The sequence below is a fragment of the Tinamus guttatus genome, unplaced genomic scaffold, assembly GCF_059628265.1.
Source record: "Tinamus guttatus ecotype Peru unplaced genomic scaffold, ASM5962826v1 Tinamus_guttatus_pri_ptg000308l, whole genome shotgun sequence".
Classification (NCBI taxonomy): domain Eukaryota; kingdom Metazoa; phylum Chordata; class Aves; order Tinamiformes; family Tinamidae; genus Tinamus; species Tinamus guttatus.
Window position 1 is genome coordinate 63,214 of NW_028288842.1, and position 142,718 is coordinate 205,931.

The window sequence follows — 142,718 nt, forward strand, 5'->3', positions numbered from 1 at the left end:
TTTTCATTATTAAAAATTTGGCACCACGTAGAGCGTCCAGGCTCGGAGGAAGGTGCTGCTGCATGAATCACAGCTCCCTTCAGCCAGACATTGCCGGAGCCTGACGCACCCTATTTCGGGCCGTTATAGAGCAGTTGGACTTTCTGGGAGCTAAATTCAGCTCTGCTCTCCCATCTGCTGCAACATATCTCTTTAAGGTAAATCTACACTTTTGACTTGAGGGACCTAAGCTTGGTGGCTGGCCAGAACGCTCCAACTCGGCTTGTAAAAGCAGGAATAGCTCCCTGAGTGCTGGCCTGGCCACCCGGTGGGAGGGTTTGCAGGCGTCCCCCTGTGCCGAGAGCGGCCCGAGGAGGATGGGTCGGCAGGTGGAACGGGTGCTGCAGGACCGAGCGCCATCACGTTGGAGCCCCTCGCAGTTTTAAGCAGGGAAGGAAGGAAAAACGGGCTTTCTCCGTGGAGGAAAGTGTTCCGCGTTTTAAGCCTAGAGGCCTAAATGAAAAATGAAGAGCCCTGGCAAGAACAGAGGTGGGGTGTGAAGCAGCATGGTGAGCAGGATCGTGTTGTTGTGGAGCTTTGTAGGAAAGCATGGGATGCAGGTTAGTTATCGCGGAGTAAGTGGAAGGCGAGTAAATACGGTTCTGTGATTCCAGGAGTTAAGGCCTCTCGACAGGACGAGGTGGCAGCCACCGGTGTTTTAGCTGAGTACTCACTTCTGGCGAGGGAGGTGGTTCTCCTCTTGGGGACACGAACCTCGTAGAAGCTGCTGCTCCAGGCCAGCTTGTGTGGCAGCAAGCTAGAGGACAAAGAAGCATCCAAATTTGTTGTCTCTGGGATTATTCTTGTACTTGCCTGATTTGAGAATACCAACCTGATGATGGTAAAATAGAACAAATTTGCTTCCATGTGGCACAGGCAGGTGCAGGCAGGGAATCGAGGGGGTCCCTCTTGTTTTGTGACAAGCAGGAGAGGTTATTTCTTGTGTTCAAAGAGAGCGCTCTGACCCTGGCTGAGGCCTCGTGACAAGACGGAGCAGCCAGGAGAAATGCCCCAAGGGGGTGATCGAAGCGTGCTGGGATGGGGGAAGTGAGGAGCATGCAGCGTGCGGCTCAGTGGTGTGTGGCCTTGCCTCTAAATGTCTCCTTCTTCTTTCCTCTCCTTCAGATCACAACGCTTGTCTTGGGAGAGCGAGGAGCGAGGATGCGCAGGATGCCCGGCTGTCTGCTAAAACTGACCCGGGTGATGCTGAACCACAGGCTGGGGGCCCTGTTCATCATCGTCTTCAAGTTCTTGTCCTTCGCCTCCATCCTGCTGTACTGGAGAGCCACGGAGGACCCGAAGGTCAGGGGCCAGGTCTATGTCTCACCTATTGAGATCCACTGTGCTCGCTCGGTGCCGTCTCCTCCCCGTGCCGCTGCTGAGGGGCCCCCTCCTCCGCCGGGGGACGTGTTTTTTGTGGAGACCTCAGAGCGCACCAACCCGAATTACCTCTTCCTGTGCTCCGTGGAGTCGGCGGCCCGGACCCACCCTGGCACGAGGGTTGTGGTGCTCATGAAAGGCTTGGCCAAGAGCAACGCCTCGCTGCCCAACCACTGGGGTTTCTCGTTACTCAGCTGCTTCCCCAACGTGGAAATTCGGCCCCTGGATTTGCAGGAGCTTTTCTCTGGGACGCCTCTGGCAGAGTGGTACCTGCAGGCTCAGCAGCGCTGGGAGCCTTATTTCTTGCCCATCTTGTCAGACGCCTGCAGAATTGCCATCATGTGGAAATTTGGTGGCATCTACCTGGACACGGACTTCATTGTGCTTAAGAACTTAAAGAACCTCACAAACGTGCTCGGTACCCAGTCCAAGTACGTGCTGAACGGGGCCTTCTTGTCCTTCAAGCCCAAGCACAAGTTCATGGAGCTCTGCATGCAGGACTTTGTGGAGAACTACAACAGCTGGATCTGGGGGCATCAGGGCCCCCAACTCCTAACACGTGTCTTCAAGAAGTGGTGCTCCATTAGGAGTCTTAGGAGCAGCAGGAGCTGCAAAGGGGTGAGTGCTCTTCCCCGGGAAGCTTTTTATCCCATCCGGTGGCAGGACTGGAAGAAGTACTTTGAAGTAGTCAGCTCTTCAGAGCTTCACCAGCTCTTCAAGAACACCTATGCAGTGCACGTGTGGAACAAGAAAAGCCAGGGGACAAGGCTAGAGATCACATCCAAGGCTTTGCTGGCTCAGCTGCATTCTCATTTCTGCCCTGCCACGTATGACATCATGAAGAAGGATGCTGGGCGGCAGTGACTCAAGGGACATCACCTGGGAGTCCCAACCCTCCAGCTGTTCCATTAAATGAACCTGGTGAAGAATGAGAGACATTTGCATGGGGCAGAGGTGGAGCCCACAGATTCGAGCAACATGTCTGCTACTCTTCGTCTTGACTTCAACTGCCTGGCAGCAACACTTTGTTTCTGGGCAGGATCTTCCTGCTGCTCTTCCTGGTCAGGTAGAGGTCTCGAGAGGGTAGTGAGGCCTGGCTCACTTGTCAGCCTCTGTCAGTCCCTTTCTGTGGCTGTAAACCTGGAAGGAGCCTTTCCAGAAATGCTCGTCTCAGCCTTTGTCACTCAGTCTCAGGACTTCTCAAGCGCAGTCCTCAAGGCAGTGAAAGGGTGGAAGAGAAGAGAACAGGAGCTAAAGATGGTGTTAAAAGTGTGCTAGAAAAGATGGCCTAAGAAAAGTGATGGGGAAGATTAAGAAAATGAGAGGGGAGTTGACTAAGACGACTCTTTATTGCCCTTCCCTTCTGAAAAGTGTTTTGCTTGTGCTGTTTCAACAGGATCCAGGATGACGGAGCCTCTGCTTAGTGCTGTAGATGCAAAGGCCTGCTTGGAAATTTGGAGTGTATGGGAACTTGAGGATTTGGCCTGCTCATCAATTTGCAGGAGCCAATGGGCAGCAGTGTTTTATTTTGTAGAGGTGGGCAATTGTCAGCGTGCAAGGAGCAGGAGCGCTCATCCAAGTCACACCTTAAATTGCACTCAACGTGGGAAGAGCTGAACTGTCATTTACACTGAGCTTTATTCTTTTTCCTCAACTGTATTCCTGAACTGTGATGGAGTAATTTAACTCATCTCTCTTACAGTCCTCTTGTGCCTTTGGGGGTTCTCACCACAGAGGCGAGTTCGCTGGACAAACCATGGGAGAAACTCTGTCCCTTCCCTTGGTGCCTGAAGGGACATATTGATGCTCTGCAAGTTTTTGTTTGAGATTGACAAAGAAAGAGCAGTGAGAAACTAGAGTAAGGCAGAGACCATCCGTGCTGGCACATCTGTACCCACCCCAATCTAAGGGGGATTGCTGATGCACATGAGCTTGGCACTTTAAAGGGGGTTGACACAGATGAGGGCATCAGCCATCCCCTCTCCAACACTACGCGGAGATGATAACCTCCCTGTAAATCCTTCTCTGCCTTCAGCATGTGAATCTTGGTACCCCTAGGAACAGCGGTGGAATGATCCGATGGCGACTTTGATGACCAGGCACTGGTCAGATCTCCAATGTCACCTGATCCTGAAACGGGAGCTTTTTCAATGGTGCTTCCTGCAAGTCCTCCAAGTGCTACTCAGATGATTTCCAGGACTGCAGTTTTCTCAGGCTTGTTTCCCTCTCTGTTCTGCTTCTCTCAAATATAGGCAGTGTGAACTTTGCTCAGCTTAGCCAAGAAAATGGACAAAAAAGTAACACCTGTGCATGCAAGGAAAGAATCACTCTGCATGTCTCAGGTTTATTTGCCTTTTAGATGGCAAAAATGAGAACGCTGGATTGCCTGTCCCTTTCAGAAAACAGCTTCCTGTTCCCTAGGGGACAGGGCTGTGGGTGCTTAGGAAGGATGGCACATTTTAGATTTTTGGGGGAATTGAGTTATCTGGTGTTGATCAAAGACTAATGCTGCTTTGATGGAAAGTTAGCCACCTGTAAGCTGTGTAGGGCATGCACGTGGTGCGCAAGCAGCTGCTTTGGGCTGGGGAAGGCTCCGGGAACCCCCCCAAAATGCTGCACCACATACGTGCACTGAAGTAGTGCCCCGTTTGTGCTGCATCCTGGAGATACTGAGGATCTTGAACATCTGCAGCTCTTACAACCCTGAGCGCCTTTAAGAACCAAGACTTTATGAGGAAGCAGCAAATCTCCTGATAATCTAAGTGTACTTCACCACACTGAGTGGTAAAAATAGAGATTGTGTTCACAGTCTCGTGTACTGCTGCTACGCTGTTTCTTTGACTGCTTTCTTTAGAAGCAACCTCAAAACAGTCAACCTGGACCTGTCGTGTAGTCAGCGGGCCATGCTGTGTCCTACTGACAATTCCTTCTGCTTTGCAACTCATGCTGGCTAAACAACAGAAATCCTGGCAAGCCAGGACCCCCTACCAGGGACGGGACAGTAACTGTCAGGGATCGTAACAGGAAACTTCACTGTGGCAATACCTTGACCTGATCACAGAAGTGTTTGGGACCCACTGCAATGAATATCTGGCTTGATTTACCACTGCTTATTCTAAAAAAGTGCCTTTTTGCATATGTGTAGTGGTTTCTTGTTGTTGTCGTTTCTTTTTTTTTTTTTTTTCCCCTGGAGAGTCAATGTTCAGAGATTTGATAAGGAAAAGATCGAACCAAAGCAGCCTGTGGCCTTTTTTCCTTTGTCTTGTGAGAGAAAAATAAAGGCTGTTTCTATGATTTCTGCTTTCTACCAAGATGTTCTGTTTTGTTTTGCAAAGTGTTGCTGGTGGCCCTGAACAATCTGCTAGGTATTATATGGGAAAATGCTGTGTCCCCAAGTGACTCAGTACAATTAGGCGTGCGGAAAGAACGGGGGTGGGAGTTGGACGGTTCAGGCTGAGAACTCAACCTTTAATTTTGTGTATAATGTTGGAGCCAAACAGCAGCTGCCATGGCTAAGTGGTCTGTTGGTAGGTGTACAAGCAATAAGAAAATAGGCAGGCTTGTAAAGTTCGGCAATTTTAGTGTAAAAGCTCTGTGAGGCTTTTAGAAAAAATAATTTGAAAAATGGTTTCCAAAATTTACTAACAACATTCCAAAAGGTATATTTTGGATATATATCATCTTTTTCCCAAACAGTGAAGAAATGGGAAGCCTGCCAGAGTGGCCGCAGTTCCACAGAAGATGATGGATTAAGACAGGATTGCATAGAGAAATCAGAAGCAGAACCAACATGAACTTCTGCACCTGGTTATAGATGGGAGGAATTTGGGCACGTTTCTCCACACTCTGATCCCTTTTTGTTGCAGATACAGATCCTGGTCACTTGCACATCACAGTGTTCGGGAACAGACATCAGGACTGAATGAACAGACAAATGAAGGCAATGTGTTTACTTTGTTTTGGGCCATAGGGTCAGACTAGGTGATTTGCAGAGAACCCTTCCAACCTCAGCTCATCCATGAGACTAGCTGGTACTTGTCTCAAGGTCTGGAGAGCTCCAGTGCTGAAACAGCTGGGAACAGCTGTAGGTGCTTATAGGAATTTGCCCATTTTTGGCATCTTATAGGCCAGTCTGTGGACTTTTAGAAGCATTTAGAAAGATTTCTTTAAGTAATCTATATGTATATTTTAATCTCTCTCTGCTCAGCTAAAATTTTCTTGCTTTCCAAAGAGTACTTTATTTCAGATAGTATTTTCTGCCATTCTGTATTTCATAGGAACAGCCTCAGATTTCTGGTCCTCTTTGAGAAAACAAATATCCAGAAGCTATTCTCTTAGCAGTATGGGGAGAGAAGAGCAACACTCTCCAGCTAGATCAGGGCTCGGAAGTAGATGTGTCGTTATCTAAATTGCACACCTGATAACACTAGAAGAATGAGTGTTGCTGTGACATCTGATAATGCTTTTTGGCTGCAGAATACCAGTTGTCCAGATTGCAGCTGATGTAAAACAGTTGGCAGACTGTCAGTGATTAGGAAGTATTTCCCTATGGTTTGTTTGCCTCTTATTAGTAGATAATAAAATAATCAAAGAACAGGCACCCAACAGTGACAGTGCTTCAATTTAATTTACATCAAGTCTCTTCCTCCCACCTAGAATTGTAAATTTTTATGACTAATTCATTTACTCTCGTAAGTTTTTCCATTTGAATTCTGAGACTTGTGTTGTCACTTCTGTCAAGAGAGTTGTGTGACACTAAACTTTTTCTTAGTTGTATGTATTTGCTGGATTTTAGAGGGGTTCTTCTGTAGAAGCATTTCCATCAAATGTTAGGATTAGGCTTTGAAAGGCTAAATGAAGATATGAAGTGCTCAAATGTACAGCTTTCCATGTGTTTCTTTAACTGTCATTTTAGCTGGGATTTCAGCTGCATACTAGAATACTGATGCCTCTATACAGTGAGTGACGTGCCAGTTGGGATACTGGAAAATGACTCGGTCAGCAACGGTACGATCTTCTGCCTTATGTCTGAATTACCTTTTCTCTGTCATTCCTTAGTACATGCTATTTCTCACTACATGGAAACTCCAGTGCATTTGCAGTACTGTACAGAGATGCCTTCAAGGCAAGCTTGGCTCGTGCTCATGCGTGCCCTCCAGCTTTGCCCCTGTTGATCTTCAGTCAGGAAGGATCTGATCTCCAGACCTCTGCTTTGTGTCCAAAAGGTCGTCATCGTTGGCAAGCTGGATGCAAGCTAAGCCCACACGACCTCCTTCTGCTGGGCAAGCGAGCAGCAGAGCTAACTGTGCACCAGGTTTGGCGAGCAGGAGGTCACCTGAGAGGCTAGCAGCTTGCTGGCTGCAGGGCACGAGCTCCTGTGTCCTTAAAAGGCTGGGGCTCCTATAGCCTCACATGGGGCTGGGAATGGCTCCAAAGCAATTCTTAAAGGCAGGTGAAAGCTAAGTGCAGCTAGAGATAAGAGCAGCACCGGGAGCGCGCTGTTCTCGTACCCTTCCAGTAGCCCCAACCAGTCCGGCAAGTCTGCAGCGGTACAAAAACAGCAGAAAGCTCCAGGGCGAAGCTGGACCAGAGCTCTGACTCGCTCCCTTTCCCGTTGCTTTGCGGGCGCTGCCCGGAGCGGGGCTGCCCGCTGGTGCCAGCCTGCTCCCTGTCCTGCTGCTGCGTGCGCAGGTGCCGCGGTTGGTCCGCGCTGCTGTGCCCAGCTCGCGCCCGCTCTGCCCGGCAGGGACGCGGGTGCTCCGTGTCACGCAGCGCTTGGTCCTGCCACACACTCGCTAAGGGAAGGTGCGTTAGCGCTTACAGCAGAAGGAGCCAGGTCTCCTCCCCTGGGTGCTTAGCCTCGTGACTACCACCGCCTTCGCCTTCCTAGAGCCCGTCGCGCTATATTACCTGCACCTCCTCAAAACAGACGTCTCTCTGGTGTTTTTTCAAGAACGATACCGTTTGCTAAGTTCTGATAATGTGTTTTCCAGGAACTGGCTCTGGCACATCTACAAGTGCTGAAGGAGAGAGACTTTTGAGTACAGGAACTGAGAAAGTTCTAGTTCTTCATAACTCCACATGAGGATGAACAAGTAATGGGCTGTTTCCATGTCCCACACTTGATATGATACATAGAGACTGTAAGTTTAATATTTGTTATTTGTCCTGGTAGGAGTCTAAATTTTTGGGTGGCAGAATAGGTATTCCGCTATGATGCTGTGTAATCTTTAAAACCCTAATAACAGAATATCAGGTTGGTGTTTGCTCTGTGACCATTTTTAGTGGGACTATCACTGTTTAGTTATCATATTTTCAATGGATTTTTCATATGCTAAAAAGATTGTATTTTAAAATTCAAGAAAGAGCAATGAAGTTGAGAGCAGCCCTAAGAAAGCAGCTTTATCACATTACTCACACTCATGTTTTACTGCAATATTTAAACATGGAAGACAGCAAAGATCAAATCGGGTTCCAACTAAGACTGCATAAACTGATTTGCTGTAATCTGTTCAGGCTCTTGTAGCCTTAAATGACATGGAGAGAGATGGACATAAATTCAGTTATGAATCTCTCCCTGGAGAATGACCTTTCATTGTTATACGTGGGCAGAATTACAGGGGCACTTTTTTTGTACCAGGCCTTTCACTGTCCTTTGCAGAGTGGGAAATCATCAGGCAAGGTTGTCCCCTCATTTGCTAACAACTTCAAGTGGTTTCTTTTTAGGAAACACCTAGAGGTCACACTCTCCCACGTTAGTTTCCTAACAGCATGCACCAATGAAATGAAAAGAGGTGCCTCTTTCTCAAAGCATAAGGAAATTGCCTGCGTTCTGCTTCATTTCTCCAGTTCTTTAACCTGCATTATTGCTGTTACACATTATCCGAAGTAAAGTGGCAGCACTGCAGCTCTAGCTCAAAATATATATGCAGACTCTTGCTGAGTTCACTGTCTGTAAGAGTTGAACTTCTTCCTCTGCAAGGCCCACCAGGAAGAAACATGAAGTGCATCACTGAGGCAAGAGTGAGAAAAAACACTTTTATTCAACAAGGGAGTTTTTCAACCAGTAGGTATATGTAAAAGTGATTCAAGCCCCACCTCAGTCTGGTCCTGTTTTCGTTGACTAGCTTGATTTTACCAGGCTGGTTTCAGAGTAGGTTGCCTTCCAGGGAAGAAAAAAAATATATGTCTCCATACATACATTCTGCTCGGGTCAATTCTTCCTGACAACAACATGCTCAGCATTTGTTTAAATATTTAGGAGGCTTAATTGGTGAAGACAAATGACACTGTAAGAACTCCTGAACAGTCTTGAACTAACAGCTCGCAGGCCTGAAAAACTGCAGCTGCTTCTAGAGTCTATCAAGGTGAAGGCTGGTCAAGAACAGTAAAAGCTCTTCTAGCCTTAATGTAGGTTTTGGGCATGGTTCCTCACATCCTGAAGCTATGTACTTTTCGTACAGAGGAATTCAAGGAATTGGGTGTTTGTTTGTTTTTTTTTTAAAGCAGGAGAGCTCATGTCCTTGTCCATGCCCTGAAGTGGCTGATAAAAGGCAGTTGGTTTGATGGCTTCTGCTGGAGCCCATTTACTTTGTGATCTACATCCTGAGTATTGAAATACACTCTTCTGTGTCTTGTCCTTTGGTTGGACAGGGTAGGGATAGCACAAGCTTATGGGAACTGTATGCGAAGTACATATTAATTCCTATGGAAATTATGTGACGATTGCCTTAATTCCCATGGGGATTACCTCTTACACTGTTGCCAACATATTATTCCTTGGATATTCTTCCCTTTCCGAGTCACTTTTCTAAAGGGAGGGAACACAAAGTGCAGTAGACTGAGGAATTTAACAGGTTTCAATGCTCTGCCTAGGGACTGCCTGAATGACCCCACCTAAAACTTCTTTGTCCAAGAGATATTTGGAAGCTAAGTTATATTGATTGTACTCTGTTTATGAGGAGAAAGCTAAGGAAATTAGGCTTGTTCAGCTTGGAGAAGGCTTTGGAGAGATATGAATCTACCAAGAAGACTTGGCTAACCTCCACTTCTTGAACTTCATCATTCCAACGTGTATGGTGGGAGGATGTGAGACAACAGACATAAGAGGCCAGACTGCATATAAAGAAAATCTTTTTCACCAAAACCTAAACAGCCTGGTCTGATTTTACAGCTGATCCTGCTGCGAGCGTGAGGTTGTATAAAGAGGTCCCTGAAATCCCTTCCATCCAGAATTACCCTATGATCCCATGTTATCTTATATTCAGGAGTCCAGACTGGAATTCGAGATGGGGGGAAGCACCTTCTGCCTTTGGAAGAGGAAGAGCCAACTCTGAGTTTGTTTCAGAGAAAGAGCAGGCTGAAGCCATTGAAGTGTGGAATGGGTCAAACACTCCGTCATTTAGCTGTTTCCAGGGCCTGCATGCGGTGTAGGATGATGCTGGTGGTGGGGCTGCAAGTCTAAGAGCCAACTAATCCATCTGCTTCTACACAGGACTTGTATTTTAGGACTCGTCACCCACATGTTGGCATCCTCTGCTTGTTATCTCTTCAGGTTTGTTGTAGATATTTTGCTCAGCCTCTCTTGGTTCTATCTCTCTGACTCTATGGCGTGAAAGGAGCGGTTTCTCAGTGAGGCCACGTTTTTGGGAGCAGCTTTTACTGTGCACCGAGGCTTGAAAGCAGAGCTGTACACAGCACACAGCTATTGGCTAATACCCGGAGTAAATATGCTACTAGGTGAAGCATTAATATGGTCACCACCCTGGGGCAGGCACCTGCTGAGTCTCTGCTGGCCACACACTTGCCAGGTTGCAGAGCGCTGGCTCCATTGCTCCTCGGAATGGGCCATTCCTCAGCCTTGCTTGGTTTCCATCTTCTGAGTCTGATATATATATATATATGTATTCATTTTTCTCTGCAAACTACTGATTCAGCAGTTTCACCTTTTTTTTTCCCCTGCTTACCTTATCCCAAAGGCTGTAGTTTATACATTCTCCGCCTTAAAGCTCTGCAATTTCTTGATTTTTCTCATTAAAGCTGAGACAAGGTCACACATCCATGCATCCCAAAGCTGGCCTTTGCTTCCCAGATAGCTGAACTGTACAACACGGGGCTCTGGTTTACAGGCTTCTCCTTGATGGCTGGATATCTTTTGCTATCAAGCCACTGTTCTATTCAATATTAGGTCCTAGCAGCCACCAGCAGGATTAGAAACAGACCGTCAAGTTTTCCACATCTGGAAATATCCTGCTCCTACTCAAGTCAGACTAATATAACCATTACCATACAAGTGCCATGTGACACTAATACAGATTTATTAACTGAAGTGCCGTGGGCCAACAACAGAATAAATTTGTGACTTGCACAGTTCTCCGTAAACAGTTGTCATTTTCATTTGGACTTGGTTTTCCGACACTGTAAAGCTGGTAACTCTGCAACTGTTTGTCAGCTTTTTCTCACTATCTTTAGCTAATTTTTCATTCTGCGGGTGAAATTCTGTCATAAATTCCTATACCACAGTTCTCAAATACCATTTTTGCTGGGTCCAAGTTAATACTATCAAAGTGGTACTGTATGAGAAAATAACAGCATCTCTCTTCTTGTATTCCACAAAGCTCTTAGGCAAGTGCCATAGTGCTTGACTGAAGCAAAGTTGTGAATTGAAGTTCTGCATTGAAGCCTGTTTTTTGTGAGATGTTATAGCTCTACCTCAATTCATTCAACAGATTCCCTACTCTAACTAAAATAGCATTACTGACTGTTTTCACTAACCTGAAACTATTGTTTATTTATTTAGGGGGACTGAATCTAAAGTGTTCTTTCCATAACTGGTTTTGTCTTTTTCTGCTTGTGGGCATTACTTGTGTGCCTTATCAATTCTCTCTTTTCCACATAGGAGGCATTTTAAACACTTTTTTTCCTATATAATTTATGTAAGAAATGATCAGATCTGTGATAACATTCCCTACAATGATTTGGGGATTAACGGCTATAAAAATGGTCATATAATTTCTCCCCCCAAATCTGTTTATGAGTTCCAGAGGCTTGTGAACATCAACCACAGAGCCACAGAGTAGCTGAGATGGGAAGACCGCTGGTGATCGTCGTGTCCAGCACCCCTGCTCATGCAGGATCATCTAAAGCAGGTTGCTCAGGCCTGTGTCCAGTCAGACTCTGAATATGTCAGAGGACAGAGACTCCACAACTTCACCCATCCCTCCCAAGCTTGCAGAGGATGCCCTCGGTCCCTTCATCCAGGTCATTAATGAAGATGTTAGACCATTTTGAATGCTGTGTTAATCCTTGGGGAACACCACTAGTGACTAGTCTCCAGCTGAGCTTCATGCTGTTAATCACAACCCTCTGAGCTGGACAGTTCAGCCCATTTTCAGTTCATCTCACTGACCATTTACCTGGCCCATACCGCACCAGCTTGTCTGTGAGGGTATTACGGGAGACTGTCAAAAGTCTTGCTAAAGTCGGGATAAATGGCATCCACTGCCCTCATCCACCAAGTCCGTAGTCCCACCATAGGCTACGAGGTCGGCTAAGCGTGATCCAAGCTGACTACTCCCGATCGTGACTGTCCTTCATATATCCAGAATGTTACCAGACTGACACAGAGAAAACACTCAGTACTTCTGTCTTTTCCATGGCCTTCGTCACCAGGTCCCTCATCTCATTCAGCAGCAGGGCCACGTCTTTCCTAGCTTTTCTTTTTCTGCTTAAGTGCTTGCAGAAGCCTTTCATTTTGGCCTTCACGTCGCTTGCCAGATTCAATTCCAGATGGATTCTATCTTTCACCACCAAACGCACCAAACCTGTGCGTTTGAATAGTGTCTCTATGTTCTTCCTGGCTCATCTGCCACTGCCTCTTGTGCACTTTCTTTTTATGTTTGAGTGTAGGCAGGGACACTGTTCTTCCAGACAAGTTTCCTGCTGCCTTTGCTCGATTTCCTGCCTTAACTATTTTTTACTGGGCCCTGAAAATGCTTCTCCCAGCACTGCTCTTGATCAGTGACATTGTTCAAGACTGTAGGCACTAGCACTTTGCTGGACTTTTTTACTTCAGTTTTTATTTCTGCACTTGTAGCAAATTTACACACATCCCATGGATCTTTTTCTATTTATATTCCCACATACTTACTTGACAGGACCACTAAGGCCAAAAGTACTTGATTTATTCTCCTAAAACTTTTACTGGTGAAATCACTTCTTCCAAGGCTGGTCCAACCCATGTTGATGTGCTTTAACTTGATCTACCACCACAAACTTTCCTTTCCAATAGTTTAATGGACTCAATTTAAGTGACTAAAATTAAAGAATCGCATTATATTTTCTCTTGGCCTGCACTGCTAGGTTTGGATGTTTGTGATGTGCTGATGTCACATCAGAAAGGCTAGCAACAACTTCAGCACTCGTCTCATTCCTGCCTTTGACTGAGTTAGTGCCAGCCAGGTGGGTTACAAACACCTTTTGTTCTTCTTTCAGCTACTTGTTACCTGCAAAAGCTCCTCATTTCTCCATACAAGGTCTTATCTGGACAATCCTTTCCTTCTAAACTATCCTCTGTATGAAACAAACAAACAAACAAACAAACAAAAAACAGTCATAATTTCTTTCTAGATGGCTAATAGTCTTTCCCATACCTAAGTCACAGACCTTAATACAGAAAGAGCTAAGGTGGTATCTCTCCAGCTTCCACTGCACAGACACATTTAGCTGCTAGTACTGCTTTAAATGTCTATCAAGCTGCTTTTTTATAGGATTTAATTCCAAAGATAGCAACATAAATGGCTCTGCACCTGGGACATGGACAGCTGGACCTCACAAAACTGTGTCCTGGATTACAGCATTGCTTTGTCTTTCAAGAATACTGTATAAAGTTGGTTTTTTTTTTTTTTTTTTTTTTTTTTTTTAATGCAGGGAGCTGGAGGGCTGATGCTCGAAATGGCCACAAGAGGGCATGGGTGTTGCTTGAAAATGTTGCCTATGAAAAGCATCTTCCAGAGCATCTTGTCCAGCTCAACAGCCTCAGCTTGGGCAGCTTGTAAGACGGGAGGGAGAATTTCCTTTCCCTACCTGGGATATGTTTCCTGCAATGCTGTTAGTGGCTGTAGTGCCTCTTCCTACCCTGTGGGAGCACATGATCCAATCTCCAGTTTTCCCAAGGATCCTCCTATTCATAATCGCTGTGAATTAATAAAATATTTAAATTCTAAAATGACTCTTATTTCTGTTTTCCATAGTCTTTGCAGCTTTCTGCTCAGCTTCTCCTCCCCATGGTCCAAGAGCTGGTTTGTTGCTTGCCCTCCTCCCTTCTCTCCCTTTTTGCTTAGTAGATGTCCTTGCTAGTGGCTGGATAATCTCCTTGCACCTTCTTCCCTGTAATTTTCTGCATATGTGCAGTTCTATCTAGCTTTATTTATTAAATGTGCTAATTGCCTGGGCATAAGCGGTAGCAATTAAACCACAGGAGAAAAAAACGAAGCTTCTTATTCACATCCTTCGATTATATTCTACTGTGCAAAGAATATTCGCACTTCTGCAGCCTACACAATTTCCCTGTAAACAGAAGCTGCCCGCTGGCTTAAAGTCACCTGCTTATACTGGTTATGTTAATGTTTAGGCCCTGAGGTTTAAGCCCTTCTGTAGAAGACATAATGGCAGAATTATACAGTTTTAATGTAGCTATGTAAAAACAACTCTGCTGTCAATATAAGCTGAAAATGAAACATTTTATTCTCCGCCACCACCAGCTGTGTGCCCTTGGAGAATTTGTATGCTTTATTTCTTATCATTTGTCCTTCCTACTTGACCTATCACTATGATCTGATAACGTCTCATAGCAGTAGCGTTCCGCAGTGCATGTTTTTGCTAGCAGAGGCTTCTTATGAGTATCTGCTGTTGCACTTTGAAAAACAGGAGTCTAGAAAGTGGTGATGCTGGTTTAGCTTCACGAAAGTCTGTTTTAACACGAGAGACTTGCTGCCATTTTTATGTGGGTCTTTACCTTATGTAATAATGTGTGTCTATAAGCTTTACTTATTTGTCTTTTTTTCCCTTTTTCCTTTGCGTATTACCATTAGTGATTATGTTAATAGAGCTCTTAACTTGATGTGCAAGTTGATGAAAATTATGTGCAGTACTTTGGAAATGATATCCTGTTAGCAAATCTTCATCTTTGATTTGTTGAAGAAACTGCTGTATCCTGTGAATCACTGGTCCTTGTCACAGTCTCAGGGAGTTGCAGCATTTGCCTGTTTCTGAGTGGGCATCAGAAGGAAAAAAATTAAGTTCCTTTTACTGGGTTATGGAATATGTTTTGGGAGAACAGGGGCAGGCGTGCTGCCATCAGAGGAAGGACACTGACTGTAATGCGCACATAGGTGTCTATACTACAGACTTGTAAAGATAGGTGAGAAAAAGCCACCCATGGCTTCCACAAATAGGCAAGACCTGCACAGAGCCCACACAGTGATAGACTTGTGGTTGATCTTAATAATCATCATCATATCTGAGTGTTTTTACTGCATGTCTAGGGCACTGCAGTTGTAAAAATGTTTGAAACTTATGAAATGAGGAGGGGAAAAAAAAAACCTCTCGTGCCAAATCAAATAAAAAAGAAGGTGTGTATATTCATTTTAGTAGGGCCTTTTAGAAAATCCATTATCTGCTGAAGAAGGATAGCATTATAATACATGAAGGAAAGCTGATGATACAAATTTAATCAAGCCTTAAATATGAGGAAAGCATATTTCAAGGTGGTCCCGCACAGACCCACGGCACACTCTTCATTGAACACTTTATTGCAGGAGAAAACCAAATGATTTTTAAAGTGTTACTACAAATAAATGGTTAGTACACTCCTCCTTCCTCCCCCGCCGGAGATGTTTCCCAATCACTGTCAGTGTGAGCCCTCACTGCTGGTGCCCAGCAGCACGGGATAGGCCGTTCCAATGTGCTGCCCGTGGCGGCAAACCACTATCTGTAGCTCATACTCCTCTATCTTCACTGTTTCATGTGTGACGCTTTTTTCAGACAGCAGAAAAACGATGGTGTAAAGGGCAAATTCGAACTCAGGGCTGACGCCAATGAAGATGCTTCCAATGGGCTTCACCAAGCCCTTCCAAGCGAACTGGAGGCTCAGAACTTGGTCGTCCTCGTCAGGCTGAAAGCAGAAACAAACACGGAGATAATCTCCAACAGGGTGGTGGCCAGACAGCTGCAATTTTAGTTTCTGGATTTTAGAAGAAATCACAGGATTCAGTCACTCTACCATCCAGGGGTTTGGGTCAGGAGTGAGCACTGAGAATGAGGGATGTAACAGAAAGGATATCTGTTCTAGATGTGAGCCCACAGTTCAGACTCCTTTTAAATTTTGCTGGATATGAGTGGTTCATGTTTACGTTCCAGGCCTTGAGAATTGTTTTATCTTTCCCACCTAAAGTAAAGGGAAGGAAATGACTTAGTCTCCCAGCTCATGGTGACACTCACTGGGAAGTAACTGTGACAGACAACCCACATAGCCCCTCTGCCCGCCCCAGTCTGGGTCTCTCTCTAGCCCATTGCCCCGTGAACCGGCCCCTGTTGCAGGTGATCTGTGACTACGAAGGCCAATACCTGTGCTCTGGAGAGAGATTCAAGGACACAAAACCTGGAGAGGCACATGTCACATCCTCACCCTGTCACATCCCTGCTATGCCAGGGTCCCATAGCTGGAGCAGAGCTCCTCCTTATCCTCTGGAGCATCCACCGTGTTCATTTGGATCCTTCAAGCTTCAGCAATGCTGCTATTCCCTAAGCACCAGCACTGCTGTTAGAAATACCTTCTGTGCAAAAGGAGCTGGGCTCAAGGGAGTGCTGCTATTTCCTATGCTTGTACACCCCTGGGGCCAACACCACCTGATCGTGCACAAAAGGATTTTCTAACTAGAAAAAAATACATCTGGAAAGCTCACCAGACATACTTTTATCATCGCATGCTCTCAATGGGTGCTGGAAAGATCCTTGAGACTCTGTGAAAGAGGACTGAAGCCTTCAAGATGCACCTGTGTTCTCCTCACTCACCTCGGAGCAAGCAGTAGATCTAGACAAAGCTTTCTACTTTACTTCATAAGCTTGAATGCAATATCCTAAAATAGCTTTTAAGCTTCACTTTGTGGCACTCTGACTCCAAGCTGTCAGTGCCTCTTAATTTTCAGAGCTGAGACTTACAGGCCTTGGGTTGGACGAAGGAAGCAGCGTCACAGAATAGGTCTAGTTCAAACATCACTGAAGCTGAAGAAGTCTTCTCAATAGCTTCAGCTTCCGCAGGGTGAGCTCCCAGCAATAAGAATCCGATGCTGCATGTTGTGTGAACCTCATAATAACTTGCCTCTCCAGCAGTGCACCTTTTCTAGCCTGGCCTTAGTAATTCCCAGCATGAGTCTTTCTGGAACTTACTGCAATGAGCCTTAGAAGGCATCTAGACTAGCAGATTTCTCCCCAGTTTCACTGAAGACAAGGGAACTGCAAAGGAACTATGTGTTTGAGGGGCTAGTTTTGCTACAAGCTTTTTAGCCTCTGGATGTCTTGAGGGAGTCCAGAACTCTAGACAGCTGCTGTATGTGCAGCAGCCACAAATGACAGTGGGCAGAGGATGAGTGGGAAGTCAGTGTCTGAGGACACTTAGGATTCCTACAGGGAGTTAAGAATGAGGAGAATAAGAGGGAAAAAACAACCCTGGCTCTACATCACGGTGTCTTGATTCATTACCACAGCCGTTCTCTGTGGATCTATTTATCTCACCTGTAAAGGCACCCAACTCATCCTTAACCCTGCTTTTATTCTTCCGGGCCACATATCCCTTGTAATCAATTTGGTTACGCTTTTCCTGAAGGTAAAACTGCACCCAGTTGTGCAAACCCAGGATCTGTTTATCACGCTTTGTTTCTCCAACAAAAACGTGTTCAAAACCACAGGAATCGAGTCTGCAATAAATCAAAAGATAATAATTAGTTTTTTTCTCTGTTTAAACAGTTCAGACTAGCTGAGGTAAAAGGCCAGAAGATGCACAAACTTATTTACTTATTTATATTTTTCCCTTTGTCAGGTTGGGTTTGGAGTTTGCTGGGTTTCTTCCCTATTTTGCACAAAATTTGCATGAAATCTACCCAAGAAGCCTTAATTTCTATTTAGTGATTAAGACTGATAGTTAAAGCCACTTGTGTATTGTTTTTTTCATCTTGATTTTAGCAAGGCTTTCAGCACTGTCTCCCATCACATCTTCACAGACAAGTCAATAAAATGTGGACTAGATAAATGCACAGTGACATGGACTGAAAACTAGTTCAACTATTGGGCTCAAAGGATGGGAGAAGTGATACAAAGCCGAGCTGGAGGCCAGTCGCTAGGGATGTATTTCCACAGGCCAGCACTGGGCCAATGTTGCCTTAATATCTTCGTTACTGCCCTGGATGAAGGGACAGAGTGCACGTGACACCAGCTGGCAGGAGGGGCTGGTAAACTTGAGAGTGTTTCCCTGCCATTCGGAGGCATCCAGATGGGCTGCAGAAATGGGCTGGCAGGAGTCTCAGGAGGTTCAGCAAGGGGAAGTGCAAAGTCCTGCTCTTAGGGAGGAATAACCCCAAGCCCCATTATGTCCTGGGGGGACGAGCAGCGCGAGAAGAGCTGTGCAGAGAAGGAGCTGGGTGTCCCAGTGGGCAACACACTGGACATGACCCAGCAGCATGGGATTAAGAAGCGCTCAGCTAGCGGGGGGACGGAGGCCATCCCTCCTCTGCTCAGGAGGCCACATCTGCAGCGCTGGGTCCATACCAAGGCTCCCCAGAACAGGACATGGAGCTACTGGAGCGAGTCCCACACAAGGGCACAAAGATGATTAAGGGATTGGAGCATCTGAAATACGAGGAGAGTGCTGGGAGTGTTTAGTCTGGAGAAGAGCAGGCTGGGGGAACGGCGGACGGATCTTATCAACCTGTACAAATATCTGATAGACACCAGTGAAGAAAGAAGACAAACCAGTCTCTTCACAGCTGTGCCCAGTGACAGGGCGAGTGGCAATGGGCATAAATTGAAACACAGGAAATCCCACTTAAATATAAGAAAAAAAAACCTCTTTTGCTGGAACAGGTTGCACAGAGAAGTTGTGGAGTCTCCTGCCTTGGACATACTCAAAATTCGACTGGCAAAGGCCATGGCTGGCTCTATCCAGTCCTGCTTTGAGTGGTGGTGGGGGGGGGGTTGGCCTAGAGGCACCCAGAGGTCCCTTCCAACTGTTCTCTGTGGCTGCTTACAAACAATTTCTAGAAACTCTTATTAATTCCTACTATTTGTTTGCACAGAAAGAACAATACATCTAATGGGCACCGAGCTATCAGGAAAGGACTTTAATACAAGATTACTGCATATCAGCTAGAGTCATCAATAAGTCTTTAAACATGGTCTGAGTGGGACCATTGAACACTTAATTTTGGCCATATTTTGAGACAGTCTTCCGTTTTTGTATCTAACAGGCAGAACTCAATCTTGTATTTACATAAATCAGAATAGTGTGACGATTACCAGGGGCCATATTAATCAAACGTACCTGCCGCCTTCTTTTCTGGCATAGAGCTGAAACCAGATGTCATAGAGCTGGGATTTGAAATCTGTAAGGTTTGCCTCTGCCACGTTTTTTTTAACCAGATACTGATGAGCTAGCTGGAGATTAGACAACAAAGACAAATACACAGTTTACTTGTCAATTCAGTATTTTCATCGACTAAAAATTAAGATCTGTGTTACTCACTTTCATGACTTCAGTTTCTAAGATAGCATCAAGAAAATGATTGTTTTCAGCTATTTCTTCTGGAGTCACTACTTCTGCTACACCAGTTGATGTCTCATAGTTGTCCAATAAGGAAATAAAGGCTATGGAAAAAGAGGAACTTTTTCAGCTTTCAGCATGTTCATCCTGATGAGCAGAACATATGTACCATGATACCTATTTGTGCAGACATTAGAGAGTACCATCATATATATATATGAATAAAAAGCCATGTAATATAGCAGTTCTCAACTACGCTGTTGGGTGAATGGTTGGATGTGACTCAAAACCAGATCACTGCTGCACTTTTTCTAAGATACTTAAAAGCAACTCCCAGTTGAGCTCTCCTATGGAACCAAGTGGCTGAGTAACATATGTAGCTCCAGCCTGGAAAAATAAAGGGAAGGAAACATATATTCATGGGCATGCTTCAAATATGGTGTTGTCAGAAATGCATGTGATAGCTGTAGACTGGGTGCCCTCTGAAAGGGGCTAGAAGCTGTGAGCAAACGAGGAAAGTGGAATTTGTCTCTTCTTTTTCAATACATAGAAGTACCTCAAAGCACTAACAGAATCTCTCATCCTTTCTACTTTGTAATGGAAGGAAGAACCTCAGAGGAATCCAGATTTTGGCTATGGCACAAACCTATGTTCTTCCTGAGGTCGAGACTACAGTAATCTCCATGGCCTCAACACAAATGTTGGAAAGATGAGCTTCAGATGACAGGTAGCCTGAAGATCCTCATCCCCTTCTCATCTCACCATCCAAAATTTACACAATGTTATTTTCTAAGGATTTGCATTAAAAAAAAAAAAAAAAGAGGACAGAGTCTCCATGTCATTTCCATGTCATTTCCTTAACAAAACAACAGATCTCACTCGCAAAAGTTTTTATGCTCTTCATGCGTTCCTCATTCACGTGGTGAAACAGATGTCTGGCTGCACCATCTTGGGTAGCACCGTCACCTGCTTTTCCCTAGGAGGAGCATCACAATAAAAAAAAGATGAAGCAAAACGTAGTTAGAGGATACAATGGCTGTCTTCAGAACCAAAACCAAGAAGCTACATAAGACTTTCAAAACTCTTTGCCAAGAATGATCATCTTGGGAACAGGAGAAGACATTGCAGAAGAACACCGAGGATCAACAGAAAAGACATTAATCTCCTCTCCTCCCTGCTATTGCTTAACCCATCTAACTCCTGAGCAGGATCCTGCAGGTTCTGCCCTGGTTTTCTTTTTGGCTTCACGAGCACAGCCCCAGCCATTGCACTGGTGCCCGGGGGAGCTGAGATAGCAGCAGATTTGGACAGGCAGACACTCAGTTGCCAGAGATTTTCACAGGCTTATAGTTCACTCATGTCTAAGGGCATTTTACTCAAGGTTAGAAACAAGCACATCCAAAACAGAAAGGAGATTTCTGATGTTTTTGAAGTTCTGATTCAAAAGAGGGCATTCTCAAAGAAAGAGGGGTTTGGGGGGGGCAAAAAAAAGGGTTTTCAGGAAAGGGAAAGTGGAGGTTTCACAGCTTCTCTGGGCAGCTGGTCCCATTTGCATTTGCCCTGTTGAACTTCATGGGATTCCTTCAGCCCATTCCTCCAGCCTGTTCAGGTCCATCTGAACAGCAGCCTTGCCTGTGAGCGTATTGACTCCTTCCCTCCAGTTTGCTGGTGGCTGCGAGCTTGAGCTTAGAAAGGCTGCAACCGATCTCCTCGAGCAGGTCTTGGATAAGGATATTTAGTACAGGATGAAAGACCGGCGCCTGAGGGACTCCACTTACAACCAACTTCCAGGTAGAGCACAAACCATTAACACTTTCAGCCTCCTGCCTTCTCCGTTCTGTTCCCTCCCCTGGGTGACTCTTCCTCATCAGGAAGTCCTGACTCTGCCATTAATGACAATTACGAAGCACAGGCAGCTCTTAACAAGGGGCAGTTTCACCTATGCCTTTTCCTACAACACCGCCCTGCCCTTAATCCCTATGTTACTTAATTCCTTAGCAATAAATTACCTGCAGCTCGATCGTGTAGTCTTTCCCAGGCGTGAAGCGGTTAACATCCATATCCCACAGCTCACTGAAAACTTCAGAAAGTTCATGGTTTAAGGACTTCCTGCCATGAAATACAGCAAAACACACATGTTGGAAAAGACATGCACTGTTAGGTTTTTACGAAAGTCACTTTTAAGAGTCTTTTTGCGTCACTATGTTCTGCATACTAATTTGTCATCAAGAGGGTTTTCTCTTCTCCAAACACCTTGCTGCCAGTGCAGCTGTGAAAACCATATAGCAGCAATCTTATACACTCTCTTTCTACCAAATTCCTGCCTCTCAGCACTGCAGGACCCCCCCAGCAGGGATGCTCTCCTTTGCACAGTTACACTAGCATAAGGCTGGAGTAACGAAGGGTCACTAAGACGCTGCACACTGAAAAGAGAGCCTTGGTCCAGCGGTGGCAGACTGCTCCACAAGCAGCACAGCAAGATTTTACATGCCTTGCTCTTTGTGGCTGGCTCACAGACTGCTGCTCTGCGTGCCACGCGGATGGAAAAAGGAGGTAGCAAACCGTGCCTAGAGAAGTGCAACTTTTTCTCCTCCATGTTGCGCAAGCCTTTTTCTCTAGGAGGTGGCCCCTACAACCTAAGATTAATGTCCCCGGAAAGTCCTTAAGGACTTTTGCCTAAAGAATCTCACACCCCAGAGTTAAGGAGCCAAAATGAGCTTCTTTACATTAATGCACAGAGGTGGCAGCTGAGGAACATGTGATATTAGGAGTGAGGAGAGCAACCTCCTGCAGAAGGGCAGGGCAAACAACTGTAGCTGCTTCGGCAGCTGCACCTCAGTCTCCTGCAACACAGGACCTGAGCCGTCACGTACCTCCATGATGCCGGAGGCATCCGTGATACTTTCAGATTACTGTTGGTTGGGAAATCCTACAAAGATCACTTGAATTTTGAACTGGGCTTGAACAGGTATGAAATAACTGAAAGGAGGAACAAGATAGAAAGTTCTAGTATATGGGAGCCAAAGGATATGTTTATTGCCCGTTTTAAACATGAAGGAAGGGGTTTGCATGGAACAAGCATCTGCATAGGTTTTAACACTGGAGCAGAGTGGGTGTGCCATAGAGCAGGTATATTGAGCCCTTGCCTAACCCTACGCTCTGTATATAAAGTAGCAGTGTGGCTTGTGGCATCTGCACAGCCCTTACAGGACATCTGCTCAACTTCAGGGGGAATTAGCTGCCCAACACACAGGGGCAAGCAAGAGGAGCAGAGCATTTATTTATTTTCAGCGCTACCTCCACAATCTTCCCTGAGTCTTGAGCACAGTAACTCCTCCTCTGAAGAGCTCACAGACCAGCACTAAACAGAAGAAATGCTCATCTCATGAGCTCAGCTCAAGCCCCAAGAACAGGATCTGCAAGTTCACACACGACTACCAGAGATGCTTTTCAAACTTCAAATGCTGTCTGCATACTTGCTGCCCAGGACTGACCTAATTTTGCTGGCTCTCTTTTCTCCTGCTTTCTAGACGTTCCCGCTGCCTCCTGCACTGCATCAACTGCTGCTACCTGTTTAAATATCTCCATGCAATGTTTAATAGAGCTTTTGCCTTGCTACCTTCACCTAAGTTACTACCCAGGGTGGAGAGGTGCCATCCGTTGAACATTCAAGGTACGTGAAATACTATTTTTTAAAACTTTATTTTTAGTGTTTTATACTATATATATAGTATTCTGTATACATATATTTTAGCAGATATGTATTTTGGTGGGAAAAAAGTATTTCCAGGTAGGAAATCTGCCATTCCCTGCAATACCTCCTGCTTGTTCTTGGTCCTGGTCTGCTCTTGGCAGATTTGTACTGCTTATGAAAGACAGTTGGGCTCTGTTTGGTCTTTTCTCCTCTAGAAATGTTATGAGATATTCTATATAGACTCATGGAGACAAGCTCAAAGTGTCACAGAAAGAGCATACCTACACATTTCACTCATTTATTTAGTAAACATACTCTTGCCAAACATATTTCTGCACTCAGAAAGCGATCCTCAAGACTTTAAAATCACTTAAATTTATGAAACAAATGCATTTTCTCTCCTTTTCCTTTGCTGGATTATGATCAGAGACTCTTTGAGTCCTTTTTGATGTCCCTTTCATCTCCAAAAAGAGAAGAGAACACGTGAATGTATTATACCTTGAAGGTCGGAATAGAGAGAAATATATCCCTGCCAAAGCAAAGAACTTGTTTAGCAACTCACATAGTCATCTTGTAAAAAACATTTCTTAAGCGTGTTTCTTTAAAAAAGACCTGTAATTTAACCTACACATATGAGGTAAGACACCTTCAAAGGGAAGAAGCCAAACATCTTCATGTAAAGCCATGACACATAGCATTTAGGTAAAGTCCGAGAAACAGTATTGCATATTTGCCTTCTGATTTTTTAATATCATTGCACGTCTGACTCAAATCAGAGATCTTTATCATTAGTTTTCAATCCCCTCCCTACAGCAATATTCCTCACCTGTTAGATTTGTGATTTGGAATAAATCATTTTTACACATGAAGTGTGGCCAACTGGATTTTGTCCAGTTGGAGTCTTGCTCAAATCTGCTTTTGGGCACAAAACACCAGTCCCAAAACACAAAACACTCACTCGGCACTAAGTAAAAGTGGAGAAGATTTTGGGGGAAGGTCTTTGCAGCAGTAATTCCAAGGTAACAGCAGGAGAACTGGAGCAAAAACATCTCAAATTGTTATTACTGCTTTCAAGTGAAACATTCACATGATGAGCCAGTTTTGCCAAGTGATTTTCTTGTATGAAACCTTCACTCTGAACAAAACAATTCCCCAGCATGAAAACTGTTATTGTGGTAAGCCAGAAATGACTCAAGAGATGAAGAGAATTAAAAGGTCAACAGGGAATCTGGTGAACAAGTCAAACCAATAAAAACATATATTGCCAATGGTCACACAGAGCCCTGCAAAGAAGGTTTGATTGAACGTCTGCTCTAAAGTAAATTTATTTTCACAGGTCCTTTGAAAAAGGTCCATTTTTAAAAAACTCCTTCAACCTTAGACTATGGGACAGACACATTTGCAAAGCTTGATGAGCAAACTTTTACAAGAAGTTAATTTTTTAAAGAAACTGGTTCTAATGTTGTGAAATACATTCACCATCTCATAGGGTTAATATAAGACATAGGCAATTAGGCAATTCTCTTGATTTTCCTCTTTTTTATATTAGTATGTATATATCTTATTGACTTCAATTTTTTTTTAAGTTTAAACTAGATTTTTGAAAGACAAAGAATTAAATAGGATTTAAAGGTGGAAATGAAAATTGATTGTCAAGTGATAAAAGTAGAAAGTTATTCAGTAACACTTTGACAAAGTCCTAGGCAGACGAATAATGACTAAAGAAACCATTCCACATTATCAGCGAGGTGCAAGCAAAATATAATCTTAGCATCATTCTGCTTTATCTAAAACAGTTTATGTTTCAGTTGTCTTTTTAGTCTCACCAACTTAGCAAAACCAAATAGAAACAATAAGCAGGATAACTGCAATGCTGCATTTCATGTAAGTCCCTCTTACACGTATTTACCAAACAAATACACCCCATTCTCACTGTCCTTGGTGTTAAAAAAGAATTAATATGAATTTCTCTTACCCATTAGCCATGTCAGGAAGACTTTTTTTTTCTCTTAGCAAATACACTAAGCAGAGAGAACACAACCTGAAGCTCAGATATCCTATGGTTGTCCAACAAATGGAGCTGTCTCTGTGTCACTTGCCTGCTTGCCTGACTTGCCTGTCACTCACTTGATAGGCAGGGCAAAAAGGCACTGAAGAAGCAGGAGGTGCTAAACCCCACGGCAAAACGTGGCAGGAACTACCTGGTCTCGCGTCCGTGCCAGCAGAGATGCCTATGAGCAGGAAGTCAGAGCCACCTCCACCACTTTTATTTGGCCTCTTATCATTGCAGGCAATCAGGACAGCTAATATTACAGGAGCTGGTTTCATTTCCCACCTAGGTTTTATAAGGGAATTTCAGATCCTTGTACAAACTTTAACCCTCGGTCGTGTTATCACTTCTGGATTTTTGTTGCATTATTTATTAACAGGGCTTAGACCCCCAACGTGAATTTTAGGCCTCCAAACGAAAGCACTTCAAGTCTGAAAGCCTTGCCTGAAATGGGGAGACTGTTCTAGTGTTGCCATTTTACCTACGGTTACAGGAAGGGAAACTGAGCATAGATCAGACATTTAGGAAATTATCCGTACAAAGTATATTAAGTAGAAAATCTTGTGCTTTATTTACTTGCAGCTGAAATTGCTAGTGGGGATCTGTTAAGTAATAGGAGGCATTACAAGCAGGAAATGTTTTACAAAGGCAGCACTTCATGCCTCATTGGGAGCGAGCTGCGCGGGTGCTTGTGCGTGCAAGTGCTCCCTCCAGTAGCTCTCCTGGGAAGCACACATTCGTTTTGTGGCTAAATTAAAGCTTCAGGTTTAAAAGCTTATTTTTATTTGGTCGATTTTTTTTTTTGTATTTCCATCCTCATAGTCATTAACTCCTGAAGACAAAGCTTTACGCTGTACATTCTGTATGTACAGAATGTCGCTAGCTCAATTAACACACTGAAAAATGAACCTTTATTTTAACCCTGGCAAGAGAAATTAATGCATCGCAAATATCAATATCCTTAATTTTAACAGATTTTTTTTTCTTCACAATATTTTATTGTCATTTACTACAGATGTGGGCAAGCAAGATAAACAAACAAAAAAATACAGTGCCTGCGTTTGTCATCTGTAGGATTTAATTTAAAATACACAAGCTAGTGGGCATACTCCTTCTATAAAGAAGTCCTAACTCCTGTAAGGACATTAGTGGAAAGAGAGTTTGGGAGCCTAAGGAATTTTCTTTTACAAGCAGTACCTCCACTGGAGTTAGCAGATTTAAATTATTCTTTCATTAAATGACACCCTGGCAAATCAAGTAATGCCAGGGATCAGTTTGACCCTATAGGTCAGATCAGAATCATCTCTAGCGATTTATAGCCAAACTTGCATTCAGACTGTCCTATGATTTACTGTTAAGAAAATCTTGAGGATCCCCAAACATACAAAAGGGTCCCTTTGCCAGCAGAAACTAGGAGCTGACCAAAGGCTCATGGAAATAATGCCAAATCCATTTGGGTCTTTTCCAGCTCTAACCCAAACAGGGCCACATTAAGAAAATCTGAATGGTCAGAGAATGATTTTGCCAACACTGTGATGACTTTCTCAGCTAAAGAGACCAGGCCATGTTTTCTTAAACTCCTTCCACGGGGCAGGCAAAGACATCAGCGGAGATCAAGAGACTTTTCGATTCCTTGCAGTAATGTGACCTGTTCAGCTTCCCTTTTGCTTGTCAACCCGCTTCCTCAGAGTGAGTGGGCAAGTCGTGGTCGATGACTGGTCTCTGACCGGATTAGTCACCTCAGCAGACAGCAACGTGGAGAGAAACCAGACTGTGGGAGACAGCAGGCGCTGCGGCAGGGAGGCGGTGCAGTCCCCCACTATGAGCCGAGCGGCTGGGGGAGGACAGAGGCACCTCTTCTTACTGTTTTTTAATCTAAATATTAGGACCATCAAGTATAGGCTTTTGGGCTGGGAGAAACTGTATCTAAGAATCATTGACTCCTCTTTATTTTAAGTTACAACATTAATTAAGGAGTTTGGGGTGTTTTACCTTCATCACAGATACAAATATGCATTTGTTTACGAGTCATTCATTTGTATGTGTCAACGTAAAACAAAATGTTCTTAAGGCCTGGTTGAAAACATCTCTTATTCCATATCCTGGAGGAGACTCAGGGAAGACCTTATTGCTCTCTACAGCTGCCTGAAAGGAGGCTATAGTGAGGTCTGGGTCCATCTCTTCTCCAGAATAACTAGCACTAGAACAAGAGGAAACGGCCTCAAGTTGCACCAGGGGAGGTTCAGGTCAGACATTAGGAAAAAATTCTACATGGAAAGAGTGTTGAAGCCTTGGAACAGGCTGCCCAGAGAAGTGGTGGAGTCACCGTCCCTGGCAGTGCTCAAGAAACGTGTAGATGAGGCACTTAGGGACATGGTTTAGCAGGCAGGGTGTTGAAGGGCTACAGTTGGACTCGATGATCCTGAAGGTTGTTTCCACCCAGAATAATTCCATGATTCTATTATCAGTGACTTATTCTGAATCACATCCTGGGGTTCATTTTGTAGGAGTGTAAGCTGGGCAAGTGGAGGCTTAAGAAGCTGGCAGTATACATCAATTCTTTATAAGGAAGCTCTCCTTTTCTTATCGTAACGGATATGGGGACTTAGATTTTTTGCTAATACAGCAGGCGAGCATGTCGAGCACCCGAAGCAGCCGTGCTTAGGGTGGTTGTGGCTATCCGCTGCTGTCTCCATACGGTACTTCCCGCCATCCCGCCGCATTCCTCCGGCGGCCGTTAGAGAGTTAAACCTCGGCTGCCCCCTGGCGGCACCGTCCGCTCCCCTGAGCTGCCGGGCGGGACAGGCGCCGACAGGGAAGGAGCCCTCGGGAGCAGCGGGGACGAGCGGCGGGAAGAAAGGCGGCCCCCGGACAGCCGGTAACGCCTCCAACGCCCGGGCCCCGCAAGGCAGCGCGGCCGCCTCTCCTCCTGCCAACGGCGGCGCCAACGGCCGCCAACGGCCGCTGCGAGGGGGCGAGCGGCGCGCGGCGCTGATTGGCCGCGCGGCGGGCACGCGGGCGGGGTGGGGCGCCGCCCTTCCGCATCTGGCAGGGGCCGACATGGGGGCGCAGCTCAGCGCGGTGAGCGAGGGGCGCGCGGGGAGCGAGGCGGGGAGCGGAGCGGGGCCGGGCGAGCCCGGCGCTCCTCGGCGCTGCCGTGCGCGGGCGGGGAAGGGCTGCGCGGGACGGGCGGCCCGAGCGACGCTCGGCCGCCGCCGCCGAACAGGCCGCGGTAACGGGCGGCGGGTAACGGTCAGCAGCGGCGGGTGGTGGTGATGCAGCCTTTGGACCGCCGGCGTTTAGGGTCCCTGCTGCCGTGAGCTTGTTTCCTCGCTGCTGACGGCACTGCCCCGCCTCCCTCCAGCTGGAAATCTGCCTTTCAAATCGCTTACTGCTAAAAATTGCCTTCCAGCTGCTTTTGAAGCTGACTTGAGCATGCCTAAGGGTATAAGTTTATTCACTGAGTGAAGTGAAAAGGGAACCGTGGCGTTTTGCTGCGGTTTGGGTGTGTATACATATGTAAATTCTGTCCATCTATTTATATATACAAAAATAAAACTGCACTGTGAATCTGCAGAGTTGGCAGTGCTCTTGCTGCTGTCAAGGTTTCTTTATTCTGTAAAATAAAGGCAATCCAAATGGGTTGCAGAGTTAATGAAGATTCCTGGTATGTCTGGTGCCTAGGTACTGATAATCTCGGGAGGACAAAGAAGGCAGCTGTTTTACTAGCTCCTTAAATGCCCTAACAGCAGGGTGGGTCTGTGACATTCTTCTCATTGTTGACTCCCATAGCCCTTGGTATTTGTGCTTCTGTGAACACTGAGCGTTCTGGTGTACAGAATAATGGTGGTTGTGTTGAGTGTTGTGCTGTGCATGTTTGGGGCGTTTCTCAATTTCCTGATTTTTTTTTCAGTTAACAGACTGAAGGCTTTAAAACCATTAGCCTTGCAGCTAATGCAGAGTTGTGCTTGCTAAAAGACATTGTGATTCTCCTATCTTTTGTGCACATCATCACTCTTTTTGAGCATCTTCCTGACTGTCATTTTGTTCCTCTGATGCACCTGCTTAAGCAAATCTGCCTGTAGGTTCATGAGAGGAATGGGATATGGCTGCTTATTGAATTACTTCTGTAGCTTTATCTACCCCATTTATTTCCTCAAGTGAAGAAATGCCCAGTGCCTAGTCCTTTTATCATCTTCAAAAACAAATGGGAAGAATATTTAGTCAAGGTTACTTAAAAATGGGATCTGAGTGAAGAAGTAGGATTGGGGATTTTGGAGCTGAGGGTACAAGATTATCTTTATTTTTGAAGCGTTTATTTTGTTTGTGTGCAGAAGAGTGGCAGGAAGCTGCCATAAGCTTACGCAGTTTACAATGGCTTGTGATTTAAATGTTGCCTCTTCAGATATCCTTGGATCTCAGTTAATTCTGTCTGTAAAATATGTTTCCCAAGAGATATAATTACAAACATTTAACTGTGTCCTACTTGCCACGCCTTAGTAGAAAAGGCTGGCAGTCTTGCCATGGTTTCTCGTCTTCCTGTGGCCGTTTTTTGTTTCCATTAGTAACAATTCCAGTTCTATTATTAATTTTCTATTTTTATTTTTTATAATCTTCGCTAGCAAAGCTTCGTGTTGTTGGAAACTATGAATCACTGTTGCTAGTCTTATCAGAAGCCAGTCACTCTGCTGCTGCAAGTTAATGCAACTTCCATAACTTCAGTGCCATTTTCATGGTATCTTGACAAACCCTGTGGTAAAAGAATACACTCTCGGGGTTAAGAACATGCTGTGTTCTCTTAGCAAGACCTTCTTCTTCTTTCTGTTTTTGAAGTCTTTTAACTTGTAATTCTTTTTCTGCCTACAAGAAGCAGAAACACAGCTCTTATAGTTCTTTATTCAGAATATATCTGTATTAATGGGTGTGTATTTCCTTTCCAGGCTAAATTCATGGGGCTCTTTCATTAGCTGGCGCTGAATAACAAATTGCCTTCCACTAGAGTAATGTTCTGTTAAAAGACTATACCAAAGTTAACCTTCATTGTATTGAAACAGATTTTATCTGGTGAGTTGCTTCAAAAAGTGATGGTTATGCACCTTTGAGGAAGAGAGAGAGAGAGGTGCTTACTGAAGGAGATGTAATAAGAGTAGTTTGTGCCTGACATGGGATGACCGGAAGGTTATTTGCAAGGGTAGGAGAAAAGATTTCTCTCTTTTACAGGTGGAGAAACTGATTTGCAGGAATGCCAGTTCCACTCTCCTGTCTTCCTTATCTTCTGTGTCAGCAAGCACATTTGTACTCGAGTTGGGACAGAGCCAAAGTTTCCTAATTCACAGTATCAGCTGCTAGATCACAGATGCTTTTTTGCTCGTGGAGGATGGCTCTCTCTTTAAATAAAACTGTTTTAATATCTTAATATCACGTTTGCGACTTCATCTGTTGCGGACTCGATTTATTGTCTCCACTAGGTCTTAATCACCTGTTGCAGTTCTCACTTTAATTTATTTGCTGCTCTGTCACTTCCTTTTACTCGCTTTTCTTACCGTACTGTTGAGATGCCTCTCACTTTGATTCTCTTTTCCTCCTTTTCTTGACAAAGTAATAAAAGTTCTTCCCACAGCTGCTATAATCTGATAGTTTTGCAGGAACTCCAGAATAACATTCTTTTTTTTTTTTCTGAAAAAGCTTACAAGTAGTGTTGACAGCATCTGCAAATAAAGGAGAAAAATGCAGTGTCTGTGTATGACATGGTGTGCTTTCAAACTACTGTTGATATCTTTCTAATCTGTATGACTGCATTTTGAGAAGAAAGAACCTACACTTTCTCATTTTTTTGAATTAAAAAAATACACTTTCTAGAATTTTAATAATAATGTAGGACATTTTTTCATGGCTTCCTGACAGGCCGGTAACAGCTGTGTCAACCTTAGACAAATATGGAAGTGAAAGCAGACCAGACATTGCTCTGAACTCTCCAAAAATCAGTAAATGATATAAGCCATTTAAGTAGTTTGAAATTTTGGATTTTTTTTCAAGAAGTGGTAGTTGGGTTTATTCTCCTGTCCTAAGTTAGGATCAAGTCTATCTAAACTATTTCTGCCAGTTATTCATCCACCTTGTTCTTCAGAATCACTAACCAAGGTGATTTCTTAGGCTCTTGTGGTGCTTAGCTGACTTTGCAGGAAAAGTATCCCTGGGAGCCGTCGCTGGAGGCCAAGGTGCTGACCTCTGCTTAGTGCCGGTGAGGCTGTATCTGCACTACTGGGTCCGTGCCTAGACTGCACAGCGCAAGACAGACGTGGGCTTACCAGTGCCACAAAAGGCCACCAAGACAGGAAGGAATTTGAGCCTCCGTCGCATGAGGAGAGGCTGGGAGTGTTTAGCCTGGAAGAAGAGCAGGCTCAGGAAGCTTCTGATTAATGCATATAAACATCTGAAGGGAGGGTATAAAGAGGATGGGGCCAGACTGTCTTCACTGATGCCTGGTGAGAGGATAAGAGGCAACAGCACAAACTGAAACACAGGAGATTCTGGCTGAATCTACAGAAAGAAAAACAAAATGCACACACTTTTTCTACTTTTTTGTTCAATGAGCAGATTGTCCAGAGAGGTCATGGAGACTCCATCTTTGGAGATGCTTGAAATCTGACTGGATATGCTGCTGGGCAACCTGCTGCAGTTGACTGCAGCAGTAAACGGGTTGAACTAGGGCATCTCCAGAGGCCGCTTCCAGCCACAGCTATTCTGTGATTCTGTCTCTTGTTTTCCATCTCTGCCCCCAGCTGCCATGCAGGTCTCTTTGTCCTGCGTGGATGACTCCCCCAGAACTACGTGGCCCACGCATTAGGCTTTGCCGCTGACCAGTAGTGTAGAGCTGGGGACACTTTCTTTGGGAAGAATGGTGCAGTGCATGGGCAGAGCCTGCTCCTGCAGCAGGACTTGGCTTGAACTGGGGCTCTCGAAACACAGGGACTGAAGTCTGCTCTCCACCACAATGGCTCCATCCAGCAAGTGTTGTGGTATGACAGGTCAAAAATGCTAGTAAAGCAAACTTAACATGTTACACTAGCTGGCATTTTTTTTAATACTTTTTTTTCTGCTCATATTGCTAGCACATAGAAACACAGTTCTCTTTTTGGGCTGTTGGAGTTGCTGTGTCATGCTAGTTTTTTTTCCTTCTCTCAAAAATAGCCTTTCCTTTTTTGTGCAAACAGTGCTGATAACACTCTTCTTGTATTGCTACAGTTGGGTCGGATCGTGACTTACCCACTATGGTTAATCTACTGGACCTTCACGAGGATTTTCAGGAATCCTCATCCGGCAATTACTCTGAAGGATCCTGAAGTGAAGTATGCATTGAGGCTCATTGATAAAGAGGTGGGTCCCTCTGCGGTGCTGAGTATGTAGACACCACTCCATGAATACTGCGAAACGCTTATAGCTTCCTAAATCTGGGGTAATGATGCAGCAGCTCTGTAATTTATTGGGAATTGTAGGTGTTTTGAAGGTTACTGAATTTTGTTTCTAATCATACAAATGTTTATATTTTAAGGGAGTTATTTATGAATGCCCCTTGCTTAATAGGTCTGAAAATTTTAGATTTCCTTTCAATAAATTGAACATCAAAAGTATGAGATAGGAATCTTGGCTTTTAGGTGTGGAGTTATACCTAAGGATACCTATAGTATTGACTTTTAACAGCATGGATTTAAAATATTTGCCACAGGTGGGGTTAGCTAAAAAAAAAATCAGAATCATTTTGATAAGGACTTCAGATTGGAAAAGTCCTTTCTTCAATGTATGCAGAAACCATTGAGAGTTTAGCCTTTTGTTCTGCCTGTAAAAGAAACAATTATCAAGACTGTGAACTCGGTTTCTTGGGAATGTAAAGTTTCCCTGCAGTTTGGGCTGGGCTCCCTTGCTGAATTTACTTCCCACACATATTGCAACAGTGCTGTTACTATGTACTCCCCATCTCCTCCACAAGCCTGTCACAACTGGTGGTGACAGATGCAGCCTGCAGAAGGGAATGAACCTTGAGGTACTTCATGTTGTGACACGAAGCTGCATTAAAGTTTTCTGCTCTTATCAGTTTATAACAGAAAACAAATCACTTTTTTTTTTTTGCTTGATACTGATTTTTCTGACTGTCCTCAGTTGTTATTTCATGAATACTTTTTATTTTTGGGTAGAGGAATAGCCCTTTTGTAACCAGCTGAAATGCTGCTGCATTTGATATCTTGATCAGCTGTGAGCATTGGAATGATGGGCGTATATATATATATTTTTTTGCATAAATGGGAAATATGCCCTGGAAACAGAAGTTGCTTTGAAAAAATAACTTGGTACAAGAATTCTTGTTTTATCTGATCCATAGTTCAGTGTTTTATGCTTTCTAATATTGTGTCAAAAATCTGTTGCAAACTCTGCAACTCTGGCCACTTTTAATATGCTTCTCAGCATTGCCATATCCACAGAGAAATGGAAGAGGAAATAAAGAGGAAAGAGGAAATAAAATAGAATTTGTGGAATACTACAGTTTGATTTACAATTGATTTAAAATCGACGAGAACTTTAACCTAAAAATACCTCCAATTTATATAAGGACATTTTAAAGTCATTTGAGAAAAGAATCATGGCTTTCAGCGCATAGGAGGAGCCTGCTCAAGCAATCAGTGCGTTTGACTAGAGTTTACCTTCCAGTGCAAGAGAACTTCTAGTAAGCTGGCTCCACCTTTTACCGTTGCTCTCAGTGTTTGCTCAGCCTGCCCGAAGATCCTGATGTTTGAAACGTTCTCAGAATTCCTCTTACCTTGCAGGTATTCATCACTCTGCTATTTGTAATGTCACAGAGTCAGATAAACCAAAATTAACTGTACTTGAAACAAAAAATGAAGTGATTTGGGGGAGTAACTGGACAGGGGCATTTTTGTCTTAAAGCATTCTGATGATATCCTAATCTTCTTGCGATCCACTAGTGCCATCTCAAGTCCTCTTCTGCGTTTAAATGATTGATTCATCTGATTGAGACATCACTGTCATAATATTTTTGATATTGAGTTCCCTCATATTTAAACTTTACATGAGAAATGAGCCGACTAGATTCTTGTCTTGTGGCAGCCTCACAGAAGGCAATGTAAATGTTGGCACCGTTTAGAAAGTTACTGTTTAGATTGGTCTGCAGGTATCTTACCAAGTTTTGCCCTTAACATTTAAATACATGTCAAGAAGTTCTTTCCATTTCTCTTGTACATATTTTTTTCCCTCTGTTACTTCTAAATATTTTGAGGAAAAGCCAAGTTTTCCATCAAATTCAATGAAAAGTTCACTCTTGATAAAGGTTGCAGCATCCTATGGAGTTCTTTAATTACCTACTTACATTACGCCAGAGTTTCAGTTAGCATCCTCCTGTTGCCCAATTATTTAACTATGCAACAAGTCTGACAAGCATATCAATTTTAAAAATGAAATCACAAACATCAAATGTTAACAACACAGCTATTTATTTTTTCTTTCAGGAAATTAGTCACGACACGAGAAGATTTCGATTCGCTCTTCCTTCGGCAGATCATGTTTTGGGCCTCCCTATAGGTATGTCCTGTTTTTCCCTGCCAAAAATCCCATCATTGTTTATTATACTTGTTGCAGAAATCAGAAACATGATTTGCAAGAGAGACTCAGATATTTTAAAAGTTATATTAGTTTGCATTGTGATGCCAAAGATCTTTTTTCTTCTAGTTTGTACTGTTGAATCTTAAATACTCTCTGTGTTGCTTGAGTCATCAGCTAGTATTTATGGCATTGCAAAACTGTCCTGTGAGTCATAGGCAGTGTCTGAAATCATGTACTTACAGAGAATGTGCATCCAGCTTGTTTCTTTGAATGCAGTAGAAACAAATGTTGATCTTTGGTGATATTTTCCAATCTTAACTTTCCACTGAGTATTATTCCCACAGTGCTTGGTTTTTGTGGTCTGTTTCCATCCCTGGAGACAATGCTCATAGCTGCTTCTCTCCTGTAATTTATGCCTTTTGCCAAGTGATCTGCTGACCACGGGATTTGCAGGCGGTCTCATGGAATTTTTTAATCACCATGCAGTAGATGTTTCCTTACTCCCTGCCATAAGCCTTGTTACCTTGTGTGGTAGCTTAGTGCAACTGTTTCTCACTGCATATGTAAAAAGCATATAATTGTAAATTGTGTTTGCTAAAGAGTTCTGCTTTAACTATCTCCCGTAATGCTCTGCGGATCAGAGTCACCTGGTGGTAGTCCTTAGTACCTCTGCAGCATTACCATGTATCGTGTTGAGGTTCACTTTTATTTTGGGCCTGCTATGTTACTCTTAAGTAATGGTGAAAGGCACAGATAGTTTCCCCTCACTGCAGAGGGGGGACTTTGGAAGGAAAGGAAGCTGGGGCCTGGGGAGGGTGGTCAGAGCAGCTGGGAATAAGACTTTGCAGTTTTAGGACAAATACTGGAGTGCATCTTCCTGTCTGGTCCAGCACTACCATTTCACTTGTAATAGCCAGCTAGAGTGACACAGAAATTCATTTAATTGTGAGTAGGATCCTTTAGAGTTTCATCCTTCCAGTTAATCTAGAGTAGAGTCCAGGAGATCCCTTGTGCTCCTCAACATTGCCTGTCCTGTTGGGGATGGGATAAAGCTCTGACAAGAAAGAGCATAAAGTAGTGGTTTTCCCTTTTGGAGGAGCATCTTTTCCTCTTTTTTTTTTTTTCTTTTCCTCATGCTGGTTTATGTCTAGCATAGGGGGGTCTAGCATAAGGGGGTCTTAGCAATGGCAACTAGAAGAGCTCTAGTTGTCCTGGTGGACTTGCGCCATCCCTTGTGGAAGGAAGAACAGTTTCTTGTAGCCAATGTGTTAATGCAATGTGAATCACACTTTCAAGTGGCAGTTGTCCTTGTCCTTCTTTTTTTTTTTTTTTTTTTTTGTCATGTCTATACCTGAGAGGGAAATGAGTGTCTGGAACATTTCACTTGTAGTTGGCTTCAGTAAATATAAATATCCCAAAATATCAAATCAGACATGACAGACATGTAAGGTAAATCGGCTTGAATCATTTATGCATCCAGGTAGAATCTGTACATAGCTAGCAACAACTCTGGCAAGGTGTTAAAATGTCAGGAATACAAGAGGGAAAAAAATGGTGCCCCAAACTGAGGTAGTTAAGCAACTTTGAGACATCATTTGTAGTGTATGCCAACTAGATATGTCCAGTGAAAGAAAAATCTCTTGAATGCAAGCTGTTTTTAATTTTCTCCCTTGCATGCAGGACAACATATCTACCTGTCTGCTCGGATTAATGGGACTCTGGTTGTTAGACCGTACACTCCTGTTTCTAGCGATGATGACAAGGGCTTTGTGGATCTTGTTGTCAAGGTGAGAATATCACTGTGTTTTACTAAGCTGGGCAACATCTGGGCCCAGTTTTACACTTGCAGTGCTATGTGAAGCCATGATGTGCCAAGCTCTGCTCAGTGATCTGCCGTTATGATGATCTCTAAAGGTCCCTTCCAGCCTTTATGATTCTGTGATTATGGGTTTTCATTATCGTAACAAGTAAAGTGCAGTTACCTTCTCCTTCAGTGCAGCCACTGATGCTGGTGGGCAAACACTTGAATGTTCAAGTAGATGGTGTCCATTCTTTGGTTACGCTAACATTGAGATAAACAAGTTTGAGGAATATTCATTTGCAACTGAGCTGTCAACAGATATTTTTTTTCTGTTTGGATTCATGGTGACTTTTTATTTGTCTTTTTTTTTTTTTGAACTTTGGTGTCAGTTGTGTTGCTTAGAGGGCTTTTCTATGTGACAGTAATACAAGAGATTGCCAGTCTGTGCCCAGATGACTGAACAAAATCAGACTAAGGTTGGCATTTTAATTTTTATCAGAAAACTCACCTAGGTTATTCTGATTCTCTTTTTTCTTTTTTTTTTGTTGCTCTTTTTTTTGGCTATTGAATTTGCTTTGGTAGTGTAACTTCTTGTAGAAATTTTCTGCTTTGAAAGAGCAATATGAATGCATAAATACTTGCATGCCAGACATGGAGGCAAATGCTCATGTTTAAGCTGTGAGATTGTTTCATTTGTATTTTACCAGATTTACTTCAAAGGCACCCACCCGAAGTTCCCTGAAGGAGGGAAGATGTCTCAGTACTTAGACAGCCTGAAAATAGGGGACTCTATTGACTTCAGAGGACCAAGCGGCCTGCTTGTCTACAAGGGAAAAGGCAAGGCAGACTTGGAAGATAACTGTTTATCCAAAGTAACCAACACAGGGAAGCAATATAAGGTTTCGATGGGTGAATAGAAGTACTCTTCATCTTTTTTTTTCACCAGGGTTTATGTCTTTCTCTGTGCAAAAGATATTGTGAATCTCTTAATTCGTCAACAGCCATCCTTGGTGGCGCAAGGGTTACGTGTAAAAGGACTTGTTTTTGATACAGTTCTCAGAGAAGGGAATTTGCTCCTTACTTATATGGACATAGTTTATATACTTGTAAAAATACTTGGCATTTGTGCAGTACAGTGCTGTTTTCCCAAATGAGATTTAACTTCAGCAGTAGAAAGTGCTTTTATGCCAATGGGAAGTGCCAGGTAGGTATAGTACTGCCACAGATGTGTCACAAACACCTTCTGGCAGTCCTGTGAGCAGCATTTTGTGTTCATGCTGCCCTGTGAGAATGGATGAGTAAACATGATGTTTCTAGGAGTTTCACACCCACTATCAAGTTTGGCTGAAACTGTTAAAATGGCCAAAAAAGAGGGAGTAAATAAAGAAACTAAGTAACTACTGACTCTTTTTTAATATGTGGAAAATTAGGCCAATAAAGTCAGTGCTATCCAAACAGTTCAATTTTGTATTGATTATCTGGCCTAAGATAGAGTGCTATGAAATATGCCCAGTGCTGGTTTAGAAGATTATGGGCTGAGCTGTTCTGGGGGAAGAGGCAGGGGGATTAGTCAATACTACTGGCAGAGCAGGTGCAAACTCAAAGTTGGTTTCTCTCAAGCTTGGCTCTGGCAGGGTGTAGTCTTCCCTGCCCCACAGTTCTGCGGAGCACACGCTATCCATGTCATGCTTCTACTAGATGCAGATTGGTTTGGTTCATAACTGTTTGGTCATTGCTTGTGCTGAATCCTGTTTCTTTGCAAATGGGGGTTTTCCGTTTAAATAACTTACATGAGGCAAACCAGCTCCCTGGGCAGGTTAGTTTTTGTGTGTGGAACTATTTCCAGAGATCTGGGCTTCTGAACGTGATTGAGGGAATGGGATTTGAGCAAACAGAAATGCAAGTAGTGACAACTCAATGCTGCAGTTCAGAGTAATAACTCCTGTCAGTGTTGGATATCATCATGTGCCCTAAAATCTCTAATAACCTTTCAGAATCTGTTTTTCTTCCCCTATTTTGCAAAGGGAAAGGGTGACAGGGTTGAAACCAAATCAGTGAATTGTACAGACTGGGAAGGTATCATGGGCCCAGTGTTTGCTGCCTTCTTCAGAATTTATGCCATCTCCCTCTGCTTTTTTCAGGACAATTTGCTATTCGGCCAGAAAAGAAAGCTGAACCAGTTTTAAGAAAAGTGAAATACGTGGGGATGATCGCAGGTGGGACTGGTACGTATGTATAAAGATTCCCACGTGGTTTCTGACATCTGATAGATGTGTTTGTTCATGTTTTCACGTGCTCCCACTTTCTTTGCCTTCTTGCACTTCTCTTTCAGGGATAACACCGATGCTGCAGATCATTCGCGCTATCATGAAAGACAAAGATGACCACACTGTTTGTCAGCTGCTGTTTGCTAATCAGGTAATGCTGTCCTTGTTATTGTATGTAACACTTTCTTTAACAAACAGAACTCCACTCAGCAAATGCAACTCTTGCTGAGAAAGTACTGTATGAAAATACAAACCCTGAGGGAAAAATGAATGGAAATGTTAAACCTTCCCATATGTAAAAACACCATAATGAATTCTCATGTTAGCCTTCCTGTCCAAGTGCTAATGTTCTTCTAGTTAATGCTTACTTTCTTTTGTGTCTCTGCTGTTTCTAATCCATTTATAAACACTTTAGTACTTGAGAGTTCCTTTGTGCAAGTTGCTAATGTCTTTTTACATGCAAGAAGTAGCCATCTGCTTCCTTCAGTAATTACAACTCCTTAACTACAGAACAGGGTTTAGAGTCTTTCTACTTGAGAATACATTGTGTGAGACAAAGATTTTAATTTCATGCAGTTTCCTTGAGCCAGAGCTGTGATTCTGCACAGCTACCTCCCTTCCTTCATTTCCATTCTCTCCTTCATGCATTTTTTATGCTCCCCAAGGCCACCATGCCAGAGTCGGGCAAAGGGAAAAGATCCTTTCAACCAAGAGTACTTGTGATGGGCCTTGTCAATGACTAGGCAACCCACCCAATGGTCTAGCTGTGCTAAAGTGCACAGCTCTTGTTTTTTTTTAACATTCCTCTAGTATTTACTTCTAAACTTCTCCCACCTGGTGCTTTTGTGTTTCTGGATTATGTGACAGTTATGCCTGTGTTTTTAGCTTCTTTGGGCTTCCTCTATCATTCCTCTACCCTCTGACTCTCAGTATATTTTCCCTTCCCTTGTACATTATCTGAATCTTACAGCTTTTCTCCGGGGAAGTTACAGTCTGACAGCGGGAGCGTCGCTTTAGCGCTTTGCTCCTGTAGACTCAGTGGAGAGCTCGCGGTGCCCTCTAGTGCTTGTCGTTGCAGGTGCAGCAGTTGATGTCTGCTGAGCAGTTGCAGGTACCAGGACAGGAAGATTTGCTGTGAGCAACTCAGCTAGAGCTGCTTTAATAACCCGGAGAACCTACTGCTTCTTGGGGAGAAACTCAGGGAACAGCTGCCTGTCTGTTAGCAAAGGAAGCATCAATCTTCAAAGAGTTGCCATACTTAGTAACTGCAGAAATATAAACAGCTTACTGACAAAGGGACAGTAAGCAAAGGTGGCAGAGTTGAGTTTAAGGGGCTTTTTTTTTGGTGTGTGGTCTGCTGATACTTTGTTTTAACCATCTTGAAAAGGCTGTGTTGATTACAGATGACCACGTGTGGGTCAGCATTGTGTTTCTAACTAACTTAAGGCTTGCCTAGATCATCTTACATGTTGTCTTTTGGGCTCCTGTTTGAGCTGGTCAGACTCAGGAGCAGCCTTTTTGGAACATGTGCATTTGCAAATCCAGAAATAGGCACATTCTTGGCAATAGTGGCTGGTGCAGTCCCCCTCACCCCTGCAGTTCCCCATGTGCTGGTGGCCACAGCACCAAATTAGAAAGGCTGCAGAGGAGGAGGCCACTTTTAGCCCTGATTCTGTCCCTACCCTCCTGAGCCTCAGCTGCTCTTACGGGAATAAGGCTTTATTTTGGTCTTCAATGATTTTGCATCGGGGAGGAGCAGAACCTGATACCCTGCAAAGCATTTGTTGTTCCAGTCAGAACTTGATACCCGTTGGGTGTTTGTTATTCCGCATCCTGTTTAAAAGCTAAGCAATCTCTGTATGGTGAGATTAGGTGAAATTTGACGTGGTGAAGGTGGGAAACTTGATATTATACTGGCCAAGTGGTACAGTATGGAGGAATAATGAGATACGTGTGATGATTAGTTTTTGATGAAAGTTGTTTTTGTAATGGGGATGCTTAAAGAGGGTGTCACTGTTACAATTAGCTACAGCTAATTCCTGTTAGGTGAGGGATGGTTCTGTGTTTTGATACAGGTTTTTCTTTGGTTTGCTCTATTCTTTCGGGGGAAGACATTGCATATTGATCAGGGTTTAGGGAAGTTTTGAGCCTGTTCATTGGTTCTGCCACTGGATAGTCTTGGGAATAACTTGCATTTGTTCTCTTTAGCTACAAAAACGGAGTGGAATAACCTGCTCAATCTCACAGGAGTAGCTAACGGTCACTGGTGACCTGAGGGCCTTGCTGAAATGCATAACGTAATCATTGGTTTTCCTTTTCCTGCAGACTGAGAGGGATATCCTGTTACGCAACGAACTGGAGGAGCTCCAGGTTCAGAATCCCACTCGCTTCAAGCTTTGGTACACGCTGGACAGAGCACCTGAAAGTAAGATACAACATGGTACCTCCACTGAAACCTTAAGTTATGAGCATTAATGCACGTGTGTGGCAGGACACATGTGTCTGCTGCGCCACGTACCTATTTCTGGGCCCCTTTCTGGCTTAACGAATTGTGTCTTCTTGCACTTAGGAGCATCATTCTTCATGTAATGCACAGAATCTCTAGATGTAATCAGGCAGTGTTTCCACAGCTATGAAACTCATGCCAGGTGAACAGAACAGTGATGTTCCTGTCATGACTACCCCCTGATAGTTACTATTATTTGCTCTGATCCAGGGGGATCTTCCCTTTCTTACGGAGGGAAATCTAAGAGGTTACTTTATTGTCTCATGTGCAGAGCACAGTTAAGGCAGCCGCTGTGGAGTGCCTGCAGAGAGAAGGAGCTGTGTGCAGGCCACCCTCAGCCGTGCAAGCCTGATAAAGGGGGTGCTAAAAGGGGCCTTCTCTCTTCCCTGATTCATTGCCATGTACACCCACGTCACTGCAGGCTGATAAACAGATTTGCAGTGGTATTTTGGGGCAGAGGGGCAAGAGCTGTATCCCTGCTCTTACCTCGTGGCCAAAGTACATACACACTACATATTCCATAGGCTGGTGGAGAGGGGCTGTAGATCCCAATCCGTTGCTATAAGGTCATCTTCTACAATTAGTTTTCTGGGCCAGCTTTGGGCCAGCATTTTTTTGCATCCAGGCCTGGGGATATGACAGGTAAACCTGCATTAACTGACTAGTTAACCTAGTGTTACTCTGTCTGAGATTTCCTTGGAACTTTTAGAAAGATTTTCTTTTTTTTAAAGTTAGCCCTTGCTTCTCCATACATCAGTTTTCCACCTTAAAAAACAGTATGGCAGTTCTTTCCTGTAGTGTAACTGTGATGAGGACACGAGTGGAGGGTGGAAATGCTACAGGCTAGAACGTTCCTTAAAAATCCACCCAAGCTTCATAGCAAAGTGACTTGCATGTTTCTTACCTTTGTTCTCTTTCCCTCCTTTCCTTTTTTTGAACAGATTGGGAATACAGCGAAGGGTACGTGAACCAAGAGATGATCAGGGATCACCTGCCGCCACCCCAGGATGATGTTCTGATTCTCATGTGTGGCCCTCCTCCAATGATCCAGTATGCTTGCCTCCCCAACCTGGACAAACTGGGCTACACCAAGGACATGCGGTTCTCCTTCTAGAGAAGGTTGAAATCTCGGTGATCTTGTGTGGAAGGGAAGAAAAAACATTTAATGGGAACAAGACAAAGTTACACAAGTGGCTGATGCACAGTGCTGAGAAGCTGCACTTAGGTTAAAGTTGCTTCAGTTCTGCTGAATTCTGGCGCACTTGAGCTTAACTGTACTCAGATTGTACTCTATTTTGCACAGAAACAACGGGGTTGCAGAGGGGCAGCGGTGCCGATTGCTCGGTTACGTTTTACTTGCTGTGGCTGTTCTCTAGAGATTGTAACCCACCCCAAGGAAGGGGATTGTGGCTTCTTCGAGTGCTTAAACAGGGGTTTATGCTTTACTAGCGCTGGAATCAATGGCAGCGATGTCCTGCTTCCCAACACTGTGCATACCTGGAATTTGACGTGAAGTATGAAAATACATGGAATGTGCTGGATTATTTACCTTGCTTATGCCAAACTTAATTCTTGCAGAGCTTTCACACAGCGAGGGCTGGGAGTGTTTGCCTCGTATGAGTAGCCTTTACGGCAGCAGACACTCCGAGGGGACTGTCCAGTTGAAGGATGGCCATTTGTGACCCAAGTCATGCAAGTTGCCATGTTCATCAGAATAGAGAGGCAGAGAGCAACGCATGGTTTGTTTCCTGGGTAGTTTGAAATGGTCTCTTTTAAATGCACACACTTTTTCCAGCTGTCCACTTTTGAGTAGCCCTTCCCATCCCTGGGCAATGAAGGGAACTGTGGCAAGCAGGAGGCTTTACTCACTCTTCCAAAACAGCCAGGAATCCCAGCTTGAATGTGTTTCAAATACTGAAAAAAAATCCTAACTTCTCGATTGACTTTTAAATAGCAGGAGGTGATGCAGGAGTACAAAAGCAGTTGTTCTGCATGCACCCTGCAGGAAAAATATCTGAGTGACGAAGGTGGCCTAGTTTGGGTTTCCTGTTATCCATGGGTTGGGCTGGAACGAGGGGAGCTGAGTGCTCACTGCAGGAGCCTCACCTGCTTCTGCCTAACTCAGGCAAAACTCCAGGTGATTTGCTTGGAAAGGATGCATGGGAAAAGCTTTTAAGTCACCTAACTGGCAACGAATGGCTCACTGAGTCTGGAGGTGTTTCTTAGACTGTTTATCATAGCTCTGATTTATTTTTTTTAATTTACTTCTTTTATACAGCAGCTTTTTACCTAACCTGCAGTAAACTTAAAGCATCTTAATTGCAGAATCTTCTACTTCCAAACAACAGAGATGCCGCTAAGACTAGAGCTGTTCGGCAAGGAGTGTATGAAACTAAAAATCTTGTCCTGGTGATGGAAAGCAGAGTGATTTGAAAGGGTGTTTAATGAACTGCCAAGTAGGGTGGATGCTAGATAGCTACATGTATCAGTGTGTAACGACACCTACCTTTGAGGATTGGGGTAGGTATTTTGAAGCTGTAACTTGCCATGTTTCCTTTTGTGCCTGTGCAACAGATGGGTGTTGTGGAATTAAAAGGTTAATTTTCAGTGTGAATTAAGTGGAGAAAAAGATACTGCAGTTTATTTAAGGAATCTGGAATGGATATTACTAAACTTACTTTTTTTTTTATTGATTGGACTCTTGCATCCGAGATCTTGGATTTTTGGTGTGTTCTTCTGAAGCTATTTTTAATACCATGCTCCAAAGTTGCAATAAGATTCAATTAACTTTCAGTCTGTCTTATTATAAGACAAAATGTGGAAATTTGAACGTAGTTATCTTGCTGCTGGTTTATATCAGTGTGGGATAAATATAGTTTTTTTTTTCATGACTGTATTTAATGAAGTTTTCTTGTCAAAAATAGCAAGCTGGTTAAGCATAAACTGTTTTTGTATTACTTACTCTGCATACTCAAGCATTACTGGCTTTTTCACATCTGTGTAAGAAATAAAATATCTTGCAGGTGAATCACCTGTGTGTTATTTAGTGCATCATCTTCCTAGAAGCTCGTCAGTCCCGTAGGAGACATGGATTTGTAAAACACTAGAAGCTGAAAGCACACAAAAGACAAGGTCTGTTTGCTTTGATTACCTAAGTGCTTCCTGTTCCTTGAGTTTGGTGAAGATGGTTTATTCAGATGCCAGCTCAGGGAGTTCATGCTGCTTCTCCTCCCCTCGACCACTCCAATCTATTCTTATTATCTCGATGTTTGTACATTTTCGTTATGAAAAAAAAAGATTTTTTTAATATAATTTACTGAAATAATACTGAGTCCTGGTCCCATTTATTTTGTGGTCCTGTACAGCAGCACTTAAATGGATAACTTATATACGTCATTACTGCAACTTCTCTGATTCTTTGAGCCAATTCATCTCCTACAGAACATGTGAGTGTTTCTTTAGTTTTCTGGCAAGACAGCCAAGTTCTGCCAGCCTCTTTTATGATACTGCACAGCAGCTGAAGAAACGTGACCTTCCTGCATGAAAGGCTTTTTTTGTGGAAAGTTGGCCAAGAGAAAGGGAGTCCAAAGGCTGCGGCCGCTGCTTCGCCTCCGTCAGAGGTGGGTCCCCCTCACTGCTCCGCGTGGGGAGGTGGGCACCGCTGCTGGTGAAGCCACACGCGGCAGGGCGTTTTCCCCGAGGTGTTGCTCACTATTTGCAGCAGAGGATCTGAGAGGAAGAGGGTAAGAAAAGTCCTTCATCTCTCCCCTTCAGCTCAGCCTTGTTCGTTGCACTGCAGGCCCGGCTGTTTCCGTCCTCCGGTACCAGCCCTGCTGCTGGTTTGGGGCCCGGCCTGGGCCCGCGCCACTGCTGCAACCAGCTCTCAGGTCTGGGGCCTGGTTGGATGTGGGGCAATAACCTGAGCAGTCGTCAGCTGTCCTGGATCCTCCTGTGCCCAGGAAACGACATCCAATGGAATTCTGTGCCCACAAAAACCATGTTGACATGGACTGAAGTTACTTCAGAGTAAGCAGCTACAGTGACACAGTGGCCCATAACAAAAGTCTGCAAACTTACCAGTTTGAAAATTTTAAAACTCTTGTCAAGTAAAATGAAAGGGAAAGGGAATAACTCACTACATAAATACAATTAGCTGCTCAAATTCAGAGTGAGGTAACTGTGCCTCCCACAGCTGTCTGATCAGCTACCGTGTCTGCCCAGGATCCTGCTTACATTGATATGAAAGGCAAATGTTCCGACTCCACGGGGAATCTCTCTTCTTTTTTTTTTTTCTGGTTCCAGTTTGTTGATTTTCTTTAAGTTTAGTTTAGCAACCGCCACAGCATTGGGCCACTGCTCGACCTATCACAGCTGCTTAGCAAGAACAAGCTTTGCAGTGGGGGCCAAGGCAGCCCTTGTGCTTCTTGAGCCGGTCGTGGTGCTGAGGTCCTTCGTCACGGACTCGGCAGTCTTTGTTTATAACTGACAGGAGGCAACAGTCTTTTATACAGCCTATTTCTAGCTCAGGGAAGGGCTTTTCCGCCTGGTTATGAATCAGCTCCACTCACTCCTGCAGTGTGGCCTGCACTCTCATTCCAAATCTTACAATTAGTAACACTGTATTTTTGTTATTAAAGGCTCAAACGTCTACCAATAAAAAAAGCTGCCTTTTCTGTGCACACAGTAACAAGGCTGTGAGTCAAGCAAGACTCCGAAGGCTGGGGTATGAGGCTTTCACCGGGTTCTGGCAAGGCTTGGTGTCTGCCAAACAAAATGTTCTGGAAAAAATCCGTGCCTTCTATAAACACATTTCCTGGCAGATAGGGCCTGTCCTTTCCAACCTGGAGCGACTGAATCATCTTGGCTGCTGCCCACCCCAGTCATGATCCAAGGGGATGTGATGGGCGGAGAGGGAAGATGGGGTGGAGAGGATGGTGTTGGAAAAGCAACAGGCACCAAAGAGATCAGTCCCAAGCATCTTGGTTAAGCCAATGCACAGAAGCGGGGCTGTCAACAAGAGGGTTACAGGATGTTTATGGACCCCCTGCCCACCTCCTTCAGTCTGTGTGTATATATATGTATTTTTGTGCAGACGCAGGTTTCCAGCATGTCGTTGGTGGGCAGGAAGCTGTCAGTGCTCGTGACAAATGGCCACGGAGCCTTCTTGGCGGCCAGGCGGCGCCTCTGCTTCCCCGTAGAGCGTGTCCAGCAGGGCTCCGCGCACGGCCCCGGCCTTCCCGGCACGCCAAGCTCGGACAAGCCCGGGGGTCCCGTCCCGCCAGGCGGCAGGACTCGGCCAGCTGCCCAAACCTGCTCGCGCTTCGGGAAAGCTGGCGCCGCTTCCCCGCAGCCCCCAGGAAGGGCGGCAGCCCGTCTGCTTCCAGTACGGAAAAATGTCACCTTCCGTAAAGCCTGCCCAGTGCAGTGCTGTTTGATTTGCTTTTCAGTTCCAGGAAGAGCCTGGATCTCCACCTCCAAACAGCCAGGATTGCTGCTTGGTCATTTTGTTAGCTGTGATACATTCGTCTGCTGCCTTTTCAACACCGGAGCTGCTGAAGTGGGTCAAAACCAGCTCTCTCCTGCGTTAGTGTTTGTGTTGAGTGTTTGCGGCAGGGTGGAATTTGCTGAGGGGAGCTGCAAAGGCAGGACGGTCCTCCAGCCTTTGAGACGCATGGACCACACCGTGGCTAAGCACTTCCCAGGTTACTGGACTCTCAGCCTTGTTCTCCTGTTTGGCTTCACATGACAGTCTGTCCCCTTTCCCGTGCAAATGAAGCTCCTTCCGCACTCCCAGTGCCTCAGGGACAAGCCTCCCTTTTCCAGGTCTCTGCGCTCCCTGGGCACAGTCGTATCTATTAACTAGGCACAGGGGTTATTTATTACCTGTCACCTTCCAGAGGGAAGTCCCACTGGGCAGAGCCCTTTTCCTCTGGGCCTGCTCCTTCCCTGCGGCTCTCTGCACAGAGACCAGTCGAGGAGCTGTAACACCTCAGGCGCTCGTCTCTCCTTTCCTTACTTAATTCCAGGACCATTTGTTTAATTGATCTGATCTCGTTCTACTTCTAGGACTATACTAAAGAAGTCATTTTATCGGCACTGTGTGGTTCCTACACATTAAATCTATTACTATTATTTTTGGTCACTGAGAAATCTGGTGAGCAGCCAGAGCTGAAGGTATCTACAGAGTGCCTGAAACGGTGGGACCCGTTTGTATCTATTAACTGCTCTTCATGTCAATGGACTCAGCTGGGCTTTGGGCTCCCTTAAGGAGCTTGTGTTATTGCTACATACAATTAAGATTTATCCCAGGGAGCAATGGCTAGTCAATGTATCACCACAAAGACTACCAAATATCTAGCAAAATCTAAAAATAAACAGGCTTCCTAGCCTTACAAAATGAAGTATTCCTAACTGCCAAAGCTGCAATGGGGGTTAGTTACTGCTGCAGCACCCTGCAGCCAGCAACTTTGGCGAGTTCTGGCTGCTGCTGGTGCCACATTCTCCATCACAGTCTCTTCATCTGCCCGGGACCTTGCGAGCAACCTCGAACAAACACGCTCTGTCCTGCTGCAGCGAAGCTCTGCCTCCTCCTCTTCATTGTGAATGAATGCATGAACAACAACAACACTGAGGATGTCCCTTTCTTCCACTGCGTTTCCCATAATTGCTCAAATGTGGCACAGGCTGCTCCAGAGCTCCTTGTGATGCCCTCAGACCTACAGTCAAAGATCTTAACTCCCATTTCTGTTTCTTTCTACTTACAGTTTCCCCAGCACTTGCTACTCTCTCCTTCCTGACCTGGGTGCTAAAGATGGACACTGGCAACTCCAGAGGTTTTGCTTCCACTTTCCCAGCTGCCTCCAGGAGTACTGTCTTCAGCTGGAAGGAGGAGGAGGAGGAGGAATAGACTGGGTAGGAGAAGCTCTCGCTGCAAATGCAAACGCTAACAACAAACTAAGGTGCAGCATGAAGCAAGCATTAAACATTCACAAGTGCAAGCTATTGAAAACAGGCAGCTAAAGTAAGAGCAACTTGCCTCCTAGAGGGAATGTAACAATTAAGAAGAAAAAAAAAAAAAAAGGATACGTTTCAAAAGCACTGGCTGCTGCAAATATTTGGCATTTTTCCAGAGATTTTATTGGCTTTTACATGGCGATACACAGTAGTTACGTTGCCCTCTTCAACAACACACAAATGAAAATACCGCAATGGTACCAACTGCGTGTGCACGTGCACGTTGACTTCTGGACTTTTAGCACTTGCTTTCACGTTACACCGCCCCATTAAAAAAAAAAAAATCAAATAAAGTTCAGAGATAGGTAGCTTCAAAGGGTCAAGCCGTTTTCCAACCAGCACATGCAGAAAAGGATTCTTCTGAATAGAATTTTATTTACACTGGTCTTAAAAACAAATATTCATACGCAACTCTTGATATGCTCATTAACAGCACTGGATTTAGATGAACTCTGTCTGCGAACAGTCGTTTCTGGCTATTTCGGTATGTAGTACTGTGTCACTAGCCCCTTCTTCGCTGGTTTTCCTGCGACCACCCAGTCTCGGCCTGCACAGGCCGGCGCGCCGGGGCAGGGAGCGCAGACGGGAGGGACCTGCCTGCACTAGCGCGAGCGCCCGCAAACCGCAGGGCACGACGCAGATGATCTGCAGCTACTGCGCAGTCACCAGTTGTGAATAATGTCAATGTAGCAGTCGCCACCTTTTTGTAGACACCTCCCAAGTGGCACAAATCTTTTCCTTTTTTTTTTTTTGAAGACATTATGGATTGTTTGGCTGGCTCCACTTACGAAAGAGAAAATGGCAGCACTGGGTGCTGTATGAAACACAACTGGTCCTCATCATCGTTTTCATCTCCGTATATAAATAACAGCCCACCCTGCGCACCCTTCAGAGAACAAGACTGGTAATAGTTTATAGGCTCCTAACAACATAATGGTAGAGCAGGTGTCCACACTGCCCCAGCATCCAGCAGGAACGGCTCCCAAATGCCTCCAAGAGCCCTTCTTCCTTTCCTAACTTTGGTGGCCTTTCAGGAACACCAGAGCAGCACTAACCTCACATCCTTTATCCCATACAAGCAATGTGTCAAAACCAGTCTCCCTTCCGACAGAAAAGAGCGATGAAACGAGGGGCAAATCCTTGCCAAAGCAGAACAACACTGCAAGGGAACAACACTGCAAGGAGCAATTCCAGCTGCGCTTTTTTTTTTTTTTTTTTTCCCTGTACAAAGCAAAGCAGCATCATGCCATAGTGCTAAGTTACATGCAACATTCAGCACCACACAAATGACCACTTCAACAGAGTTATTTTTTTGTTTGCTTTTGGCTAGGACACCTTGTAATACAGAAAGTCTGACAAAAAGATATCCACTGGCTAGCTAAGATTTTAAAAACCTGACCTGCAAAGTAGAACAGACTTGTGCTTTAATAAGGTAAAATGATGAGCAATGTTTGATATTTCTCATTTTTTCCTGGGAAAAGCCCCACCTCAGGGTTAATATTATGAAATAATACATTTCCTATACATTTCTCTCTATAACTTTTTTTTTTTTTCAACTACACCATCTTTACGTTAGTCACAGCACAGAAATATCCCTTCCACACGCAAGGAGGACTCTCAACCTCAAGAGGAAAATTCTCCTCAATACTTTTAGGCCAAAAAAAACGGTAATAGCCTTAGGTCTGAATGCTAGAACTGCTGCTGGAAGCAGGAAAGATGATGATTTTAAATCTGCAGCTACTGCAAGAGTCACTGCAAGAGGAAGTACGCCTGGAATTGCTTCACCCCCAAATGGAAGATCATTAAACTGTGCGTTTTGCAGAAAGGAAGGAAGGAAAGCAAAGAGTTTGTAAGGGCAGCCTGCCTTTGCCAGGAACCAGCTGGTGTGCAAGCTAGGATAATCTTTTTACACCGCTTTCCCCTTCCCACACCTCAAACTTCCCATCACTCTATGTCACAAAATTTAAACTTCTGCTTTTAAAGGTACTTTATATACTTCTTTTTCTTTTTTTTACAAAACAGTATAAAAATAAGAGGAAGAGCTAAGGGCTACCTGGGAGATGATGCAGAGCAAGAATAACTAAAATCCTATGATGTTGGATATTGTGAGAAAGGCAGAACTGGTATTTGTGCTGGACAGAGCCATTTGAGAAGGACAACAGTGACATCTTTTCTCAGCTGAGACCTTAGAGAAAGCTGCTGCATGACCTCTATGGATGCAGTATTATCTACCTAATATCTCGTGTTATCTTAGCCCAGTATAAAGGGATACCTCAGGAAATGAGTAAGCAAAAGGAGCACTATGATAACACGTAGATTTAAATGCAACACTCTGAAACATATAATCAGTTTGTACATTAAATATAGTAAAAACAGTTAGCATTCACCAGTGTCTGGGTGTTTCTTATGGCAACTTTAAAGTAGGCACCTTTTTATCTTTTTCATTTCAAATTCTCGACCCCCCAGGACCACTTCTCACAAACAGAAGCAGGAGCAATGATGTCGGGTACGTGATCTGCTGCCCATCGCGCGTGGCGACCGTGTTTCTCGCGCAGAGGAAAGTGAGACGTTCGCAGCGCCCGCTGGTTCCTGTCACACATTGGAGTCCTCGTCTGTTATACTGGTGCTTGGGGAGCGAGTGGCAAAGTCCTTGAACATTTCATCTTCTTTTAACATGTGCTAGAAAGGAAAGGAGGGAAGTGTCAAGGTTCAGGCCTTCATAACCAAGATCGACCCATCAGAACATGCCCGGGCAGCCCCACTGCGAGCGCTGCCGGGAATCCCGTCACGATGAGACTGCCAAGGGCCTCGGGCTCGTTCTAGAAAAATGGCCAGTGCTTACTGTCAAGTTGTTGATGCCTTCCGAAAACGCTCCTATCTGCCTCACTGTCCCTTCTGAATCTTCCATCTGCAAGAGGCAGATAATGGGAGACATGACTTTCGTGCTAATACACACTGTAGCAAAAAATACAACTGTTTGATTACACCACACAAGGTCAGAGCAGGGGAGGAAACGTGTCCAGACAGGAGAGAAAAGGGCTTTTTTACCAGACTAAAGATGTGGCAGTCACAGCTTGACCTTTCTTGTGTCAAGAGACACATGTTTGGTGCTGGGCAACCGTGAAAAGTCGCAGCTTTCAAGGGCCCAATCAAAGGGCACTGAAAAAGGGAGGGTTTTCCATCAAACTGGACAACACGCAGGGACTCCCAACTGCTACAGGGGGTTTACCTGTTCCAGCCTGTCCAAATCGTCATCGTCGTATACTCGGATATCCAGGCCTGGCTTAAAACCTTTCTTTGAGCCCCCTCCAGGCACCCGGCCCAGTTCCATAGGACACACATACTCTTCCACATCATCCTGCTTCTTCTTCCTCAAACTCCCAAAATTGCTGAAGGCAAGTTTCTTTGCCTTATGAACAAAGGGAAAATTGGTAGGAAAGAAGTTAGACAACTGGTAAAGAATTAACAGATCTCTTACTCTTGTATTTGGTGTTTTAATGAACAGGAAGAGGGATCAAAACCCCCCTGCTTTCTTAACAAAGAGCTTTTGCATAGTCATATTTCACCACAGTTATATTCGAAAGAACAAGATACATAACCTCATACTCCTGAGCTATACAAGGGCATTTATAGGATTCCAAAAGTGCTGAGAATCCTACTGCACCCTAAGCATGGGCAAAACGAGCCCTGGGGATCTTCACGTCTGCCTAGGAGCCCAAACCAAGCACCCTACCTTCACTTTGGCCGTTGCTGTTAGTAGGACGTAGTCGGGGGCCTCCATGGCCTCGCGCTTCTGCTGCTGAGCCTCCTGACCGATGAGGAGGTTGAAGTGAGTGGCCAGGTGCCGTCTCAGCAGCGTCTTGTTTGGTGGGATGTTCAGCAGCTGGGCCATGGTTTCGACGTTGAAACGAGGCTCTAACACCTGTTAACCAGACCACAGAGAGCCCACCTGAAATCTCTACTGTGTGATGAGGTCTCACAAAACACCCCGTAAAATATTTAACCACCAACCCCTTCTAATTCTGGAAGATGCAGCCAGAGGAATGATAACAATGAACAGTCCTAAAAATGTGGAGAAGGGATGTATTTCTCAAACACCACAAAAAGCTTCTGCAAATATGCATCTCTTGCCTGGAGCATCTGAGGATCAAGTGATTAAAAACAACGCTGGCCTGGCATTGAAATTACAAATTTTACAGAAGAATCAAGAGTTCCTCACACACGGGGAGCACATTCAGGTCTAGAAGGGAAGATAGCGGCTATCCAACAGCGTGATGGCAGCACCATAGGGCAGCAGGTGGAAAACACCACACTGAAATTAACCCCCTGAGGGGAGTCCAGATTATGAAACCCACTGCTGCCCAAACTCATTTTGGCCAAGACACGTCTTTTAAATAATAATTTTAAACAAATTTTGACCAAAAATGATGAGAAGATAAAATAAACAAACAAGTGTGCAGCCAAGATGTCAAAACCTGCCTGGCTGCCACCCTGTGCCACGTGCTCCAGGTGTCCCTGCTGGAGCAGGGGTCTGTCCTAGATGATCTCTAGAGGTCCCTTCCAACCTCAACCGCTCTGTGGTTCTGTCAGAACTTCGTTCTGGTGAGTCTCAGTCCGTCCTACCAGGCGGAGCAGCCTGTGTGAGAGCTTACCATGAGGCCGCCGTGCACGCCGCTGCCACGCAGGTTGGGCGCGTACTCGGCCAGGTCCACGGAGCGCAGCCACTCCATCACGCGGTGATTCGTCCACTGCGTCACCTCCGAGGGGCTGATGTTGTTCTGGGAACAGCAAGGCGCGGTCAAGGAGACCTCCTCATCCCGCTGCCTCAGCCCCAGTCTTTACAGAAACAATCCTTCCTGGCCTTAATGAACGCACGCCCACGCTGCTCGTGAGGGAAACTCCCACTTTTTGCATTGCAGATCCACCTCAGCACTCTAAATCCAAGGCCCTGGTTTGCCTCATCACCCACTCCTCATTGCTCTATCCAGTCTACGCCGCTTCCAAAACAAACTGATGGCGGGTTCCCAGCTGATAACTGGACAGGCTTTACGCAGAAAATTCAGGGACAGCCACAGATTTCACAGATTTACAAAAGGACTCATGGCAACTGTGCATCAAGTTGAAGGTGACAGACAGCACATCAGAGACTAGCCCTAAACAGCCAACTGTTAATTATAAAGCAGGGGCAACAGGACACAACTTGGGGTCACGGCTTGTGGAGGAGCAAAAGTGCCATTCCAGCTGAAGAAGGCAGGATAGGATAGTCGGAAAAAAAAGAATGAGATAAAGGAAAACAAAGATGAAATAAGAAAAAGTGATATAGGAGGAAAGGCCAAGGCAGCAAGAATCAGAGACACTATGAAAAAGAAACCCTAGAGCATTCCTCTTCACAATTTAGTCTTAAAGTAGTAGTACCTCATCAGATGGCCTCCGGCGCAGGCAGTTGGGTTCAAAGTTATTTATTCGCAGAACCTGAATGGCCCTTTTGATGCTAAGGTGGTGCAGGACACTGACAACTTTCAAGGACAGCAAGTCGTCCTGTGGAAGAGTGAGGGAGAACTAATAAACAAACACACTTATTCATGGAAGCAACACCTGCCTGGAGGAGAGAGCTTAGGCTTCTGGCTCAAAATGTCGCGTCTGACACATACTGGGTTAAGTTCACAATATTTTATAAATGCGGCTAATATCAAGCTATCCCCTCCCAAAATCAAAACTTGTTGTGCATTAGCAGCTGGGGAATGTTCTTCATGTTTGGTGCAGAACTTAGTGCAAGACACCCGGGGCAAAGATGAGGCAGGAGGGTGAGGATGCGTCCTCAGCAATGCAATGAGAGACTGAACGGCTTTCCAAACAGAGTGCATCCAACACATTTTCATGCACTGATTTAATCCAGTCAAAAGTCTCAATATCATAAACTAGTGCTTATCAGGAAAAATATCAGGAAAAATCTCGGGCATCTCATCGTCTTACAAAATGCAAAGAACCTGCCCATGCTCTTCCCTGCGAGGGAGCAGCAGTACTAATGAAAGCAGCTGGTTCTTTCACCCAACGTTTCATCCTCATAACGTTTTCACTCAAAGGTTAATCCCCCTGAGGGATCAGTTTACAGCTCACACAGACCAGCACCAGAGTCAATGGACAGAGATGGGCACCTCCTAAGGACAACTCTGTCCCACGGCAAGAAATGAGCTGCTGCCTCACAGTGCCCCTCTCTCTGCACTGACACCCGCCTCAGGCTGGAGAGTTTGACCCTGGGGTCGAGTGAGATGAAGTCACTCTTGGTTCTGCTCTGAAAACTCCCCGTTTCTCTTTTTGTCCTCAGGGTTCCCTCAAACCTATTTACCACCACAGAGGGAAAAGACAGAGCTTTCTGCTACCCTTGCAGGTTTACCACGCACGACACATCTATGCACAAAGGCAGAAGGAGACAAGGTTTAGATCAGGCTTAGAGGTTAAAAAAGAAAAAAAGGCCGTCAGTGCTATTCAACATCCTCATCTACCCTCAGCTTTGCAGCCTATGCAATGCAAACGATGATACATTTTGCCTTCATTTGGATTTATTCCAGCATCTAGCCCCAGAAATTCAGCATCGCCAAATCAAAGCGAGTAGATTCCCTCTCATTCATGTAGCCCAGACATGCAAAGCTGGTAAGGAGGCGTCCACGCTAGGCCTGGCCAGATGCTGCAGCTCCTGCACAGCTGCTGCATTTCCAAAGAGAACGAAACACCTTCCTGCACTGTAGGAGAGGCTACATATGGAGAGACTTGCGTTCTTGCCAAGTTGTGCTCTTAAACTGTGATTCCATCCTAGCTATGCCATTAAGTGTCTCAAAGTCCAGCTCTTTGCTGGACTCGGTTGGGTTTATGCACGATTATGTCGGTGCTAATCTGTCTTAGTATGTTCTAGTATTACTTAGGCCTTACAAATATTTGTGTTATATGTGTATTTCCTAGCAGGAGTGCCCACTCCAACTGCGTTCAAACTTCCCTTCTAGTCACTTGCATAAACAGAGGTTAAAATTAATGACTCCCCGGACAACTTAGCTGCTCACTACAGAGAGATCTGTTGATGTACCCCCTATTTCACCTGTAGGATTTCTACAAACTTCTGAGAGAAGTTATGTGAGAGTCAAAACAGACCCACCCTAGGCGTCCGTCCTCCTGGCGCTGAGGTAAAGACTACACAAAACGCATGCAAACCCCAAGTAAAGGGAAACCTGCACTCTGCCCACGGCACAGCTCATGAGGGAACAGCACTGTGAGTGATTTTTCCTGTGTTATACAGAAGGAAATAATATCAGCGACGCTCTGTTTGCATTTATGTCTCCAGAGAAGCACAAAGGTCTTATCTCATCTTACCTGAGATCTCAGTAGCCCTTAAACAACTGAAACCTGCAGGGTTGGTTTTGCCTGGTAGGCAGCAAATGGAGGACGGGTGGGGGGTTTGATGCTGGTGTTTTACATTTTGAAACGCACTATGCAAATGCTATCAAATGTAGCCTGTTTTCAAACCAGCTGCCACTTAAAACTGCACTTCCCTTCAAAGCAAATTGCCCGGGTTCTCTCACCTCAAGCAGCCACGCGAATAAAGCAGACTAAACATTTGCTCACCAAAGAGACGAAGAAATTCCCCTTCCTCCTGTTAGCGAAGAACAGCGCAAAGAGCAAAGGCCCGGCTCTTCACAAGAGGTGTGCCTAGACCAGGAGCCCAGAGCGGGCCCACGTCGGTGTTGGCATTTACTCACCACGCTCATGTAGTGGAGCATCCGGCCGTCCACCTTCCCCTCGTCAAACTGAGTCTTATACTGGGGGAGTCCAATGTCATCCAGCCACCCTGAGGGAGAGCAACCCGTGTGAGCGCGGCGCGTTGGGGCCCACCACGCGCTGCCCACCACTGGCTGATGCTTCCCTCGCCCTCTGAGCCCCAAGGCAGCCCCGAGTAGCCCTTATCCGAAGCTGCTGCTGCAGCACACAACGAAGCCTTACTGGTGACCCAGTGGTAATCCAGTTTTCCATGGTTGTTTTCCTCTTCAGAGCCCAGTGCCTGCAGAGCAAGCTGAAGCTTCTTCCGATGCAACGGGTGCTTTATCCCAAGCTCCTGTGGCAGGAAAGAAAGCAGAAAAGCTGGAGATGACGATGTATTTTATTTCTCCCTTTGTTATACATGAATTACTTAAGTGTTTCAGAGGGTCAAACAGTAAACTGCATTCATATAAGAAAAAACAAACATAGGAGTTTTCACAGTTTAGTTGGAAGTGCAGATCTCGCAGGCATTCTTCAATCATATATATATTTTTACCAGCCCTTGCTATTAACATTATCTCTGAATAATACAAGCCACTAATTCCATACCACGCTCCTCTTATTTGGGTTATAGTATAAATACAACTTTGAATTAGCTCACTACCTAGTACAGAAAACAGGATTACATTTTGGAGAGGACAGTATTTTCTTAAAAGCTAAACATTCAAACACTAACATTCAAAGCAAAGTGAAATCAACCTTTTCATTATTTTTATTTTAGAAAACAACACGTGACCAGTTCTCTAATGAAGTAAAAGACAGAGACTGGCTACCCTGTGTGTCACAACTCACATCCTCAGGCTTTTCTGTGTAAAATAGATGGGAAACATAACCAGGCCACAACAGCAACTTTTACACACGCCCTACATATATAATATATATTAATTAATATATAATTAACACTAATATAATATATAAATATATATATATATATTATAATAAGCATATAATATATATTAATATACAAAATAATGCTACAAAGCACAAGAACTAATGAATCAGGACTAAAAATGTGTATGGTAATGAGACATTTGCACGTTTTGAAAAAGTGGCAGGAATGATGGATGTGTCCATGCCTCATGAAGTTAAATTACATACTTGTGACTATTAGTTTCACTACAAAATATCACATTTCTGTAAAATTTCAGCTAATTAAGGAATCGATTTTGCATTACTGCAGATGATAATATTTTAAAGACTCACCTTCAGGTACTTTTTTAGATTCATTGACTGCACTTTACAGAAGTGATATTAACATGCACAGAAATACCAGTGTTTATACATTTAGAAAACAGAAACAGAAAAGAGCATTTCCAGCCTGTCTCACCTTTTCCAGATCCTGCTGAGAAGCCTGCAGAAGCGTTTGCCCAGACAGTATCCAGTGTTTGCCATTGCTCATGTAAGACCCTAATCCTTGGTCCTGGAGCCAGTTGCAAACCTGCTCCTTTGTCCACTTGGCAAATGGCATGTCCAGCTCACTAAAGGCGATTTATTTAAAAAGAAAGAAGACTAATAAACCCTGTGCCCCAAATCTTCTGAAATAGGACTCCAATATTTTTGTGGTGGTCTCTAAGTCACAGCTGGTTCTTCTGCCAGCCAACAGCTACATCTTGGGAAAGCCACGGGAAAGAACTGCTTCCCTTGGCAGTGGGATCCCACCACCCACGCCTCCCCGCTCCAGGGCCGCCTTCGCCCCGGGAAGACCACCCGTTTCCTTTGCCAAGAGAGCAGACATCTCACTCCGGGGAGGGCGAGCAGAAGCAGGGACTGCAGGGCACCTAGTGCTGCTCATCTTACTTGTGGGACTGCCCCAGGTCTCGCGACCAGCCCAGCCGGGGCCCCGCGGTTGCTCTTGTTCCTCCTCGTTTGAACTCTGTCTCGGACATGTCGTCCGGGTTGAAGGTGGTAGACTGGCTCCTTTTAAGCCTGAATCAAAGAAACAAGTTGTATTCACATTTGGCTAAGGAAGGGACACATTTTTATTACTGCAACCAATATGGGTAAGATTTCCAGGGGTGTTAATAGCCCCTCCTTCCTGCCCTCTGATGAGCTTCTTCCAACGCCGTAGAAGCTCTTGCAACAGGCACTCCAACCCCCAACTATGCCTGCAACCACCCTTGGAGAAGGCCATGGAGCCACAAAACTATTTGCACCCTTTCCCAGCCCAGGGGAATAGGATGTTCCTTGTCTCTTACTTACTTCCCAAATAACTTCTTGATCCCTCGGGCCTTTTTCTTGGAATCCGGGGAAGGTGGTGTCATCTGCAAGCTCTCCGTTTCCTTCGGTCGAGGGGGCAAACCAGCCAGATCCAAGTGATCTGCAGATCCCTTCTCTGTTTCAGCTATTGGAAAAGGAAGCCCAGTCAAGTCCGCCCTGCTGCAGGCCTTTATGGAGACACTCCTGAATTCTGGAATGACTCTGGCTAGGATCCTCGAGGAGCACCATGTTTCAGAAAATGGGGCAATGAGGATGGGACTATACAGGAGGTAGAAGATATGTTCCCCTCCAGGGATGGGCCTGACCGGCCACACTCTGCAGCAGGGATGCTCTACACTGATTCCGTGCCTTGCATCTAATGTAGGCAAACAAAAATCCAAACCCACTTAATGAATCAATTAATGAACGACATCCTTAGCTCACTTTCTCTTCCAGAAAGGCTCCCATGTCATTTCCCAAGTAGATCTGAGGCTCACAGAAGCCCAGGAAAAAATCAGGGGTGGGGCAGGGGACAGACCCCAAAAAACAAAAGTAGTTCCCCCGAGACATCTTTCCTTGTAACCTGCAATAACTTTTAAGAGCCCAAACACAGGAAATTCCAGCAACGAGCAATTCTTCTCACCCCAAAGACAAGGGCCTTTGGAAGTGAAAATATTATTTTTTGAAAATAGTGAAATATTTTGTTCCTGTGCAGAGAAATGCCATAAAGTTTAGGCTCTGTCTGAATTTTAGGCTGTCTGAAAATCAGCATATCACTGATTTTCTCTCTTTAAAGCAGAGGGGTCCACGGAGCCCCTCTGCTTAGTGATGCTGCACATTCCCATCTTGTTTCCTGCGACAGCAAACCTGAGGGCCCCGTCCTCAGGGCTGGAGCTGTCACAAGACCATGAGGTGAAAGCTAAGCTAAGAAAGAAGACAACTATTCAAAGACTATTTCAGAAGCGAGCGTTTGAAATGAAAACTAAACGAATGGCAACATCTACTAGTCTACATGAGCAGTGGTGAGCCAGCAAGTGCCAGAGCTGCGGAAAACCATCGCGGGGTGTTTCTGCCCCGCTCTTGCTAAGCAGCGGCGTCTCCTGGCTCCGACAGCAGCCTGGGCAGCGGAAGCAGCTGCGGCTGCAGGGCAGCCTATGGTGGGCAGACACTTTTCCCATCTTTTAACGCGGCTGTGCGATGGGAAGAACGTCGCCGTATGCCATTAACAGCAACAAACGGCGAGCTCTACCAGCCCATATTCCAGTGGGCACAACATCGATGCGCCAGCCGGAATACGTCTGAGCATGTCCTGTTTTCCTCCTGGATGGAAAACCTTGAGGCAGAGCAACAAGGCCTCATAACCAGGCCATTTCTGGACATGTGGCTTCGATGGCTGCCGAGTAAGGGCATCCTGCTGGCGAGCAGCAGCGCTACTGTTGAACCTGGCTTTTGCGTCCGTGGGCTTTGCTTTATCTATTTGAAGAAAAAAACGCTAGCTTAAAGTAAAATAAAACTGAAAAACAAACATAAAAAGCACATACAGTGTTCTAGCGAGAGAGTACCAAAACAAGGCTGGATGAATTAGTAGCAGAGATGTGCGGGTATTGCAACGCTTGCTGCCTCTCCCTGGCTCCCCTTTCTGCGCTGGGCAGAACCAGCCGAGGGGGATGACTTGGGAGCCCGAGAGCGCTCGTGTCTGCCGGCAGGCAGGACCCCAGCTCTCTGCCGGGCCTCGGAGCCGCCCGGGCTGCTCGCTTGCAAGCCGCAGTCGCTCGCATTAGTAGCGGTTGCGGAGGACGGGCGCAGCCCGCTGTGAGCGGAGGCGTTAGGCGGCCGGCGGAAGCGGCGGCGGGGCCGCACGGCGCGGCCGGCATGCAGGATTACCGTACCTAGGGCAGGCGCGCTCGCGCTCCGGCTGCGATCTTCCGCACACAACCACACGCAGCACAGCGGGAAGGACCACGCAGAGGGACGAGGCGAAACACAGGGCAAAACGGAGGTCAGCAAAACACAGGACAAAAGGAGGGAGGAACAAGAGGCGCGCGCGCCACACACAGTGCGGGGCCCGCGCGGGCATGGGGATCATCGCTCCGCTCTTCAACCCTCTCATGAAAGGAGAAATGGGGGAGAGGGTAAAACAGTAGCTCGGTCATGTCCATGCCAGGACCTGCACGGACTCGCATGAGGGACCACGGACATCCGGGTAACATAAATCACTTCCTCAGGTTCACAGGATCTAGGCTGCCCATCTCCCAATCCTCTGCAACAGCTACTACAGCTCCGCTTGTATTTTTCATCTGCGTTGGCCAAATGAACTCCAGGGAGAAAGAAGTGATTACATAAGGGCACATAGGAAATAACCCCACAAGTCTAGGCTATACATCTCTCCCAAGGAATTTTTTGTGTTATACATCCCAGGAAATACGGGCCCTGTATAATAACATATCTGTGGATATGCTATTTCATTTGAACCAAGACCTAGAACTATCTTTGGGTAAGTAAGAGCAGGTGACTCTTCTGCTCAGCAGAACAGACCTTTCTGAAAGACAGATCCAATTTCCTCTTTTTCTTTTTTTCAGTGAAAGCCAAAAACTTTAGATGATTGGCTGTCGATGTGATGCACAGACTCACTTGACCCTTGAACTGGAAGGGTGGGAAGACTACGAGAGGACAGCAGCTAATGCAGGCAGGTTTTCATTCTTTGGTAACAGTTAATTCTGTATTAAGCCAAACGTATTGTCTTTTTCTTGGTTATATGTAAATGTCATCAAAAACAAGACAAAAGGAAAACCCCTCCATCGTAAGTCCAGGAGTCAACTTGGGCTCGAAACCTTGTCTGCCCCATTCCTGCTGTCACATCTTTGCTGGGCTACTTAAAAACACAGAAATAAATCAAGAGGAGTACAGACTGCAGCTGCCTCATTTCTGTGCATCGGAAAATCTTGTGCAAGACAAACTGATGAAGAAGTCTGGAGGAAAAAAAAAGCCAAACAAACAGAAAATCCTGTCAGAGCTACTGCCAGAAAAGCAGCATTTCAAAATGGCAGCAATCCTGGGGAGAGGTCAGAGCAGAAGCTGAACCAGCTCTGATGAACAACTTCTTTAATACATTAGTGCATTTTACCCCCATTTCTTTGTTGGATTTTTTTCTCAAACATTTTAATGAAAAAAAAGAGCCATCCAAGTCACAGTGAGACCAAGCTGGCCTTCCTGCTCTTCAGGAACAACGTTCTACAACATTCAGAAAAATAAACCTACATTTCTTGGCTGCCAAGACTCTGGTTCAAGATGCATGGAAACTGCACTGAGGCATGCGATACCTACCCAGGTTGGGCGCGCTTGCTGTCCTCTTATTATTCTTTATCTTGAAAAAGCCTCTCCCAAAGGAAGACCTGGCCTTGCGGGTACCAAAACTGTCCTCATCTCCTGCGCCACCATGGGAAGGGGACTTTGGAGGCAGGGTCCCAAATTTGCTCCCTTCCACAGGAGGTTTGACCTGCTGAGTTTGGGAAACAAAGCAAGAATTTCCCGTGAGGGCACCACAAACGTCCTTCTGAGGGAGGCTGCACTCGTTGTGCTGCTGACACGCGACCTGGAGACTCGGCCCCGCTTGTCAGTGCATAGGGAGCAACTTCAGGATGAGCAGATTAGCTGCCTGTGTCCGCAGCCAAAGCTCAGAGGAATTCAAGTAGCAAGCAAGGGGCACACATGACAGGACAGGCATCAAAACCATCAGCTGGCCAATATAAACTAGCAGTTTTAACCTAGTAGTGACTACTACTAGTAGTAGTTTGTTTCACCGTCTCTTTAAAGGAAAGAGGACACACACCCATTCCCAGTCTGAACACCATGCTTGAGCTTTTGCTGGCCGGATGCAGCATTTACCATAAAAACGGTGTCTGATGTACGCGGTCTCTGCTAAGTAAGTTCTCCAAAGAGGCAGTAATTACTGCATGTGATCTGTGGGGATTTGTGTCCACCTACTGTGTAACAACAGTCCCTCAAAGAACACAGTAGTTAGTCACAGAAAACAATGTGAAACCCAAGGGTTTTACAAGATACTAATCATAGGCAATTACAGAGTGGATAAAACACTTAGGGGTTAGCACTGCTAATTACATAGTGGCAGCACACGCTGCGGAAACAGCAGCTCAGAGGGCAATTTTCTCCTGCACTAGGCTGCAAGATAAGCCCCGCACGGGAAGGCAAGAGCCTGTGAGACGCTGTAAACCTGACGCTGCAAAGGGTGGTGACAAGCTGAACACACTCCTCACTGCATGAACTGTGGGCCTGCCATTGCCCTTCACAATGGGGTGCCCGCCGGCACGCGTCCGCACACTCCTCACCTCCGCTGGCTTCTGCACTGGGTCCTTGTCCTGCTTGGGGGAGATTAAAGGAAGCAGTTTACAAGCTTGCAGTTTAACTTGTTGTAGAAATTAATTCAGTTCACTATGGCTGAATACCCAGAGTTGCATTCTGACCAAAACACTCTTCCCTGCCTCTTTTTCCTCCCCAAAGAAATCTCTTTGGGGCTGTATTTCACGCAGATTAATTCCTGCTTTCTTTGAGGCCAGTGAGCTGGCGTGGAAACAGGGTGGCTTTGGCTTACTTTGTAAAGGATTAGCTGTGTGCACAGCCAGCCACGTGCTGCTGGACAGAAAGGAAATAACGTGCATGGGGGCTGAGGGACGCACAGCAGGAATTAGGCAGGGCAGAAGCCCTATAGACAAAACACCCACAACCTGCACGCCACGGCTGTGCAAATAAGCACGTGAACAAAGCAAAGCAAAAACTCCTGATCCGTGAATTCTAGCTTTCATCACCCAGCTGTGGTTATGCTAGCACTCCTGCCCACATCCCTCCTGAGGGGTTAAGCGCAGCTCAGCAGCTCAGGTGTCAGGAGGAGGATTTAGGAGACTTCAGCGTTCAGCGTTTCAGTCTGGCAAAAGGGAGCACAGGGATGACCCTCCCTTGGTGACACTGTGATGGGCAAACTGCTTTTGGTCACTCCTAGAGGGATTTAAGCTGAAGCTTTCATCAGATCTCCTGCTGCAGGGAGATAGCCCTGGGCTGCCCTGTCAGGATCTCAAGGGTTCAGTGCCACAGCAGGGGAAGCATTTTTAAGGGAAAGGAAGGAAGGAATTGCCCAAACTAACCGCTTCCGATGCCTCCTTCTTCAGGCTGCTCAGGCTGCTGGACTTGTGCAGGGAGGAGCTCCTGGAATAAGGTGCAAAGAACAAACTGAGCAGCCAGGGCTGAGATTTGCTGAGATAAACAAGGTGCTGAGAGGCAGCTTTATGCAAAGCACTGCAGGGCACGGGGAGATGTGCCTACGTCTGTCTGAGAAGAGTGGCCATGACAGCCTTCCCCCCGACCCAGGTGTAAATGAAGAGAAACTCCACTGAATTTCATAACGTTACCTATCTTCATACCAGCGCAAGAGGGAGCAGCATTTGGCTTTTGGCATATTCTCATGGCACTAGATAAGCCGCTCAAAATAAAAGCAGCTGATGGGTCTTATGCGTGGCATGAGACAAGCCCTGTTGACTTAGTTCCCTTACGGACAAATAACTTTGATGAACTTGAAGTTCACAAGTAGCCCTCCTGAATTCCCTGGGCAATAAGGCTATGCGACGCAGGTTAAAATCGTTTTTTCACACTGTAGTCAGCTCATTATCCTTTTCCCAGTACAACTATATAACCGTCCTACAACTCAATTAGAGATGCTCCATAGTGCAAAAGGAATCAAGTGCACAGATGAAGCACTGGAAAATATCGGTCATGAAAATACAGATCATTAGCGCAAAACCACTACCACTAAGTACTGGTTTGACTGTAGTGCCTTGGCTAAAACTACTTCATGTGTTTCTACGTGTCTGTCGAAGAAGGGAGCGGGGTTTCCGCAGTCATGGAGGAACGCTTGAAAGTTGTTATTTGGCTGGGGTACTTACACTGGGCTGTCACTCAGGTGAGTTTCGGGGGAGGAACCGGTTGATCTCAGTTCACTGTGGAAACAAAGAAAGTGTCAACAGAATAAGGCACTTGTGGGTCTCTTCTTTAAATGCGGCTGACAGAGCAACCCTCTCATCTCGGCCTGCTCTACATCTCATTTTTGCTCCAGCTGCGACAGCCCTGAGGGTGCTGGGCAGGGCGAGGGAGACGACCTGCTCCCGCGCGGCGCCCGGCACTGCTCGCTGCGGCATCACCAAGCAAACGCCCGCGGGCTTCGCTGCGCCGAAGGCCAGCACCAAGGATATCGGCTTCTCCTGCTCTTCAAAACCTCTCGTCAGCCTCCTTTTCCTCCCCAACTTGGTGGTAGCTTACATTTCTAAACATCTTCAATAACTGTGGAAAATCTCTGACTGCAAAGCATCAGAAATGCACTGGCATGAGCACGGCCAGCACTGTCCCAGCCAGACTGAGGTAAAGCCTATTTAGTAAAAACAGTAGCTGTGCGTCAGTTACGTGGGCTCTGCTACACGCAATTACAACAAACCTAATGCTTGCCTAATGAAAAACACACATTTTTAATCAATACCTTTGATGAACATACCATTTAGTTCGATATGGCCACCCAAATGAATGCTAGTCTTCATTAACTCACTTAATGACTAGACAGTACGTTAATTAACAGATCACTGCTTTCATTAAACTTTGTAAATCTTTGTTTTTACGATTGAAATAGTCATGGAAACAATAATACCTCATTTCATTTGCAGCTTCTGGTCTAGGCTGTGCTTTTACTTTATCTGCAATGGTTTCAGGGCTCTTAGATGTTGGTGAAAAAGAAGGGATCGAAACCTGTAAAATACTGGTGTGGATCTGTAAGGAATTCTGGAAAAGAAAGACAAAATTTGTATTACATCAAAATGAGTCGAAATTAAGGAGTTGTGAATGGAAATAAGAATAGCAGATACTCTATGAAAAGAGTCTGAATTAAAAAAAGAGACTCTCTTTCTTTCTTTCTTTCTTTTATAATTTAAAGCTGGTTTACTACTTGAAAGACGACAGACAGGCCTGGAGATAAACCACGACTTTATACACATAAAATACACGAGTTTATACACATAAACTACAGCATAAACAAAAATTTTACAAACCTTCTGAGACTGCCTACAAAATCTGTTTGCTAAACACAGACTCCATGAACAGCAGTTAATTTTTCAGGTTTACTCCTGTTCTTGGCCACTCAAGGGAATTCCAAAAAAGTGGTTAACTGATTATTTAATGTAATTTGTTGTGTGTGCATGTTGTTTAGTTGTCAGCCAAGTCTCCACTTTGACTGAGAGCTCCAACAGAAGAGAACTGTAGTTCAATTACTGGAAAATGTTAATGTAAAAGTCAGCGATTGGACCATACTACACTTAATTCACTGAATGAATGTAATGAGAATTGTGTTCTTTTAAATATTTGACAGGAACCAGTCCCAAGATCTTTACTTCAAATTCCCAGGAAATTTGGGAAAATGTGCACACCCTACTACGATATCCCAATATCGAAAAGTCACATCCTACAGCAACTACGTTTGACATGAAATAAAGTTTAGATCCAGTCTCATGACAAATACTGCTATCTCTTCTCTTGATCCCATTTGATAATTAAGAAAATAAATTAGCCTGAATTCAAAGGAAACTCCTCGGCAGCTTTCACAAGAAACCTGCATTCCCCCAAAGGACAGGGAAGTTTACTAAAACTATGTAACCCAGAAGGCTCTTCTGAAGAACTTTCAGAAGCTGAGACCTGGCTTCCTGAGCAAGGATTAATGGTATTAAAAGAGGGGGAACAAAAAAACACGATACCTCTTCGTGAAGATTCATGTTAAACTCATCATGGCTTGGAGACACTGTTGCTGGGGTTGGGGATGGACTTTTCTCTGGATCAGTGAGACTTGGTGTGTCCAAAAAAACAGATCCTGAATTCAGGAACTCTTCGCCATCCCCTTCCTTGCCTGGAAGGAGAGAAAGACCAAAACGTGATGGATTTCTGCAAAGATCTGGGTTTCCACATGGGTTATCGATACCAGAGTACTGATACTACTAAGAAAATAATCAAAGCAATTGGTATTTTCTAGAAAAAAAAATGCAAAACTATCATTCATCCAAAGACAAAGATCTGATGCAAATGTAAGCCAAAGTCTGTTTATGCTGGAAACCTCCCTTGTCTGTTTTTCACTGCCTGAAATCTCTGTGCACACTCTATAAATCGAGCACCAGGAACAGCTCCTGGAGACCTGAGGTTGTCTCCCAACCCCTTTGCTACCTTGTCCCCTTGCAGCAGGACTGCAGAGGTCGAACATTTGATTCCTCCGCCACCAAAATAAATTAGATACCTTTGCTCCTTCAAGAGATCACTGGGGGCTCCCACACGACCCTCCTAAAGCTCTTGGGAATGTCGTCCACTCTAACATCTGCACCACTAACAAACCACTAGCCCTTGTTGCCTTGTCTAAAGAAGCTCATGCAAGAAACTTCAGTTAATTCACGACCTGTGGAAGGCTGCATTGGCCTTCTGTATTCTTCAGAGGACTCAGTGACAAAGGGGTTTCCAAAATAAGCTAATACCACACTGCTATGCACAGACATCCAAGCAAGTTGCACATGTTCTTCAGCCAGGAGAAGGCTGAGAGGGCACCTGATAAGTGTCCATAAATAACTTAAGGGAGGGAGTCTGGAGGATGGGACTGGCCTATTTTCAGGGATGGCCACTGATAGGACTGGAGGAAACGGCCAAAAACTGAAGCACCAAAAGTTCTGCAGGAATTTAAGGAAAAATTTCTTAACAGTGAGGGTGCCAGGGCCCTGGAACAGTCTGCCCAGAGAGGTTGTGGAGTCTCCTTCTCTGGAGATCTTCCAAACCCACCTGGATGCAGTCCTGTGCCACGTGCTCTAGGTATCCCTGCTGGAGCAGGGGAGTTGGACTAGATGATCTCTAGAGGGCCCTTCCAACCCTAATGATTCTATGATTCTGCATATTCTATGATTCTAATCATATTCTATGCATATTCTATGATTCTAATTCTGCATATTCTATGATTCTAATCATATTCTATGATTCTATGATTCAGTGCGAGGCAGACCATGCTAATGTCTGAAACATCTTGAACACGGGTCTGCCAGAGAACTGGGACTCTCAAAATGCAGCTTGAGCGCTGGAAGGGCAGGATGATGTCGGGGGGGAAAACAACATCCAACAGAGCTAAACCATAATAAATGCAGGTGCCCTGGCAATTTCAATTTACTAAGGAAAGGAAATGTGCCAGTACAAACCTGCTGAAGATCTGGCCTTAACTCTAGCCAAGAGATGCCTCCAAAGATTGGAACTCTGAGAGTCAACAAAACTCAAACTCCTATAGCAAGAGTTACATGCACCTACAGTTCAAATGGCAGTAGAGTTTAAAATCTTTAAAACAGCACAATACCTTTTTTACCTTGAGCCAGTATCACCATGTCTTGAACTTTTTTGTACCGATTCAGAGATTGCCGAAGCTCTTCTATCTTCCGATCCTGAAATAAAGGGAAACTGTGACTGTGCTTTTCCTATGGTAAACCCAATATAAGAAGTACAAACAGCAGACATGCTCCTGTTCAGCTGGCTATTGAACTAGAAATGGGAATGGCGATAGGGCAAGACCCAGAACTTCGAGAAGCTTTGAAATACCCAGGACTTACATTTAGCAAAAACTGTTTAATCACCAGAATCGTCCCAGACTTGAAAGTAGATTTCAACTGTTGAAATCAAAGCTGGAGCATAATGAATATTGCCACGTACAAAGAAAGAGGTAATCAAAGGACTAGGGACCTTGGTGATCAAAAGAAAAAACCCTGTAAAATGCACATGCATATGAATGCACAAAACCACATGTGGAAACAAGGCCTACTTTCCAGAAATCCCTGCTGGAAACGTGGTCTGTGGTATCTCACGGGACCTGTGTGGAGCTCTTCACATTTGCAGAGGATGCTGCAGTCCCACTGAATGACATTGTTGTGTAAGGACTCTGCGTACACAAGGCAGAGCTCACAAATATCCAATTTCACCCTTATAAAGGCATTGGCCGTGTTTGCAGCCATTCTAAGATATTAAACTCAATCTGAGGAATGAATACTGAAAAAAGAGAGATTTTGCTACCTTTTCTTCATTTGCTGCCATTAGAGATTCAACCGCCTTCTTCATTTTCTGTACCTCTATATCTAAAAACACACAATGCGGTCAATTTAAATGAGACCATATAGGGAAATAACAAAAAAAAACAAAAGAAAGCTGATAGCAAATTTACAAACTAAAGGACAAACCACAAGTCACTTAATTTCTATTTTAGACTGAAATTGAAAGAAGAAAATTCCTTTTTCTGCAAACCTTCTTTTCACTGATTTTTATCAAGGAAGGGACCACGCTAGGAAATAGCCCTCCCCAAACCATAGGAAAACTGAAAAGAGTAGAACTACTACTTGACCTGCATTATTGAACCAAATAGTTATAAAACCAGAGCTCCAAAACCCAAAATACTATAACTGGAGCGTGACAAAACATTTTTTCCAGTGCAGTGGCCACAGGCACCCCATAGAGCATCTCGAACACGCACCCTACAGATGGGTTGAGGGGATTAGTGGATGTGATGATGGAGGAGCGCGTGCGGTGGCGGTGCTTTAGTCGTAACTCGGAGCGGATGGAGGCATGAGGACAGCGTGGAATGGGACAGGCACTCGGCGGGATGAGCAGTCATGCCAGAATATATGCTGTAATTTGGGTTGGAAGAAGGTCCCTGATACAGAACTCTGTGCTTCACCTATAACCCTTCCTTACGTTCAGTAAAATCCTCGGGAGACTTATGGGCTCACTATCTAAGAGGCTTCAGTTGTGAAGGTGCTTTGGACTAAAGGGAAGGGAAATTACCTTCGTTTTTTTTTGCAATAAATGTACCTTGCATAAATTAAGCAAGCTTTAAATTCCATTACAAACACAGGGAGGTGGCCATACCCATAGGCAAGCAAGCCTTTTACTTTGTTTTAATCTCCTGAAATTCCTCCCCCGAAAAACCCACAGTGCAGAGAACATTTTCCTCCTTAATGAAATGCAGGAACAAAACAAGCTGCCTGGCTGACTTTCTAGATAAATCACATTTAGACACACTTGGCCCAAATCCCAACCGATAGAGCTCCAATGCCTTTGACTGAGTTATGCTAATGGAAAATCTGGCTTACTGGATTGTCACTGCATTTCACTGAAAGGCAACAGTTTTATTTGCATGTGCATCTTAAGGAGAAAAATCCATGTACTCGGCTTGAAAAGAATCTCTCTCATGAGATCAGCTCTATCTTTGCCTAGTAGCATTTTTTTTCCAGAAAACTTTGTATTATTTTGAGTCTGACATATTCACCCTTACTTCCAAATTTTACTGTGAGCGTAATTAAGGGTTATAGATGATGCAACCTAACAGGTGTTTGTTAAAGCAGTTTTACGAACACATGCAGAGAGCTATACTGAAATACAAATGCTTGTGGAAAGACACCAGAAACCTTACTTTTATCTTTGAGCTTCTTTTTACAATTTTCATCTGTGCAGGAAAACCCATTGGATTGGAAATTAGCACAAAGGTTATGGCATGAAATAACTTTTAACATAACACTGCTACTTCAGGAGCAAACGATTTCCCACGCATCACTGCAGAAGTTTTACCTCACGCTCTGCCTTTGCTCATGTTCCTAAGGAAACAAACAATCTCGCTGTTCTCCTACACAATTACGTGTTTCAAAGGTATTCTTTACCTATATGTTTTCACTCGTAAGACCTCAAAAATGCTTTCTGCCAATAAACTACTCCTAAGCCAATACTAAGCAAAAAAACAGCTAGTTTATAATGTATAAATATTTGTTCAGGAATCACAATTCATCTAATGGGGGAGAGAATCTGTTAATTAAGTAAGTAATGCAAATAGCATGACCTAGTATCACTCCAAAGCAGCAAAATCATGGCTCATCATGGTAGAAGATTCCCATCAACAAGGACAGGACCCTCTGGAGCTAAACGGAAAACTAAGCTAAAGCTGAGTACCAAAAGGCAGGAGGAGCTCAGCTTCCTCGGGAGCCCTCACGAAGGAAAGCCCAGCATAAGGAGCAAATCAGACCTTGCTCACATTTACACACTCTAAAAAATAATAAAAAAAGGAATCACAGTTCATTGCAGTCACTTCTAGAGGTCTTACACACCACTGTTTAAATAGGTATTTTTATTAAATAAAATCTGACAGGCTACATCCTGTGGTTTCTGCCCCTGGTCTGGCAAACAGACTAGTCAACCTCTTGGAGCATAACATTTCAAAAAAACAAACAACCTACAATCAGCGATAACTCCCAGGAGGCAGGTACAGAATGAATTTTCAGGTCAGAAAAAGTCTGAAAAATTCTGGGGCATCTTAAAACTTTTTTTCTTTTTTTTTTTTTAAAGCCAAATCTAAGTTTCCACTTTTGTTTCTTCTTTGAAAGCAAATTAAAAAAAAAAGGATCTGACATAATATTTCTGTGCTAATTAGGATTCAGACTCCTCTCATGCGCAAATGAGACCCAATCCTCAATTTCACACATTGTGCAGGCAACGCTGAAGACTTGCTAGTACCAATCACACTTTGGTATGCAATATGTTTTTTCCCCTTCCTTAGCAGGGAAGAGCGTAAAAGCAAAGCCCAGAACCGAGATCTACACAGGAAGTGCCTCTCTCAGTATAACCTTTTGGGAGGAACTGGTTTAAATCAGTATAAACTGCATCTTTTGAGGTGTGCAAAACATGTGAAGGGCTAACTAGGGATTACCAGCAAGCTTCAAGTTGAACTCTAAAGTTGAGTTCAGCAGTTGCATTCCGAATACTCCCAGAACATTTTAGTGGCTGACATGAAGACAGAAAGTATCTGGAAATCGAGGTTTTAAATTTCCTGTGTAACAATTCACAGAAACATCACAGAAACTACGTGATGCCCCTGCACAGAGCTAACAGAGAGCCTCCCTTCTCCTTACCTCTGTCCAGGATCTCAATCCCTTCTCCTTTCATTTTGCAAACCAACTTCTCTTGCAACCTTTTTACCTCGGCTTCCTTCTGCTCCAGTTTCTCTTTCAAAGCTGCCAGTTCATCCTGTAACAGACACAGAACAGATTACAGACAGTCCCCACATGCAGTGGAGAGGTGTCACAGTGGTGCCAGATTTTCACCTGAGCATCTTTATGGGCTTAATGGTCTTGGGTGACAATTGGGCTTGCTGCTCACGCACTGGGGAAGGAAACTCAGTGCTGAGATTTGTGGGAGGACCACAGAAGGCATACGGGGGAAATAGGGGGTATCAGATAAATGCTGTCAAAATTTGACTTAGCTCTAACCATCTGCACTAGCAAGATACTGGCATCAATTCATGAATTTAGCTTTTTTAGCAACTACAGCACTTCCTGAAATCAGTTCATCTTTGCACTAAGGCAACTGTAAATATATAAATAAATAAAGCTGCAATCCTGAAATTCTCAAGATATCAAAGCTTCTCTGGAACAGGCATTATAGCAGCACCCTCCAAACTGGTAATAGCTTTGCTGGGATTTCTGGCAGGGCATGACCTGGACCTTCCCACAATGAGACCCTCTCTCAGCCCCTTGAAAAGCTGCCAGTACAGTCAGGGACAACTGCAGTTGCACAAGGTTGTCAATGTGTATATTCTGAGTTAAAATCATATTATGTAAATTTATATTTGGGGGAGAGGAGTCTGTAAAGGAATCACTGTTTCCTAGTTAGCTTTCATGAAAAAAAAATCTCCAAGATGGTTAGAAAAATTTAGTTTTGAAAAAAATGGATGTAAGCTAGAGAAGAGGCAGTGGAAGGGGAAACATCTTTACCCTAAAGTCTAATTCAGTTATGAGTAACCAATGCGAAGTTCACAACATTAAAATGCTCTTCCATCCCATACTAAAGCTATTTAGGAGTAAGATGAAGAGTTTTCTATGTCTAGTGAGAGAGGGAGCACCACATACCACCACCGCACAGCACTTGATGCAGAGCACAGAATGGCAGCGAGATGCAAGACAGACCAGAAAACGAACATGAAGGATTCAAAACAGGCCAAATTAAACTACTACACCTTTAGCATCTGGCATTTTTGCTCCATCCGCTGCTTTTCATACTGCATCTGACCCACTTTGATTTTCATGCTAGAAAGTTTGGCCATTAAAGACTGGTAACAGAGACAGAGGAGTGAGAGGAAACTAAAGATAGAAAAGAGACAGGCTAAAAGGCAAAGAGAAGTTAAACACTTACAGAAACAGAACGCTACAATTTCTTAGGCGAATGCTATTTCTCCAGAATAGAGTGGCTGATTTTCAGCACATTTAGGAGAAAATAAATGCTCAGCTTTAGTCTCCCCTATGGCACACACCTACGCACTGCAACCGCCGTTCACTGAAACGTAGGTGAACCGGGGATCTAAACAGGTAATATATTTACTGTTAATGGCCACCACCTAGGATGTTGGTTCCTCATTAAAAAAACAGGGTCTAGATCTGAAAACCACAACATGAAATTTGGAAATACCCCCCTTTCTGGGTTTTGTTGTTGTGGTTAAGTGAGTGCCTGAGGTTGCTCAGGGCTTTGCAGGGACATGGGAAAGGAGAACCAAATTTGCAAACCCACAACTCGCGGCCAGCTCTGCTGCTTCCCCTTGGCCTCACTTACTTTGGTAGTTTTGAGTTTTTTCTCGTATTGGAGCCTTTCATTGTCCATTTCTCCCACCCTTAATCGCAGCTCATTTATTTCCTGGATCAAATCCTGGGCGAAGGGAAGAACAAGACCAGAAAGACAGAAATTCAATAAACAAGGTGGAATGAGGGCTGGCCAGGCAAGTCTCAGCAGGAGAGTAAAATCACAGTAGGAAGAGGGGCTCAGCACACACGAACACTGAAATTCAGCATGAAGTCAAGCATTGACAAGCACCAGCACACGCTCTCAAGCATCAAATGCCCCAGTGGCTGCTCCTGCAGCCAGGCTTTGGGAATTCCCTCTGCTTGGAAGCAACTCAAAGACTCTTAGAGCAGCCTGGAAAACAGTGGTACTTGTGGGTCCCTGGAAACACCTGCCTTCCTGTCCCATTCCATGTTTTCCCACACCTTGGCAAACTCTTGATTACTGCTGCATAAGATTGATAAATCTGAGCATTATTTGTATTTCTTTAGCAATAGATTGAAAATGCTCAGACACTGGGGGAAAAACAAGCTCCTTCATGCTCTTCATAGCATGATCTTTACAGTATAGAACAGTGCAACTCATATCAAGGAGAGAGATGTGAGCAAGAGCGTTGGGTGGACAAGGATGTACATGAAGGTTGCATCAACTACCTTTTGCCTGCTACCTTTTATTATTGCATAACAGAACTGGTTGTAATCTAAGGACAGATTATTGCTGATACCAGCAATTAAATGAGGTCCATGATTGGCTTTAGCCTCAGGAGATAGAGTCATCTTTGCCCTACTCCACCTGACCAAAGGCACCCTCCTGTTAGTAGGAACCAAGCCTCTGATACCCAGAAGTTTTGTGGCTTCACAACTACGTCGCTGCTAGAGGAGGGTCTCTATAGGGAAGGGCTGGACTGAGTCCCCCTAACTGGCGATGCAACAACAACAGGGACTTGGAAAATCAAGTTGCTTGCAGCCCCAGCGAGTCCCTGTCCTACTGTCCCTGTAACTTACTGCTTTGGAGCTGAGACGAGCAGCCTGCAAACCCTCACTTCTCTTCTGCAGGGCGACATATGAACATGTCTCTGCGATAGCACGCCCCTTCAGCACACCCACCACAAGCAAATAAAATAAGTATACTGTGGTTTCTGTGCATATAGAGATAATGCAGGCAGACCTAGGAATTTCTGTGATGGTAGTAACCAGGCATTTATGAAAGTTGCAGATCATTTTACAACGTGAATTTCCATACTGAGTCACAAACAGCTCTCCAAAGGTTGCAGTGTAGTATTCTGACCCAAATGAAAGAAGTAGGAAATTGCAGTTGTTGCTTTTAAATTGATTAAGGTAGTAAGTGTGCGTTGGAGTGGCTGAAAAAAGAAGTTACCCACATCTACTTCATCCAAGCTCAGTTACCAGAAAGATTTAATGAAAAGGTACATTTTAAGGCTATTAATAATTACTACTGCTAATGTGCAACTTTTTTGTTTTTGTTTTGGATATGCCTGTAATTCTTTACTGATTCTTCAATGTTTGATCTTGACAAAGCTCCTCACTCTAAACGTACAGATGACAGACTGCCTCATTCTAGTAATTGAGCTGTTCCTTTCCAGCAACAATTGTTCAAGATCTCTAACAAATCTGCGTTCCTCGGGCCAATGGTTAGTTTTGGCCTGAACATTTACCTGTTTGGTGCTCAACCTAAAAATATTTTCAATTACTCTTCTGCTAGTGCAACACTACCTGGTGTCTCCAGTCATGTATAATACAACTACTGTAAATGACATTCTCAGTTTTTCAAGGGAGGGGAATACATTCATCAGGTTTCATACAGAGATCCTCATTAGTAAAAAAGAGATGGCATAAATGAAGACTTTGGGAGACCAAGTCATGCTTGAGGCACTTATGTCCCTGTGGTACTCAGGACCCCAGGAGATTCATCAGGATTTCTGATCAGACCAAAAACCCACCGGCTGCACTAGCTGACTTGGTGAACCCCCATGGAGAGCCACTGCATGACATCTGCTCTGCCTGCATTTAATATTTCCTCTTCAGACATCCGCGAAAGGGTTAAAATACCTACCTTGGGCTTATGCCCTGTGCTAAAAACCTGCAAAACAAGAAAGGACCATTAAATTGAACTCTTCTGAGCCTGACTCAGGTCTCTCCTTAAAAGCACTCAACAGCTCCTCTTTCCACTGGCCCAAAGCCTTTTGCTGTTTACATATTTATACATTTATAACACTCATTATTGCAATGATAACTTTAGGCAGGGGAGGAGGGAATCCTTCCTGGCACTGGAAGCACAAATAACATTCATGGTTTAGCTCCGCTCAGAAATTCATCTGCGTAAAGGAGCCCGGTGGTGTTTAAATTACAAAGAATTCCCCCTGAGCAAGCCAGTTTAACCTCTGGCTGCTGTTTCAAAGACCACGTCTGGTTATGGACTCCTCCCTAAATAAACTCCCTAGTACAGTATTTTCTTACATAAACTCAGCCCGACTCAGACCACCCGCAGTCCTTAAGCGTTGTCTGCTGGGAAAGCAGCAAGACTGGAAGGATCTGAAGAACAGATCAGCTGGAAATCCCAATTAATTCTGCAATTAGCTCTGGAAAAGCTGCGTATTTGTGAACATCTAGACAGGAAAGTCCTGAAGCACAGAAGAAAAATTGCTTACCAAGCTTACCACTGAGGCCTCCATTCAGAGAAAGAGCGGGGAACAGGAGGAGCTTACCCAGCTGAACAAAACTGGGTGGTAGGAAGGACTAAACCTCAACCATAATTCTGTAGGTAGCCCCTGACCAAGTGCTACCTGCAGAGTGCTGCTCAGAGGTTTCATACGTAGTACTACATGGCTGAGAGTCTTGCAGCTGATTCGCCATGCATTTTCCACAGGACAAAATGGAAATGCAGACTTCTGCAACTCTAAAGCATTTAAACACAGAAGTAGCAACAAGCCACTTCTATGGCACTAAACTGCACCATTTTAGCTTTTAAAGAGAGGAAGGAACAATTTTAGTAATAGTTCATTAGTTCTAGCATATAACAACTATGTAATAGTTTAATTACTAAAAGCACCAGTTCACTGCAGTCATTTGGACCAAATCTTGCATCCCTCCAAAGTCATTTATTGCTGGCTTCAATTCATGTGTCTATCATTCAGAACACTTATGATGGGTGTCAGTATAGAGTTGCAGAGATTTATCTGCTCTACATTAGAACTTATGAAAAATTAAGTTTTATATGTGGGCAATTAGACCTCATGGGAGTTCAGACGACAGCCAATTTTTAACTGACTTCCTCAGAAACCAAAAAAAATTCAGGAATTCCCTCTATCTTTTCCTCTGCCAATTTCTTCAGCACTGCTATGCACAGCACTTGCCTAGAATGCAAAGAAGTCAGATACTTTTAGGGTAATTTTGTTATTTTTTTATATAAAAACTTGCAGAAACTAGAGGAAAAGATAAAGGAACTCAAAATAAATGCTACCTATGGTTTCATGGTAGCCAGATGTTTTCTAAAAGAGGCGCTGCCATCACTGTGTAAATGATCATCACCTTGCAAACAACATGATTCAAGTCACTAGTTTTCAACCAGTGGACCTCCTTGGGTCTGTGGATTACTTAAACAGTCCCCAGTAAGAAGCAAACCTAACTTTTTCCATTTACACTTGCAATACAAGTGCAGGAATGACACTTCACTGGAAATGAAATCTTTTTCTTTGTAAAACTAACATTTACCAAGGGAAAAGGGAGCTGTTTTTACTTTAAAATATAAATGTCTTAAAGATGAATTCCTCCCCTTGCCTGAAAAAAATAAATGCCAGGTAATTTTCAGATAACATGAAGCCCTGCCAAACTCTCACAACAGATTCAGCTGTTTTTCTTTTACTCACCTCTGTGTCCCTGAATCTATCCTCATAGTCCAATCTGTCCTTCTCTACAGATGTAAGCTTCAACTTCAGATTGGAAATCTCTGCCATAAGATCCAGTTTCTGAGTTTCAAGGGACGTTCTGCTCAAAAGCTCCTGATTTGAGATACAGAGGAAAAGAACAGAATTATTCATCCAAGGGAAAAAGAATTGTATGCTTTGCACTAGGATACATCCACAGAAATAGATAATACATTTCTACAGTGAGAGGCCTCTTCGATGGAGCAAACCATCTAATTCATCCTTCCATGATATAGAGCCTGGGGACACAGTACTTAGTCCATCTGACAGACTCAGGGCATCCAGGATGCATTTGAAATCATGGAGGCACTATTGTTGGTGCGCTGCCAAGACCAGAAGAAAACCTGTCTGTCACCACAGTTGCTCTGGGCAGGCAGGAGCTCTGAGGAGAATCCACCCATCCTGCCAGAGGCTTTAATCCAAACCTCTCTGAAGTTCAGTGGCGAAAGGCTCAAAGGGAGAGCAGGGCTGGATCCCTGTAGTGCAAAGCAACGCTGACACCTCTAAGTACAAAGACCTTAAAACAAATGTAGTAGCAACAGAGGCAAGAGAATTATCACTTATTTAAGTGACATCAAGGGATAAAACGTCTTGAACAGAAGCGAACTGCTCTCACTGAGACAAAATGCAATTCAGGAAGACAGACCAAAAGACAGAAATGCTTCTTGGCACTACCTGCTGCAGCATCTCCTCTGTGGCATTCAGCTTCTCCCTGTGCTCCTCTAGACAGAACTCCAAATCCCGAATCTTCTCTCCTTGGGCCTCTACCTGGTCTGTAAGCACACTCACCTGCAGAGTGGGAGACGAAGGGTTGCACGTTAAGCACCTTGAACCTATACAGACTGTGTCACCTTAATGACCATATTTATTAATAATACTGCTGGTTTGACCCCAGGCAAAATACAACGCCATAAGGATGGTGCACAGCAGACTGCTGTAGTGGACACAGTGCATGGCAAAGCCAATAGAAGAGGGAGAACTTTCCCCAAAAGCTTCCTGGCATTTCAGCTGAACTTCTGGCAGATGCATTGCATTTTTGCATCTCTCCTGACTTGTCCTGGGAGTTTCCACAAGGAAGCTGTTGTTGCATTTTACAGCCAACCTGTAAGCAGCAGAGCTTCTACTGCCTCCTCACCAGAACCACACTCTGCCAGTATTTTCTAACACATTAAAATTAAAGATGCCACTGGCTGTGACAGTACATTGACTAAAGACTACTAGTTTCTACCTTAAAACAGAATAGGGAAACCTCAGCAAGTGTCAGTTATTCTTTCTGAGTGATTACATACAGTGTATCGCTCTGTGCAGCTTCTCCTTTCCCAAAGCATAAAAGCAAAGGAAGTTAATGCACACCAGCCGAGGCCAGGCAAGAACGACCAGGACAACACCTCTGAGACTCCACACTGATTCCCATCAGCCCTTCCTGAATAAAATCTTGTTTGTTTTAAATAGGGAGGGAGCGAGCACCATGCTGGGAGCAAGGGTAAACGAGCTGGTCCCACAGCTTTCGTCGCCCTTGCCCCCCTCCAGAGCCTGGTGGCTGAGTGGCCGTGAGGAGACTCTGGTGGGCACAAGGACAAGACATCTGTCACCTCATGTGGACAGCACATGAACAGTCAAGGAAGAAAATGGTCTTAAGGATATATAGGAAAGCAAGACAATGACATTGCAGACCAGCTCAGTGACCAAGATGCAGAAAGACCAGACACACGCACGGAAGAGCTGGGACAACCCAACTCCTACTCCAACCTGAAATTCACACCCATCTGTAATCTGGGTTAACCCCCAGGTATCTGCAACACTTCCAATCACTTTGTGCGACAGCACAGCAAATAAATCCTCAGAGGTTTCATCATACAACACAGAAAGTCTTATTAATGAAAGAATAGAAGAAAATAATTTAGGTGAGGACTCACTTGCAGAACAAGAGATTCCTTATCATTTTCCAAACGTGCCAGCCTTTCTTGATACACATCTCCATTAGCAGATATGTGTCCATTAGTCTGAAAGAGATATTAAGCATTATGTTTGTCAGTTACCATATGATAAGCATCATCCTCCAGTCAAAAAGCTTTAGTCAAAAAAATAGTTACATGTGGTAACACAAATCATTACAATAATAATTTAACCATTGCAATAAGCATTGTAAATACAGCATTATGAGCCAGACATATCCCTATGGCAGGGTTGATGTAAATCAAAAGGGCTGTGCTGACTAACACAGCCCTAAGGATCTGAGACTCAAAACTTCCTGAGCTGTAAAGTTCACCCTCTTCAAGTAGCAGCTACAGGTAAACAGCTATGGCACAAATACTTGCCTTAACATGAACACAGATGAGAATAATAATATTACCATATTAATAATAACTCTATATTATTATTAAGTACTATGTAAGACATATAATAACACATATATTGCTTTTATAATTAATAACATTTTATTATTTCTTTATTGTGATTCATATACGCCTAACATTTTCAAGTGGAACATTACTGTATGTAGAATTAAAGCCTCCTGACAACAGGCTTGCTTTCCATAGTCTGGGGACTGTCAAAATCTGCAAAACCACAGGCGGAAAAGCACTGAGCAATATGAAAATGTCTTAGAAGTGCTGCTGCTAATCTTCCCAGTCTAACTTCTTATAATGACACTATCATGTATTTACTTAGAATGGCAGTCTGCTTCAGTAAACTAATAGACAGAAAGTAGCTAATTTTTTTAGACAGAACATAATTGGCAAAAACACTCTGAAAACCTATCACTACATGTAAAAAAAACCTAAGAGAACACAGATCTGATTTTCAACTTATAATGCTGCCATGAAGGAGAACTTTTACATGTCAGTCAATGTTATGAACACACTTATAGAGCAGCTTTATAACATTTTTTAGTCCCCCAAAGAGTTACAAACAAAACAAACCGTTGATGAAGGAGACAGGAGCACAGTTCAGGACAAGAATTGTTCAGGGGCTTAAAGATGAGAGTAACCTTCTGGTGACCCAATTCTGCAGATTCTCTTACTGCGCATTCAGCATTTTGTTAACAAAATTTGTGCTCCCTGCTAGCCTGCGCTGCTAAGACATGCTTGCAAAGAGACAAATATCCCGAGACACTCAGGAACTGGAACACAAAAACAATTTACAATCTATATAATGTGCATTATGCTTCTCGCAAGTAAAACGTATTTTTATAAGCACACAGCAGGAGACATCCTTTTGCACGAGGCACATTTCCTGCGTATGCATGCAGGTCTGCTCTCTGAACACATCTCTTTCTAAAGCCGCTTTAGGCTAAAGGGAAACAGAAATACATGTTAAAACTATCCCAGTGTCCAGAGGCATCAGCAACTTTTTGAGAAGCCGGACTAAAATCCAGTGCACTGAGCATGGAGTCTCCTCCTGGCCTCAGGAGGCCTTGATTTCCCCTCTGAATATTTAAGGGCAAGAAATTGGGCCACTGGTTTTCACGCCCGCATGCCTCAGCGGAGCCAGCTAGCCGTGAGAGGCCACCCTCACCCATGAGCTGGAAACCTCAGGGTTCTGCATTAAATCTCCTTTGCAAGCAGCTTGTCTCCCCTCATTACGGAGGCTGCTTCAGACGAGCCAGAACCCTCGTACCTTCCTTACTTGGGTGGTGTGAGAAACATCTTTGACCGGATTTCGGGGAGGGGATAACCACAAATCACCAAGTGTCGGTTAAAGATTATCTGCAAAGCAAAGAGGAGAGGGTACAAGGCGTCCGGCCTCACCTTAGTGCTCTCCTCGAGAATCTGCTCAAGAGCCAGGGCTGTATTCTGGTGCAGAAGCAGAAATATCTCCCGAGCATCTACACACATAACTTTTACATCATTCCTCCTCACCTCACCAGGAGCTACAGCAGGGCTAGGAAAGCAGGCACTCTAGTTGTTTGTATCATACTTATACCCTGAATTGTGAATTTTGACAGGTATCTTGTATTCAAACTAACTAGTAGCAAGAAACCAGGCCGCCTGACCACCTAGCATCTCAAGGCCAAAGCAGAAGTACTCTAACCTTCTGAGTTTCCACTGTTTTGCCCAGCCCCTTCCAGAATTTAGGCTTATGCTATAGGATTTCCATTCAAGGTCAATGAGATGTTCACTTTTGTAACAGGTGAAACAAGTCCTGGAGTTTCTGAGATAAGCTCACTAGCTGCTAACCTAACAGATCATCCTTTAAATTATGCCACTTGGCTTGCACGGAGAGTGCAAACAGCAGGTTTTTGCATACTCCTCGTCACTCTGCAGCTCCTTCCTCATTTACAATCCTATTTACCTTATGCACTTACTTGCTCCCCACTATTACAGCGTCTGCAGTTTGTAATTTATAGCACTCTTCTCCTGCGGGCGCTCACACGGAAGTCCTTACCAAAGCACCAGCTTTATTCCCAGCCTCCCAAACAGCACATCTATGTCCTGCCCACTGAACCTCTCCCTATCTCTAGTCAGTGTAGCCAGACACAAAGCCAAAGTCCGCATGAACGGAAAATCAAGGCTGTAAGTATTTTACACTACAATGCAAATGTCTTCCCAATGCTGTGAAAATTGATGAGGTGTTAAAGTGGCATGTTAGTCACTGGGCAAACATCGTTCTAAAACACCTTCGTTGTTAAACTCGGTTCACATTCCTCAAAAAAAGAAAAAAAAATCCTATTTTGCCCAGCAACTCATACTGTGTTTTAAAATAGAAGTGTTTAGGGAGCAAAGTGTTCCGCCTGTATCTTCATATTACCATGAGAAATAGAGAGGGGATGGTAAGAATCGTAAGCAGAACTGCAGTAAAGATTATTCTCCCACAAAACTAAATAATATCCGAATTTATTTAGCTTTACTACTAGCAGACAGGAACATTTTATAAAATCTGCATAAAAACAGACCTGTAATTTATCAAAATCGGCAAAATCTGGTGTACACCTCAACAGGAGTTTTGTTTTCTGACTGGAATATCCTATCTTTTGCACAGTAACTGGGATTGACTCTGCAGTGCCAGAGCACATTTTAGGTACAAAAAGGCAGAAAGTCATTGACTTTGATTACAGTGGCCACAGCATCTGTCTCAAAGAGCTGCAAGAAACAGGGCCGGGTGGGTAACAGCCAGGTAGCATCTTCCAGTAGGTCTCCTCTGCTCTGTCCTCTCCCCAGACAAAAAGAAGTTGATGCCAGGAACATTTTTCACATTTTTCCTCCCAAGAAGAAGGGAAAGGCATGTCTGCATTGGGCAATGGGGCGTTGGGAGCAAGACGCAGTGGAGGAAGGGGCTGCAGGGAGTCTTGAAAGACAGAGAAAGGCTGAGAGGGTTTCTCTTTTCTTGCAGGCGCATAGGCCTGAGCAATAGTTGCCAGGCTCTGTGCACACTAAAAGCCTCTTTAAAAAAAGAAAGTGAAAAATAAATATATGATTCATCAGCAACTGTAAGAGTATTTGGGGTGCTTGTTAGGTCTGGACTAAATTTGTATCATATAAGTTCATTACACAGGATTAACATAGTTTACTAGCTGCAAAACGGAAGCTTTGCCATCTTCCAAAGAAGGTTCTTTTTCATCAATAACTTAAAATTTATCTCGAATTAAGCTGTTAGACTTCACATGTGTTTGTAATTTAGAGATTAGCTGCCAAACACAGGATGAGGAGAGCTAAGGCAGAGTTACCAACACTGATCTTAATCCTCTAAACAAAAGAGCTGTTGTCACGATGCCACTGGAGCTTCACAGAAGTTTCGAGTCAAGCATTCACTTAAAAGACCTTATAAGATCACATCCAGCTCGCTTAAAACTCTGCAAGATCAATCCATTACTAATCTGTTAAATATGAGTGTAAACCATGCCTGCAGCCCTGTAAGTAAAAGTCCATGCTGCTCCAGGGGGAATTATTCCTGTTACAAGCAGATGCATCGCCAAACTTTTGCAGCTTGCTGGCCTTTTGCCTTTTAATCCCTTTCCTCTAGGACTCCCTTAGCTTTCTAAAGCACGGAGAAGTTTCTCAGAGCTGCTGTTTTTAACCGCCCCCCCAAAAAAAGTTTCTCCTCAAACACTGAAAAATAAAAACAAAATTAAAATAAATCTCCTATGGAGCCTACTGTGGCTGGTACCCTCAGCATCCTTCATCTTCCGTTCTGCTTGAACAGGGCGCTGGCTTCTCTAACAGGTACCACCGCTCCCTGAAATACAGGTGGACTCCCTGAAAGAGCCAGCTCAAAGCAGACCTTCGCCCCGAGGAATTTACCTGAAACATTTTCTACACATAAGCAATACGGCTGCCGAGCAGGGAGGGTGAAACCACCCCGAAACAGGCAGTTCCTTCCCGAGCAGCTCGGCCGGTATCCGCTACAAGGGAAAGGCGGAATGTTTTGTTCCCAGCTTGTCACCACGGAGAGCTGCGCGAGGCGGCAGGAGCGCGGATAACTCCTACCTTATTTAGCCAGACGCAGTGGCCGTGGATGTCCCAGCTGTACTCCATGTCGCTCACCAGCTCCTTGGCGCGCTGAGGGAGGCGAGCAGCGCCGCGCCGGCCTCAGCGCGGCGGCCCTGGTGCCGCCAGGGCTCCTCGGTGCGGAGGTTGCGCGGAGGCAGATCTCCTCGCCCAGCTGGAGCCGGAGGAGAGCGCGGCGCCGCGCCGGGAGACGTGGGAAGCGAAGCTGCGAAGAGGCGCTCCGCAAAGCGGCTCCTCCAGGGAATTAACACATCAAAGCCCGGGAGGAGCGACCTTCCCGCACGCGAGGCTGGGACCGTCCCTCTGCGCGGAACCTGGCACCTTCCCTCCGCGCTGAACCTGGAGAGCTCCACCACGAGGACTGCGACGCGCCCAGTGCTCAAGTCCCCTCACCACAAGGTCATTCCCACTCCGGGTACTCTGTCCACTGTGGCCAGTGGCTCATATATTCCCTGCATTAATTAATTTCCTCTCCGGGGCATCTCTGTCAGACAGGATAGATGGACCTGTGGACTTTGGATGGTTGCTGCTCGCCGTCCTCCACCTGAGGCACAACGGCCCGCAGCGTGGAGCGCTGGACAGGGGTCCCTGCCCCAGGGCACCCATCAGATGCACCCAAACACAGGCACCCAGGGACAACACACAGTCCTTCATCCAGTCTCCTGGGAACATTCAATAATTAATGGGACATAAACGGTCGGAAACACCGTTTTGGGCAAGGCGCGAAGCTAGGCTGGCTCAGGCAGAAGCATCCGTGCAAACCCAACTGGGGTGAGAGCAACTCCCCATGCACCCAAGCTGCCCATCTCATCCTGCTCCAAAGAGCTTTCCCAGTGAGAGCGCTTCCACTCCAACCATAGCCACTACCTTCTTTGCCCCACAGTTAAGTTGCAGTTTTTCCAGGAATAGCAGTATTGTTACTAATTACTAATATTTTTGATCTCAATGCCTCACTCCTGGATCCCGCTGCTAACCTGGAAAAGCGCAGCTTTTATTAATCAAACCAGGATGTTTATAACTCATTCAATGAGTAAAAATCTTGAAAATAAGAGCATTAAGCAACCCACAACAACAACAACGAGAAGATGTGAAAGAGGAACGGAAGCAGTGTTTTTCAAGCCAAATTCATGTATTTTGGACTGCAGAGCGTGATTTGGGAATGCTCTGCCACGCCGCTGATGGGGCTGCTCCATAACAAGAACAGATGCTGTGCGCTCTAGAACTGCAGTTCACAGATTTTTTCTTACTGCCAATGAACTCATCCAAGACACACGAAGATGCCAAGCCAAGAAGCATTATAAATGAATCCCAATTATCTTCCAATATTAAAAACATCCCAGCCTCGACAACCATCTTGAGCAAGAAACAGGATGTTTCAAGAACATTCAGGGTCAGATCTCTCATGAACACACAGGATAGGTAGGAGACAGCTGTTGATGACAGACTTAAACAGCATCGCAAGGGCTCCTTCCAAGTTATGACTGCAGGAGGGATATGGAACAGGTGTTCGGTGGTAAACACCTATGTTGCCACACATTTCCATAAAGACGTTTCACTAGCTAAGCTCAGCCCAAGCGCAAGCAGAGCCAAAGAGAAGAACTGTACACCCACGCCATGACAATCAAACAACAAGCGTTGGTCTGAAGACAAGATTTTTCCATGAATAAAAAATACGAAATGAGTTGTGGCTAACCAAACCACTTTCACCACATGGGAATTGCTCTGTCCTCAAAACAGGCTAATATATCTCTAAGATTACAAGTCGTGTTCACTCAGCCAGGAAAACTTCTCTCCAAAGTATCTCCTCTTATTAACCCTCGTTCATCTCAGACACTCTCTGGAAGAATTAACTCATGAAGAAATGTCAAAATCTGAAGCCCATCTGTGGGAGGACAGATCCACTATTCACCATAGCTATACTCTGGATTTGACCAGCTGTCGCAGGTGTCACAAATCAACTAGCAACTTTAAATGAGCTGAAAGCATACTCCAAGGAACCTCTGGACATGGTTAAAGCTTGTTGCATTCAAGAAATCATGCTAAGACAGTTGCTTCTTACGCAAAAACTGCCATTTCATTTCTTTTAAATGAAAAATATTATCTGGCTTTTCTCTCCAGGAAGCCATCACAATAAGTCAACAAGAACCCACATCTGAAACTTCATATCAGGAGTTTGGGGAGGCTGTCTGGGAAGGCTGGGAAGGGACTCACCGTCCCCTCCACCCTCCTCTTTAACACGACACAGTTGGCTTCATCCTTCTGGAAAGGCTCTTGCATAAGACATATTAAAAAATAGCACTACCAAGAAAAGTAATAACCAAAAAGAAATCTGTCTCTTGTATTTCTCAACTAGAGAAAAAAAATGAAGCAATATTCATGGCTAGCAGCAATTCTTTTACAAATTATCTTTGTGCTGATGAATCTATCAAATTGCAGCTGAAAACAAACAGGCCTGTACTGGTCTTGCAAAAGGCAGAAATTGTTTAAAATGGTCTTTTCAGTGGTGGTAACATTACAGGTTACTGGTACATCATCTACATTGAATCCAGAAGCAACATTTTTATAGTACAGCACATGAGAAGGCAGTAAACATTTCTGTTGATCAGAAGAAAACCTGAGAAATGCTAATTCCTCGGAATCCTTATAACCTGGCTATGGATTTCAGGACCAATCCACATTTCTGTTTCCCCAATGAAGCCAACAATCCCAACACTTTTCAACTTAGGAAAGGCCTGAGCCCTCTCCCAGACTTGGGAGACACAGCTTTGTTTCTAATTTTAATCACAGTGTTCATCTGCCATCAGCTTGCATATGGAGACACGTGCAGAGTTTCAGCTACACAGAGATAAAAATTAGGAAAAATAACAAAAAAACAGACAAAAACTGCATGTTTCAGTTAAATTGACTTATTTGTACAGCAGAAAGCTTCATTTACAGCTCCTCTGTGTGCCCCTGGGTGGTCCACCCGGTCGCTCTACTCAGAAGGGCTCTCCCAGCTCTTTGGGCACTGGTGTACGAGGCCACCTCGTACCCACCAACTGCAACACCAGCAGGAGACACTTTTAATTCTTCAGCCCCTTGCGAGTGCTTACATAGCCTGTTTGAACCACCTGCTGCATTAAGTGAGTAGAGGAGGAAGGAAGCCAACATGTGACACAAGACAGTCAATTCCAACACAGCAAATTGAATACTCTGCCCCGTTTTACAGAAGTAAGCAAGTCTAGGAGACAGCTGTCAAAAACCCTTCCCCAACTAAAGGCATCAGCAGTTTCCCTTCAGGATGGATTTTTTTGTGTGTGTGACGCATTATTTGGCAGCTGTGAACGCTATTTTTGTTGTCCTCTGAGATGTCAAGGGTCTTGGCTAGAGCTTCGGGCTGGGATGTCACGCACCCGTTCTAGTGGTTTTGAAGAGCCTGTTGGGATGTAACTTGTTCACAAGTGGGGGATTACCCTGATTTTAGGATAGGTAATATCACCAGAAAGCCTTTCTTGGAATCACCTGTGCACTTCACCAAATACCTTCTGTGCTCTGAGACCTGCAATATTGGTAATTCCTTTAAATCTCATGATCCTTGCCTGCAGCACACTATGAACTGTAGCAGTTAGTCTCTCTCACTAGGGGTTTTAAAAACACCACAGACATAATTAGGGGAATAATTTGAGGGATGAGAAGTATAGATGGAATAGATATGTAATCTTTTGTACTTAAAGCTCATGCATTCTTTCCAGTGATCACGACTCACCAAGATCAAAGACACAGAGAGCACATCTTCCAAATCCAGCCCCTAGCCGTAAAGAAAAACATTATAATCTCATTGTCATTTGGCCATCTATGTCAAACGACTCTGAAGGATTTTGCTCCGGTTCCTCACAGGCAGATATCCTCAAATCACACCGTCATCGCTACCAGGGGCAGTAACCGGTCAGACACCACAGCCACAGCAACCAAGCCACACTGCCGTGGCCCCATCGCTCCAGAACACGTGCCGAAGATCAGCCTCGTTATGTGAGCACGAGTGAGGTCTGTGCCACTCATGGGGATTATTTTATCTTCCCAAGCTCTCTGACATATGAACATATATTTATTTTTAAAGCCCGTATTTGCACAAAATCGGTTATGTCCCCTGACTTCCATTCCACGCAGCCCAGGGTCTACTTACAGCGATTTTCAGCGCTGTACGTTACAGAGCAAGGAAATGCTGATGGCAGCAGGAACTCGAGGTTTTAAAGACCTGACTGCGGCATCCTTCCTGCCACCTCCTCCTGATTCTAATGTTTCCTGCCACGCTTTGACCAAGCGGGCAAGCTCCAAATCCCACTGGAGTCGACGGAAAAGTGCCCATTAGTTTCATTAAATTAGGGGCATTTTCAGATGAGTGTAATAAAGGGACGTTCTCCCCTCAAAATCCTTCTGCAGGAGAGCACACCGCCCCTGAATTCAGGTCCCTGCCCCTTCTCAGGGAGGCTGCGCACAGCCCACGTGCCACTAGATGGCACGTCAGGTCAAAGAGAAGCTACTGCAGTTTGACACGAAGGGTGACATGACATGAAGGGCGACACTCTTAGGGTGCTGGTTTTCCAAATACTGCTTCTAACTCTGCTCCCATTGACACTATAAGGTGCCTGTGACCGAAGTGCGCTGTGCTGGGGTGTCACATGCTGCAAGTGAGGACGGCCAGCAGCAGCAGAGGACATGCTGCTCCCCGCCACCAGCCCTGCCTCTGCGCATGCCATCCCACTGGCGCTCTTGCCATGGGTCTGGTGGAGCGGGAGCCACCAAGCCAACCCAGGTCAACCTGCTGATGTGGTGCAGAATCAACCTATAAAACCAGAAATAAATATTGTTTTCTGACAGATCAGCTAGAGACACAGGATCGCTGAACGTCTCCTGAGGTTGGATGCAGCAGAAGACAATCAGGACCTCTCTTCCTGAGAGCAGCCTGCAGTGACAGCGCAGTTGGTATCACGCAGAGCAACCACAGCCGGCCTTTTCCTGGATCAGACCCACAGTTTGTTCTACCCAGTATTCCCACTTCAGCAGCACACAACATTACCTTGGCCAATGCCAAGTGTGTCAGGGGAGCCACGAGGACGCTGCTGTCAATAGCAAAATCTGAAGACCCGCACACCCACAGCTGTCACTCTGCTTCCACAGATTGACCTAAACCCTGAGGCATGATATCCCAAAACGAATCTCAATGTCCATTGCTAGAGCTTCCCTGAAATTCGGGCACACGCACAGGAATGCAAACTTGGCCACAAGCACAAGGGCTCCTCTCTGGACCTGCTGGGAAGTTGCCAGCCATAGGGCACCAGGAGGTAAAACCAGTGGGTCCTTCAAAATTGAAGCTATAACTCGCCTTCTACTAAGCACAGATTTTTCCTTCTCACTGTTCTCTCCAGAGACACTCCACCCTTGAATAATATTTAATTTGGAGGGAAAACCAAGGCTCAGGGAAAGAACAGCCTTTTCAGCCATATTTTGGTGCATTTTTAAAGTAAAGATGACGAAAACCTGAGAGGCTCATAAGCACTGAAATTTGACTTGGTTTCCAGGTTAAAGGAAGATCGAGTTTATACAACTCGCTTCTATTTTAAGTAAGGTAGGAAGGCCCATTACAATGCTAGTACTTGTGGAAAACACTCTGTCAAAACTCCTTTTCTAAGAAAAGTTCGATTAAAGCAATTTTTGCTATTCAAGAGTCTGATTCCTATAAAAATACCCTTCTCCCACCTCAGAGATGAAACTCCTGTTACCAAACATTTTTTTCCTCACCCAAATGAAGTACAGTGATACCTCAAAGCAAACAGAGGCCAATGTCTTGCATGAGGCATCTGAACTACGGCTTTCTTAGGGCTCCACAGCAGCATCTCCATATCAAAATCTCTTCCTGTTGGTTCTTGGACACGTACTCTAAAATTTCAAATTGCCTGCATAAAACAGCCTTCACCTTGCCTGAGCCAGCTGGGTTAAGAGGTGAATAAAGCCAGAGCCTGGGATTTTGAGGGTGAAACGAGGTTGCCACCATACCATTTGACACTGGAGCCACTCGACGAGAGCCTCTGCCGTGGAGTCCGGCACCTGGCATCGCAGCCCTTCTCTTTCATCCGCCTCCATCATCTCCAGCAGGCCCCGCAGGTCCTCGACCAGGTGCAGCGCTCGCAGGCCCCCCATGAAGGGCGACGTGGGGGACTGGCAGTCGAATATCCCGTTGGAGTACTCCAGCGCCTTGGATCCTGAGCCAAGCAAGGGCACACACAGAGCAAAGGGATAAATACCCGGGAAAATCTGCAACAAATCTTCCTATATCCAACCCATCTCTTCCGACAACTCAACTGGTCTTGGATGTTGCCCCTTCCCCGCACATTTTTTTTTTCCACAGAAATATGTGACACTGCTCTAAGGCCTTGGAAAATTTGTGCAAGAACAAAGAAGCATAAGAAGATAAATAGGCTGAATCACTTCTACAAGCACAAAATTAAAAAAGGAAAAAAAAAAAAAAAAGGTCAATATGGTTGATATGGAAGTGCTGACGTTTGTATGCTAATATGGAAAAATAAATCTTATTTGCATAAACTCCCAGTATGTATGTTTGACCTACATTAAAACTTGAGATATGTAAAGTAAGGAAGGAAACTGCAAATTCAGGATTAAGGTTGATTTAAAGTAACCTAGCTAATCCCAGCTAGAACTTCAGCATGTTGATTTATGGCCTTAATACTGTAATGCTTTGGCATTACAATGAGACATATTAATGACAGAACATTAGCTTTTGCACTGTCAACTTTTGGAAAGTATGGAGATATGCCAAAAATGCACTGCCATAAGCTTCCTTCATCTCCTCTGGCAAGACACAAAGCAAAAAAAAAAAGGAAAAAAGCAAGCTAGTTTCCTAGCAAAGGATTTCATATTCCTTCTTGTTATATTACTTTATAGGTCTGTAAAGACACATGGGTGACTTAAATATCCCAACATCACATTTTATTTTTATATTAAACCTCATATTGCCATAACCAGCTTGGACCCTTTAAAACACAGATACACGATCTGATCCAAACACTAATATCTACTTCTGGAAATTTCTAAAGTCTCAGCTTATATGTATTTTTAGAGATCACTGTGATCCAACTGAAGCCACTTTGCATCTGTGCCTGCAATGTGTCCTTCACATCTTTAGGAAAACTGCAGAGAAAAGTTGTTGTTCAAGCTAAGCACACTTTTTTTTTTCCCTGTTTTTCTCCTCTAAGGAAATTATTTTAAGTGGGCCCATTAAAGACTTATCATAACTATGTTGCTATCCTTGCATGATGTTCTTTTTTTTTCAGTTTGCATAGCTGTTAGCATAGCTCTGCTGGAATAAGATTAAATTACTAACTTTTTGCTGCTTTGCTTCTCTGTGTGGTGTATTTGGGTTATTTTCCAGCTCACCTGATCCAGCTCAGGAAGCAGAAGTTGCACACTTCACAATCCCTGTCCTTAGCCCACCTAAAATCTACAGGTTCTTATAAAAAAACACTTATAAAAATAATAAAAATACAAAAGGCAGGTTCAACCCAAATATTTGGACCCATAATATTCCAACTTTGAAAAAGAAAAAAAAAAAAAAAAGAAAGGAGAAAATTTAGTTCATGTTTTAACTCTTCTGATAGTGTGGATACACCACACACATCACAGGCACATTCCCTCCTCGGGCTGCCCTCCAGGCACGAGGAAGGAGGCTGGAAGCCCTGAGCATTTACCTGCTATAATGCCGTCCATCTGCTCCAGCGCGGCGGCCAACATGTCACTTGCATCACTCATCATCTTCTCTCTTCTCGAGGACGTCACCAGCTACACCATAAGGAGGAACAAGGGACCAGCAGGGCGAGGTGGATGCAGAGCCTCAGGTCTACGAGCCAGTCTGCAAGAGAAAAGTGCATTTCACTGTGTGGATGCTCAATGCAGACACCGCTGTCGCTGCGCGGAGAGCAGACGGGGCTGGTTGCTAGCACAAGCAAGACTTGGAGATGTTCTTCACCAGGCATGAACAGACATTTTAAAGTATTGCCTTAATAAGCTGGTTCCTAATTTTGGTGAGCCTCCAGCATGCTCTGTCCATGCGCTGGAGGAATCCCAGGGAACGCTTCAGAGGCCCCAAGCAGTGCTCCTGAGGAGCTCACCAAGAAGACACCAGCTCTCCTAACCCCTTAAGATCACTGCAACTCTGCAGTGTCTTTCCTGGGTGTCTTTCCTTCCTATCTGCCCTCCCCAGAAATCTCTTGGTAAAGAAGAGGAGCCAGAAAGTTTGTCCAAGTGTCCTGGAGCCTGATAATCCGAAATACGGGGTATATTGCCATTTTCCTACAGGCCATTTCCCTACATGGACACAGCATGCACTCACTGGAGCTACCCATGACAATGGAGCCATGTCTCACCCTGAGATTTTGAAAACCAGAACTGCTTCCCAGGGAATATTCCCAGTAGGGTCTGGAAAAGCTAACCTGCCTGACACACTGCCCGCGGGGGTGAATTAGCAGTTTTAAATCCCTGAGGGCTATACAAAGAAAGCCCTGGTGCAAGTCAAGCACATGCTCAAGCCCTGAGCTGAGCTGGGGCCGCCGAGGTAGGTCGGGGCGTTCCCTCTCCTTGCAGCCCAGCACAGGGGACGCACAGGCCATGGAAACAGTCCAGATGATTGTCACAGCTTTAACCTAGGTCACACGAGACTGCTACAAATATAGATAGGGAATGAAGCTAAACAAAAACCAGGAAGGAAAACTCCCTTTAGCCCTTTGCATGCCCTGCCGTTTGGGTGGGTATTAGCCTGCGCCACTGCTGACATCGCTGCTGCAGAAGCAATGAAGAAAGTTTTTCACATTAACTCTGGCGTAAACCCTGGCACAGGGTCTACTAAAACCAAGACAAAGCAACAACAACAAAAACCCTCGGATGTTATAAACTGAATTTTCCTTCCCACGGGCTGCCTGTCTGGCTTGACCCAGCCGATAGGTAGCTCTTACTGGAGGCTGCCAGCTCTGCTGAAATGCTATCCTTCAAAGGCCAGCGAGCATTTCATCCTCCAGAGCTAAATTTCCACTATGTGAGGAGGATTCAAACCCTAAGGCAACTTTCGAATAATGCCACGGAGACTCCTGAACTTAATGGCACAAGCTTTGTTTTACTATTTAGTTGCCAGACTGAGAAAAACAAAAGCAAAATAAAATAATGATGTCACAACTCTTTAAAAAGGAAGTAGCACCATAATTCAAGATTTCTAACCTTCAAGTAGGTATCTCCAGATTTTACAACACAATCCACACCATAAACTTTCAACAATATAATACCTGCCATAATATGCAGGGCCCACTAAAAGATCTTTGGTGTGGTACCTACATGTGTGACAAAAATAAGTAGAAAACTCAGGTTTTGCAAAAGCATCCGCCTGTGTAATACTGAAGACAGTCTTGTCCTTTCTCTTCCAGACTTCCTGGCTCTTACAACTAGGTCCTGCCGAAGTTTAGTAAATGTGGATGACTGTGGAGTGTAAATCATCTACATCAGATCTATCTCTGGAGGTGAAGAGCGCAAAGAGGAGCCCCAGGACTGTTGCTGTCCCAGACCAAAGGCTGATTCCCCACAGCCTGAAGGAGGAAAAGATTAAAAAAGCAAAGTAGCACCCGGATGTCCATCACCCAGTTAGCAAATGGGAACCATGCCCATGATCTTATCAATGTGAATAAACATCTGATCAGAGGGAGAAACGAAAATGTATTGGCCTCTAACGCCAACAGCTGGGGATGATGCAACGAGATCCTGTTTTCCCCAGGAATTTGCCCTGGAAAGCGGTCATTGAAAACAAGCCTGGAATGGCCCCTCCTTCCCTGGCCACCTTCCCAGCACAGTGCTTCACATGTGGCAGGCAGGAAGCAAAGCTGCTGCCACAGAAAAATAATCCTGGAGGCAATCTTGCCTGATGAAGGCACAGGATCGCTTTTACTCTTCACACACCATCATCGGTGTGTGCGGCACGGAGAGGCAGGGGGAAGAAAACTCCAAGCCCTCGTACCCCAATGCGCTAAGGCACGAATCTGTGTCCATCAAGACAACAGGAAGAGGGAGGCAGAGGCAGGGGAGGCGCAGGGGACATAGGGCTGTTGTTAGATACAAGTCACAAAACAGCAGCCTTCTGCGTATCAAATTGCTCATCTGAAGTTCAAGGTCCGCCTAAAATCCAATAGGAAAGGAGGCAGTACCGAAACGTCGGCAGGTTATTTGGTACCGTCTGCAAGGGCACTGGGGCCGCCTCGGACTTCCAAAGTTTGGGAGACTCTTGGGCTGAGCACTGACACAGAGGACCTTCCCGGTCCTTCCCTAGCTTTGCTCACCATGACTTTGTCCTAACGGGAATAAGCCCTAACAAAACCCTCGGGGCCAAGCGTGCAAGACCCACCTCGAAGAAGCTCGGGGGAGCTCCTTGCCAAAACGAGGCATGGCTAAGGCGGAAGATGACGTCACATGGAATAACCTCCTTCCTCTTGCAAAAGCAAAAGGAAAGGAAAAGGAAAACCATTGTGCAAGCACACACTGATCTGCGACGCAGCAGAAGAGCCAGAAACCAAGGTGCACGCAGGGACGAGCAGGTAGGCGCGTGACGGTCAGCCCTGCCTCACCACCACCACAGACACGGCTGGGAGAAAGCCAGAGCACCCGGGGCCGTGCTGAATGTGCTCTGCCCGGGGAGCCACTAAAAACAAGTTTTCCCTCGCTCTTCTAGAAAACCACTCACCTTCTCGACTCCCTCAGTGCACACACAAAAGGGCAGGATATTCTTCTGCTTTTTGTTCTGTTTTAAAAAAGAAGCAGATCCCTCTTCTGGTACTCGCAGCCCAACACCTTGCTCACGCTGACAAGCACAAGCATTACTTCATCGCGGCTGTATTTACAATGCCCAATTAAAAAAAAAAAATAGGCACATCTCCATTATCAGCCACAATTACTCTTATCACCAGCTGACATTTCTGCCCTAGCTCTCCCGTTACAAAGATGCCGTTATTTGGTCTTACTTGTTCAATGTCCTTTCCTCCGGCTCCGACACGCCAGTCTGGTTGCTAGGGCTATGCTGTTCACTTTTCAGTAGGTGGAGATTTTTTATTTTTATTTTTGAATGACATGCAAACCCTCTGGCTACGGCGCTAGGGAAGAGACACTCCAATCGACTCGCAGAGAAAAGCAAAACACTGCCCTGCAAATGAAACTAAGGAAGGCGAGGGACACAGCGGGGCTTTGGAGCTTGGTGAATGGGAACGGCAGGCTGAGGGATTCCAACGGCAAAGCTGCCTGAAACGGGATTTTAAAATTAGACATTGCATGAAGATGTCAGACTAAATAATAATAATAATAATAATATTAATAAAAGCACCTATGTTATGTATGTTGGAAATTATAGTTTTCCCCCTCCACGAGTTCTCTACATCAAATTACAAAAGCAGAGGCATCTAGAGGCAACGTTTTCAAGCCTATTTTTTGCTTTGGGAGGCTTTCATGCCGGATACCCACTTAGCAAACACATGGCTAGGCAAGAGGTCCCAGCATCTTCTGGCTTTGTCTCCTTCGCACCTCTGACCTGAATCATCCTCAGCACTTAGTTGTCACAAGGGCAAGCTTAGTCTGTTAAGATAAACGCCACTTCAGACACCTAATCACACCTATTTGTGCTCCAAGTGGTCAGCCAGAAGAGAAACTGCGCACAGAAAAACTTATCTATAAAATACATTTGAATTACAAACAAGAGCTGCTTCAAACAAAAGAATCTAAAGTACTAGAATAATTTCTCCCGTTTTGAAGACCCTGAACTATAGTGCTACCAGGCAGCGGCTTTTTAGCGCCCAATAACAAAAGTATTCAACAAATTTACACTAGGGGTCATTAGCATTTCTCTTAACAAAAAGAAAAAAAAAAGAACATTTCATGGATTTCAGGCCTAAGGGAAAAAATAAAAAAGGGTAAACAACGAAAATAGATCACTGCTGAATGCATTGCTTTGGTATTTTACAGGAGAACAAACAAAATTTAAAAATGAAAATAAAATAAACGCTGGGGGTATCTTAATGGGAATTGCTTAGACAAATATCTTATCATGAGACAGGAAGAATAAATGACTTAGCTCCCAAATTCACCCCACAACATGTTTTGAGCCGCGCTACACTCTATGCCTCAAGCAAGGAACTGAGCAGACAACAAAAATTTTGATGGGAAAAATTAATTTTCAACACATTTTAGAGCAAACTGCTGTTTCTCACACTCCCTCCCCTCAGCTTACAAAGAAAAAAAAATAAATCTATTTGCAAAACAACCAAATTCGGGCTACAGCACTGTAATCATCCCGCTCGCTCCGCTCCCTCTCCCCCCCAGCAGCCCTTTTTTGACCGCATTTGAAAGGAATTCCATAAATCCAGCACGTGACGGGCTATTTTGCTGCGTGACGGACACGGCTCTGTAAATATTTTCGGCCCCTCGTAGTACGGCGCCTGAGGAATCAGCGCGTTATTTGCCCACGTGCTCAGCTCGGGCCCACGGGTTAGGGACAAAAGCCACGATTGAGACATTGGCCGCTGGCGCCCAGCGGCTCCCGCCGGCGCGGAAATGCCTCGCATTCCCCACGGACACGTCAGGGACGCGCTGCGGCCAGCGCGACACCCAACAAAAGGGACATTGTTGCTGGCAGCCCAAAAGGTACCACAGCAAAACACCGTAGGAACCGCCAAATCCCGAGCAGAAACCCATGTTTAGATCACATTGCACAGCACGTGCCTCTTCCCTTTAGGTTTTTTGTTTTCTTTTTTTCCCCTCTTTTTGGCGTTCCAAATTTATGAACTCCCGTATCCAAAAGGGTTCAGCTTTGGATTTTGGACCTCCAAATTCAGGAGTACCTACGTCCATCCACAAGTTTCCCTGCTGGAACTAGGCAAAGCATTATTTGAGGGCACTGAGGACCAAAAGCCCAGAAACCAAGTAGCATATTTCTAGCTTGAACTGAATTTTTACATGTGTAACTACTCATTTTCTGTAAAAAAAAGTCAATGATAATAATAATAAAAATCCCTTGCAATTCCACAGCACTAACAGTTACACTGAGAAAGCCTTCCCATAAATCCTACCATCATATCCCCCTTCCTTGCATCTGCATCTGGTTTTGTTATCCAAAGATTTATTTTTCAGGAATAATATGCTGAAGAAATGTGGCTCATCTGAAACATGATGTTTTATACATGAAAATACTGCAATAACATCTTGAAAGCCTCCCAACTTCTGAGCACTGGAGATTGCCTCTGTACGACCATGGCACTACTGATAGGCGAACGTTCTCACTGTACAGTGTGATTTGCAACACGACCTAAAAATCAAGGAGGGTAAAAACCTCACATGCTGAGGATTTTTTTTCTTCACTTGCAATGGGGATGAGAGAGAAAAATAAGGGGAAAAAAAGAGATAAAAAAAAATACGCTGTGGACCAATGAATTTTCTGTCTGTTTTTGTCTTGCGCACCTCAAAAACACATGGATCCTTCTATTTTCATTTTTTCCTACCCTAAAGCCCCATGCCAATAGCTCATGATGGAACTATGCCAAGGGCTTATTTTTAGGCAGCGCATTTAGGAATCTGAGAGATTCTAAATCAAGACAATCTGCTTTAGATAGCATATGACCATAATTCCTATTTAAAAATGACATTTTGCTTTTGGGATTATTAAAATGCCAGGTGCAGGTACTGTGCATGGCAAAACACAGACTTCCATTTCTGAAAAACTGCACACTTCAGAGCCGGGAAGCAGCAAGCAGCTCTCTCGGGGTGGGCTCCTTCCCCACACAAGGCTGCGGATCGCTCCTTACGAGGGGGCCCCGTTCCCATCTCCTTCCCTCCTTCTCTTGGCAGACCAATGTCTCCTCTCCTCACACTTCCCTGCAAGGAGGTACTTTAATGCCCTTTTATGAGCTTTTCAGCCTCCTGCATCCCCAAGGCTAAAAGATTCCAGTGCAACAAGGGTTGAGATGTGCCTGAAGCTCAGAGAGACGCACAAGGGAAAAGCATCGGGAACCAGGGTGAAGTGGGATGCTGCCGGGGCTGGGTGGCATCTTCACGATGCCAGCCTTGCCCACAGCCTCGGCTGCCAAGCCGGTTTTACCAGAATCCTTGCGGCATCTAGGCTCTCCTCAAAACCAACACCTCGCACAGAAGCAATTCCATTCAGTTTCTGCTATGGAAAATACACATGTGATCTTGTTTTTTTGCTGAAGGATGTTTAATGTAATCTGAGCGCACCCTAAAATTTTCAACACAGGAAGCCCTCATTGGACATGTAAGGTTTTAATGTGCAGAAGGGACAGGAGAAAACAGAATTACCTAAGAAAAAGTCTTCAGTACTGAAAAAAGAAAGAAAAAGCACCAGGATGCAGAGATGTTTCCCTCCTTTCTCCCTCTTTTCAACCTCCAGATAAAATTTATATAAAGCTTCAAAGAAAATGCAAGAATGTTTAAATTATTTTAATTAAAATTTTTAATTAAAACCTGGAACAGGCTGCTCAGAGAGGTTGTGGAGTTTCCTTCTCTGGAGATCTTCAAAACCCGCTTGGATGCAGTCCTGTGCCACGTGCTGTAGGTGACCCTGCGTGTGCAGGGGGGTTGGACGAGATGACATCTAGAAGTCCCTGCCAACCTTAAGCATTCTATGATTCTATGAAATATTTGTTTTCATAATATATTAAAGGTTAAAACTGTCGCCTCCCTGCTATTTTCATGGTTGCATGGGGAAAAAAGCTGCTAGTGTGTAATGTCTCCCAGCATTCTGCACACACAGGTAAGCCATAGCACAACCCACACTGCAAGGATGGAACAATACATCCAGTATTTGAAGTCCTACCTAGCTCAACATTTATATACCTCTAATTAGCTCTTCAAATACACACACACACACCCTTGAGCTCTGGGAACTGCTAGAATAATCCAAGCAATTAAAAATTTTGATGCCAGAACCCCTGCGTGCCAAGAAGGGAAAAGAGCAACCCTGCACTTCGGCGCAGTTGGGCATGTTTTCACAAGCGTGAATGCCCAGCTGCAGAAAACTTACACCCAAGCTCTGAACTCTCTCAAAGTTCAAGGTATTTATTCACACTTTCTGCTCCACTAAGAGGAGAGCCACAGGCTCCACGCACAACCCCAAGGACGCATTTCCCAAAGACCGTGATGCCCATGCTCCAGAGGATTAACTACTGCAAACCACAGCTTCGAGAACTTGAGGCACTCCAGCTGAATTTGGAGGACCCCGTGCTCGCGGTTGGCCGTGGGACAACGCTATCGAACGGGCTTCACGCCGCAGCAACCCCATGCTTGGGCTTCCCTGTCAGACTCCACGTTAAGTTCTCAGCGCCACGGGCTCAGCCAGCACGGACAGGGGAGCAAGGACCATGCACCCACCACGGTGCAAAAGCAAATGTAGCACCGAGCAAGCCAGAGCTTCCTGACCGGCAGCCCTCATTATATTTTGGATGAATTAATCAGCCTTAGTATTTCCATGCAAATGTTCTTCCGAATGCACATTTTCAAGATAAAACTTCAAAAACCTTGAGGGATCAGATACACCTTTAATGCTATGTATTTCTTTGAAGTATTTTCCTTTTTTTTTTTCCGACAACATCTCAAAGTTTTCCCACTTGCATACACATCGAACTAGACATCTGATGTTGAAATAAGCAGATACTAAAGTATTTCACTTTCCCAACCTTTTCTTTGGGAATGGAAGGGGTACGGTGGAGGACTCAGTGTGTAGGAATATGCACAGTAACTATATGCAGGTTCCCACTATACCGGCTGGCCAGGATTTTCCTCCTGTTATCAAAGGTCAAGCGGAAACAGCCCCACGTGGGTCTGCAGATCCTGGTCCCGGCGAGCAGCAGAGATATCCTGCAGGATGCAGACGCTCTTGCTGACGTCAACCAGGAGCTTTTAATTGACGGGAAGTGCCGGGCCCACACGGGCCGCGGGACGGAGGAGGCCGTGCTAGGTGCAAAGGTCCACCCGTGCGCCCGAAGCCCTTCACGAAGCTTCACCCGGGTGCGCTGGCCATCTTCAAAGGGTTCTTTGGAGGCGAGAGGGACAATTTGGCAGCACTCTGCAAACACGGCCAAAACTGCTGGTGAAAAGGGATGGGGCAACACATACCAAAATAAAACCCGTATCTTCTGCCTTGGCCTAGGACCCCACTGGACCAGTTGAAAAAAAGGCTGTCCTATAAGTTGTCCTCACTATCAAATACTGTGTTAAAAAGCCCCCGAAGCAAACAACTCCTGAGTCCCTGAGTCTCCCATTATCACCATAAGCACTAGACCAGCAGCTTCTTCAGAAACCACGTGAACACCAGGGTTCAAACCCCTCTGTGATCTACACGGAGGGCTGGGAATTGCACAGAGCCAAGTCCTTCCTGTTCTGCAGCACTAAAGCAGTTCTAAAGGGCTGATTGTTTCTATAACAGATTCACAGAAACGCCCATTTTAGAACTTTTGCCCCCGTGTTTCCTTTCATTGGACCTGACTATTTTTCACGTCCCTACCAAGCCATCACTAGGAGGACTGTTTGCACGGGGGTTTCTATTTAGGTCTGAAATGCTGTGGATTCTGTTTGCACCACTAAAGTTAGGACAAGATCCTCCCTTAGAGGTCTTGCCCTGCTGAATGAAAAGGAAGCATTTATATGGTCTGCTTTCGGCTTCCAGGCGGAGTAAATCCAAAACAGGCCCAAAAAAGTGTTCATTACATGTCTGCAAGAGAACTACATTTTCAGCCTAGGTCAGAAAATTAAAAAAGAAATTTGCTTATTTCAGAATATAAATCATCATACATCTTGATAGGGTCTTCACAGTTCTTCTCAGAGACAGCTCATCATTTATTTGTTGCTACATGAGCTATAGCATAGGCTACAGCATAGCATATGAGCTATAGTACAGGCATTTAAACAGGTATGAGAAATTGCCTCTTCGATGTCTGGCTAGAAACAGGCAGCTACAATTCATAGGTGGGTTGAGTCACTCACAGGGCGGTCTGCCTCTTTACTCACCCTCCTCCAACACTATTGAAACCCTATGGCAAGTGCTCTCCTTACAGCACTAAAACCTGCTGCTTCAAGTACATAGATTCATCCAATCCACAGTTTTGCTAGTAAAACACAGCTATCATGATATTTTACTTGGTTCAGGTTTTGCTGATAACTGCCAACACTTTTGCAAGCAAATTATTATGCACCAGCACGAGCGTTACTTGCTGTTGCTATGCCTTCATCTGTTCCACAGTACTGACATACCCTGAAAATACTGTGCTGCTAAAATAATAACTAAAATAATAAAACAAATAAGAAAGGCATTTTCGACACCACAAGTCCTTTAGAATATTATGGCTTCCTCTTTTTTAAACAGTTCTCTATAAGCTTTTGGCAGAGAGTTCATTTGACTTTACATTTAGCAATGAATAAAAAAGGCAAATATCACTCCAGCTTACTAAATGTTGGCTCCACATCTAACATCGAGAGTTCATACGTACATTTTGAAAAACAAAACAAAACAAAAAAAGGGTCGGGAATAGGTATCTCAGCACGGTAACAACCAGAATTCTGAATTTGAAGGTCACTGATTCATGTTGTCGGCATTTTTATGCCGCAATTTTACATTTTTGACAATTTCAAATAGCAGCTTTTGTTGCCTGCAAAGGTCTCATGAATCAAATGCATTCAGTCCTCAAGCAGTATCTTAATGAAATATCAGTTATTGTTCCCTTTCTTGACTCGCAGGCAAATGGTGTCACTTTAAGGAGATAATCTTAAGCAACTCTCCAAGAACTGTCAAGAATACTAAATAGTCACTTCTGTGCTTTGATTTGCTGTTTTATTCCCTAGTATTCTATGTAAATGTCAACTAATTAAAAGCCTTACAAACAGGGTTTAAATTGCCTGCATTGAAATATTTTATTAAAAAAAAAAAGTTAGAAAAATAACATGAACAACATGAACAGGACAGCTACTTCAATGGCATTCCATTTTTCTAAACTAGGGACTGAGTTATACTTGTTTTATCAAGTTAACCAAATATGGAGACTTCACAACCTCTTTGGTCAATCTGCTTCAGTGTTTCACCAAACCCAGAGTAAGGAAATTTTTTCTTCCATTCAAGTGGAATTTCTCATTTCAGTTTGTGCCTGTTGCCTCTTGTGCTGTCACTGGGCACCAGGTAAAGACAGTCTGGTCCTGTGCTCCTGACACCTTCCCCTCATGTTTTTACACATGCTGATAAAATCAGGCCTGAGCCTGCTCTTCTCTAGGCTAAACAGCCCCAGGTCCCTCCACTTCTGCCCCTACAAGAGATGCTCCAATCCCTTTATCACCTTTTGGGGCCTTACTGGGCTTGTTCCAGTAGCTCCATATATCTCTTGCACTGGGAAGCCCAGAACTGGGCACAGTATTCTAGATGTGGCCTCACAAGGGCTGATCTGAGAGGAAAGATCTTGATCTCCCTCAGCCTGTTGGTAACTGCCTTCCCTGCCAGCCCAGGACACCACTGGCCTTCTTTGCCATGAAGACACATTTCTGGGTCATGGTCTATTTGTACACCAGGTCCTTCTCTGCAAAGCCTGTCTTCAGCTGTTCAGCCCTCAGCACGGGGTCATTCCTTCCTCACTTGCCTTTGCTGAACTTTGCAAGGTTCCTCTCTGCCCGTTTCTCCAGCCTGTCAAGATCCCTCTGAAAGGCAGTACAACAGCCTGGTGTTTCAGCCTCTCCTTCCAGTGCTGTATTGCCTTCAAACTTACTGGTGGTTCTCTCAGTACCATGATCCACATGGGATGTTAAACGATGTTACGATGGGATGTTATGGTGGGATGTTAAACAATACCAATCCCTGGGGAACACCACTAGCAACTGGCCTCCAGCTGGACTTTGTGCTACTGATCACAACCCTCTGCCCAGCAGTTCAGCCACTTTTCAAGCCCTCGGCAGTTATCTAGTCCATACTTCACCAGCTTGCCTAGGAGGCTGTGGTGGGAGACGGTGTCAAAAGCCTCAATGAAATCAAGCTAGACAACATCTGCTGCTCTCTCCTCATCAATGAAGTCAATCATCTCACCAAAGAAGGCTATCAAGTTGGTTAAGCAAGATCTCCCCTTCATAAATTTGTGCTGACTACTCCCAATCACTTTTGTGTCCTTCACATGCCTGCCAGTGGTATCCAGGATGAGTTGCTACATCATCTTCCTAGGAATGAAGGTGAAGCTGACTGGCCTAAAGTTCCCTGGATTTTCCTTCTTAAAGACAGGAGTGACATTCGCTCTCTTCCAACACCCAGAAACCTCTCCTGATCACCCTGACCTTTCCAAGATAATCAAGAGTGGCTTTGCAAGGACACGGGCCAGTTCCCTCAGCACTGGTAGGCACATCCATCAGGGCCTAAGGACTTGCAATGTTCACTCTGATCTGACAAAGTACAAGGCTGCTTGTAACAAGCAACTCCTTCATAATTAGGAGTGACGGTGCTTGCTCTTCTCCTACCTGAGGGGCCTGCAACCTTCCCAGTTCATGAGACTTGGGGGAGACTCTTAACCCTGACACTAGAGTGAGAGGTCAGAGAGAGGACCTGCACTCAGAGGGCAGCACTCCAGCTTCTGCCCTGGGGAAAAGAGTGGGAATGGCATATCCCCAAAGAGCAGACTACCTCCAGTTCATAACCAACACTGAGAAACTATGGCCAGACAGCGGTGGTACTCTTAGCTACAGGAAAAATTCTCACCCAGTTGCAAGCAAGTTCCCATGCCACAGATACTCCTGGGGCTGAATTTGGTGCTTGTGGAGCATGCTAGGAGCTGCTCAGGGCCCCGACCAGCCGCTCTGCACACACACGACACCCCACACAGAGGGAGTTGGGCCCCCGAGGCAGCAGTGGACCAAGGCAGGAGACTTCCAGTGTAGGTGAGAATAAGTAATTTTGAAAAAACTACACAGCAGCCCATCAACACAAAGACAGGTCAACACTGCAAAGAGTAGAATATTTTCCTAACTCCCACTGGCAAATTTAAGAGAGAGAACCTGATTGAAGTCAGGCATAAAGACGGAGTAAATTGGCTATTAAATCAAAAGAAATGACATACCTAAACCACAGTTGCCCCAAAGGGCTTAGATTAAAAGTTGCTAACCTTGAGATTCCAGTTACCTTGTCTTCACATTAATTTTAATGGGTTATCCTACATGAGTAAAGCACATGTTCTTCGACCTGTGTAAACAAACTTTCTTTTTTTTTTTTTTTGAGAATTGGCCCACAGGACGGAACATTTTTCAAAGAGACAGAGAGTTGGTGCCTCACATGGAAATAGCACCTGGGAATTTCAAGCACAGCTCTACACCAAACTGCTGGTTAAAATAATGGAGATTTGTGTGGAGGGTGCACGCGAGTGTGTGAGTTTGCTTAAGCAAAGATCACTGTTACTTAGCATGGGTGGATATTCAGCTTGTGCCTGGCAACTGTTATCTTGTAAATAATCGGCGCTACCCCTGTCTGCATCCCAAGCAATTCACCCTCAAATCATTCAGAGCTCAGCACAGCACTGGGGAGAGAAGCATCAGGTGGCATTTCCTACCAGCACTGCAAATTAATACAATGGGTTTCTGAAGCAGGAGAACGTAAATTAACACATTAAAAAAAGAGAGAGAGAGAAACACACCCAGCAGACATACATACCAAAGCACATTTGGCACCACAAAGCTATCTCTGGTCACTCTGCAGCAGCGGTCTGTACCTGCGAGATTTCTCATCCAAGAACTGCAATCCCAGCTTGATGCTACATTGTTTGCAAGATCTGCCAGGATCCCCAAAAGCTGGCGTGGCTCCAGGCCAGCAGCCCCATATAGGGCAGAGCTCCAAAGAGCCGCATGCAAACGTCTAATAGCAGTAACACGACAACACGTCTCCTCTCCCATTGTAATGCAAGCAAGGCTCCCAGCTTGCTCAGAATAATAAAGGAGATGATAAGGCAGCCATATCTCAGTCCTCCTTGGTGTGGATCACCCCATTCACTACCGCTGTCATAATACACTGCAAATTACACACACCTACTTTTAATAACGCAAGCCTCAGACCTGTCTACATATTTTGTGGTGGCAGGAATTAACAGCCGCTGACAACCAGTCAGATAGCAGGAGCGTTAAGAGGAACAGCTGACTCCATTGCTACTACTTGCTGTGTACGTACGTGCCTTCCTGCCGTTGTCATCACCTACGCTAATGGTTTCTTCTGCCGCTGGGGCAACGTCGGTGGGCTTCCCTTGCCCCTTCTCCCAGCGGGAGCTCGTCTAGCAAGAAGTTCAGCAGCGCAAATCTACTCCAAGTCTGCTTTCCCTCCTTTTTATTAAGAGAAGAAAATTGCTGTCTGAACACACAACCATAACCTTAATGCTAGCGCCAAGCAGCAAGGAGCGTCTTCGCATCAGACCTATGGATTTTGGAGTCCTGGTTGACAACAGGTTAACCATGAGGCAGCAATGTGCCCTCGTGGCCAAGGAGGCCAATGGGATCCTGGCCTGCATGAGTAGGAGCGTTGCCAGCAGGTTGAGGGAGGAGATCTTGCCCCTCTGCTCAGCTCTGGTGAGGCCGCACCTGGAGTATTGGGTGCAGTTCTGGGCTACCCAGTACAAGAAGGACGTGGAGCTTCTGGAGAGGGTCCAGTGTAGAAGATGATTAAGGGACTGGAGCATCTATTGTGTGAGGAAAGACTAAGCGAGCTGGGCCTGTTTAGCCTGGAGAAGACTGAGAGGAGATCTTATCAATATGTACAAATACCTGAGGGGAGAATGTAAAGAGGATGGGGCTAAACTCTTCTCGGTGGTGGCCAGTGACAGGACAAGGGGTAATGGGGACAAATTGAAACACAGGAAGTTTCATCTCCATGTGAGGAAGAACTTCTTTCCTGTGAGGGTGACGGAGCCCTGGAACAGGCTGCCCAGAGAGGTTGTGGAGTCTCCTTCTCTGGACATCTTCCAAACCCGCTTGGATGCCACCCTGTGCCACGTGCTCTAGGTGTCCCTGCTTGAGCAGGGGGGTTGGACTAGATGTTCTCTAGAGGGCCCTTCCAACCTCAGCCACTCTGTAACTCTGTGATTCTATCACCTAGACCAGGACAGAAGACTTGTGGGGACTCTTTGGAGCACGTGAGATCCATGCTAGTCTCTGCGCCCAAGCACATCGTACCTCCTACATCATTGCCCACGTTGGAGCCTGGCAGTGCTCTTGTGAGAGCTGTGTATGGAGTCCCTGAATAAAGACCCCTTTCTTGGCACAACAGGCACCAGACAGGCAACACATACTGTACAACTGAAGATACAACCCATGCAAGCGCGGGCGCAGCCAGCCATTCTAGATAACTCTAAGATGCAAAAGTGTGAACCTCTGCGCAGTGCCCAAATCTGCCAGGAGAGCAGCAAACAGTAGCAAACTGTGGTCCTAAGCATAAGAAGCAGAGAAAGGAAATCAAAGGCAGAGAATGTAAATGTGTGCCAAGCGCTTGGACAGAAAGGCACCTCACCCACAAAGAGGCTCTTTAAATCCCCTGGAAGTGGGCAATCCCAGGGAGGCTTTGCTGAGTTGCTAGATTATTTGGGAGCTAAAATGCTGACAGCTGACAAGGCTGCCCAGAGTGGCACCTCCTATTTGGGAGATTTTCATCCCATGCTGGGAGCAGGTAAGAGGGCCCCAGAGCAGCTCTGAGTTTGCTTTGGGTCTTCCCAGCAGCGCAGTGGCAGATGTGAGACGCGCAGCCCTTTTCGGTGCCCTCACAGCAGCAGGAGCGGGCACCTCATCCCACTGAGGCCTATGGCACCTGCTACATGATTAACATGAGGTGCCTGTTTGACTAACGGACCAAAGCAGGTCCCAAAAGACAGATCTTCCCAAACTTGCACAATCTGCGGGAATTTCAAGTAATATCGCAATTCCCTTCTAAGGACCCTAATAAAACCCTTGCTTATCTATCTCAGCTGAAGAGTCAAGTTTGCAGCAATGACATGTTGCATTTCACTACCGATCTTGCTCCCAACCACTCCAGCCAAGCCTGACACCACCGCTACACACAAAAGTAGTTGGGATTGGTTCATAGGCTTTATCACCTTTCAAGCAAAAAGTTTTGCTGTCCCTACTTTAATGCAGTATTTCTAGATAAAGTTTATTTAAGGTAATACAGGCTCATTGTGACCATCTGCTTTGACTCCATACAGAAAAAAAACCCACAAATTAACTAGCAAAGCAGGGCAGATTAGGGATGCTCTGTCCTATGAGACAGACTGCATGGTGGAAACGCAAGGAGTTTGCTGAGCAAACCAGCATGGAAAAGCCTCAGCAAGACAGTCTTGGAGGAAGCTCACCCCCTTCCTACCACAGAGACAGCAACTTAGCTAAAAATTAACAGCCTTTGCCACTGATGGGAAGGAGCAAAAAGCTGCCCCCTCAGCCATCAACCTGCAGAGATTGGTCAGAATACTGGTTTAGTAGCTATTGATTCTTATCACTATTGAGTCTCATACAGCTGTTAGTTTTCCTGGTGTGATTTCAAGCCATCTGCTGCAAAGGACATCAGAAAGGAAAAGATTTTGTGATAAAAATCCCAATGTTCTTGTACCTCCTCCAGGTGCTCAGGTTGCTGGTTTGGTTAAAGTGAAACAGACTGAAACCTTTGGCCTTACCCTTATATGAAACACGGTATGATTCAGTCGCTTTGGATTTCCTCTTGTGAAGCTGGGACATTTGGCTTTCCTACTTCCTACTGTAAGTAACTCCCATTTGTCCTATTTAGGGGATCTTAATTAACAGTATTGCTCATAACCAGATTATATGGCATTTATTCTGAAGAGTAAGGCATACTGATACAGCCAAATATTCAATATAAACAGCCCATGGTTATACATGATGACATTTATATACCGGATTAGAAAGTACTAAGAGGAATTGCGGATGTAGGGCACATGACCCTCCCTTCCATTCAAAGGCAATTATTTTAATACGAAAGTGTGATGCGTTCTCAAAAACGCTTGCAGTCAGGCAGCTTTATCCCCAAAGCCTGCACATCTTGGAAGAGCAATTTCGGGTGCATCTTCAGTTTTGAGATAAGAGAACATCTGGCAGGTTGTTTGTACCAAATCAGCACACGTGTATGTGCTTACTAGGATGTAAGGAGGATTGGGACAAATGTCAATTTTATGCAACACTAAAGCGATTCAAAAAAAAATGAGGTTGAAAAAAAACACAAATAAAACACAACATGAAGCTTCTGCTTAGGCCAATCTTTACTTTTAACCACCACGATTTTTGTAGCCATTGCTGGCGGCGAGATACGCGGTCAGAGGAGTGCAGTGCTGTTCCTTAGCAGATTCCTACTGTGAACTGCAAATTTTCTTTTGCCTGGTTGCTGGAACTGGTCCCGCTGCTGTTGTCCTTCACCCTTTTTCACTTGCACGGTGACATCCTCCAGCTACTCACACTGCAGGCTGCCACCTCATTAAATTCAAAGGGGTGGTGTACAGTTTTCCTCATGAAACCAAAAGTAGCCAGGCTCCCTCGACATCCCTTGTCAAACCTGCCCAGTGGAATCTCATCCTTTCCATGACCGGAGAAAGGGAAGGCGGAGAACCATCGAGCTGGCTGCAAGAGCAGCTTCGCACTTGACAACAGTTGCTTTTTGCATCGAGATCTTAAACTTCCCAGGGCCCTCTTGACAACACTTTGATGTCCCAGGTGGAATTAAACTTCTCAGACCCGCTCCTAGGGAAGAGCCACTTGTATGAACAGCCCAGGGATGCAGTGGCTGCTCCGCCGGGAAGGGGAGCGCGTGCCGGGCGCCAGTGATGCAACGGACCGGGCGGCTGAGGTGGTTTCTCATCGGGGTGGCTGCTGAATTTTGCAATCCAAACATCACAGCTGTCGGGGTAGCACCAGCTGTTTCCCAAACCCACCCCTAGTAGCACTGTAGAAGAAGAGTAGCAAGCAGCAAGGCTATGCAACAAGGCTTGCACATGAGGGCGTGCAGATAGGGGCAGATTTCACGTGGACGTTGCAAATTGAGGCTCCTCAAAGTTAGGCAGTGCTCCAAGTTCTCCTGCTTTATTTCAGAACGGAATTTTTTAAGTTATACAACTGAAACTGGGGAAGGGGCAGTAATTAAGCTCATCATATGGAGCTGTACTCAAGTACCCACTCCCAGCACCTACCTCCTCTCTCCCTCGGGCCTTGTTTTTCTCCCTCCTCCACCAAGCAGCCTTCTGGCTACCATCTCCCACTTCTTTCCTTCTGTTCACACTGGCGCCTCCTCTCCCATCCCCGGTTTCCCTCTCCGGATCCGTTTCTACTCCCTTGAGCGCCTGTGTTATTTCTGATCCGTGATCAGCCTGCGATACCTGGCAGCTTCTGCCTACCCTTGGCCACTTGGGAACAGCTTGGAGGGAGCAACGAAGCGTCCCCCTGCCCTGAGTTCTCGTGCCTGGCAAAACTGCGCACGGAAATGACGAGATGGCAGGAAAAGTCCCATTGAGCCCTACAGTTTCTGTAACAGGGACTGCCTGGTTGATCTTGGGGACGTGGGACCCTCAGGAGCTGACACTGCACAGCGGCAACACGGTCTCTTACTCCAGACTATCAAGGCTCCACATAAGAGAGGGAAAATCGATTCCTCTCAAAGTTGAGCTGTTATCCAAGTTTTGGTGAATCTGTCTCTGGGGGGAATAGAGGAGGAAGAACTGTCTGGATTGTAAAGTCGCTCTCTCTTTTAATGGCAAATGCCTAACTAATACACAGAGACAACAGACACGAAGCTGGACAGAAAGCAGCCCGGGAACTTCTGTGAACTGGTGGAGGAGCAGCAAAGGAGCTTTCAGGAGAAAGATAAAGAGACTCTTCCTGTAATTCCTGCTCCTCTGCCCCGAGCCACTGTTTACAGAGCCGATCAGCTTTCCTCCCCAAGAGAGCTGAACTGCTCCAATACAGATGGTTCTCCAAGGCATCATAGACTTTGTAAAGCCCACAATTCCTGAAGAAAGCAGGAGTTTAAACCAGTATTCAGCAATATTGTTATCTCCTCTGTAGCAGAGTTCAGAGGGACTATGCACCCGCAGTCACCTGTCCCGTACGCGGCATGCAACACGTTCAGGGACCGATCGGTTAATCAGGCAGCAGTAAGCCCTCAGCATGTCCTAGAGCCCAGCGCAGTCATATAAGATTATTTCTACAGATGAAGTCAGCTCAGACACTACTCCCTGGGGGGAAAAAACCCACAAACCTGTAGAGCGCAGTGGATGAAACAAGAAAGAATTATTTTCTATACATGCCATGTGTCAACACAGCACCCATTTAGCAGGTCTAACTCTTCCTATTTCAGGCTCAGCTGGAAAACAGGATTAAAAAAAAAGTATTTCCAAATACATCAGAAAAGATTTCCATGTGCTGCTGGTTGGAGAGAGGATTAGGAGTGAAGGAACAGAGCAAGTCACCAGGAAGCCAAATAAGCCCTCCCCTCCCCCAGCCACCCTAGTTATTCACATGCTGCTTTAGATGCTCCAGGCAATTCCTCATCCACCTCCCTCCAACCACACACTGAGATGCAATAACCACGGCAGTAAGTTAGGGAATATATTAACGCAGAGAGATGATGCATTTTGCCCACACTGCCAGGATCACATCAAACAAGGCGGCCCGGCCGCGAACGGCTGCAGCGGCCGGACGGAGCAGCCGAGTCCCGGCCCCGGGGCTGCCGAGCGCCCAACGTGCAGCCACCGCAGCGAAGAGTTAAGAGGGCTGGGCTGGATCGTGGAAGATAAACATCTTTCCCCAGCATCTCTCGCTCTCTTTCCTTTTGCTGCTGATGGGAATCAAACTCTCTTTTTTCCCCTCCCTCTCTCCCGAGTTTGAACAGGAAGAGGTGTGGTGCTGCATAAGAGGCGAAGCCGGGATTTCAAGTTCTGATTTTGTTTCTTCTCTCATGGCCTAAAGTCACTTGACTGCGCTGGCTCCTTTTCTCGTTCTGCAAAATGGGGCAAATAATTAGCAACTACCGCCCCAGTGTTAGAGAAATTATTTAATTCGTAGCTGTACAGCTCTTTGAAGACGCAAACAAAGTGCCAATGATTATTGCTAGATGACGATGATGATGATATATTTTTCCCCCAAGCTTCTTAAGGGAAGAAAAAAAAAAACATACAATCAAGCAACCATATTTCTAATGAGATGCAATACCCTGAAAGTAGGGCATTTTAAAAGAGATTGGACAATCTTTTTCCAGTTCAGAAAGATTATTCCTAATATATAAACCTCACAGGATTATAAATTCATGAAAAGAAAAATGTCATTCGACTAGCTTCCTGCTGACAAAATAAGCTTGTCTAAATAAACAGGGAAAATATATACTCTTTTTTTCTTTTTTTTTTTCCTCCTCTCTTTGAGAGAGCAAAAAGAATTTCTCAAAGAAGCCAAGGCAAAAACAAAATGAGACTTGAAAGCTTTGTGGGGGATGCACTTAAAATTTCTGAATATGAAGGAACTGTCAGGACTGGAAAAGTCAATTAAATAGAAAGGACTGGATAAGGCAGTGGGGAGGGAGCGCACTGTGCAAGAGGTCACACACTGGATAAACAGGGCGGTGTGCTAAATATTTATGGATAAATACAACTCCCTTTCTCTCCTTGGCCATGGACATAGGAGAGATGTATCAGAGAGCTGCCATCAGGATTCCGGGTGAACAGGCCGTTAAATGACATTAATTTTACCCAAACCACATCGCCAAGTGCCTGAGCCAAAGCAGAAAACAAAACAAAACAAAACATACTGTTCTCTGCAAGCAGCAGTATTTCCCTCTCAAAACACTCTGACTTTTAACACCACTGTCAAAAGCCCCAAAAAGCCCAGACAGGGCTGGCTCTGGCAGACAAGTTATCGAAGTGCTAATAAATGCAAGTAGCACAAGTAGCACAAGTAGCCTTTTAGTTTTTTTCCTCCTGTACTCGACGCAGCACTGATTAAAAAAGACTGATTTTTTGCCTTTTGCATATGGGTAACACAACAGAGCGGACTAGATGTGCGCTGTTTTGCTAATGCCCATGCATGCTCTGTCTCCATCTCAGATATCAAGGTAATCTGTCATGTGCAGTTGGAATTTGGCACCTCAATAAAGCACCTCTAAGGCTTCTTTTTTTTTTTTTTTTCTCTTATTCATGTGCCATCCTTAATGTGAGCTATAACATGGACTGTCAGCGTGATGTTTCACAAGAGGCTAGGGAACAACAGGATGGAAATCCATGCTTTTAAACCTGAACAGAAGCAACAGGCAGTAGTACTGAAACTTCAGTCAAGACATCTGCACAGTTTGTGTGGCAAGAACAGAGCTCATGTATTGGGCTGAACTTGGGGCAACGCAGGAAGAAACTCCATGTCCATCATCTCATGGGAGAGGCAGACAGAAGTTTGCTCCAGAGTCCACTGTTGCTGTCAACACTGAGTCAGAAACGGAGATTTCTTGCCATCTTGCTGGAAGAGGCGTTTATTTATTTACTTAACGGCGAAAGCAAGTAGCAGGGGGAGAAATCAGTTCCAGCTTTCTGGACAGATTGCCCAGAGAAAGGAAGGGATCTAAGTGAAGCAGAATGCCTCCAAACACCAGAAGCACATTGGCATCCGTGCCGCCGGCTCGAGCGGCGCCGGGCACCAGCCGTCACCGCCGGGGCCAGACACGGCCCCTGGGAGGGCGCCAGCACAAGGGACAGGGAAATAAGAGAGATTTAGGTCCCTCTCATTCGGACCTAGTGACCGGCTGGGAGGCCACAGGGTGAAAATACGGAGGAAGCCCCGGGCACATCGCAGCTGTGAGGCGCGCGGCTGACACAGTGATTCCAAGCAGCTCCCTGCGTAAAGAGACAGCTGGAATTTAGGAAGCTCAAGCCTTTCACAAGACAGATTATACTCCAATATCCAAAACAAAGCGGACAAGCAACGACCATTCCCCCAAAAACACTTGCTAGCTCTGACATGCTCTGGGCTACTTGGATCACACCAGGCTAGACCAAAGGCAAAATGTTGCACCTCGAAGTCAACCAAGAGGGCCATTTCCAAGGGCTAACACAAGCAGAAGCAATATCCATCGACAAATCCTGCTGGAAGTTGTAAGCAGCCTAACTTTAAAAACTTTTATTTCCAAAGCCCAAAGAGGCTGCTGTGTAAGGTATAAAGCAGAAAGAGAGCAGATACATAGTGGTGAGGAACAACTCAGTGGGCTGGATTACTCACCCAGGGGAGCAGACTCAGTGCTGATCTCCACCGTCACTCTTGAGCCAGCGCCACTAATCCATATAAGCTTACTGATACCTAAAGGAGGGAAACAGAGAAATAATTTCAGCAAATGCCACAGAACTAGAGGCATCTTAACAGCGAGACCTTACAAGAACTGATTATAAAGTGGCCTGGGATTAGGATGCAAGATGGATGGTATACAGCGTAGCATTGACAAAAGCCTCCGGTACAAATAGATTGAAGGATGAGAACAAATGTACAAATAGGAAGCGAGTTTGTTTATTCCTAGTAACGCCCAGTAACATTAGCTCTCAGTATTTCCAAATTATGCTTTCGATCTGTGCCTTAAAAAAAACATTAAGGACCAACACAAACGAGTAGTTGCCCTGGGGCAAAAAAGATGACTGCAAATAATTCAGTAGGCAGTACCTCAGTGAAAGCAGAGAGAATTCAGATGGATTCCCCTCCAAAAAAGAGGGGATTTCAAGCCTGGATGCTGAAACGTGTACTAAAGTCTCAGGGCACACAAATGATTAGGTGATCATTGCTCCTCAGAACAGATCTTTAAATTAGACCAGACAAAAATCTCAGCAATAAAACACAGAGAGCACAAAGGACAGGGGCACATGAGCCACGCAAGCAGACTCCTTCACAAGACTGGGGCTTCAGGCTATTGCAACAGAATAATTACATACTGAGCCCAGTGCTACACAGGAAAAAAAATCTGTCAGATGGAAAAAGAGACAAAATCTGCTAGGCGAGGGAAGGGGAAAAAAATAGAGCACTTGAGGTTTCTATAAAGGGTACTGCAGAATGTCATGGACAAAGCTAAGGGAAAAATGTTACTTAGCAGTGTTATTTTAAGTGTGCTTAAAGCACCACCAAGGGCTCCGATGGAAAACCTATAATTGGAGGGAGCTTCTCCTCTTCCTCCCCAGCGCTGAACTCTGGGAACTCAACGCAGGGCTCCCGACTCAGTCGGAGCCTCGTTCCTTGGTCGCCTTCTCCCCCATGGAAATGGCCTGCAGCACAGGGAAACCCCGGCAGTTTTTCCAAAGGATGCTCACTGTGTCCCGCTTCTGCTGGATCCGTCCCCCTTTATTCAGGGGTGAAATCCCTGCGAGTGCAGGGCTTGGATGAGCGTGTTCTTCCCACAGGGCAGTGCCTGCAGCTCTCACTCATTTACGGGCACCAGCAGCTCTTCCTGAGTTTCCCTAGCCTGACTATTTTGGTAAATCAAAGATGTTCTTTGTTACTGCGGTTTGACAGAAAGTTTTAGTCACTTCCTCTCGAGCAGGCTCAGCACTGCACAGGCAAAGCCCGCACCTCCGGCAGCAAAGGACAGTCACTCACTGCTGAAGGGAAGAGAGGAAAGAAATCCACGCATTTCCCAAAGAGTGAGCTAACTAAGAGGGAACTAACTGTGTACTGCTTTGTGAGCTCTTCCCGGGAGATTCAAGGAGGCATTTCACACAAGCGCTAGGGGAATCGCCCACGTAGTTTTCTTCTTCCTTCCTCAACTCCATTTTCTCTAACGAGTCTGCCTAGAAATCCCAGATTCCCTCTAATCCTACAGCTGAAGGAAACTGCTCCTACTCCCCTTCAGCTTTTACAAGATGGATTTCAAATTAAGCTCGCAAACCCAGCGGGGCTGGCAGCGATGCTCACTCGGCGTTTCCCCTGAGCAAGCAGGGCCCAAGACGCAGCGGCCTGGGGGGATTTCACCTCCCGACTTGCACCGCAACCCTGGGAAGGCCCCCAAGCCTCCCAACATTCCCAGGGAGAGGCAGGGCCGCACCTCTATTTCTCTTCTTTATATCTGCTGAAAACTTGGTTTCAGAGACATTTTAGGAACAGTGTGTCTGGAGAGGGCTGCGGCCAAGTAACATGGTTTACATCTGCTCCCTGATAGATAAAGATCAGCTTTGCCTCTTCGTTTCTGGTCAAGAAAAAAAGGTTGAGTTACAACATCTGAAAGATTTCCCCTCTTTTCTACTAAAAACATCTGGATAACACGGGACTCAACTAGCCGCAAATCAAATTACTCCTCCTTCCCACACGCTTCTTTTGATGCCTGCATGTTTGTGTTTACATTGAAAAGCTACAACAATATTTTTTCCTGCTTTTTGAAGAAAACGGGGCGGACCACTCTATAGGCAATGAAACTCCCCCCAAACTGGTATTTCAGCATCTCCCATCACTGCCACAAGGCCCAAAGCACTTCCCGGGCTCAGGATCCTGCACACGCAGCAGGAAAGGGGCCGAATTAGCGGCAAGGGCTGGTTCTGCATGAGGTAACAAGACCACAGATTTATCTGCTGGTCCTTTGGGTGTCTTACGCCTCGTGGATGCGGCCAGGCTGATGCCCTGGGTAGGTCATGCAGCCACCTCAGCACCCAGAACTTGCATCAACACAGGACATTTGCAAAGCAGACGTGGCCATTTAGGACAGGATCAACTGGACAGCAAAACTGGGCTTAGCCTGGGGCAGGGGACAGCGCAAGATGAAGCGGCCAAAGTTTGGCCAAACAGAGTGTTTGCAAAATTAATCAGGAATATTCAGACAGGATTTGCTGCCAGACATGCTATGGGAGCGAATAACCATATCAGAGGTGGAAGCTGGCGGCGCTGCTTCTTCTGGAATCATCAGACAGGAGATGCCACCTCCCAGCTCCAAGTAGCCACATTCACCTACCAATGACTTTTCTCATTGCATTTTTTTTTTTTTTGGCCACACTTAAAAACCTGACTGAACAAACATGCTTGGCCACAGCAGTATCGCATCCTACCGCAAGCAGGTGAGCCTGAACGTGTCACTGAAGCCACAAGCCTGCAGCACCCAGAACAACACAGCGAGCAAACACCTCCCAGCAGCACACTGAGTGTTATTTATTATTCTTCCCTGACTGAGAAGATTATAGCAGATAGATCATTTAATAAAGCACTTTGTCAAAACTGCAGAAAGGAGGAAATTACAACTGCAGGAAGTTTAAAGAGAACCTCTCAAATCACTAGCTGATCAGCGCCGAAGTGAAATGAGACATGATCTGTGCAAGGAAAAATTTGAAGGCTATGACTAATTTTGTATTAATCACCGGCCCAGCCAACCTTGGAATTGGAGACTGAGTTCTTTCTTTCAGCTAACTCATTGTTTTAATTCGACAGGGCAAAGGAGCAAGTTATGCAGTTTAGCTCCTGTAAAAATACGTGAGTCAGCTGACAGAAGATGCAGAAATGACCAGGAGACATGGAAGATTATTCTATGAAGTTAATTAAAGCTCTCAAGCCCGCGGTCCCTCCGTGCTCTTTAAGTAGTACGGCAAGAAGCCCTCGCAACCAGAGAGGAGAGAATCCATCCCTCCTGTGCGCAAAAAGATGGTCTCCACTAACACAAAGAAGATTCCCAGAACACTGGTTTTGTCAGTGCTGTGCCTCTCAGTTCTTCCCTGGCAGTTCTTCACTTCCTGCTGGCAGGAAGGTGATTAAGTCCGTTGATCTTGTTCATCACACGGCAGGTGAGAGCCTGCAGAGCAAACGGCATCTCCACAAGCCATTTTGGTCCTTGCAGAAACACCAGTAACCTGTTGGGATCCCAGGCAGCCCTGGGACAGGCAGCCAAGGGGTAATGGGAGTTTTCTTAGAGAAGAACACACTTTTAGGGTGAGACAATCACAACAGGACTAAAACACTGCAACTGCTATACCAACAGGCAGAGATTATCAAAGATTTCACTCTCTCTCACAGGCTCCAGTTTGGACTTGTTCTTCTACAGGTGCCAAAGAGCCAAGAAAGGTTTACAAGAAAGATTGTTTAATGCTTGATATACTCTATATATACACACACTCTCTATATACCCTAAAATAGCAAAGGCGGCCCTGCTATATTAGGTCGTTATCTTCTTGTTTTGCCTCTTCTTGCCAATGACTTGTGTCTTCTTGCTCAATACTGAAAACGTTTCCAAATAAAAAGAGTTTGGGTTTTCGCATAAGGTTTTCCATAACATTTCCATGAAGATGCCTGTCCTTCAATTATCCTTAATGCTTATGGACACCCCTCACTTTCAAGTCTGGTCACAGCACCATCCAGAAGGAACACAACCAGCTCCAGCAACACTGACTCACAAAACTTGTTCTTGAGGCACCTGCATCCAAACTCGGTGATTCCAGGCTTGAGAAGCGGGGTTAAATGTCAGCTGACCAATGCCAAAAACTAAAAGCATTTATCAGGAAAAAGAACAAAACACACAAGCTTTTTGTTACTAAGAAGGGGTAGCCAAAGGATTTGAGGAATAAAACCCTAGAAATTAAGATCAATGTGGCCAGATGCTTCCCCAGCTTCTCAGATAAAAGCTTTATCCATTTGTTTTGCTGTTTCTCCACACATGCAGTTGCTTCAGTCCTTTTAAGTTCGTTACGTGCTAATACACATGCACAATAGGATTCAGATGTTATGTTTTCATGTGTGCTACAAATAATCCCAGAAATACCATTTCTGCTAATCACATTGTTCCACGCAGTTTTAGAGCACATGATTACAAACTAAACCCCTTGCCGCATGTTTTTTGGCCTGGATTCTAAAGGAAATTAAGCTTATATGGTAGTGTTGTCTGTCAGTCCTCACCCTATTAAATTTCCAATTCACTAGTCTGTTTTGACCGCATTTGGCAGAAGGGAAAGAGATCCGAATAGGTGATAGAGCCTTACATCTTTGGGAGAAATTAGTGCCTAGTTAGACAGACATCCAGTTTAGCCTCGCACAGAGTCAACTGTCTTTGGGAATAACTCAGCTCAGGCGGGCTCCTGCCCAGGCAACACTAGAAATGCCGGAGAGAAACCCAGGATCAAGTTGCAAGGGAGGGAAGGGAAACGAGAGGCACATTGTAAGGGGCAGGAGGGATAGCGAGGACTGCACGGCCCAAAGAGAAAGATTTCGGGTGACCAAAGGCCACGCAAGGGGACTCAAGAGGACTGTGCGTGTCAGAGGCACCATCTTCATCCTTCATCCCCCGATTAGAGCATCCTCGTCCAGTGGTGACTGCCAGGCTCCTTTCGCTACCTGCGGGACGCTGGCATCCAAAGGCTGGGGCGCTGCGCCAAGGGCGGAAAGGCTGCCAGGTCTGTGGAATAAAGCAACGAAAACAAGCAGGAACAAGGCAGAGCTTAAGCCTCAAAGTAAAGATACTTAACGAATACAATGAGCCCCAAAACAGAGCTCGAGTAATCCACCCCCAGGAAGCAGTGTGTCCCTCCAGGAGCTTCCAGCTACACGCGGTCCACTCAATTCTCCCATTTTCCCTTCCCTGTTTTCACATCAGTGGTAGTACAAAGCAGCCCTAACCAGGACAGCAGCCAGCCAAAAGTTTGTTTAGTGCCACAACATAGACATCATACTTATTGGGGGGACGGGGCGGGGGGAAGGGGAAGGGGAAAGGGGAGCTCTTTCCTTTCTTATTTTTCTTAATTAAAAGTTGAACTTTACATAGACTCCAAAATAAAAGCGTGATGAGAAAGAACCACTTACAAGATGCTAAAGCCAAACATAAGCATATGTTGCATTGTGTCTTCATTTGGAAATCACCTTAAGGTGATTAATTAATTACCACCTTTCCCATAGGGGACAGTTAATATTAGAAGCCACATTAGAAGCAACCATACAGGAAGGTGTCTTTATTGAACGTCCTACGTAAGGATGTTCCTAGAATCAAGTCATTTAGGAAAACCGACTTTCAAATCACGTATACAATTCTGGTTGTACCAAAAAAAAAAAGACCCTTCCATAAGGGTCTTCTGGGTGTTTTCCACTCAGCATATGGGAAAGCTCCATCTTCAGGATGCTGTTGGGCTCTTGCACAGAAGGAGAGGCAGCAGCACACAGGGAGCCCTGTCCCCCACGCCGAGTGCCTGCGGCTCTGCGAATCCTTTCCCTCAAGGGCCGCAGAGCCCGTTTCCTTGAGCTGTGCCCAAGAACACGCACCACATCCAGGGCAGAAGGGACAAGCAGACAGGATTACTCCAGAGAAAGTGATCACATCCCTGACCGTGTGCAGCCCAACCACCTCTGTCACAACACAGACGAGTGACGCATTTTGGCAGGGCACCCTCCGCAGCCAAGAGATTGCTTCAGTGCTACTGCCAGTCCTTACGTTTCAAGGCACAGAGAGCTTGCAGGTGAGATTCCTACCTCAGTTCCTTTCATCCAGCAAATTCAGGAAAAGGAGGAACAAAACAAAACAATCCCTCGCACATCAGATAATAAAAATATAGCCATTGCTTTAACTTCAGGACAAAGTTTCACTTGCCAAAACATTGGTTTTAAACGGGTGTAACATAAAGGAAGACATAAGAACACACAAGTTATTCCAAGTTTGTAGCCCAAGACCTTCCAGCGGCCACCTTAAGTGTTTGTGTAATAGTAAACAGCCACTTGTGAAGATCTTCAGTAGCAACAGGGACACTGTTCTTTGAGGCAAAAGCCATTTTGAGTCCAACCCAAAAAAACCCTCGGCTACTGAATGAAAACCAGCTAGATGTTTGCAGGAGAGAAACCTCCAGCATGTAGCTGCCAGCATGCAAGACCACATCCTATCTCCATGTGGGATTCTTTTCCCCCCTCTTCTTTATACAAGCAGGGAACCTGCAGGCAGAGATATCACCTGCTATAAGATCAAATTAGTTAGGGAAAATTTACCGCCAATCCTACCAGGCTCATTAAACCACGCTAATTCTCACACACACACCAGCACTGCAGCTTGCCGGGATGCATCTCCCCTTCCCACCTGCATCACTGATCCTTACTCTGTAGGACATTTCTAATAATGTTTATACAGATTTCCTAGAGCAATTTACCAAACAGTAATCACTCTCCTCTTCCCTGGGTAATACAAATGAGACCAAACTATAAGAAGGTATTTCATTTGCAGTTTATTCCATGATTCCACATTCCAACAGTCCCTTTTAGATGTTCTTTAAGAAGTCAAATACGTTGGGGCATTATAAAAGAACGTCCAATAAAAAACACAGTAGTTCTGAGTGGAGAAGATGAGTAGTTTAAGAAACTTTAAATCCCTGAATTGACTCAATTGGCATCTCTTGCCAAAAGAACCCATGAGCTCCACCCAGACTTGAGAAGTTCTGATGAATCCAGCTCTCCACTCGGGGCGTTCAGCTAACACTCAGAAGAAGCCACGTCTATGAGCAACAAGCACAAGGAAGGGCAGTGTGACAGTGACTCTGCTACAGACCCACACCACGTGCAGGAGAACAGCTCTGTCAAGCTCTGTCTCCTCCAGCTCAGTAGAGATTTTTTTTCTCTCTGATTTTGCTTGAGCCCTAGTCCTTTCAAAGAGCCCTCAAAATTTCTGTAGACGCTCAGCACAGCAGAGAAGTTGAATCATTTGCTTTCAGCCCCTCATTAGGTACCAGCCTCGAAGCTTTAGCTCCCTCCCACCCCAAGCAAAGGAACAGGTAGTAGCAGGGCAGGAACAGGCAGGAACTATTGCAGGGATCAGTTACAAACTACAAGCAGCACAGAGTAATTCTGTTTATGTAAAAGGTGGAAGGAGATTGGTTTCTAAAGAGCACAGCTCAATTCAGAATTTCAGTATTTGCAAAGAAGGTCTTCTACATACCTCTACGCTGCTGTGTTTCCAAAAAGTCCACACCACAGTGAGTTTCCTGTCATTACTGGCTGGGTACAGGGAAACATAATTGCTCTATGTTACATATTAAGAATATGACCTACTATCTAAGGGCTCTACTACTTTTAATTAAAATGGCACATTACAGCGTTGTTAGGACTATGCAAATTCGTCCCTGTGAAGTCAGCTCTCAAACAAACACATAACCTTGGAGCTTCCATAGAAGGATGCTGAGACTGGATTAAAAACAAGCTTTGTTATTACAGGGGGGGAAAAAAGAAAAGAAGGGAAGAAAAACAATGAATTAAAGTGAGGTACAGGAACTGTCCTCTAAAAGTCTGAGTTGAGTAAAGCTAACTAAAAGGCTGAGTTTAGCAAAATCCATCTTCGGCATCTTTGCAAAGCCACTAGAACTTTCACCAACCTTCACTTAAGCAAGGAGTTTCACAGCACTGTATCCTGTCAGGTTGGTGGCGGATGGAGGACTGGAGCCAGTAATTCCCACTGGGCAACCTGCACATCAAGGAGATGCAAGGTGAGCCAAGAGCCCATGATGCTGCACAGTCCAGAAAGTCCAGAAAGGCATCAAACAAGCTCAGCGAGAGAGCCTGCTGACCAAGGCCACAACCAACACGTGCTCCTTCTAAACACGCCGCGCCGAGTTTTGATCTGGAGGGCCGTTTTCGCACAGTTATGGAACTGACTGACAGGGGCAACGCCACAGGGGCCGTTAGCTTGAGCCAGCGCCGAACTAGGCCCAGAGCGCCATGTTCTGATGTTAGCACCTGAACATCAAGAAAGTGCAAAGAGGAGAGGCCTTAACCAATTCCCAAACTTCTTCCTGAATCCTTTCACGTCGGTCAGAGATCCTTTACGGCGAGAGCTGCGAGGACGCGGCCTAGTCACGAAGCCGGAGGCCGGAGGAGCCAGACACGCTCACGGCCGCTGAGTCAGCGGCTGGTGCCACCGGCTGCCCCAGGCTGTGGCAACCGGCCCCGGGGAGCTACGCAGGAAACACCGACCCCTCGCCGGGCATCGCGCCGGCTCCGCAGGGACCTCCGTAAACACGAACGTAAAGCTCCATCCGCAGCTACGACAGTTTGAGAGCCATAATTTGGCAAAGCACAGCGCCTTTTGGAAAGCACAGCCAGGAAAATGACAAATAAAAGGCCTCGAGTCAGTACAGTCTGTCTCTGGTCCTCCCATCTGTCTCTCTGGTCCTCCCAGTAGCCATGCCATTACATCACTGTTTCCCTACCCTAATAAAGGTCGAACTATAATTTGCTTTATTTCAGATTTATGGTTTCCCCTCAAATGAAAGGTATTTTTATGCCAAGAAAAAAAAAAAAAAGGCAAAAAAGATTTATTTCTCCAGAAGATACTGCCGCAAACTCCATTCAAAAAAATGAAACTATTGTTTTTCTAGTCCTTGTAACAAGAGGAAAAAAGGGTGAAGGAGAAGCCAAGATTTTTGGGCAGACAGGACAGAAAACAAAGAAAGTGCATTGAGAGCCTGCATTCCCAAGAGCTCTTTTCAAAAGCTTTAGGAAGCACCAAGCAACGCAGATGCACTTCCTCTGACCTGTAACATGAAGTTTGAAAAAAGAAATTTAAGGTCATCAAGCTGGAATACTTTCTTACACCCACGCCACACGAGCAGAGCGCCAGACTCTGCAACGGGTTACACTGGGACATACAGATACGCTCAAAGATGCTGCAAAGCCCTTTTCCAGCCTGTACACGGTCACATGGACGCACTGTTGCTTCACAGCAAAGCCACGAGGAGGAGAGAAAAGCACGGCCACAACACAGAGCTAACACGAAACCCGGGCCCATCCTTGCTCCCAGGCTCAAACACGAATGCCAGGTATCTCTGACAGCGATATCACTATGTAATTAAACTCCATTTTCTGTTTTTCATTATTCAATTTTCCATCACCTAAAAGCTCTCCAAAAAAAAAAAAAAAAAGTATTTGTTGTGGAGACTTTTAAAATATTTTTATATTTCCTTACTGCACATGATGCCACTGGAAACTTTTAAGTACTTTTCAAGTATTGCATTTGCACACATAAGGAAATTTTGCTCCTACCTGGATTAAGCATCTGCATTGCTCCTTTGAGTCATCCAGCTTGTCTCTTCTTCAAAAAAAACAAACTAACACGAAGCATCTTTTAATAATGCTAAGAGCTCACTGACAACTCAAATTGCAAAGGGACGGCCAGCCTTCTGCTTTGTAGTAGGTGGCTAATCAAGTGTTTTGAGGAAAGATCTTGTCCAAAGCCTTGTCCAGAAATTTAACAACACCATTTACTACTCCAACTGCGTGGCCAGCGAGCAGCAAACGCCTCCATGAGCCCAGTCAGGCAACTGCTCCTCCTGCTCACGGGCAAAGTGGCTTCACAACCTGAGAAATCTGGGAGTCCCCGGGTACGGGCTCACACAATCCAGCTGAGCCGCGCCAGGACCTGCTCTGCGAAGGCCAGTTAACACGGATCTGCTCACTCCTCTAAAGTGAAGCCAGCTCCCAAGGGCTGCGGGCCCTGCTCTTGCAAAGGAGGAAGCCTCGCGGCTCCCACTCCCGAAAAACCTGCACAGGCTGCTGGGAGAAGCTCCCCTGAGCAATCCCCCTCGGAGGACTCGCATGGGAGGGAAAAGACATGGAGAAACTAAGGGAATGGCAGAGCACTGAGACAACTCAGTGCAACAAAGAAGCCAAAGAGGAGAGGCTGCGACATACACGCAAGCACAGTCCCCCACAGAAAACATCAAAAATAAAAAACAGCCAGATGCACACAGTGCTTGAGGACAGGCATCCAAACAGGAAAGCAGGGAAAACGAGCAGGGCAATATATCCAGGCGTTCAACGAGGAGAGCGACGGACAGACCCCGGGCACTGGCCCCATCCAGCTCGCCACAGCAGCACCCGAGTCCTGGGGACAACCAGCTTTGCTGTAAAACCTCAGACAAAGAGTATATTCTGAACAAATACTCCTTAAGGGGAGAAGAGAAAAAAAAAATGCATGAGTAAGATTGAGACAACTACTTTTGTTCCCAAAATCACAGGCTATTTCTGTACGGTGCGGGATGCCAAAACAACATCTCTCTGTAGGTCCTCAGCTGGACAACATGAATCATCGCATACAGAGCGGCCTCACAGACGGCATCTGCCTTGGGCACCGCGGCCGGGAGCTGCGACGGGGAGCCCGGGCAGGCAGCCTCCCCTCTGGAGAGCCCAGCCAGAGCAGTTAACACGCTCGTACACTAAACACGCTGCAAAGGGCAGGGGAGACCCCGAGCTCTCGGGGCGCAGAGCGAGGAAGTCCCTTCCTCCCCAGCAGAGCGTTTCCTGGGGCTCCAGCAACGCGATTCAGAATGGGGCTTCTCCTCAAGCACAGGCACTGCCATTGCACACCATCGCAGCCACAAACCTACGCCTCACCTCCAGCCTTCCCCCAGGGCCATGGGCTCTGCAACCTGTACCAGGCCTTCTACCGCTCGTGCCAAGACTTGACCCAGCCACATTTTTCCCTGCTGGTTTCCGTATTCCCGCCGCACGTGCTACGGCCGAGCACGAGGAGAAAGAGCCCGTGCCAGAAGGATGTGCAAAATCCCATCACATGGGCTCCCCAGCTCCAATCTGGCCATAGTAGTGGGGCACGAAGATCAACCTGCCCCTTGTTTGTAGGGAGGAGGGTGCAAATGCGCAGCCACAAAGCGGTGCTGAGCAGGCCCGGGCTTGGTTCAGCTGCTTCACCTACTCTCCAGCCCCACTCTCCTCCCTGCGCCCGTAGCCATCTCCCATAAATCAGCCCAGAGAAGCTCCTCGCTCGCAAACGCCCACACAGTGAACTCGGAGTCCGGGCTTGTCTCAAAACGTGGTCGAGACTAACAGGGAGCCAGCCAACTTTCAGAGCAGGATTTGCATTTCATTTTCCATAGGCTTTAAGAGACACAACACGTTGAAGGTACGTTACAATCTCCTGTTTATAGCAGAAAGCACAACCCCAGTTTGGATTCGTTTCATGTATGGCTCCTATCACAACCCAGAGAACCCCCAGCTGCCCGAGCTGGGCTTTAGACACGGAAGACAAGGCCTCTGCCTCCAAGTTTCACAGTGCAAGTTACACAAGAAGGATTAGAAAGGGCTCTGCATAAATGAGCTACAGTTCTCCCCCTTTCCTTGTGGCCCTCAGGAGACAGCACACATTGGTACTCAGGGCTGGGCAGTACGCTGAATCTTCTACATAGAATCATAGAACCATTATGGCTGGAAAATACCCACCCCATGTTTTATCCATCCCGGGAGATCAGCTAACGCCAGCAAAGACAATAACACCAAAGGTGTCTTCACTGGGGCCATCACTGGATCTCCACTTCTGTCTGTCTACCACAGCCCCGTATCACAAATCTCTTTCCAGAAACACATGGCAAATAATAGCCAGTGCAAGAATGGTCCCCATGCCTCTGGGCAAGATGGACAGCAAATGCAAGGAGGCTCGGAGGAAAGGCCGCAGGGTACCAGGCACGCCAGACACCTCTCTTCATTTTAAGGCAAGAACTAAATCCCAGACAGTCACGCTAATTTCTAGCTCCTAAACGCACATATTGTGAGAGTCACGTCAACGGAGGCCAACCTAAGGAAGAGCAATGCTGCTTCTCAGGGCACGTGCCAGCAAAGGCCGGCCGGGCAGCCCCACAACGACGACATTTCGTCAGAACAGGAGTTAACCGCGACGTCGCAGCCAAATCCCAGTCGAGCACCAGCAGTCCCGCACGGTGCGCTGCCCGCAGTGACTGCGAAGCTGATTCTAAACTACTGCCACGTGTTGGAGCTTCCCAGCCCAGCCGGGCCCTCCCCTCCGAAAGAGGTGGCTGCAATAAATCAGGGTATCAAAGCAAGCCCCTGCAGAAACATTATCTTGTTTTGACTGTTTTTGCGCTTACGGATGCCCAACGGTGAGAGAGCCTTGCGTAAACGCAGCAGCCCAGCTCCGCAGCCTGTTATTTTTATGCAATGCCCTCGAGCAAGGGAACAGCATAAGGCACAAACGCACGCAAAGACTGTCCTCACATATGTTTTGACAACTGCATTTTCATACCAGTTTGGTATTTCACTGGGAGCAAAGTAACTGTTCAGGACAGTGCAGGGCAGCGTGTCAAGCAGCTTCTCCCTTCCAGAAACTAAACAGGCCCAGGCGTTTATTGGGAGAAATTCAAAGACATCATCACCCCAATTTTTTGCTCCTATCTCCAACATATATTCACTGATTAATGAATAAATTATCATTTATATCAAAGCCAAGATTTCCACTGGGCAATTATTGACTTTCTCCCCCATCACAGCAGCCCTGACAGCCTAGCCCGAGTTACACATCATACACAACGCATCCAGCAAGGGCTCACACGCTGGGAACTGTTCAAACAGGAATAATTCAATCAGTCCAGAGTTTTACCCTGGCTAATTGGCACAAGGGCTCTCTTTTCAGATGCAACATAAAACATGCCATAGAACAAGCTGGATTAAGCTGGTAAATTTAGAACCAGTTCATGCACCAAGAGCTCAGGTCAGTTAGCTCCCCCTTTAAAACCTTTGCAGCTTCACAGGGTTAAAGGAACAGGAATTTATTGCACTGAACAAACAGTTCTTACTAGGCAAGTTTGCCACAGTTACTGAACCAATGCAAACAATTTCCAGTGCTCGCACAAGGAATGTATGGTGTAATTGTAGGGCATTTGCTCTTCCACTGGCATTCTGCAAGTACTTTTCATGTAGCCATGGAGATGTTAAAGCAGTTTTCTGTTTCTGCTGTCATAACTAGACAGCTAGTGATTTATTTGTAAAATTCCTCGAAGCAGCAGAAGAGGAAGGGGGAGTTTTAAGTATCACGAGGTCTGAGAGCAGCAAGCTGAAGAACGCTGTAATGGATTTCAGATGGAAACAGCAGCATGAAAGCTCCTTGCATGAAACAGCCCTTAACTGCAGGTATTGCTTTAGTATTTCTTCCAAATAACAAAAAAAGAAGGCAAAAAAAAAAACCCTAATATGGAGGCAACGAACAGTCTCCCAACCAGGTGGAAAAAGAGAAATGTCTCCAGGTGCCACTGCCATCATCCTGTACTGAAGGGGGCTCCTCAAGGGCCTCTCTAGAGAGATGGTGGGAATCCATCCTTACAACGTTGCTGTAACATGCTGGGCAAAAGAGGGCTCCAGCTTCCAAACTCACTTTGAAGGTACTTTGTAGAGACTGAAGACAGGCAGGAAGTGGGGGAAAGAAGGTGAGGTTGTTAAGCCTGGGATTGTGCAGAACTGCTTTAATTATGGAAAGTCTTTGATCGTTCAATCAATATGGGCAATCATCAGCCAGAGCTCAGAGAGGTCCCCACTCTCTGCAAACAGCTCATTTGGGAACTTCATCCCCTGGAGGGGCTCCTCCTCATGTCTCTTCCACCTTCATGCGGCCCCATGACGGCTTGAACAGTTCTCCCCTTGAACTTCTTTCTAACAGCAGCTCAATAGTTGGGCTTGTAAAACAAGCCAAATGTTTGTCCATTACAATGTTCAAAACAACCTCGAGAGAAATCCCTTTCATCACATCGTCTTTATGATCAAAATCTTCTGAGAATGCAGATTTAAGACTGTATTCCGGCAAGCAAGTCTGAAACCAAAGATAGCGACCTGGAAAATACTGTGTCACACAGATAAGGACATGTAATAACTGCGGATTGAGTTCCCGTCAGGAACTCCCATCGTAATGAGAACAACATACCCGGCTGGTAGCAGATTTTTTCCTTTGGATAAAACAGAAAGGAAAGCCCATCCCACCAAAACATTTTTTTTTAAATTTCACCTTAGCCCTAGTCACAACAACGGAGCCAGAGCCTGCAGAATTATCTGTGCGACCAAGTCACGGGAAGTTTACCAGGGATGCTCTCACCTCCGGGCTGCTCCTCACGCCGCTCGCGCAGGGGACGCTCTGGCAAAGCCAGCGACGCTGCCAGAGGAAGGACAGCGAGGCAGACGTCGCTGCAGGAGCCTTCGCACTGACCACGGGCTTCCTTCTGCTCCTCTCATGCAGCCGCAGTCCCGCGTCAGCAGAAGGAAGGGATCCTTCGCTCCCGAGCTGGTGGGGACGTGTCACCAACGCATGCAGGGCACGGGGATACGGTATCCAATTCCTGAGGGCTCAGCATGACATGAGGGTAGCCCCAAGAAGGACATTTCTGTCAGAGAGCCCCAGCAAGCCACAGGAGTTACCAATTAAGTTTCAGTTAAGACCTGTTAATTACAGGCTTCACATTAAAGAAGGCAAAGGCCGAGCTAAGAAACTATATGCTCTTTTTGAAGGATAAGAAATAACACATCAAATATAAGTGAAAATGCCAGCCTAAGACAAGAGGGAAAGCAAGGTCTCAGGGCCAATCTAAGCTTAGCCAAAAAAAATAAGTATGCATTTTTGAACCTTCCCTGATGTTTCCTTTAAAAACACAACAAATTAAAAGCGCCTTGACAAGTTGCACGTACTCGGCTGAGTGGAAAAGAAATACTGGAGGGCTCCAGAGCCCGGTGGACAAGCTTTTGCAGGGCCCTGCTCAGATCCAAAACCAGCTTCCCACTGAGATTTAAAGGAAGAGCACAAGAACTCGTGCCTTTTGTCCAACCCCGTTTTGACGGCAGGAAAGAGCCTACTGCAACAAAGCTGGAATTCAAGCCCATCGGGAGGCATCCAGCTCCTACATGCCTTTCCTGGGGATTAATCACCCACCTTCCCTCTCTGAAGCCGACCTCCTGAGGCTCCGCGCTCGAGCGCTGCGTGGTTCCCGTTGCACGGAGCACACACGGAGCACGGGGCAGAGCACACCGTGTTTGCGGGGGTCAGCGTCTCAAGGAGGATGGGGGGTGGTTATTTTTGCCTTGTTCTTAACACAGGAACTCAGTGTACCTCGCTCCACAAAACAAACGCTTATCAGAGATGCTTTTAGCCCAGGAGGGAAAACAGCTGCCTCCAGCTCAGCAGCAAAAGAAATAGAGATACCTGAGGAGCGGCTTCTCATGGGCATGCCGTTTCTTCAGCTCAGACATTGGGATGAGGGAAACCAGCGCAGCTGCCAGCGACCACAGATGCTCCCTGCTCCCACATGGTGGGACACGACCCCAGGCTGCCCCCTCCGTGCTCCTGCCCCTTGCTTCCCTCCAAATCCCTGCTTGGAGCGACTCTCTGGGACCACACGCTCCCTCGCAGGCTGGTTCCCAGCACTCCTCTGGAATGGGTAAGAATGAGCCTGTGCTATATGTTGGCACAGGTTCATTAACTGAAAGTGATGGAAGTACAAAAGACATTTCAAATGTACAAGTTTCCAAAAGCATCCAAACCAATACAACCGTATGCATGTGACTGACATCCATGAGCATTCATCTGCACGTGAACGGAGAAGACCCCAATGGTGCTCCTCCTGCTTGCAAACACTGCAGGACTTTCTCATAGGAGCAGAGTGTCTGACTTGATACTAAAGAAAAACAGCATTTAGCAGCCTTGAGTCTAAGCAAGAGTTATTTTCCCAAAATCACATCGCCTTTGTCCTTATTAAACTCTACAGAACCTCAGACCACAAGCTCAAGAGCTACAGCCATGTTGGATGTAGCTATTTTCAGAAACGAAGCAGCAGTTCAGCACTTCTTTTACAATCAAGACACTTCTTCCTCACCTGCTTTTTGAGTCAGATGTTGATTACTAACATCACACCCCACAGAACCCTAAGTTGATCCCACAGGGGCCCTCACATGCCCATTCTGTGACCTCTGAAAACACAGAGACCTGCTCCAAAGAGCCTGCATGTTCCTCCATCATTCCCCATGATCTGGGCCACATTAAATACCAAACCTCCTTCAACAGCTCCACATGTTTTCCAAAGTTTTTATTTCTCCCTAGACCTCATACACAACTATAGCTGATGTGCCTATACACATTAGAGAAAAGCTATCAAGTCTAGACTTTGGGAAAGAGCTTAGCTACACTTTGCGAATTAGTCTGGATCCTCTGAGGGGTCCTGAAGTTCCCTGAACTTTGGGGGCAAAGCAATCAAAGATGAGATTCTGCTCCGGTCAAGATCCATGCAGCAGAGAGCCACCCAACTGCCCATCCTCAAAGCGACTGATTTACTGCACACAGCTCAAACCAACTACTCTGGGCGTAGTAAATGCCCCTCTCCCCTGTATCTGTGCAGTCTCCAAGAAAGCACATAGCCAGCAAGGGGCCAGAGCCACAAGAAAGCTACAGAAGAGGTCAAGTCTGCTGAGCAAAATGTAATGGTGCTTTGCTGCTGCAGGAAGAGACGGCAGCGAAATTCTGTTTTGAGAGAGGCAAAAGCCAACAAAACACCCCCGATGATACACTCACCAAATGACTCCTCTTTACAGGAAGAAAAGACATAGTGGAAATAATCAAGGGCCTTCCTTGTGAACTTTGGAATGTGGCCCAAAATGCCCTGCTACTCGCACTGTGCTAGATTACATCTCCCAGCCCCAAACCAGCCAAACTGTGTCACCGGGAGGGAAGTGGATTCCCATGGCTGTGGCCGGCGCACAGAGCTGTCACAGCAGCAGCACAAGGTACCACCCACCCCCATGCTCGCCAACAGAGCCTGCTGCTACCTCAGTAAATGCAGTTTCTTGAGCCCGTTGTTCTTAAGAGATCACTACACAGGAAAGATTTCCAAATGAGGAGACTGGGGGAGCTGCTTTTGTTTGCTGCTGTTATTAAACTACAGAAACTGAAGCTGTCTTTCTCTTAATAGTTTAAAAATTGCACTCCTTATATCTACCTTCAGACTCCCTGCAGTACGTATGAACTTTTGGGGCTGTAGTCGCCTTTGCATTTTAAGAACAACTTACACTCTTTCCCTAGGTTTTCACTTCAGAATGGACCACTCCAAGAAAAATCTTCTAATACCAAATCATCAACAGGAGTCAGGCAAAATAAACCTCCCGAAACCATCCATTTAATTGCTCCCAACTTATCTCTCTCATAACGATCTCTCTTCTTTTGCCACATCTGTTGCCGAGCAAGCAAATAAAGTTGTTCTGACAAATCAGCCATACTTGGTGCCATAAGAACTCTTTGAAAAACATGACAACTACAAGTCATAAATCAGCATGTTTGAAAGCAAACCAAGACATAATTAGATTGCTGTCTTTGACAACGCAAAGAGTCTCCAATTTAGAGTTCAGATGCTGTGATAGCTGGTTGAAGTCTCAGCCTTAAGTTCTCCACTAAGATTTAGCAAGAAGTCTTTAAAGATGCCAGCCCAAATCTGCTTTTGCATCTATGTGCTGAAGCCTTTGTTCACAGTAGGTGTTCAGTGAAATCCTGGGAATTTTATTGATGCAAGAGTTACAAGCCTGTGCCTCCTGGAAGTGCAATTACCATCAGGTTGCAAGCAAACGGCTGCTCAAAGTCACACTTTTTGTTATTTTTATCTCGCCTTGAACACCACGAGAGAGAGAGAGAGGCTCTTTAAATGACTTCTGGCTCTTGGACTCAACCAGCACTGCTCAGTGGCATGCAACAACACCCAGGAGGACAAGCATCCCTACTGATAAAATATCGATCTCCTGCCCCACACCAGGCAAGTTATCACCCCGGCACTCCCACGTGGCACGAGGAAAACCCCGTTTTTGTAGCTCCCAGTGGTTTTAGCAAGGATTCCCACTTGCACCACAGGAGAACATTCCCGGTCTTCAACAGGGGCCATTTCCAGTGCCCCTGAGGTGATTTGCAGAAATAGGATGGGCCAGGCAAGCAAAAAGTAGGAAGATGAAAAACAGCAGCTACCTCTGCTACTTTGAATCCAAAGAGGGCCCAGATAAAGCTCCAGCTCTCTCAGCCCAAAGGGCCTCAGCCCTTGCTAGAAAGACAGCAGAGGCCTCATGCCTGAGCAAATACCTGCTGGTGCTCTGCAAGTTTTGCTCAGCTGAAACCCTTCCCAAGTCCTCCTCTTCCCTCCCCTGTTGCAGATGATGGCTAAGTGGGTGGCAGGAAGAAGAAAGGCTACAACTACAACTGGTTTCGAGACCTGTATCTAAATAGATTTCCAGTGAGGAAAGAAATCAGCTCTTTTACATAATTGGTTTACCTTGGCCTCTCGACAGAAACAGAAGCACAGCCGGTGGAAAAAACCATAAAGCTTCTACCCCACCGCACTCTCCTCTTGTACAACAAAAGTCACAGTGAAACAAAATGCTCTGGAAGCCAAACATTTCAGGAAGTCATATATGCCCATAGCAGGGGCAAGACACGTTATCGCCAAATCCAGCACAGGTGCTGAATTAAGGGAAAAATTCCAACCTTTATCAAAAACAAAGCACCACCCTGGCAGCGCACACTACTGGGTACATAACAAACAGCCTGATCCTCAGCTTGAGCTGAGCCAACACACAATCTAGTGGGTAAGACAGGGGTGAAAAAAGAAGAGAAAGCAGATTCTTGTTCAGTGCACCTTGAGGCATGTTCACAGCTGAACACCCTCGCCAGGCTTTTTTCCAGAACAAGGAGAAATCCAAAGGAAATACCCCACCAAGATAATTTTATGATTTTGCATGATCCTCTTTGAAACCCTCGGTCGCAACGACTGCACGTAACCTGCTGACAAGACAAACGCTGCCCTCCGAAAGCAAGACCTAGTTCCGGACCCGGCGCTGCCTTTTCCAAGCGCTGGGCGGCAGACGTGGTCTCGCAGAAACAACACGCAGCCTCTCCAACGTTGGGCTGCGAGGACTGATGTTGATAAACCCGTCGTCTTCGGAGAGCTGCGCGGGCAGTACAGCTCACTGACTTCTGAAGTCGTCAGCCTCCCTGCTGGCAGCTCAGCTCTTCAGCAGCAGCAGGACCCGATTGCCCACCAAGGCACAGGGAAGGCCGACCCCCTTCTCCCACAGCCAACACGACTGCTGAACCGGCCCTAGACACAGCGTTTCTACTACCAAGACACTGCAATTGTCCAGTTGGAGCCGGGACCCACAAGCGAGTGGGCAGGCAGGGCAAGGTAGGGTGTGAATTTACAGCGTATCGGCCATACTGTGCTAAGTGCCCAGGTAATACGTCCTTACCACTGGTAAACACGAGGCAACGCTCTGCAGCTACCTCTCCTGGACAGAACCCGCGAGCAAAGTCCCTAATGAGATGACTAATGGGATCTCCGCTACAAATGGGGCACGGGGGGCACCATTCAGCCTAAATATAGGAGGATACTGGGTGGTTTTATTTATTTATTCTTAGTACACAGGCAGGTCTGTACACAAGAGCTCCTCATGGAAAGAGTGATCACAGCAAAGTGTGGCAGACCCTCTAATAAACTTATTTGGGGCATTTATAAAATTAGAGATTTGTAGGTTCCCCAGGACGCTCTCCCTACAGCCTGCCCCAGGAGTCAGCTACAACTGTTTCTACTGAAAGCAACTCCAAACAAAACCGTGGACTCCCCAGTCCCAGCAAGTTATTTTCTTGCCTTCCTCTTACCCCATCTCAAGAGCCAGAGATTCATTTGTGAACTGTCTCCATCAGCCTGATGTCAAGTCCCCCTTGCCCCATGCTCCTCATTCTCTCAGATTACAAGAGCATAACAGAGGAAACCAGACAGTTCAGACAGTTATTCGGGCAGGTTTGCAGCAGCCCTCTCAGGTCCTTAGAAAGCCAAATATCTATTTTGATGCAATCACACAACTGTTAAGGAAGGGACTAACCATTCTTTGGCCCAAAGGGGCAGGCATAAGGCCACGCACAGCTGTCCAACAAAGTGACAATCTGAGAGCCTCTTGCACAGGAGTTAAAAGCCCCGGAAAAGTAAACTAAACATTTAAAAGCAGGAGTGTAAGCGATGTCCTACGGGCTCAGCCTGAAGGTCCATCCAGCCCAATGCTCTCCAGCAGCCTCAACACAAAATGCCCCCGAAGGCATCGAGGACAAGCGGACTCTAAGGAGCCCAGCACGGAGGGCATTTCCCACCTCCTTCTGTCTCATCACTCGCAGAACTGGCGACTTGGATCCCACGGCTTGGAGCCGAGCGCAAGAAACGCCTCGAGCCTGCGCCTCGCGGGGCAGCCGCACTCGGGGCGCTCCGCTCGGCCTGTTCAGGGACACGCAGGAACACGACCCGGCGCGGCGGCACACGCGTAGGCACAACACAGCCCAGATTAAACGCGTCTCACCAGAGATAGCGAGAACCCAGAACCGAGGCAGCGGCTGCCAGGGAGGGCACGGGGCACCCAGCTGCAGTTATGAGCAGCAGCCAGAGAATCTCTGCTGCTGGGCACTGACCTACGTGATACAGCTTGGAGGAAAGGATATTGAACCCCACCGCCAGGCGCTGCTGGAGGGGGGATCGGAACTGAGCTACGGGACACTTCAGCTCTCAGTCTTCTACTCACAAAGTTTGAGAGGGTTTTAGCTCTCCCGCTTACTGGGATGCCCCTCTAACGCATCTGCCCCACTGCGCAGACCAGCAAAAAACAGGAAAATACGAGGAAAACCGCAACCACGAGTCACTTTTTTCCTCCCAAACGCCACCCTCCGAGCTACGGCCGTTACCTTTAGCGGGAGCCGCAGATGGCTGCGGGCCGGCGGCCCCGCTCCGCTCCCGCGCGGGCCGAAACCGCGGCAGGGCGCGAAGCCTCCGCGGGCGACAGCGGAGCCGCCGCGCGGGCCGAAACCGGGGCAGGGCGCCCCTTACCTGCCCCGCCCGTCCTCTGCGCCTCCTCCTCGTCCTCCTCTTGCTTTGCTTTGCTTTGCTTTGCTTTGCTCCGTTCCGTTCCGTTCCGTTCCGTTCCGTTCCGTCCCGTCCCGTCCCGTCCCGTCCCGTCCCCGCGCACGCGGCGGCCGCGACCCACCGGGGCCGCGGGGGCTGCGCCGCGCCGGGCGCCGCTCGCGTCACCGCCCGCCCCAACGGGCCGGGGGCGGGCAGCGCCGCCGCTCATTGGGCCGCGCCGCTGTCACTCACCCGCCGCCCCGCCCCGTCCCGCCCCGTCCGGGGGCCCCTCGGCGCGGCCCGGTCTGGGCGCCCCGCGCCGGGATCCCCATTCCCGCCCTTTGGAAACGGGGGATCGGGCTGGGAACCGACCGGGCTGCGCCTTCCGCACGAGCCCTTCCTTCCCGCCGACTTTTTGTTTTACCGATTTTCACTTTTTAACTCCTTTCCCACCCGGAAAGTCGCGGAGCGTTGCCAAGGAGCCTCCCGCAGAAGGGCTTAGTCAGGACGGCGCGCCAGCAAGTTTTTTGTCTGGGAGCAAATCGGAGCTGACAGGACGTTTCAAACGACTCTTTGAATTCTCGAGGAAAAATACCTTTGCAAGCCGAGGCGCATCTGCGATACGGCTTTCTGGCTGCCTTATCTCTCATCGCCCAAAATAGCCCTTTTTCGCCCCGGGCTGCTTTGCGATGGGAGGTTGATGTTCTCTACCTTGCTGAAGACGCGGTGCCTGCAAAGGCAGTGGGAGACAGTGACAAATAACGTTTTCCAGTGTTTTTTTGTTGCTTGGCCTGAGGAGAAATCCATGCTCCCTTGCCTTGCAGGAGCAGCGCTTGCTGCCTCTGTAGTTGCACGTCAGCGAGTGGCATTAAACCCATAATTTCGCAGGCGTTTTGAAGACATGGCCTACACGGTCCTGCACTGCCTTCTTCGGGCCTGTCTGAATCCGTGCCACATCCCAGGCATTCCCACAAGCAGGGACATGGTTTGGCTGCCCCAGACTACTCCAGGCTGCTCCTGTCTCCCCTGCAGCCCTGCTTCATGTTGCCATCCCTTCTGTAGCATCTGCCTTGAGCCCCTGCATGAAACACAGCAGCCAAAGGGGTCCTTTGGGGGCCGAGCTGGGCCAGCAAAAGCACCTTGGGCGCACATGGGTTTAAGCACTTAATGAAAACAGACCTGTCAGCCCAAACCGCACTCCGTCCCGGGACACAGCGCCCCACAGACAGTTCCTAGCTGCCAAATGAAGAATTTAACCTTCCTCCTCGTGTTTAAATTCCCCTCCGAGCCCTTCCTAAAAAGGAGAGGAGAGGAGAGGAGATGGAGCTCACTGCCAAAAGCACCAGCACGCTGCAGAGCTGCAGAGCAGCTGAGCACCGCACGGCCCCGGGCCGAGCCCCCGGCACTGCCGCACCTCTGACTTGAGCCGCTAAGCTTTTAAAGGCAGCAAAAATTCAGTGCCAAGATCTGCTGTGGAACCCTGCAAGGTTCAGGCCTAAAGCTGCCCTCGGCAGCAGCATTAGACGGGATTACAGCAAGGGGAGGAACCTCTGGGAATCCAAGACTGAGGGGTTAACGGTGAAATCGGCACCCCCGGTCTTCCCCTGGGCTGGATAAAGCTCAGCTTCACAGAGAGCGCTGGAGAGAAGATGCCATCTTGCACTTGTGTCACCTCTGGCACTTCGCTCAGTGTGGCCAGCTCCAGCCTGCTGAGGTGGCTAGTCTGGAGCACTGTCTTACTTGGGACCCTCGTGTGTCTAGTCCCTGAGAAAAAGCACGCTCAGGTTCTTTGCAAGAGGGCAAGCAAGTTTCCAGAAAGCTCTACATGCCCATGCTGCTGGAAAAGTAATTAGCTGCAGGAATTTCTCCGCCAGAACACAGAGATGAACCTCTGGGGAGCTGCAGGTGGGCTTTTGTCTCCCTTTTATTATGGATGATGACTATCACTAAAAGCAGGAAAGGGGAGATGGCTGTGGAAAGGTACCGGGGTCTACATTCTGCAGTTCCTGCAGGCCTAGCAAACAGTTTTGCTTTCCCTTGAGGTCTTCCACTTGCACATTCAGCTATAAATGAGCCTTAACTGGGATGAAATATTCATTAGGTTCATGCAAATGCAATTTTCACAGCATATTCTCTGTATCAGAAGATAATTTTAGCTTCAATGGTTGCTTTCTGGTACACTCGGTAAAGACTACTTGATCAAGAGCTAGTGAGAAACCCTTTAGATATTCAGAGTGTTTAGATTCAGACACAGGAAAAAAATAATCAGGAACGTAGTAATCAGAAAAAAGCATATAGGTAGCAGCTGTAACTCTTACCGATTGACCTCTCCGTGGAATGTACCAAATAAGCACATCACCACTTAAATACACATACACAGGGAGCTTGCACAACAACCAGCCGGCCAGGCAAATACCTGAGCCTGTGAAGTGCTGCAAAACGTTATCAGAGAAGAAGCAGGCCCAGCGCGTACAACCAGACGCGCACGGGTCTCCAGGGATCTTCTAAAAATCATCAAATCATCAAATCGGTTTGTGTCGTCTGCCTAACGGTAAGCAAGGGAGGCCTTTCTCCTACGCACAGGCAAGTGGTTCCCTCGTACCGCTCACCGGGGCAGCTGGACTTCGCCAGGAAAGGCATTGCCTTTCCTCAGTTCCCTTCATGATCGCCTTCACATTTCCATGTGGGAACTGTGTGAAAACCGTCATCTTAATTTTTTCTCACTTTCCCAGGTACGATACTCACCCACTGCCTATTTTGGTCCAATTTGTTCTAACTACGAGCTGCTAGACTGCACCAGATTAAAATACTGCAGCTGCTATTGAAGGTAGTCTTTTTATAGAGCTGCTAAAAGCAGGCCTGTAGATGCACCTGAAACCCTCTCAGCAGGGCTGTTCAGCTGGAAAAGGGCTAATACAGCAACAGAGAGTTTTTCTTAAGAGAATCTCAAAATATTGCATGCTTCTCTATCAGCGAATATTGCAACAGAAGCCTTCTCTCCGTAATGCCAATGAAGAAAACAGGGGATAAAGTTAAGGATATGTCTAGGTTTGTGGTGGCCCTCCATGCAGAGACCCCCCAGAGCAAGGCTGTCCTGTCCCTGCACGGAAGGAGCTGCGAGGGGCCGTGTGTGGAGCAGGCGCACCGCAGACATAACTAGCGCCTCACTGGAGATGGCGCATGACTCCGTGTGGAGCGGTCAGCGCCGTCCGCTGGCCCCTGGGCTCCTGCCTGAACCGCAGAGCCGGCCTTCAGAAGAGGGAAACAAAGCAGGTTCAGACATTCCTCAAATACTTGGGCCGCAGGAGCCTGCGGGGAAGGCAGCCGTATCCTGCCTGGACGGGAACAGGAACCGCACTCACTTCCCATTTCCAAGAGTTTGAGGTACTTGGGCTTCGCTTGTTCCTGGACTGACTTCTCTGGAACGTAGTTTGCTGGTGACTCATTGACGTGGGGTATCATGACACCCCTCCAAGGATGAGTCAGCCTGACACAGGCAGCATCAAACAAGTTAATCCCTCAAAATCACTGAAATCCTCAGGTCCAGAGAAGCAAGAGGTGGTAAGCAAGATCTTTGGGGGCTGACTAGGGCAGTGACCAAGCTGTCTTACTGTATAAGCCAACGTGACGCTTGCCATGCTGCAGGCAAAGTGACAGACAAGCATAAAGCAGAGATTATCTTATTTTGAGAAAAAAAAATCAGGGAGGAACATGGAAAATATACACCAGGAAGAACATGAGGAGCTCGTGGTAGTCACCCAAGCTACAGCCTCGTTGGGTCTCTCCCTTCCTCTCTTTCTCTTTTTACCTTAGGAACAAGATGAAGATTTCTATTTGTGGAAGATGCATGGTTTTTAAGGTTAGGAAAAAAGCATCAAAATGATCTTTATTCTCCACATCACTTTTGAGCTCTGTCTTTGCTTATTAAGGGTAAGTAAAAGAATAGGAAAAGAGACTTTGTTTAAGTGGGTAGTAAGTCAGATCGGATTTAGTAAGGCTGATATGACAGTTTAAAAATAGGACTTCACTAGTTTGATAGAACTAAAAATATTTACATTATTTGCTTAAAATAAACTATTTAAGGACCATTCCTGAGACAAACATGGAAAACATTTTAATTGAAATCACTCTTCTTCCGCATTGTTTTCCCAAGGTGTCTAGGATGAACAGAACCTTATCAATCTGCTGGTTAACAGGAGAAATACTTGCCCCCTCCTAGTGCAACACTATCTGAATATCTTCCTGAGGTTATTACAGAGATAATTTAAACCTAATGTGTTAAAATGCTTTTTGTTTTTCCCCTCCAGATTTTATATAGCCAGCAATATGTCCACTGAAGGTGATTAAATGTTTTAATTTCCATCTTAGACAAAGTGCTGATTTCAACTTTGGGGATAAAAGCAGCAATGATTTGGGATAAAGAGATGGTATATTTCTTCATGAAAATCCTACATGTTCAATAACAGGAGCTCAGCAATTTTCTGTGTAGAAACAAAGAATGTAAACACTGAGCTATTTTCATGAGACGACGTCAGTGTTTGCCCACCTTTAAATCCCGTCGAAGCAGCCCTGAACAACAGAGGAAGCGAGGGCCGCGCTAGGCCGAGCGCAAACAAACGGCACGGAAGCGCTGCGGGGCCGAGGGTGACGCTTTCTGGCTGGGCTGCACTTTCTTCATTCTTTTCTGATATCCTGCTGCCGTGGCAGCCCCAGGCAGAGTTAAGGGGACAGGCGGCGCGGGTGCTGCAGAAGTGAGCGGGTTTGAGAAAGGTTAAACTCAGAAAATGTAAGGAATAGAAAACTGGCAAGCATAGCCAAGCAAAAGAGGGGTGGATAAACTAATGTGCATCTCAGGCAACATGAATTACTCTACTCTTGCTGAAGGTGCAAGGCTCTCCTCTCCTGGCAGCTTGGCTTGATGGAAATACCTGTAGCTGTCACCTTGTGTTGGCTAAACACCATCATTCATAATGGCTTTACTGCACAATTTGCTAATGCACAGGCATCAGGGTTGCAGGTTCTGTGTCACCTGTCCTTTTGTCCTTGTGCCCAAATCTTCTGGGAACATCTTTAGAGAAACAGTTCTCCTTTACTGCAGGTAACGGATGGAGATGCACCCTTAGTTTCAGCAAAGCCTCTGAGAGTTGAAAATACCGTTCAGTGCGAACAGTTGTGTCCGTGTTCTATAGCAATGTCTTTTGTCCTAAAATAAATATTTATCTTGAAACTACTCTTAAGCAAACTTCAGAATTTAAGTGAAGTTATTTTCTTCTTAGCATCTGTGGATAATTTAAAATAGTATGAATAATAAAGAAATTTGGAAATACTTACATATTTTCAGATAACTCATTTTCTAGCTCCCCACGCTCAGGTGGTTTCTTGCAGAACATCATACACATTGCCATAGACCACCTTAAAATTCAACCAAAATGTGTGGAAGTTCAGATATTATTTAATATACAAGACGCATGCAAGAAGATTTAATCCATCCTGGGTTGCTGAGAAGCAACATGTTCACATTTCAGCTAAAACATGAATCAGAAGTAACCAGTGCATTTTGTCAAGTGTTTTGCAAACATAAATACCTGCTTTAATCTTTGAAAAATAAAGACTTTGGACATGATGTTTACAAATCTTGTTTCTTTTAGAGTATCTATCCTTCTACCTATGTAAGCACTGAAATTCGATTCATTAATAATTCAACACTCTGCCTTAGACATAAGCCTATTTAAAATAAAGCATGAAATTCTTATGCTGGGAATTAAAACGTAAGTTTAATATGTCTCTTTAAAAGAACTCAATAAAATCCAAGGTGAAAACCATAAACGTTTGCTGTTGAAGGTTCAAAGAACATAAAATAAACGAGCTCGTGGAGCTACCGTCTGAGCATCTGGAATAGGAATCGGCTGAGCTGAACCAGCCTTTGATAAGGGTAATTTGTCTGCATGTGCAGAAAGAGTATAGGAGCTGAACAAGTTGAATAATCTGAAATAAAAATAGCAGTAAGTTCAAAGCTGAGAAACTAACAGGGAATTAAGAGCAAAATCCTTGTGTTCGTCTCTCGGCTGGGAATACAAATGAGGAATGAATGAGGTACCTCTATTAGCACCCAAGTTTTGGGGGACACAGTGACCAGCTCACAAATGGGGAGTGATCCTTCCTGATGAACTAGTTTTGATGAAAAACACACTGGGCCATGTTTCACCTTGTTTTGTCTGCATTCAGCACATCCGTAGTTACATGAGCAGCAAGTTAAAACTGTTGAAGGAGAAAATGAAGCACATTCTTTTAAATGAAGCACGTGTACCGAGAGCAGAGTGACGAATTGCCGCAAAGAAGTATGTGGGGATTCGCAAGGATGACTTAATGCACCGGTCCTGCGCCCCTGCACAAACACCCCATCCCACCCCGCCAAGCCAATTCTCCATTTTCTCATTCTTGCATGAAAAGAGTTGATATTTTTCCTCGCCAGGCTGGGCCTGCTCGGACAGGAGCTCAGCCTCGCGCTGAGGGAGGCAGGCCGGCTTGTGCGCACTTCCCTCCTCGTGCCCGCGCTTGCTGTTAGTCTGCAGGGTTCATGCGCGTGTGAGTAATAGTACCTTTGTGGGCAGAGAACGGCATCCGCGACATGAAAATAAGAGACGTGAACTCTGGCGCCAGGAATGCTGTTCCTGAAGGATGTGCCGAGCTGACAGCCGCGAGTTTTCTGTGGCAGCGCATGAGGCCTCCTAGAGATGAGCAAGGAGGCCTCGTGCAGACACCATCATACGCCCTGCAGTGAATTTATCACACAGAATAGCATGGGTGGCATGTTGGGGCACCCCACACATGTACCAGGAGACAACAAAGGATATTTTAGGCTCAGAACAGGATCTGTGCTGCATTTCTTAGGATGAAGTTCCCTTTTGGCAGAAGGGGAAAAAAAAGGACTTCAAAACATCATCATTCAGCCCCCAGAGTCCCTATATGCAAGAGGAATCAGTTTGGGCTGTCAGCTACCAACATTGCATTATGCATGTGGTGGTGTTTTTCAATTAAATATGTCTTATTTTACATATAGAAGGGTGCTAAGGCAAGCTGTACTCCCGCTTTTCGTAAAAATTATGCAGCTGATTTCTCCTGCATTAACTGGGAAACCTACTTCAAAGGGAGGCCAGGAGACTCGCACAGGCCCCCAGTGGGCATCAGTCAAAATGAGTTTCAGGCAGTAGTGAAAAATTCATCTCATGCAGCCCTCAACATAGCAATGGCATTTCCAAAAAGCAGGGTGGTGGAAGTGAAGTCTCCTTCTGCCCTGAGCTCACAGCCCGTCCTTTGTGCAGTGTTTCCATGTTTATTTAGCCTGAGATTTGCTTCCGATGGGGAAGCAACTGGCCGGATTATGGCACCATTCTGCCCAGAGCTCCTGGATTCTCACAGGTGGAAGTAACCTCCGTTAACAAGGATCTGAACTCCCAGGGTATTTATTCTACAAGCTGGGGATCACGCTCAGTGTGGCGCTGGCGTCTAGATCCCAGGGAGGGTCATCGAAAACTGCAGGGAGCAAGAGCCACGGTCATTCTTTTTTTCCATCCCTGACTCATTTAAATCATGGTCAAATTACATGCATGTGACAGAGTAAAACCATCCGATTTCCTCAGATCATCAACATAATGTTTCAAAAGAAGAGTGTAGCTTCCAAGCTTGAAATAACAGGGATTACTAGGAGGCAGAATATTCAGCATCTGACTGTCAAACGCCATTCCTGAAATGGCAGTTTTGCATCAAGCTCATGATGCAGAGAGTTTGCATTAGTGCTGCCGTTTCCGTGTGCTTTCTAATTGGGACCTGCATCTTGCAGAATTCCAGGGAAACCTGAGGGGTTTCTTCCGGCCTCGGCTGAGAGCTTTAAGCTGTGATTGTTTCAGCTCCCAGCAGTGCCACACACAAACATGGAATACCCCTGAGCCGCGTGTTGGCCATGCACCTCTTTTCAGTGGACCCCACTTCTAAGCTGGGGGGGACGTGGGCAGCCCATTGACACGTGAGGATGGAGACCATGCAGCTGCTGCTGGCAGTATTTTGCATTGCAGAATTATGTCTTCTGAGCATCATTATTTGGGATTTAATATTCAGCTCTACCGGATACAGCTGAGTGGACTATTGTGAGACAGGAAATGCTATAGATAGCAGCGCCATGCTGACTTTATTTTTAGCACAAAACTCATCTTCACATGCAATTTCCTCCAAAACTTTAAAAATGTCAAGTCACAGCTAGAACTTGGACTGACTGTCAATCTGGGGAGATTTCAGTATAACCCGTGTTTGTGGTAACAGGCGCGTACAGCTAATGCGCTCACAAGTTATCATTTTCTTTAGGCAATCACAGCTCAGCTCCATCTGCTGGTTTCCAAGTCAGCAGCTGTGTCCCAGCTGTTGATTAGACTTTCATGAATCGGGCAGAAAAGCCGGACGTGCGGCTGCTTGCGAGTGCAGTTTCTCCCAAGCAACTCAAGTTTGGCTAATCATGTTTTATTTTCTGCTTTTCAAGTAGACAGTTACCAAAAAATTATTACTTAAGGCTCCAACTTTCCTCATCAAGCAATGAGCCAAAAGCAGCAAAAAAATGGATTTTTTTGTGTTCTTGAGGTCCTGCCACTCCAGCACTCCCCCATGCTCTTCTGCAGAGACGTGCTATGGCAGGCTTCCTATTGGGGAATTTAGCATTTGCAGAATAACTCTTTCACTTAGTACCATCTGCGATATTCTGGTTC

The 142,718-nt window shown here is 45.7% G+C and overlaps 5 protein-coding genes across 17 annotated transcripts; 2 read left to right on the plus strand and 3 right to left on the minus strand.

Annotated features, from left to right (window-relative positions):
* The first annotated feature begins 1,170 nt into the window (after positions 1–1,170).
* A4GALT (alpha 1,4-galactosyltransferase (P1PK blood group)) lies at positions 1,171–2,342 on the plus strand. The gene has a single exon (XM_010215799.2). It carries the CDS (start codon positions 1,201–1,203, stop codon positions 2,281–2,283), a length of 1,083 nt encoding a protein of 360 aa, XP_010214101.2. The 5' UTR covers positions 1,171–1,200; the 3' UTR covers positions 2,284–2,342.
* A 12,985-nt stretch (positions 2,343–15,327) lies between these two features.
* On the minus strand, positions 15,328–25,114 carry LOC104572699 (poly(U)-specific endoribonuclease-B-like). Its single transcript, XM_088528341.1, has 7 exons — positions 24,901–25,114; positions 21,241–21,340; positions 20,111–20,207; positions 19,214–19,335; positions 19,013–19,125; positions 17,240–17,393; positions 15,328–15,592 (listed from the first exon to the last, which is right to left on the minus strand). Exons 1-7 carry the CDS (start codon positions 24,909–24,911, stop codon positions 15,329–15,331), a joined length of 861 nt encoding a protein of 286 aa, XP_088384467.1. The 5' UTR covers positions 24,912–25,114; the 3' UTR covers position 15,328.
* Positions 25,115–27,964: 2,850 nt separating this feature from the next.
* CYB5R3 (cytochrome b5 reductase 3) lies at positions 27,965–42,418 on the plus strand. The gene is made up of 9 exons (XM_088528342.1): positions 27,965–28,056; positions 32,221–32,352; positions 34,494–34,566; positions 36,268–36,374; positions 37,096–37,225; positions 38,530–38,613; positions 38,721–38,806; positions 40,981–41,080; positions 42,103–42,418. The coding sequence occupies exons 1-9, from the start codon at positions 28,036–28,038 to the stop codon at positions 42,273–42,275; spliced, it is 906 nt and encodes a 301-aa protein (XP_088384468.1). The 5' UTR covers positions 27,965–28,035; the 3' UTR covers positions 42,276–42,418.
* A 3,765-nt stretch (positions 42,419–46,183) lies between these two features.
* Positions 46,184–47,823, minus strand: REP15 (RAB15 effector protein). Its single transcript, XM_088528463.1, is given in 5 exon segments — positions 46,184–46,428; positions 46,431–46,476; positions 46,478–46,628; positions 46,630–47,013; positions 47,693–47,823. Coding segments are annotated over 5 exon segments (957 nt in total).
* A 2,348-nt stretch (positions 47,824–50,171) lies between these two features.
* PPFIBP1 (PPFIB scaffold protein 1) lies at positions 50,172–112,657 on the minus strand. 13 transcript variants are annotated; one of them, XM_088528370.1, is made up of 30 exons: positions 112,589–112,657; positions 91,012–91,172; positions 89,303–89,508; positions 78,740–78,826; positions 77,499–77,612; positions 76,767–76,898; positions 72,875–72,967; positions 72,285–72,377; positions 71,182–71,296; positions 69,696–69,728; positions 68,303–68,364; positions 67,596–67,680; positions 65,977–66,125; positions 64,881–65,011; positions 64,129–64,182; positions 63,334–63,394; positions 62,524–62,553; positions 61,502–61,673; positions 60,067–60,099; positions 58,181–58,322; positions 57,779–57,907; positions 57,309–57,459; positions 56,165–56,276; positions 55,924–56,012; positions 53,591–53,713; positions 52,828–52,953; positions 51,909–52,097; positions 51,405–51,584; positions 51,018–51,083; positions 50,172–50,854 (listed from the first exon to the last, which is right to left on the minus strand). In XM_088528370.1, exons 2-30 carry the CDS (start codon positions 91,073–91,075, stop codon positions 50,768–50,770), a joined length of 3,108 nt encoding a protein of 1,035 aa, XP_088384496.1. In that variant the 5' UTR covers positions 91,076–91,172; positions 112,589–112,657; the 3' UTR covers positions 50,172–50,767. The 13 variants fall into 13 exon arrangements, with proteins under 13 accessions (XP_088384496.1, XP_088384494.1, XP_088384495.1 ...); XM_088528368.1 differs by having other exon boundaries at positions 61,502–61,676; XM_088528369.1 differs by lacking the exon at positions 112,589–112,657 and adding an exon at positions 94,038–94,338 and having other exon boundaries at positions 61,502–61,676.
* Positions 112,658–142,718: the final 30,061 nt, after the last annotated feature.

What these genes read in the sequence shown, in the direction of transcription:
- A4GALT (XM_010215799.2), top strand. Translation starts at nt 1,201, where the DNA reads ATGCGCAGGATGCCCGGCTGTCTGCTAAAACTGACCCGGGTGATGCTG.
- LOC104572699 (XM_088528341.1), bottom strand. An exon ending in GAGCATAAAAACTTTTGCGA is followed by an intron (nt 19,336 to 20,110) that starts GTGAGATCTGTT and finishes CTTTTTCCATAG; the next exon opens with CCTTTATTTCCTTATTGGAC. An exon ending in TAGAAACTGAAGTCATGAAA is followed by an intron (nt 19,126 to 19,213) that starts GTGAGTAACACA and finishes TCTAATCTCCAG; the next exon opens with CTAGCTCATCAGTATCTGGT.
- CYB5R3 (XM_088528342.1), top strand. Translation starts at nt 28,036, where the DNA reads ATGGGGGCGCAGCTCAGCGCG. An exon ending in TGAGGCTCATTGATAAAGAG is followed by an intron (nt 32,353 to 34,493) that starts GTGGGTCCCTCT and finishes TTTTTCTTTCAG; the next exon opens with GAAATTAGTCACGACACGAG. An exon ending in AGCTGCTGTTTGCTAATCAG is followed by an intron (nt 38,807 to 40,980) that starts GTAATGCTGTCC and finishes CTTTTCCTGCAG; the next exon opens with ACTGAGAGGGATATCCTGTT.
- PPFIBP1 (XM_088528368.1), bottom strand. Translation starts at nt 91,075, where the DNA reads ATGATGAGTGATGCAAGTGACATGTTGGCCGCCGCGCTGGAGCAGATG. An exon ending in AAAAATGCCAGATGCTAAAG is followed by an intron (nt 71,297 to 72,284) that starts GTGTAGTAGTTT and finishes TGTCTGTTACAG; the next exon opens with GATGAACTGGCAGCTTTGAA. An exon ending in CAGCAACGGCCAAAGTGAAG is followed by an intron (nt 51,585 to 51,908) that starts GTAGGGTGCTTG and finishes TTTGTTCATAAG; the next exon opens with GCAAAGAAACTTGCCTTCAG.